Source organism: Myiozetetes cayanensis, unplaced genomic scaffold, assembly GCF_022539395.1.
Source record: "Myiozetetes cayanensis isolate MyiCay16 unplaced genomic scaffold, myiCay2020 scf24, whole genome shotgun sequence".
Lineage (NCBI taxonomy): Eukaryota > Metazoa > Chordata > Aves > Passeriformes > Tyrannidae > Myiozetetes > Myiozetetes cayanensis.
Genome location: NW_026087456.1, coordinates 7,264,141 through 7,408,319, shown reverse-complemented (window position 1 = coordinate 7,408,319; position 144,179 = coordinate 7,264,141). Strand labels below are relative to the sequence as shown.

General features: G+C 40.5%; 2 protein-coding genes, 1 long non-coding RNA gene and 1 other non-coding gene across 5 annotated transcripts; 3 read left to right on the top strand and 1 right to left on the bottom strand.

The window, feature by feature from the left end:
* Positions 1-58,765: 58,765 nt before the first annotated feature.
* On the top strand, positions 58,766-104,265 carry LOC126642706 (bifunctional heparan sulfate N-deacetylase/N-sulfotransferase 3). Of its 2 annotated transcripts, XM_050320562.1 has the most exons (14): positions 58,766-58,910; positions 64,839-65,965; positions 80,620-80,707; positions 81,227-81,381; positions 83,585-83,770; positions 85,945-86,073; positions 92,653-92,835; positions 94,253-94,349; positions 95,195-95,318; positions 97,462-97,636; positions 98,064-98,234; positions 99,237-99,346; positions 99,701-99,803; positions 100,800-104,265. In XM_050320562.1, exons 2-14 carry the CDS (start codon positions 64,985-64,987, stop codon positions 100,917-100,919), a joined length of 2,622 nt encoding a protein of 873 aa, XP_050176519.1. In that variant the 5' UTR covers positions 58,766-58,910; positions 64,839-64,984; the 3' UTR covers positions 100,920-104,265. The 2 variants fall into 2 exon arrangements, with proteins under 2 accessions (XP_050176519.1, XP_050176520.1); XM_050320563.1 differs by lacking the exon at positions 58,766-58,910 and having other exon boundaries at positions 64,861-64,971.
* Positions 104,266-106,118: 1,853 nt separating this feature from the next.
* LOC126642802 (uncharacterized) lies at positions 106,119-142,149 on the top strand. The gene is made up of 5 exons (XR_007629555.1): positions 106,119-106,258; positions 106,644-106,701; positions 133,575-133,723; positions 139,631-139,712; positions 141,874-142,149. It is a non-coding gene; the product is annotated as an uncharacterized LOC126642802 (long non-coding RNA).
* LOC126642816 (small nucleolar RNA SNORA24) lies at positions 106,377-106,507 on the top strand. Its single transcript, XR_007629558.1, has one exon. It is a non-coding gene; the product is annotated as a small nucleolar RNA SNORA24 (small nucleolar RNA).
* On the bottom strand, positions 109,954-143,574 carry PRSS12 (serine protease 12). Its single transcript, XM_050320725.1, has 13 exons — positions 143,094-143,574; positions 135,622-135,760; positions 133,571-133,749; positions 131,828-131,978; positions 128,811-128,989; positions 128,021-128,162; positions 126,845-127,050; positions 123,816-123,957; positions 119,913-120,118; positions 119,395-119,473; positions 117,410-117,532; positions 114,293-114,573; positions 109,954-112,640 (listed from the first exon to the last, which is right to left on the bottom strand). Exons 1-13 carry the CDS (start codon positions 143,392-143,394, stop codon positions 112,333-112,335), a joined length of 2,436 nt encoding a protein of 811 aa, XP_050176682.1. The 5' UTR covers positions 143,395-143,574; the 3' UTR covers positions 109,954-112,332.
* Positions 143,575-144,179: the final 605 nt, after the last annotated feature.

The following is a 144,179-nucleotide window of genomic DNA, read 5'->3' as shown; positions in this document are numbered from 1 at the left end:
GGGAAAATAAATGATGTTTGCGTTCTGAGGTGACCTCAGGTGTTCTGATCGTGACACCGAGCTTTAGGCAAAAGGTGTCTTGGCTTCCAACACCTGCTGTTATTGCAGAGGAATTGAGGACTGAATTTTGGGAAGTTAAATGCAAGTTCTTCTACCATTTGTTTAGAGGAAATCCAGCATGGTTCCAGTGGGATTGTGCTTGCATTTTTGTGTGTGTGTGGTGAAGTATCTGGAACACATTAGATACTGAGGAAAGGCAGATTTACTTTAAAAAAATGTGAGAGTATTAATATTTTGTACCCACTCCTAACTTCAAAATAGTCTCACTGTAGCTAATTTGCTAAGAGGAAAACAGTTTCTGGAAGTTCTGTGTCACAAAATAGCACTATCATAGCCAGCATTTCCAGAAATAAGACATTCAGCAGCAGCTTCACAGGCAGGTAAGAAAAGCCTGTTCCTGTTTACAAGATCCTGGTAATGAAGCATGAAGGATAGTGCTTTGAAGCCATCTGTCAAGCACCTTAGTTTTTTTGGTAATTGAAAGTGATTTAATACATCTCAGAAAAGAAAGGTCGAACATGTGCTGTAATTCTCACCCTGTGCTGAGTCAGGAGGCAGCAGGTTCCTGTGGACAGTAAGGAAAGATGGATGCATTCTGTGCGTAGCCAGAAAGTGCCAATGGAACCCTGCCCTGGGGCATTAATGGAGTGTATTAAGAAATACAGGTCTTGGCTAGCAGAGGACCTAAAGGTTCATTTCTTTACAGCATTTCTGTCTTCTACCAACAGATGTTCATTTTTAATAGTTGCAGGACTTTAATACACACTTTTTGTGGACGTGAATTTCACCAGGATTAGTTTCGCTTTGGTAAAATGCTTCCTGTCCCCCTTTTTCTTTTCCCCCTCACCCCTCTGTTGCTGAGCACTGTATCCATTGAAAGCTTAGCAGATCCAAACGTCGATGCATCACTGTGAAGATGGTATGATTTTCCACTAACACATATAATGTATTTGCATGTTCACTGTGGAGACTGGAGCTTCTCCCACTCCTTGCAGAGATTGTGACTGTGACAGGGAAATACGGCCCTGCAGTTATATCAGCTTTCCCAGGAAAGATGGGATGATTTAACTGCCAGTAAAGATGTCAGACACATCCAAGGAAATGCAGGATTGTCCACAAGGGAGCAGCTGGATATCAGACCTGCCCACAGAGGGACTGCTAGCCCTGAGCCACCTCCATGTGCATCACATTTTTGGGAGATTTCCTTCTTCCCAGCCAGAGTAACAGGGAGTAAGTAGACTGGTAAAATGAACCCAGTATGGGGTAAGATTCTTTCATCAAGAGTCTGACATTCTGAGGGCTCTTCTCCACTTTCCAGCTTTGGATGTTATAATTGGCATGCACCTGCTGGAATCTATTTATTCCCCATCTTTAAAAAGGTAGATGGTACTTTCTACCTAAGAAGATCAAAGTGAAAAATAAACATCCATGAGAGGTTGTGTGTCTTCCAGGCACTGTGGAAGATCAGTGCCATTAAAGGAGTTGATGTCCTAAGTCAGGTTACTGGTTTCGTCATTAAAATTGTCAAGTTTATCCTTTATAACTGCATTTATAAAATTACCATCCCATTACACTCTGTTTTCTAGAAGCACATCTCTTGGCCTCAGGCTGGTGATTTTATGAGTGTTACCCTTCCTTGGGAAAGTGAAAAGCTGGAGTGACTTTCTGTGTCACCATTCTTCCATGGAATTTCTTTCTTATCACTTAATCCATGACATCCAGATCATGCCACAGTTAACCAGAGTATTTGCAATTAGCATATATCTATCTGTAATTAGCTTACATGCATTAGAGCATATGTGACTCCTGGCTTTTCTTTTCCTTGACACAGTTCCTTCTACAAAAGAAATAGTTTGGTGTTTTTTTATGTAGGACAAAAAAAAAAAAAGAAAAAAAAAGACCAATTTAAACCAGCTAAAACATCTTTGTTTTCTTTTTTTCTTTCATCCTTGTGTAGAAAACAGCTGAGCAGTTTAAAACTAACTTAAAAAATTATATCTGAGACTTACATGCCAAACTTCAGCCAAAAATACTTCTTGCAGCCAAATGATCAAACCCCTCTGATAGAGCATTTGTAATGGAATTGCTGATGCAACCTTTATTACAGGGATATGAATAGCTGTAATGAAGGCTTCAGCTGATGTTCTGGCAAGCCTACTGCTAAAAATTATTCTGAATTTATCTGGCATTCAGAAAATGCTTGAAGTGGCCAAAATGTTTACCCCCTCATTATCATTTTGACAATATCTCTTTCATCCCAGAGGAAGTGGGTGATGAACAAATTGAAGCGGCTGCGAGGCACGTGCATGTTGAGCATCTGTTCCTCCTGCTCTTGGCAGCACTGTTGGATTGGAGACGAGCAGGGCCAAGGGCTCAGCCACCAACTTGCAGCAGTTGTGTTGAATCAGACATTAGTGCCTATTGTGTCATTAAAGTCTATTAGTGAACTGCATTATGCTTTCCCTAATCATTTGATTTTGGTTTGTAATCCGGAAATGTCTGTGTTGAGCAAGTGTTCCATTCAGAGTGGGAGTATTTTGGAACTTTCTTTTTCCACCAGTATAATTTCAGATGATAAAATAATCCGGTTCCTGAATTTCTGATGGTTTGGCTACTTGTGAGATTGCACTGATTAATCAAGTTTGGGTGCTAAACTGATTGTATTAAACTCTTGTTCAGGGAGTTACCAAGCGAATTGAACCTGTCCTGTACTGACTTCCCTTAAGCTGAGAAGGGCCTGACATCTTAAGTCAATATAAACCAAATTTAAAATTATTTAAATGGGTGCACAGAAGTGTTGGCACTAGTATAATGAAATAACTTCTAAAACACAGTTTAGATGAGTTCAGTATGATGCAGCTCTGGCTTCTGGCTGCATTTTTGAGGATTTCAATGCTGAGGGCAGTAAACTTAAAATGTCTGTACAAAAAAAGTTTCCACACGAAATTTCTTGACAGAGAAGTATTTTTTAAGAAGCAGGAGTTTTCCCTCATAGAGTTTTCATACAACAAATGCTGCAATTTCTACTGGAACACTTCAGAAGTGCCAAAAGATAAAAGAGGCATAGCATTGCCTTGAAAATTTTTGAAATTAAATAAGTGTGTTTGTTAAATGTAACTGCAGATGCTGGTTTGTGTCACTAATCACTGAGAAATGTAATTCTATAAAATTTGTGAATTCTTCATCTCTCCCTTTTTTCTTTCAAAAATCTGGAAAATGAAGTTGAGAATGAACGAAAAAATTACCACTTTGGTTGGAAGGCTTTAAATTGGATTTGATCTGAGGAGCTTTGCTCCCAATTAAATGTGCTGATATGCTGGTTTTAACAAAACTTCTGTCTCAGTGCAGCTGGGGCACCCGCCCAGGAGGAGGGAGGCTTGTGTTTATTTTGTGTTTGTCATCAGATTCTAAGCAGAAGATGGGTGGTTTTTATACCAAACCATTCTGAATGAGATGGAAAAATATTCCAACTTTGTCATGTACAATCCTGTATTGAAGGAGAAATCTTGGTACATCTTCACATATTCAAGAGTTAAAAGAGTCTGATGTTTCAATCACTCAAAAAACTCTTTCCATGAGAGACTGGAAAGCTTGGCTCTAGAAATGAGTATAAAAGTATATTCTGAAATGAGGGAAGTTGCTCTGGAATGTGGTTCCTCTTTGTTGTATCCCATCAGCAAGACCTAGTTAGCCCTGGTGTTTTATTCAGTTGTTCACTGCATTTCTTCAACACCAGTTCCTTGATTTTCCAGGTTACTACTGCTGCTTTTGTTCTTCTTACCTTCCCTTCCCAAGCATTTGGATGTCTTTGCTCTGAGCTTATGACTGTTGATGAGAAAACTGGAAATTACGAGGTGCATTGTGTAACCCTGATCTCTTCTTCGTGCACTGCTTAGAGAATGAGTGTCTTGGACTGAACAGCAATAAACCCCCCAAATTGGCTCTTACTAATGCTGCTTGGCACAGTTACAGCTCAGTGCAAGTTTAACTGCCTTAAGTCCTTTCTCAGTGTGAGATTTAATTTTGTAGGTATCTGGCTGTGCTTGGTGTCAGCACACATAAACCAGCTTGTCAGCAGTGGGTCGTACTCTGAGATGGGAAAACACCCCACGGGAGGGAGAAGCAAACCAGTTCAGAGCATCCTGTCCACTGCAGGACTCGGTGCAACACTGTCTTCAGGTCAAGGTTGAGCTCCTGTGTTATGGAGGTTGAGCTACAGGATATCTTATCATTTGAAACTAAGAAGCTGAGGAGAGGCCATTCTAAACGCTTGTCAGATTAGTAAACTGCCTAAATTTCATGGGATTCATCAAAACACCTCAATCCAGTCCACTGAGCCACCTAAAAAAGCATTTTCACCCTTTTGAGGGAGGCCTCCTCTGCAGAAACATCTAAAAACAGTCTCCAAGTACTTCACAGACTTCCAGCATTCAGTCCTTTCCAGGTCAGGTGTTAACCTTGTCCTGGAAGCCAGGGAAAAATCTTCCACGTTCCCTGCCACCACTAACATGTGGGAGCTGTAGGAATGCTCCCACTGCTGCTGAATTGTGATCCATAAACATACCCAGGTACAATTCCATGAAACACCAGCTGGCAGCCAGATGGAAGGGAGAATTTGGCAGGTAATAAGTGGAAGTTGAGCACACACTGTCTTTGATCAAAGATTACTGTGGGTGTCACAGAGGTGTCTCTCAGGGCAGCACTTCATTAAAAAGTTATAAAGATCTACTTTCGTACTGAGGACAAGTTAATTGAGAACTGTGGTTACTTCAGGATGGATTTGGAAGGTTTCATTTCAACGGCTGGTCCTTGCTCAGCCTCCTGTTTGGTGGTTATCTATGCTACTGCTTGTATTGTGCATGTTATTCTATGATGTGAATTCTTAAGAAATCCCAAATAGAATATTTTCCAAGAGGAAAACTAGAAGGAATAGCAAAGCAATTTTTTTCATGTTTGACAATTTTTTTACCAAAAGCAGTGCTCAGTCATGTGAAGAAAAAAAAACGAAACAGATTATGAATTTGAATCAAATTGGAAAAAAATCTGAAAGTAAATTTCAAACATTGTTTTAGAAGTGTTTCACTTTCTTAAATTTGAAAAAAAATCCTACTGACTAAACAAAGCTTTAGTTGACCAGAGAAAATGTTGGTATTTTTTTTCCCATGAGAAAATATAAAAGTTTTGCCTCAACTGACCTGAAGTGATCTTTTTAATGGCAGAGGGTGCATTTACACGAGTCAGGCTGTCACTCAGCTCCATTGACCAAGATCACAAGTTCTGACAATTTCTGGGTCAACGCTGCTCTTCTCTAAGTATTGTAGCTTAGTACACATTGACAGCAGGCACACTTGGGCACAGTGCTAATTGTGTGCCTTGTGAATACTTAATGACATTGTTTAATTAGAAATACGTTTTAATATGTTGTTTCTGGTATGTCCATCTTGATTCTGTCTCCTTTGAACTAAATCTTTTGCATTTGTGAAAAATCTTTTACAAAACTCCCTTTCACCTGACTTTGTATAAATGTCTCACCAAACCAGAAGCACTTCTTTTTGCAAAAGTTTGGGGGTTTTTTCCCAATTGATTCCCTTAACAAAAGTTGTAAAAATTATTGGAATTGAATTAATTTTTCAAAAACCTTAGTGAAAATACTTTGCAAGGATGAAATAAGTATTCCCCTAATATACCTCTGTCCTATGAGTCACTGCAGGGGAATTAGCCGGGTGTAATTTAGGGCAAAATGGAGCCCTCAGTGAGCAGGTGAGCTTAAGCCTGACTTTAGAAATGATAGATGCATTCAGCAGCAATAGCTGTAGCTCCTTATATCATCTGAAATGTGTTTTAGTCACATAAAGTGTTTAATTTAAATGGTTCTAGTTCAGGTGAAAGGCAGAAACAGGGAGGATGGCCTCAAATATTAACAGTTTCATTCCTCTTTAAGCTGCCAGTCATTAGCTAACTTCTCCCTTGCTAATAGTAATGCTTGCAGGAGTCTGTTTGAATAATGGCTTTTCCCCACCAGCAGGCAGGCCAGTGGGCAATTGTAATTTAAAAAGCAGGTTAGTAAAATCATATTTAGGGAGCAATAAAAACAGTTTAAACGGAGCTTAAGCTGTCTTGAGATACTCTATTAGGCAAAGGATGTTGACAGACAGGAGCAGAATTTGATCTCCACCACCTGCCTGAAGCTTTGAGATTGTAGATTTCATAAAAATAATGTTTAATATCTGATTTATCTGCAGAACTGTGGAAAGACAAAGAAATAAGAATGTAATAAATCTTTTTCTTTTCTTTTTATCAGAATTCTTCTGCTGAAAGGAAGATTACCATCATGCCAACTGAGAGAAGGTAGGAGAGGCACAGCCAGTGATACAAAGTATGATTGTTATGTAAGCAAAATTGGGATTTATTTACACACACAGTATAGTTGCAGAGGCAATCTGTTCTTCCAGGAATTCCCCACTAAAGTCACTACCTGCCTGCCTGCCAGGGAAAGAGTGTGTCAGAAATTGATTGTAATTAGAGAGCCAAGTCCAGAGCCAGTGCTGCTGACTCACCTACACGTGCCCTTTCTCCCGGCCCTGGTGAACACAACCTCACGTGTTCATCCTCAAAAGGTGGAATCCCACCAGGATAATGGGAGCTTCAACCTGTTTGTTGGAAGAACAGGGTTTCTGGGGAATTGTGATGGAGTAAGGCAGACGAGAGAATAAGAATAGATTAAAACTTTAGTGAATCGAAGTGGAGGGAAACCCGGTTGTGCTGTGTGACGTCTGGGTTTAGATGTGCCTGAGATGTCAACTGGCTTTGTTTTCTTTACGTAGTCTTTCATGCAAATGGAAATGTGTCATCACTCTTTGAGGGACCGGATCGGTGTTTTGCTGGATTTTGCAACTTTGTGAAGTAAAATGTATAACCTGAGGCAAGACAGTTTTTTATTTGTTTGGGTTTTTGGTTCTCATTATGAATTTTGCATAAATTCAGCACTAGAGGATCTGTTATAGGAGGTGGAAATTCTCCTAAAACATGGCAACTTGATCATGGTTGCAATTAATACCTGAAACTGCTACTGTAGAGCCCTGAAAAAAACTTGCTTTTTTTCCTGAAAGACTATTATAGTAACAAAGACCATCAGCTCTGTGAGCCCAGTAAAATGGAAAAAATCTGTGTATTATTAGGACAACTTAAATTGCTAAGGCTGTTTGGCATTCTTTCCAAAACAAGTGAAGATTGATCTTTGGACACAAGCTGTGAGCTGTTTAAAATTGCCTCTGCTAAATATATGCTAATTGGCATATGAATGAGATTTTGTTAATCTTCTGCTTAAATAAGTAGGTAGAGAAAAGCTGGGAATGAGTCCTCATTTCTCTGTTCAAAGAAAAAAGACTTGCTATCATAATAATTTATATTAGCAAATGTAATGCAAATATGCGTTTGTAGATATAGCAAACAATTAGCAACAATTTCTTGGGAACAATCTGCCAAAATAATGCATTTCTGCTTTACTCAAGTACTTATGAGGATTAAAATTGACAGGAAATCACCTAAATTGTACATTTAGAGGTGTTGAATGCATTTCTGGGTTCTCCTGGTTTCTTCAGTCATATGGGAAAGTTTTCCAAGAAACCCTGTGCTCAGTTAGATGGGCTGCTTTTGATGTCCTAATGAACCAGAAAATTCAAGTAATGGAATTAAATTTGTGGTCCAGTAAAGCCTTCCATCTGCTTTTTTGCCTCAATTCTGCAACGCATTTAACTGCCATAATTTGAAGAATAAGTCTTTGCATTTTTAAGGTCTTAATGGTACTTCACACTGAGGACAGATTTTTGTGTCTTTAATGTGTGATCCCTGTAACAGGGTTGTATTTATTAAATTTGCAAAGGAAAGTGATACAGTGTCTCACAACAAACTGCATCTGATACAAACAGAGGGGGGTTGTGTGCACGTGGTTTTATGTGTGGACATGAAGTGTAACGAGCTGAGCCTTTGATTTGCCCGGGAAACAAGTGGCTGAGTTCCTGGGGGAGTTTGAGCCTGGCTGATTCCTTTCCCTTTGGGACACTGGTTTACACTGGCTGGTGGTGGCCAACAAACCTGTTCTCCTCAAAGCCAGTTCTGGTCGCTGCTTGTGGACTCAGCAGGGAAAGGTGTTATCAAAGGGGTAAGTCAGGTAAGGCAAATTCTACAATATTTCATTAAGAATCAGTGACCTGAGAATTATAATTTGGTATTACAAGGCAATTCTGCTTTTCTTCATGGTAAATGCAACTTAGCTGCTGTGATAGGGAAATGGGTACTACCTTAGACTACTTACACATTTTTTAGCACACCTAAGGCAAAGTTCATTAATCATGTCACAAATCACCTTTGTGTAACTTCAAAGGCAGCATGTGTTATAAAAAATGCTTAATACATGAACATAATGCTCTGTCTTATTAATACTATGCTTATCAAAAGAGAAAAAAATTTAGATTGCATATGGATGTATGTATTTACAAGGGTAAGCATCAAACCCACTCATTCCCTCATGACAAATGCTTCTCTCAAAATAAATTTTTTTCCTCTCCAGAACAGACAAAACTAAGCAATGGCTCATTAAGTGCACAGCACACATCATTAGGTGATGCAGGTAGCCCTTCCTGCCAAGCATGGGTAATACTCAGCCCCCTCACCTTGGCCTTCACTGCTGCCAAGAGTAACAACTTTGCCAAGTAGGGCATTGAGCCCAGGGCAGTAAAACCTCTTTGCTTTTATTTATTTCTAGTCTATATGAAACAACACACAAATCATTTTCACTCCAACAGAATTACAGTCTCTGCTTACACCACCCTGTGCCGTTGTCTCTCTGGTAGAGGAGTTTGTGCCCTAGAGAAAAACCTTCATTCACTAATATATATTTGCTGTCAGAGTTTCCCCCCTGCAGGGCAGGGGAAGTGCTAAGACTCAAATCACAGGGGGGGTTGGCACAGGGGTGTTGAACCTTTCTCTGCTTGCCCAGTGTGGGAAAAACAGAGCAGCACCTTTCAGGTGTGACAGAACATATATCCATCGTAGTATCCTCAGTTTTTTCTTACTGTGTAGGCTTAATCTTAGGGAAAAAAATAATTTCAATTCTGTCTTACTGTAACTTGCAGTTGTTGGGAAAATAGAAGCTACTCACTGAGCAAGAGTAGGGAAAAGTGGTTCATAGCAAATTCCTCTGCGTAATGATAGAACATATTTGAAAAAGTCAACAGAAATCTAATGGGGATGAAACCAGGAAACAGTATAAACAGTACAGGTCAAAAGGCATTTGCAGAAAACAAGAGTAGCTGGATATGAAGCCATCAGAAAGAATGTCACCCCTGTGAGCCAGCTGTGCTTCTCAGATTGAACTGCACTCACTTGAAACAAACTTTACAAACAAAAATTGCAACATAATGGAAACAACCAACTAGAAAATGTTCAAGAAGTAGAAGGATAAATCTTTTGCCTTGGAAAAGTAGCTAATGAAGTCAGATATCATGACAAGCATCTTGCAGAACAGAGTTCAAAAAGATAATTTGAGAGAAAGAACGCTCTATATTTTAGTGGTATAAGGAAGTAAATAACATAGTAAAAAAGCAGTTTTCTTGGTTTCTATTAAAAATGTTCCTGCAGCAGGCATGAGAATTGAGGAAATAATAGAAACAACAGTTTTGCATTTGTGTCCACATAGAGGGAGGTCTTTCAACAGTTATGTCAGGGACTGCTCCTCAAAGCAGCTTTGAGTTAGCACCACCACGCTGACAAATGTTTTTTCACTCTGTTTTCATTGGAAAGTAGAGGGGTTTAGACTCAGTTGAGTCAAAGAAATACATCCCATCCTAACTGGAAGTGTGGAATTATACCTAAGATATGTATGTATGTATTTTATTGCCCATCTGCTTAGGCTCTGCTCTTGCACTGGGAGAAGAGCTCATGTCTGCAGGCACGTTCTCCAAGCAATCAATTATGCACCATATTTATGTAATTGTACTGTGCTGCTTGTAATTGAGCCCCATATATTTGGCAAGGGGCTGCTCTATATACCTTTCACTCCCACCGCTGAGCTGGGTAACAAATCGGTGCAGCTCCTTGGAAACCCAGGGAAAGAAATGTGCCTGGCTAATGGGTTCCATGATGTATGGGAGCAGCCCTGGGCTGGGCTGGCTGCTGAGTGGCTGGGCTGCACAGACCTGCTGATAAATGAGCAGCGTTTCCAGGAATGAGGGCAGGCAGGAGATGCTAAATAAGTACTAATAGGCTACAGAAAGTATTACACTCTGCAGTGAGGGCTCTTTTCCGTAATTCCAGCTAGCAAACTCTATTAGTCATGCTAATGTGATACAGTATTTGTGGCTGCCCTGACAGTGTCCATTTAAATATTCAGGAAGCTGCTGCTTCCACATGTTGTGTCCGAGTACCTCGTGCTGGATTAGCTCTACTCAATTTAGCACTGTGTTGTCGAGCGCAGTTAAAACAAATGGCGTGGGCTCTTTCATCACCAGGTGACCTGCACTCATTACACAGATACTGGCACTTACAAGCAGCTCTTCCATGAGATTGTCCCAGTTGGTGAGTGGCTGAGGTAAGGAGTCACATCCCGGCAGCAGCTGCGTTTCGGATCTGCCGAGGCACCTTCGGCATCTTGTGCTCATCCGGTTTAAACAAACACGCCCACCCACCTGCATCTGGATACCAGAAACTGCCATTTTTCTTTCTGGTGATGAGGCTGCAGGGCTGCTGTCACTTGTTTATATGGCAGACACGGGATCGATACACTCCCAGGAATTCAGAGCTCACACAACGCTGCACTTCCCAGGGAGGATTAGCTGAAATGAAATGTCTGACAGCTCTGTGGCAGCTTTCACATTACAAGCCAGAATTATTTCTTCCCCTTCACAGTCTCTGATGGAAATGAGAGATGTTAAACTGCCAGTCACTTAAATCTTGGCCATTCATTAAGCAAGAAATGTTATATCAAGTCAGAAATGTTGCCTGCCTAGAATATCCCAGACCATTAGCAGTTACTGAGGAACACATCAGCCATTACTGTTTAGCTTGAAGATCGAGTCTGGTCATTAGTCCTGCCATCTTTACCCCAGCACCTGCCAATGTATAGCATTTCTTAAGCTAGAATCTGCTAGGGGTTCACCATGTGGGCTGGTATGAAAGGGCCAGAAGCTTCCAGAAATGTTTTGTTCCTCTTTGCAGTCTGAATCTTCTTAGTGAGGATTCTCTTTGTCCACTGCACTACATAGGTGGATCCAGTTTTTACTGCTCCAGTTCCTACATGTTCAGAACAGATGTTACAGGGAATGTAAGGGAAAATGAGGCTTTCCTAGAAGCCATGAGACAGTATAAACACTAAATTTAGCATCAGGTCATCCTTCTTTCTTTTCAAAACTGATGAAAATCTAAAAGTAATAAACTGCAGGTGCAAATAATGGTTTTAATGATATTTTGTTGCATCATCACATGGATGACTTTATGATCAAAAGTTACATTTCTAGGCCATAGCTTTTCCACTCATGGAAGTATATTCCCATGTTGCACAGTCAGTGGCCTTGCTCTACCAACACACTGTGTTTTCCTACCAGCTGTTGGCTGGGAGTACTGTGTGCTTTGGCAGGAATAGGGGCCCTCCAGAATTTGAAATGGAACAGTGAGCGTGAAACTGCACGTAACTTCCTCCCACAGTGGGAATGACCCTTCCTTCCTCCAGATGTGCTTTTACAAATACTGACTTGAAGTAAATTATTCCCTTTTACTGTCACGAATTCCACTTTAAGCTTAGTCCTTGCTGGTTGAGGTAACTGGAAGGAACCATCATAGCGAGATGGAATCCTCCTCTCTTTTTTTGATGCAGATAATATCTCTCACAGAGCTATGACTTAAACACACTGAACTTTGCTTTTAGGCAGGAGGATTTATTTTACTCATTTGGAATTGGAAGCTGGTAGGTGGTAGACAGCCCTATCTTTTTCTACAAATCTCTACTGATGCTATTTTAAAAAACAAAATGAATAAGGTCCCTTAGGAGATGCAGAGTAAGACAACAAACATTTACTACGTCTTTGCCTTTTTTATTTAATAACTGCTGATTTTAAAGTCAGTCACATTGTGTTTATTTTGACTTGTAAGATTCTTTGGTGTCTTGCCTGTTGCTTTTCTGCTTCAACAATGTGTAGAAGTTGTGTTATAGTATCAGGACACAACTATATGGCATAAACATCGTTCACATAGTTGAGGACTTTAACCCTAGAGGGGGACTCTTTCTGTGGTCTCACCTTGAGTGTCCTCCATCTCTGCAGAGGCTTTTGAGTGTCTTGGTCCCTGGGATACTTAAACTCCAGGCAATGTTAGAAGAGAACTGGATGTTTGTTCACTTTGGTTTGTGTTTTTTCCATAAATCTGTAGTATTTGGGCGTCACATTTTATCACAGAATGGTTTGGGTTGGAAGGCACCTTTGAGGTCATCTAATCCTACCCCCCTGCAAGGAGCAGGGACACCTTCAGCTGCATCAGAGCCCCGTCCAGCCTGGCCTTGAGTGTTTCCAGGGATGGGCCTCTGTAGCTTCTCTTATAAGGACATATATTCTGCACCAACAAAAACAATTTCAGGGTGGGAGCAGCAAATTCCATCTGCCTTCACAGGATCTGAATGAAAGGGGAAAGAAACGGAGGGAGAAACTTCCTGTGCCCAGGTAAAGGGAAGGATAACAGGATTCCCTCACTGCAGCCTGGGCTGACTCCTTCTTCTTAAGTCAAAGTGCTTCTGCTTTGTGTTTGGGTCACAACATGTCTATCTGAAACAAAGTGGACCACTGTCATTCAAAACTGAAAAGGATAAGGGGAAAGCACTGTATTTTCAAAGGTGAAAAGGACATAAAAATACACTAAAAACTCTTACAATTTTGTCTGGTTTGAGTGGAATTCCATCTTGTCATAGGTAGGAATCATTTCAGCTTGTCAGTTTGAAAGTAATGGTAATACTGATACAAAGATAAACTTATTTCTTCCTTTTTTTTTTTTTTTTAAGGACTTCCTGCATATTTTAGCAGTGAATAAATCTTAAATTAATTCTATAATAGATGATGGAAAAGCACTTTAGAACACGAAAGAAAATCAATGGCATCATAATTTATTAGGAAAATTAAATTACGTGCATTTTATCTAGTTTTGGTGAAGTTTCCCGTTAATGTGGTTTCTGTGTTTATCCAGGAGATACCATTAATCTGACAAAAATATTTTTTTCTGGAAATTAGTCTATCACTTCCTTTTTTTTTTTCCCTCTCTTTTATGTTTATTTCATGTCCTGCTTTCCAAACATCCCCAGACTTTCAGCCTGCTAACTTGTATATCTGTGGGCAAATCATTTGGCCTCTTTTTCAGTGCTCTCCATCTGCTGAGGGGGGACAGTGCTTCCCAATCTCCCTGGGGTTGAATTTAAATGGACTTATGTTTATAAAATCCTTTCAATGCCTCCTGTCCAAAATTCTCAAAGGAAAATCATCACACAAAGAGCTGTGGATACTAACTACACTTTGAAGAAATCGTGAGCAGCCTCTTTTTGTCTCCCCTGTTTACTTTGTTTTTCTGAAATGTTGATACATAGAAAAGTCAAACCAGGAAAAATAGAGGAAAAAAGCTTTTACTCCTACTCGACAGATTTTTTGCTGTTGAATTAAAACTTCAAAGATAAAATGAGAGTGAAAACTTACATGCTGTAGCTGTTTGACCTTTTATCTTTGAGTTCTTGAAATCATTCCTGAAGTCGAGACATTTTCTACATACTTGTGACTTTAGCCAAGTGTCACATGAAAGGACAGGCTGTTCCCATAACATTGGGATCTCTGGATTAATGGAAACCTTTACCTCAGTTGAAAGGAACACCTGAACACCCCATGGCCATGTTATTCTGTAATTATCCATTGTAAACAACTCACCCTTGCTTTGATAAATAAAAGCACATAGGGCATGTGTGCTTCCCTGCAGGGGATCAAATAGAGCAAAGATTTATAGATCACAAAGGCCACTTTCACAGTGTAAATCCAATATTAAAAGATCCTCTGATACCAGAAGAATCTCGGTCTATTAATATCACAGAAGGTTTATGCTAATTAATGGTGAACACTTGCAGAGATGGGTTGAGTACTGTTGTACTGATTCTGAGTGACAGCTTCCCAGTTACACAGGGCCATAAACCAGAGAAAACCAGTCTGTCTGTCCTTCTGTGACAAGCAAGTCACTCCTGAATTCCAAACCTTTTCCTTTTGTTCTTGAGCTTGAACTCCTTGGTGTCATTGCTAATTTTTGTCTCTGTTTTCTGTGCTTTGGCTCCCGCATTTTCAGTAAGTGTTGTGTCTGTCACCTGACTCTGTGTGATGTCCTCAGGTGTGAAACACCTGCTCTGTGTACCAGGTGGTCGCCCATTAATTTCTGTTTCCTCTTAAATACACTTTTATAATAAACTCTCCAGCAGTGATGCACTTGAACCGTGAGTCTGTAATGTGCATAAATATGTTTTCCTGCCAGGGAATGTTTTTCTGCACACTGCAGTTCTAGTATTAAGTTCTATCTTTTGTGGTTATTTTTTTGCAAAAATTGCCTTTGCACAACGTCAAGTTTTGCTACCCTTGTTTGCACAAAAGCCCTGTAACATTATTAATAATGACTTTAATCTACAATTTAAAAAATCTGCTTTTCTGCACCATGCTGTTCCTCATGTTCTTTTCTGTTGTCTCTGGGAAGTTTATAGCTGTGCCTTGCAGTTTACCAAACCACTCTCAATCCTGGAAGATGTGGTGAGCCACCTTATATGTGGGCTTTCTAATGCAGTGAAACCAGCAGATTGAATTTGTCTTGCTATTACTGTTGTAGGAATAACAATAATTAGCCATTTTTCCTTTCATTAACTTTGTGATGTTGATAGATAGGCTGCTTGTAGAAAGGCACAGAGTAAATCTTGGAATTCCGCCTTCTAAAAGAACATCCTCCCTGGGTAAAACTCTTCCAAAGGCCAAGGAAATACTTCAGCTTGCAGGCTTTTTGGGGTGGTTTCCTTGTGATCTTGTCTTAAGAAACTGGTCTCTAATGAGCACATCTGATTTCAAGCTGCTTCAAGCTTGCACCGGGGAGAGAGAAATTTATAAGCTCTGGGTCAAAGTTTGAGGGAATTTCCTTTTCTCTCCACAGAGTCTCGAGTGTGATGATTTCCTTGCACTCTTTAGGAAGGATGCCTGGTACAAACTAACCCAGCTTCTAAAATAAGGGCTGCACAAAGAGACTGCATAAGGATTGAAAAGCTGGATTTCTTTTTGCCAGTCTTGCAGATGGAAATACTTTTTCTTGTTATTTCTTTTCTGTGAAGTAGAGATTTCGAGGTAATGATAGTCTGGGATTTTATGTGAGCTTTTCCATAGAGCTTCCCTTTCGCTCTAAGCCATACAACCTCTGGAGCATGAGATGAGGCAGTAACAAGCAATGGGCAGTCAAAGTGTCCTCACTGAAGTAATTTATTTAAACACCAAAGTCTTAAGCTGGCTTTATTGTGATGATCACTAAATAGGCTGAGGCCTTTGAAACATGGGAAGGCAGAAAAAGTAGCTAGTTGATTGCTGACTGAAACAAATATTTAATTTAGGTATGATAAAATAATTGAAAACCCAGGTGAGGTCTTATTAGCATATGTTCTGGTATGCCTAACACTTTAAAATAATATAGTGTTCTTTCAGCTGCCCCCAGTTCATCTGTGCTTCCTCTGGGTTCTCACAGCCCGTGTCTCGTGTCCCAGCATGGCCCTAAATTCCACGTGAGTGGAAATGGTGCTGTTGACTTGCATTTTAGTATAAAACCAAATTTTATTGGCATCTGTCATGCGTTCCTTCTCCACTATTGGCTTCCCACTTTTTCACTGAACTGATTTTGGTAAACTCCACTATCTACATGATGTACAACCCCAGCAATAAAGATTCATTTGGGAAAAAATAGTTTATGTTACTTCACTGACAAAGGATATCTTTGAAAATAAAATCGGTATGTAGGCCATTAGTTTTTATTATTTTTAACTTTCTTTTTCTTTTTTTTCTGTATCTTTTATTTTATCTCTTTCTTTCCCCAGAAGAGACACAGTGAGCTTTTAAAAAGTGTATCTGGGAGCAGAATAAGTTGTACAGGTTTGTTTTATGTTTGCTAAGGAAAAAGTTTATCAGACTGTTTTGTTGGTCTCTGTAGATTCATTTTGTTGAGAGAGAGGCTGCCAAAATGTCAGTCAAAGCTTAAGGGAAAGCCTACAGCAATCCTGATGTATTAAAATTTTAAAAAAGTAATGCTGATGAAAAGGCTTTGGACCTGTAAATCGTGGCTGTGCCAGGGTTCATTTGTGAGTGTTTACCAGTATTGTCAGTGCCGACACGGCTTCATGCAAGGGGGTCTAAAGCAGCCACAGTTTGTGTGGCCAGGCACACTTTCACCGCAACAGATCAGGGTGGAACAGATGAGCTGTGGAACTGCAGTTCCCTCCATGCAGCCCTGTCGAGTGTTGCTCCTCTCTTCGGGCTGACGGTTGAGAAGTCTGTGATACAATTCATTTCTGTTGGATGACTGCACCCACTTTCCCTTTGGAATGACAAGTGCCATAGTCTCAGGACTTTTCCTAAAATTTCGTCTGAGTTGTAGGGAAAGGAAATGCGTATGATGGATGTGCTCGGTGCACTGCTCTTGCAGCTTCTCTTTTCTTGTGCCACTGGGTTCATCAGGAGCTCATTATCTCGTGTTGCTCAGACGTACAGTCAGTCCCTTGCCTAAGATAACTTAGGCTGCCACAGACAGCTCAGGGGGAGTGGGGAATGCAGGCCATGCCTTCTGTAGCATAATAACAAGGTCATGTCCAATTCACTTAGTTATGTTGTCCACCAGAAGGAACACACTGGCTTGGCTGTGATGTGACTGTGATCTGTTGATTATTATCTTCTCCTCCAGTCAGAAAACAGAATCCCCCCATGTTTAGCTTTAGTTGAAGGGGTGTGAAAAATTGATGGCACCAGCAAAATCAAGTCTCTGGTAAAAATTGCTTGTTGTCAGCAAGGATTTGTCAGTGTTTTCTTTGTCACAAATCAAAAACTTTCCCAGATAATGAGAATTGTATTTTATGTTGTTTTTATTTTCCCATGGCACTTGCTAATTGTTTCCTTGTCAACTCAGCTAATAATTACCATGCCACTGTTTCTTACCAATAGTTGTGCCAACCAATAGCAGACCATCATGAGTCTGTCTCCCTAAACTAATAAACAAAGGCAAAAAGAGTATTTTTGTTACTGTTTTTACCTATTTTTTTTACTTACTGTTTATAAATACTGTTTGACAGTTTTTAAGTGAAGGAGCTTTACTTCTGATTTGGAATTGATTTCACTCCTTCCAGCCTCAAGGCCGACCAGGTTACACGTGTGTTAAGGCAGAGATTTATCTGAGGACACGTGAATAAGGATCTGCACAGTCAGGCCCCTAATTACCCAAGTGATTGCCCTGCCAATTAGCTGTTCCCAAGCTTACATGGCCATTCTGTCTCTGGCCTGTCTGGGTTCCTACTGTTCCTTGCTTGCCTGCTCTTTTCTGCTGCAATCCAGGCAAAGCCAGAAATCTGCGCTTGTGCCCCTTTTCCCAGAGCTCTTGTTCATCATCTCCATCATCTTGTCCATCAGCTCTCTTCTTGCTGATATGCTGACCTTACTTTAAAATTAAATTCATTTCAATTACTGACCCAAACCACTTTTTCCTCACATTCTTGGAAATTCCAGTTGATTAACAAAAAAATACACATCTGATTTCTAAAACCTTCTTTTTTCTTGTAAAAATAAATGTGAGGTGTGTGTTTAATTGCATTAAGTTACTTGAGATGGAAAAGCTTCCTTAATTTAGTAAATTACTCTGTGGATCACGATAAGGAGGGTTCCACTCATGTTCTGCCTTTCTGATGGCATCAACAATAAAAAGCACAGAGGACCGACCTATTTTAATCATTAAAATTGCAAAGGCATGTCAGAATGCTCAGGGAAAACAGGTCTTCTGAGTGGATGGCATATTTATGTAAGTGCTTTCAAAGTAAAAATGCTTTTTATGGTTGTATCATTAAAACAACAAAACATGAGGAATGCAGCAACAAGGTTTTCAATCTTAATTATAAATCAGCTCAATTACAGGTACAATGTAACCTGTATTTCTAGTTTTCTGCCTATAAAATTAAATTATCTCTGTTGATATAAAAGTATAGGACCCATCTGTCAGGTAGATGAGTTAAAAGCAGCAAGAACTTCAGATTTCTCCTCAGTTGTTTTGTATTTGTAGCTACATATATCTAAACAGTGAACCACCGTAGAATTTTTATGATTTTAATTTAATTTCTCAGGCATTAACTTAGTTCTTCCAGAAGTGAATTACCCAACATTCCTGGCTGGGTTGTGGGCTGATCAATTATTAAACAAGTAGAACTAATGAAATGTACATATTTGTGAAGAGGTATAAGACATTTTGCAGTCCAGAGTCAGAGATTGTAACCCAAGTGCATGGGCTCAGGTCCTTTCCCTTCAGGAACAGGTCTCCAGTGCAGCAGAGAGGGGGGAGCATGTCTGGAGCCATGTCTTCTCAAGCAGGCTGATATCTGGGGTACAAGGTCTTGGCCAGGAAGCAGAAAGAGACCAAAAATTAAATAAATGTGGGCTAAAAATCTATCAAAAATGTACAATTGAGAAAAGAGATGAAAAAATAGCTGGAAATTCAGGAGGAAAACTGAGCCAGTTTTGCCTGTGAATGCCCTCTATAATGAATAGCTCATTGTAAATTTAATATCTTGCCTGCAGTGGGCTATTTTAAGTGGATCTCTGTAGTTCATACATGTATTTATGATATTGAAAGCAGTGACAGAGCACTGGCGAGTGTAGGAGCCTGGGAATAAATCTGCCTGGAGCTCAGGCAGACACTGAACATCTGGAGTACCAAGAATCTCCTTGACGTGTTGCAGAGCTATAGCACTCGAACATCACCCAGTTTAGAGGAGCTACTGCGAGAGATTTCAGCAGCTTGGTCTAAAACGGGATTTCAGAGGAAATAACCAAGTGAGCCAAGTTTAAACTCTGGGCTCGTGTTTATTAGTACTGTATCCAGACAATTTCCAGTGCTCAAGCAGCAGGATGGTAATGCATTGGCTGTCCTGTGTGTAATTAGTTGGGTGAACAGACAACTGGAATTAGCAAAAGAATCTATTTAGGGAAAAAGTCCTTTGTGCGTTCCGGTGATCCTGTGTTTGATTACAGAACAGTCTAATTAAGGTCCCATAGAAAAACAGGCTCTTTCAGTTCAGCAGGGCTCTGGAACGCATTGGCAGCATCCCCGTGCCAGTGGAAGTACCACATGTGCACTTGCTCACTGATTTTAGAAAATCATTTAATCTAATTAATGTGGATTAAATGTGATAGAATCAAGCCAGCAATGAGCAGGCTCACAGAGAAGGTGTGACTGTGTCTACAGGCAGGACCTGCAGTGTCCTCAGGGCCTGTCTGTACCTACGGGGGGCCTGGGCACAGTCTGCCACAATTCTTTTCTGTCTCGCTTGCCTAATTATCTTCCAAAGTCTTGGTACCGGGAAAGGGCAAGGACAATGCTCACGTTTCCTGGAGTGAAGTCAGGTTGTGGCCAGAGCAAGCACAACATCTTGGAAGACTGAGAAAGTAGCTCCCAAGCAAAAGAGCTGGTGAGACCTCTGTGCACGGCCGTCAGGGACCTGCCTTCCCTGTCACTTCTTCTTGTTTAAACCAGACAGTAGCTGGGAAAGTTACGTTACTGGGGTGCGATATTTTATTTAGGTTTGTTTCCAAAGAGGAGAGAAGCTGTAATGATATCTCTGGGTAGCAGCAAATATAAAAATAACTGGGTTTTTAACCTGCCTCTGGTGGCTGAGTCTGTTCACTGGCCTCTCCCGTATCCATCCCCTCACGGGCACACAGAGCACCCGGGCACTGTTACTATCAAACAGTGTCACGTTTCAGCAAACATAAAGAGAATAATTTGTGCTGTTTCTGTGGGCTTCCAGTGAACTTAGACACACGATGCTATCCTCACACCAGACTTCAAATGAAAGCTGCTGCACTGCCTGTGCCCAGCATTTGGAAAACTTTTAGATGCAGCGGGGTATTTTTCCGGACTTCCAAAACATACGTCTTCAAATCTGGTCTGCAGAATCACCTACACGAAACCATCTGCTTGTGGGTACAGCTTAGTTCCACCGTCAGTACCTCAGAGAAGCAGTGTAAGCTGTGTAGAATTTATGAGGAGAAACATCTTACCTTTACACCATCACACAGAGAAGAGCCAAGAGATGGAAGCCCCATTCGGTGTGTAATTAACCCCTTCGGCCTCTCCCCTGTCCTCCGTGCAGTGGGACGAAGGTTTCGACATTGACATAACTAGATTCTTTTCTCATCTAATTCCTCCACATGCTTTTGTGATGGTGTTTGAAGTTGTTTCCTTGACACAAGTTGTGGCTATCCTTAATATTTAGTGTTACTGTGGAGCTTTTTTGAGGTTTTTCTTCGTGGCTTTGTTTTCAGAAGTCAGCCCCTGGAATAGCTGTGTTTTGTGGTGAAACTCTCTGTCTGGGTTCATGACATAAAGCCTTCTCTCTTGTTTCTGCATATCCTTGATTATTTGTATAGCACCAAAGAGAATTTTGCACATTAACTAAATCCATTATTTTTTAAGGTTTAGGGAATTTTAATTATTTTTGAGTGAAAATTTCTCTTGGCTTTGTACCTAAAAAAAGAGGTTAAAGCCTTTCTTGTAGTTGGCAGTTATTCTTAGAAAGAATTAATACTTGCTGTCTTATTTCAGCAGTCTCTCAATTTGTTTGTTGGTAAGTTCTGTTACTGTTTTCAGTACATGGATACAAAAGTGGGATCCTCTGCAGTCACTAAGCCAGGAGAGTGGAGCACAGGGAAGATGAGTGGTGGATAAGTAGGTATCTACAGAAATGGTTTCTCCCCATTCCCACCCACTGTGCATTAACACACAAGAGGAATACCCTCTCAGCAGTGTATTCACTGTCCCATGTTTCAGGGTTCTTTCCTATGCAGAAATGAGGGATTCATGGAGTCTAGAGGGCTTTCCCCAGGTTTCTGCAGGGCCTCGGTGGTGTCTCTGATCAGAAGGTGTTTCTTTCCTGTGGCAGAAATGCTCTGGTGGGACCTCCAGTAAAGCATCTCCTGAGGTCCCTTTTCCCAGTGTCACTCTTGCTACCCCAGTGCCCGTGAGAGGTTTATAAAGTCTCTTATCCTTTCTTTGGCACTAATCCATGCCCTGAGATTTCTGTGGGGTGAGGAACAATGTGAGTAGCTCAGCTCTTTTGCTGCACTTCTGATACCTTCAGTTTGCATTAATAATTACGTATGCTGTAATCCTAAAAAGCTCTAGAAATATAATTGAAATCAAACAGAATACTTCCTGGGACAGAAAACTGGCAGTGGCACTTTCTGTTCCCTAGGATATGTCCAAAGCTGTAAACATGAGCCCTTGTTGGTAGACAGATGGGAAGCTTCCTGTGTGGGACAGAGGAATGTGCCTGGCTGTTTCTACCTTCATCTGACCGACAGGGACCGAAAGAGAAACGTTGTTAAGTGAGGACTTTCAATCAGCTTTTATCTTGTGTGTGGAAGATACAGTTTATCTGTCTGAGGGATAATTGGACACCAGATGACAAAGTGAGCTAATTTAATAAAAAGGCTGAGGAATAAAGATTTGAGTCTGCAGCTAGGCCTAATTCTGTTCTGTTCACAGTAAAAATAATAACACCTTTCCTGTGACGTGGCCATTTTAGCATCTGTGTTCCAAATTACTTGATAGAAAAAGACATAAAGAATCTTCCTGCTTTGCAGCCATTTTGATCAGGAGATAAAAATGACCAAGTTGTAAAAGTAGTAATATCTGGGTCATTGAATCAATTCAGCACCAATTTATGACTGTGCAGGGAAATGAAAATGGAAAACAAATAGTCTTTAAGTCCTGTTAACAGAAGATATCCATCACTCAGGCTCAGCTTTTCATTTTTAGGGATATGAATACCATAAGCACTGAACATGACTCTCAGCTCATAAATCAGGTTTGAAACAAAAATTTTTTGAGATCTACAGGGAATATTTACAGAACTGCTGTATAAACCAGCAATGCAGATGTGCATAAAGCAGAAGAAGATTAAATGTTGTACCTATAACCTTAGACTTCAGAGAGTTTTAGGAAGGATGTTATCATTTTCATGGGCTGACAAAGGCAGAAACACTGTGATCTCTGCCTCATTCGTTCTTCGATTTGTAAAATGGTTGAGTGCTACTAGATTTCATCAAGGACCTGAAGTGCCAAGCTACCAAATTAATTGAGAAGCAGTGATGAGCATTTCAGCAGTTCCAGTATGAGTTCCAGTGTCCCTCTGAGCTGCAGAGAAATTCAAGCTGATAGAAGCTCGGTGGGTTGCGGTTACCGCCTCTTCGTTTGTTAAAGCAAAGAACATCTCAGATCAGCCCCTGGTAGGATAACGTGTTGCCAAGACCGAGGTATTTTGAGTTAACATTTACTTATATACAGTGCAGAAATGTCAGGCTTAAAGCATGTTACTGAGTTCTTTTATTAAGTTGGGATTTTGTTTGTTTATTGAGAAATTGCTGCACAGGCCCTGTGCATGTTGTTCCTGCTGGAAAGGTAAAGCCAAGGTTTGTTGCTCTAGTTCTTTCTGCTGGCTTTGGTTTGTCCATCTGTTCAGTGCCCTGCTGCTGCTCTACTCAACCAGCATCACCTTGGACTGGGACTGTGGCTGGAGATGTTCAGGGTGTCCCAGGAAAGGATGTTGGCAATTTCAGGAGCTTTGCTCTGTGAACTGTCACTGAAGCGAGTGCTGACCAGCTCCGTGCCACTGGAGGGGTTGTCTTCAAGTGTCCTCAAAACAGTCAAGCGTAAAGAGTTCTGCTGAACTGTGGAGTTGATTTCTACCTACTTGTGATTTCCTGGGGAACATGTAGTATTTTTTGCTCATTTCTGATCCCACTCGTTGAGTAATGGCTTTAGCTCAAGCTGTCTTCATTCCTATAAATACCTATTTTGGCTGTGGCAGAGGTGATTGCTGGTCACAAACTGGGGCAGATGTGGTAACGCTGATCCATACACTGATGTTTCACTGTCTGTCTTGAGTGGGATTTCAGGGGGAAAAAAGTTTGTTTTCTCAATTGTTTTTACATCAGCAAATAAAATAGTCCCCCAAAACATCAGGCATGTGCAAAAGAACAGTATCTGATGATGTTATGCAAGAATAGCACAACAGTTCGTGACTCATGGCTTCTGAACTCGGCTGGAGGGCAGGGAGAGTGCAGGGAGTTCTTTTTCATCCTGTTGTACTTCTGTAGCATAAACAGAGTGCAGCTCTCACTCCCAGTCTATCACTGACTTGCATATATAGTCTTCTTGCAGTTTTGCCCATGGAATAAGAGTCTGATCAGCTGCACCCATCACATCTCACTGCCAGAGCAGCAGTGCCTTGGTAAGGCACCATCTAGCACAAAATTGGGGGTGTGGGCTGAAAGGTTCAGTGAAATCTAGTCCTGCCTTCTGTGGGATATTCTGAAGTTCGCAGAAGTCTTTAAACCTTCAGTGCTTCCTGATTGCTTGGAGAGGGAGAAGGATTGCACAGCAGTCTTTTGAGAGCTAAACCCAATTTGCTGGTTGAAAGGCCAAAAGACCCTTTCAGTGAGAAAGGGGGAAGGAAGCGTGGGAGTCCTGCAGTCACTGCCTGACGATTCTGTCTGGAACTGATGGAACATCACCTGGCTGTGCAAGTACCACACACAAAGAAACCAAAGAAGCTGCAAGGCTGGAGCACACTCCCTCTTGCTGCTTTTATGCTCTTCAGGGGTCACTGAGCTGGCAGTTGTAGGAAATTAATCAGCTGTAGTACCTGTAGAGCCTCAGGCTCCTACAGGGTAATTTCATTCCTGGGACCTCCCACGTAGCCTTGAGTTTGGATGCTTGGGGCTCAGCTCTTCCCAAGAGCAGGACTAGCCATGGTCATGCATTTTATGGCTGCATGTTTGGGTTTCTCTTTGCTGCAACAAGACATTTTGTAGGATGAAGTTGGACACTTGAGTACTTCCTTTCGTCTCCTGTTCCTGTGAGGTTCCTATTTATGGAAACCTTGCAATCACAAAATGTTGTTCTTGGTTTGCAAAGGTGATATCCAGCCCAAATGCATAAAGGAAGCAGCTTGTAGTGTAATGCCCAGTTGGTTTGGATTCTGGCCACTACTGAATTCTCCTAATTTTGTGATCGTAACTCTCAGATTATCTGTAAATTACAAATGTTTGAATAACTGATCAAAAGGGCATGTAAATTATACGTTTTTACAGGCAGAAAAAGGGAGGTAAATGTCTGCTTTTCCCCATTTCTGCTTGAAACTCCAATTCCTCACTTACAACAGAGTCTGCTGCTCTGTCCCTGTGTGTTTGACCCCCTTTCTGCACCTCTGCCTCCAGCTCTGATTTTGTGTGGGTTCTCAAGGAGCAGCTTGAAGAAGGCAGGTCATCTGTGTGTTAAAATACCACCCAGTTCACAGTCTGTGGGTCTGTAACTGGTATATCCCAAAGCAGATGTGTTATTCTGCTTCAAGCTTAGTCCAGCAGAAACAAACTGCATGTTATTTTACGGTCCAGATGCGATGCCCGAAGAATAGGGAACTCATGGATAACTCCCAGGTACCTCAGATGGGAATCACTGATGCCTTTCGATACTCAAATCATCCCTTAGCTTGTCTCAGGGGCAGGCAGGTGGGGTTTTTACTGGTCTCTGAGGAGTATAAGAGAAATCCTGTCTTGCTGAAGCAGCACCTAGAGGAGCAGTGTTAGCATATCATGGAAATCACTTTACTGTGATACATTAAAGAATGATTTGCTCAAGTTCTGTGCATTCAAGCTATTAGTGCTTCCTACCCCCACATAGCAAGCTGTTTATCTTTCAAAAGGCTGGAAACTCTTCATTTTACTTTCCAGAGATTTCCTTGTGGAACAAACAGTATAAATAACACCTGTAATATGAAACTTTGGGGATAAAGAGAGATAATGTTTGTGCTTAATTTCTTTCCTCCTTCCCATCCATGTCATGTTCCACATTTGCATATGAAATTCATCTCCCACCCTTTCCCATGAGCCTTGTTCATGTCCTGCTGTGCCTTCCCACACAACTTGGCCAAGACTGAAAGACCTTTAAATCTGTCATTGAAAATGTATTTTGGGAACTACATTTTAGACAGTATTTCTGTTTAAATGAGTTTTTCCTGATTCCCAAATGTTAAAGAAATACAAGACAGAGAATCTAGGAGAAGGGCAGACCCTGACACTGCCAAAGCGTGTCTTTTGCACTAGAAATAACCTTCTCTGGACTGAGCTGATGAACCTGAAGCTTTAAGCCATGATGTGTGTATTTATGTAGGTTTGCATTCAATCCCAGGGAGCAGAGAAGGTAAGGAAAGAGTACATTAGGACCACCATGTGTTGTCTATACACAGGAGTAAGAAGCAGCTATTGCCAAGATTTCTGAACCCTTGCTCTCTGCCCTATCTGGGAGCTCAGCTGAGATTACCTGGGACTTGCTGTTCTCACAAGGAATTCAGAGTAGGCTGTTGGAGTATCTTGCCTGCTATTATTTATAGTGAAGTTACACAAACAGCCTCAAGTGAGTGAAATGGGGGATCATTTTTACTAAGCACTGTACAGATTTGGCAACTCGATGCTGTTTCCCTGAATGAAAGTGGGAAGCAGCTCTACGGGTGGTCTTCATAACTGCCCCAAAAGCCACTGCCGAAAGCCACAAATAGATCTCGTCTCATCCTTCTCAGCCCAGTGCTCTCCCCACTAGAACAGGCTGTAATTCAGGCATATTTTAACACTCCAGTAACAGTGATGCCAAACCCTGTGATTAGAACTCCTATTTTTTGTGATTGCTGCAGTATTTGACATTTTCCTTCAAGTGTCAGTTTTTGGAGTTTCTTCAGAACAAGGAGTCTCAGCTTTCTTTAGAAACAAAAGTTTCAAACCCTTGTGGTTGCAGAAAATTGCTTGAAAATGGGACTCTGATTGTTTTATCGGTTTGTTTTGAAGAACAGAATGTTTGTATTCTTTCTTTTCATTCTTTTTTTTTAACAGCTGTCACTAATAATCACTAAATTAAGCATTGCTCAACTTTTTCAACTAATCCAAGACTATGTGATCATTTGTTATGGCTGCACTGCAGAAAAAAAAGCCTGTAAGAAAAGAAATGACATATTTTTTGCATAGTTGTTGGATGCTCCTCTGTTAAATGGTAGGACTGCTGAGGCACATTTAGTTTGCATGCCAGTTGCAGCGAGACATTTCTGATGGTCCATCACAACCACCACACCATCTGCTTTTTCCAGGCTATTTATTCCATCCTTGTCTAACCTCTTTCTTCTTTAAAAGCAAGCACATTTTCTGGAACCTGTTACCACTCACTAAAGTATTTTCAAACACTTTCAGGAAAAATTAATCTGGGCTCTGCCTTGTCAAATATTCTGTTGCTGGAGCAGCTGTGGCTTCCGAGGGAAGAAAATCTTGCTATCAGTTAGGGTTACAGTGTGGTGTGTCCACACTGGAAGTGCCTCTTGCCTTCTCCTCAGTTAGTCATCAGTTTGTACAGGCTGCTTAAGCTTTTACCTGATTTTGAGTGTGTGAGTTATCATCATGATCTACATGGCAATACCCACAAGTAAAAATGAGGTTGATCCTTGACTATCATCTGGAATCAGCCCTTGAAGAATGAGGTACTCCTCCTTCATCCCACCTGGAATTGTGTTTAGGGCAGTTTTTAATTGCTTTCAGGAAGAGATATGGATTTCCTAGCTGTAAAACCAGCCAGCTTTTCCAACCTCATGGAGCTCTTGCTTTCAGTGGTGGTGGCGATGGGTTCATTATGCAGTGCCTTGTATCAGTTTTACATTTTCTGCTTTTAAACATCCTCCTTGATCTTGTGTTTTCAGAAGGCCTCTAAAAATGCATGGCTTATATGCACAGTCCTTTGTAGCCTGGAATCACAGCTTCCCTAAGATGTGTCCTCTTTAATCAGGGCACACTGATCTCCCCTCCCCGCTGCTCATTATGATTGTGTTGGGGTTGCATTATAGTGAGCCTTGCACAAGCACAACACAGAGAGCAGCCCCATAACTTGGTAATGGTCCTTCATATGGAAATGTCCTTGTTCCTTTAATCATTGAAATCGATCCTTTTACACTCTGCTGTCCCGTCTCCCCCAAAACTTTGTGTTTGTCTCTTACCGATGGCAAGAAATGAACAGAATGTTTTTGCAAGAAAGTGCACTGTGGATTTCCATAACAAAACTGCACAACTCTCTTCCTACCCCATTTCTTAAGCATTCTCGGAGTGTTTTGAAAGGAGAGGATTTCGAATCCTAAGATACCGACGTGCTACTACCAACCTCACTGTAAGAAATCTGCTTTTAGAAGCTCTGTGGCACAGAGACAGGAGGTTTTCATGGTCTTCTCCTCTCTTTCTTGGGCAATTAACTTATTTAAATGCACAGAAACTGCAAATAGTTTGAAGTTATGATTACTGGTTATATTTTACTTTGCTTTTACTAACAGCCAATTCCATCTGCTGCCATGCTTCTCTTCTGCCCCCAGCTTTCCTGGGCTCCTCGGGTCCTCCTAGACGTGTTTGTTTTCTGCATTATATAATATCATCCCATTTGTGTCCTGCCTGTTTTCCAGATGGCCGTTAAATATATATTAAAAGCTTTTATTCTATGGCCAATATAAAACCTTATGACTCTCTTTAAACATACAGGGTTTATGACTTTATTTCCACTGTGTTTTTTCCTATTCTGGGCTAGAGCTGTGCATCTTGTCCATGCTGCCAGGGATTTCTGAGTGTATTTGGTCGTGCTGACTTTGACTTATTAATACCAGGCTGTAAAAACTGCAGCAGAGGAGAAGGAGAGACCCTTCCCGCTGTCTCCATGCACACCTGAAAGCCCTGGATGAGCAGGAGGATGTGCTGGGCAGGCCTCAGGGAAGATGCATGGCACTGTAGCGCTCCCAGGTCCAGCCCCAGCTGCAGGATTGCAGGAGAGATGTGTGGCTCTGTCTCAAAAAAAAAAATACCCAGCGTGGTGCAGACCTGGGTTTGCTTCAGAAGTACCCCACACATAAAGCATAACCTTGCATCAATATGTGCATCCTTGCTCTCCCCCCTCCTCTTGCTCTCTAATAGTTTTCCCTAAGATTCTCGAACAACAGAGCAGATGGAAACCTTATTTAAATTTAGAAACCGTGAATACCACATGCTGAGCTCAATGGAGCAATTCAAGTCAGTTTCCCTTAAATGAATATATTTTTTTTTTTAATACTGGATTCCAGTTAGAATTTTTAAAATAGCATATATGTGATATAAAGCATTTGAAGGTACCTGTATTCCTTACCACGGAAGGCCTCACTTGGACACAAGTGGGAAAATGTGTCCTAAACAGACTAAACTTCACAGCCAGTCCCCCTAAAGGACATTAACACTCCATTATTTATTAGAGTCATTATAAAAGAAACTCCTGCACCGTCCCTAAAGAGAGAAAATCTGTCATGGTTCCCAGGAAAGAGAAGCAAGGATTATCCTTGAAAGCAGTCAAAGGAGAGAATAGTTTTTACCAACTTGTCAGTGGAGTTGCCATGGGCACCAGCCAGGAGCCGAGGTTTAAATGTCAGATTTCCCTTCCACTACTCTTTTTTCCTTTCCTTTTGCTTTATTTTCGCATTCATTCCATTATTCTTTCTTTTTTTCCCTTCTTACAAGAATTTATAGACCAGCTGTTTTCCCAACACCCAGTTTTACTTCTTTTTATGCCTATCCTTGGACATCATGTCAATCCCAGGTAAAGAAATATGTTTGGTTCTTCTTTTTTTAACTAGGAAAATGTGTTCTTGAATACTCTTTTGAAAGTCATTAGCATATTAATATTTATCCACCGAAGAATAAAAAATAAAGAGTGAGGCAGTTGAGGAGGAAACAGCAGTGGAGAGTGGGGAGCAGCTCCCTTCAACATTAGCACGCCTGGGTGTGGGAGACGTGGCACATTTCATTATTTGCTAAAATATTACACAGAGAGGGATGGGGGGAAGGAAAAGAGCAGAAGGGAAAAACTCACATCTGTGGTAATGTCTCTGCAGGGGGAGAAAAAGGCAAATCCTACCATTTGTGGAAGGTATTCATGTGTTGCCGGCTGGCTAAACTGCACGTCAATTGAATTAATGTATCCGTTAAATCAAGATAAAAGCTCCGAAGCAGCAGTTTAGAAAACACTTTTTTCTTTTCTGTTCCTTTTTTTTATTCCTTTTTTTTTTTTTCTCCCCTTAATTCCTCTAAGCCGGCACAGGACATCTGGGTTGGTTTTGTTTTGTGTGCTGGGTTTTGTTTTGCCTTGTGTGTGTCTTCACTGTCAAAACCCCCAAACAAGCCCAGCTGCCTTCAAAAAGAAACCCACCAATCCATTTGTGTTCTGCTTCCTCGTTAATAGCGTTAGCGTGGCAATGAACACATCCTGGCTGTGAAGTGAGCAGCGCGGGAGTGGGAGGGAAGTTCACACCTCCTTCGGAGCTATTGTTGCCGCCTGGCTGGCTGCGGGCTCTGCAGGGCCACCGAGTGCAAGTAGAGCCCTTGGCACAAGGCAAGGCAAGGGCTGCGAAAAGAAAACAGAACTTTTACAAGAACCAACCAATGCTGGCATTGACTGGGGGCCTGGAACCTCCATTTGGTCACTAGGTTTGTTCTGGAGAACAAAGATGGAATTGTAGCGCTAGCAAATGGTCAGATTTGGATCCTGGCTTTGGGCTCAGAGTTTCGTGGCTGTGGAGAATGGGATAAATTAGTTTTTGTGGGTTTGAAACCCATTTCTGATCTGCCTTCCTATGATCCTGCCTTGCCTTTAAGGAGCTGAGCATGTTTCCACGTGAATTATTGACACATAAGCTGTTGATGTAACCAGTTACTTGATTTGGGTTTCCTCAGGGCCCAACTTGCAGGGACCCAGAGCAATGTCTCCTATGCTGAGTGCTCCCACTTTGCCAGGTAGATCAGTCCTTGCCATGGCATTTTGGTGGCTGATTCATGCTTTACCCTGAAGAACCACAGCAGTCTTCAGGAGCACCAGGGAACACAAATGCCCTGCTGCCTCTCAGCTGGTTGCTGGAGCTGAAGGTTGAAGCCTGGGAGGCAGCTCCTGGAATCACAGTTAGAAGTTAGAGGCAGAAATGTCGACTCCTTCCTCCAAAGCTTTAGCATGCAGCTGTTATGGGGAGTTTACCAAAGTAGGAGTGGTATTTGGGGAACACATGTAAGTAGAATGGGACAAGGAATAAAAGCCCACTAATTGCAGAAAGGGAAAATAAGGATTAAGCATTAAGAAGTTCTTTCAGATAGCACAGGTTAGTTAGTCACTGAAAAAGACTGCCAAGGAAGCTGTGAAATCAAAAGTTTAAAGAAAGAAATAGGAGGCAGTGACAGGAATGTCTTGGGTGTAATTTAGCTGTAAAGTGCTAAATATAACCTTCCTTCCGTGGGACAGTGGGAAGGACTGGGGCCCTTGTAGCCCGAGTTTCCATGAAGATCCAATGTTTCAAAGAGCTGATGAGAAATCTGACTTAATGACAGCAGTGGCCTTTCTACCTTTATTTAGAATCAGAAATTATTCATGACCCTGATTCATGAAACCTCCACTCATCAGCAAGCCTAGAAGTCATGTTAAAAACAACTCAGGAACATTCACTAATTTGTTGGGAAAACTTTATTTTAAGATTTTACACAAACATGCATCACCATAGTAATTTAAAATCTTGTCTGTAACATTATAGCAACCCCTTTCCTGATATCTCGGAAACATCTTTCAGAGCAGATATTCTGGGTATGCTGGGGTAATTCTGGGTACTCAGTCTTTATCTCTTCACTGATTTTTTTGTCAAAACATAGTGGGCAATATGTTTCTTTCAGAAAAAAAATTAATTTATCCTGCTCAGTAGGATAACTGAATGATTGATTCTGGTATTTTATTTGCAGTCTAAATCTAAAGTAATCTTTGTCCCCCAGTGCAATACAAATAGTCTTGCCTTTTAATACCTGTCCATTCAAAACAATCAGTTTTCATGACTCACTGAATAATATCTTAATTTCATTTCTATTCAAGTATAATCTCACTCAGAAGTAAAAAATATAAAAATACAAATCCAAAGGAAATACAAAGAGCTTTTTTACCAAGACTTCCTGTTTCTTTACACGTCAATTAAAATCAAACTCTGTGTCACTCACTGTTGCCATGCCAGTGAAATCCATGTGCATTCTGCTGAGGCACCAGCCTTGCCAGGGAGAGATTCCAGCCCTTCTAAGGGAGATACACAAAGAAGGGGAAGAGTAAGTGATGTGAGCACAACTTCTAAGATTCTGAAGTCAGAAACCTCATTTCTGTCTGTAAATGAAGGTATATTCCTTAGACTCTGCATACATGATAAATGATGGTGGTGGTTATATAAATTCAGGTGTGCTGTTCTCATCTGTAGTAATAAAGTGGTGTTATTCTCTTTCCCTTCCTGCCCCACCACTGTCATCTTGGAAGGGCTTTGCTATGGAGCAGATGGCAGTGCAGGTGGAGCCATACATTAGTTTAGCAGCCCTGGCCTTCAGCCATGTGGCAGTGTAGAGCAGGAAATCAGATTACCAGGTGGAAAACTCAAGTTGATATGAACACAGATTAATATTTCCAAGATGAAGCTTATTAGAAGCAGACAAAACCAAGAATTAATGGCCTGATCCAACACTGAGACCTGAGTGGTGAGGTAATATGAAACCCAGAGATTTTCCCTGAAACATCGGTGAAGGTGCATGTTTGGTACATGGGATTAATCTTAATCATTTATTGTGCAAGGCCAGTTACGTTAGAGAATGTGGGGAAATAACTGCTGAAATTGGCTTAAAATCAAAACCGGCATCAACAAGTCACCTTTCCAGGGTGATATGTTTCCAGTGGCTGTCATTCACACTGTAGCAGCACTGGAAGCCCCACATAATATTTGGGCTCTGTAAAATGTGATTCCTGAACAGATATTAAGCAGAGGGGTTAATTTACAGTGGAATTCTTCTTACTGGAGGTGAATCTCAGACTCAGACATAGAAAATAGCTGATTCTGTCCAGTGTGAGCTGCCACCCAAGTGCACATCAAAAATAGCACAAGTGCCAGGGTAGCAGTTCCACCACAGGAGCACTGTCTGCAGAGTTCCTTGCCTGGCTATCAAAACACCAATATTCAGAGAGAAGCAGAAATAAGTAGGAGAGGGAACAATTCCAACCCTGTGCTCAGCCAAGGAGGAGGTGAAGGGAGGGAGGAAAGGCAGCAGCCTTAGGTGCTTACCAGCTCTGTACACACAACTAATTCCTTGCTAATGACTGAAGATGAGCTTCCAGAAAGCCAGGGACCAGGAAAAAGGGAGCAGGCTAAGGCATTCCAGCACATTAATCAGAAGAAACAGGAATTGTCCTAGGGCTCCGTACATCTTGGCATGCCCTTTCCACCACAGGTACATAAGCAAATGTTTGGGAAGCACAAATACAGGACAATTCCTTAAAATCGTTTCAGCCCTCCTCTAATGGCTGCTTCCAAATCTTGCTAGAATGGTTGTGGTTTCTTTGTGCTTAGTAACACTTGAGTGTTTCTGTGGACTTCTCTGGAGTCCCACTTAAACTTTAGCATTCACAATGTCCTTACTGCTCATATGGAAGAATTTCTGTTTGGATGCAGAGCTCTTCATCCAAAAGGATTTATGCCATTAACTAACAGCGGAAATACAAAGCAAAATACCAATCTCTGTCTGAGAATGAGAAACCACCTGAAAATGTAGCCCCAAAGTCTCAGATAGAGTGTGTGTGTTAACAGGCAGGATCTTCAGTATTTTACATGTGCTTCATCACACTGGATTCAGAATTTATCATCTCTGCCCGCTGGAGAATGGTGTCATCATGCTCGAGTTAAAACCTTTGTGCATGTGCTATATAAGTTACCAGTAAAAATTTAACAGACTTCATGTGGCAACAGCTGCCCTTGTTATGGTGCCAGTGTTACAGATATGAAAAGCAGAGAAATGAGAGTGAAGAAAAAAGATTAAATTAATGGGGGAAGGGGGGCGAGTGGAACCACTGCAAGATTTGTCTTTCTGAAAACTGCCTGATTGCTTTTCAGTTCTATCCTCTTTTTTTTTTTTCCTGTTGACAAGCAAAGCTTGGGAATAATAAGTGCTGCATGAATTAAATCCATCACACTTGACTGACTGGATACCATGTACTGGATCTTCAAACCAATTTGGTTCTATCAATGTGCCACTATTGATTTCAGTGCTTTGACAGAAAATACCAGAGCGACAAATGAAGGGGGGGAGTCTTACAAACGTGTTTTGTGATACCTAAGCTATAGCCAGTAGCTAATGCAATGCCAGAGTTCCTCTGTCTAAGGTGCCAGTGAGCCTGGTTCTGTTCAGCTCAGTCAATAATGTTAAATATTGTCTGTGTTGGTGCTGCACACTGTTCTTTTGTGTCTCCTTAAGAAAGGATTATTGACAGCAGAGCAGGAGGGTAGTTATTCTTGTCCACCTACACCATGTCTATTCCAGAGCATCACCAGCTCCCCACCCCCCTCCCAGTACAGCCGTGCTCTGTCAGAAATCCCAGGCGTGGACTCGGAGGAGGATGGAAATCTGTGCCATTGAAATGGAAATCTGCAGAAATGTTGCACAGGTCTTTCACCAGTCGCTGTTTATGTCACTCTGTTTTTAATTCTCAGACAAGTACTAGCTTTGCAAAGTTCTAAAAAGCGTTTTAGTTTCTTTCCCTCTTCCCTTTTTTTTCTGACATTTGTCTGTTCTATTTTACCTTGCATAAGAAAGATCAAATCCTGTCCCCAGCTGGACCTAGGAGAAGAACTGGGACCAAAATTCTGGCTTGTACAAGGAGTAGTGGGGATTCCTGATGGAGCACTCAGGGGCTGATCGTTTTTTTCTGCTGAGATGCATAGTGAGGTAGGAAATGTTGAATATTCCATACAGTGCACCGAGATTGCTCCTGATGAGGCTGGTAAGGGAGTGGGAGAGTTCAGCTGAAGTTTTGCTGTTTGCCTTGTGCCACCCTCAGGTGTGACACAGAACCTTTCTGCCTTGTCATGCATCTCTTCACATTATCAATCCTCTGGGGCAGGACTGTTTCTCCTGTGCTTGTCTAGGGCTCGGAATAAAGCTTTCAGGAGGGATCTGCAGTAGGCACTGTAATTCCAATCACCAGTGCTGAGAAGGGAGCTGTGTAGGAATGGCTGTGCCAGGCAGGTGCACTAATGGAGCTCAGCACCTCCTGCATGCAGGCAGCACAATGAAGAGGGCTCATTCCATGCTTCACTCTCCTCTCAGGTCTCCAGACTTCCTTCTGATTTCTTCATTTTGATTGCTTCGTTTTGATTATGATCAGAGCATAACATACAGTTCAATGATTTCTCTGTGCATGACTGAAATCCAGTTGGGTTCTTCCCTGTTAATGTCTGTAGCATATTTCACCTGAATGTTTGTGATTATTTTGGATAAACTCTGCATTTTGTCAAGGGTAAATACATGGGAATGTGTGCAGCAGTCACTGTTTCCCAAAACATGTGACATTTTCTACAGATGGCTGTGTTAGGGAGAAATGTTAAGCCTTAAGATTTTCTCTCTCCTGAGAGAAAGAGAAGATTTAATATATTTTTCTACTGTCCAAAGCACTGCATAGCCTAAAAGATAGACAGCGATAATAAATTGTTCCCTATAATAACATACTGTAATAATCAAGTACAGGTTTGATTACTAAACTTTTCACTTTCACTTGGAAGTTCCTTATTAACATAGGAGTCTGCTCTAAAAACTCGTTTCCATAGTATCAATTTACAGTAATTCCTCACCACTGAGTAGAAGAAGAGCATCACAGACCTCCCCAACAGGTACAGCGTAATTTAACTGTGGTGGCTGTTCAGGAATGCACAGTGATGAAGTGTGTAAAGGAGTTAAAGTCCCTTCCTTTCATATGACACAGAAAATGTTTCATTGCCATATAAAAGGCCCATTTCAGGGCTGTTGTTTGAGCTCCTTTACAACATGCCTGTGGCACAACGGCAGGGTTGGGCTCCTTGGAGACAGTTTTTTAACTCTTAATAGTTACTGACACCACAAGGCAAAAGTGTCCCTGCCAAGTACTCTTAAGGATCAGACTTAATTCCCAAAACTCTTCTAGGGTAGCAGCTTCAGAACTCTGGGGTGGCTCTTGGAGATGGTGAGCTAATGACACCATGTCTGACAGGAATTCTTCCTCCTCTATCAGACTTATCCCATCCAGTCAGAGTCAGATTCTCAGTCTGTCTAGAAGGCTCTCAGAAAGGTGGGATCTCTTTTTCAGCCCAGCACTGCAAGACAGCCTAGACAGCTTGTGAGTAAAAGGTTAAGAATTAAGAAAGCCAATAAAAGCTGTGGTAAAATGTGGAAAAGTTTAAAAATACTTTCCCACATGGTTTCTACTTTAAAATTGTCTGTCTAATTAATTTGGGAATTTTGGGGTGTGCTTCAATTGACAAAAATACTTTTTTCTTTTAAGCATTCTCTGAATTGAGACAAGTTCATTATTTCAGCCCAAGTAACAGTTGCCTTTTGTTTGAGGAGTTATGGCCCCCTGTGTCATAACAGTCCTTAGACAGCGTGATACACACTAACTTAATATTTTCAATATGAATCTCCTTTTATTTTAGTACTGTCTTTAAAAAACCAGGGATTTCTTCAGTCTCTACTAGTTATTGTGGTGGCTGCCTTAGGCTGGAGGCATTTACCTTCACTGAATTAAGGAAATTCCACCTTCAAGAGCAAAGTGACAGAAAGGAGCTCTCAGCATCTCTGGTCCCAGTAAAGAAAACATGCAAATAGAAACAAAGACAGTGCCATTTAGAGAACAACTGTTCCTAAGACGTGAATAAAACTGTTTGAATTTCCAGCCATGTATATATAACATATTCCTGTCATCTGCAGCGTATTGGTAGGAAACCTTAAACAGCAGATGTTCCGTGGGACTTCTACACTGAAGTCCAATCTATATAGGAGACAGAACTTATAATGAGACATAATGTAGTTGTGAGACAAGACTCAGAGGCAATTTCCTGCAAGAGAGAGTGAGATTTAATCACTTTGGACTACTTCTGCAGCTACTGCTGAGGCACCTTAGTTACTCTGTCAGAGAGGGAGATGCTTGTCAAGATTGTAAGCAAACGGAATTGCTGCCAGCCATTTACTCACAGACAACAGATGATTCCCACAGACCATTTGTTTTATTTCTGTGCGTTTCGTCTTGTGCTTTGCTGTCTCTGTAAAATCCACGGCCTTTTATGTTAGGACAACAGGACATTAGCAATTATGGCTGGTAAAGTGCTCCACACACAAGCAAAGCCCCCTCCCTGCCACGTTAGTCATCAGCTCAGTTAGGTTATTATCTCTATCAGTTCTAAAAGTTTTAATTCTAATGGCTTTAATTAGCTCAGAGAAGTAATTTTGCCATTCTTGATTGATAAAAGTAGTTGTTCAGCTACTTGAAGTAGCCAGACTTGTAAATATTAGGCCCAATTAGCATTCTCCTTGTCAGCCTCAGCCAACACTGTGTGCAGCAGCGCAAAGGAAAAGCGATCCCTGGCAGATGATCAGCCAGGTAATTACTCAGGTAATTCCTGAGCAGTCACTCCTAGTCCAAAGGCAGGGCATGGAATGTGTGACCAGCAGCCCTCAGACCATCCTGCCAGCCTCCATGCTGTGCAGTGGCTGCCGCTCCTCACCAACATTTATCCAGACTTCCCCATCCTGTTGAGATTATTTGCAGCCTGCAGGCCCCATCTGATTTCTGGGTTGAGTGCACAGATTGTAACTCAGGGCAGATTTGGCAGAGGGAGGTAAGGCAAGGAGAGACAGATGGGGGAGAATGTCATTGACCCAATTGCCTTGTCTGAACTAGGTGGAAAATTATATCCTTGTCCCATCACTCTCCACGTATCAAACAAATATAGTATTCCTATATGAGGTTCGTGGGATGATCTCCCCCACCCAGGGATGAGTGTTCCTGAGGCAGATGCCATTCTCTATAATCATTTGCAGCGAGCCTCCCTGTCATCACCTTTGATTTTCCTTCCCAACACCTCCAGCCAAGCATCTTCCCCAGCTCTAGAAGTAGGTAAGGGTTGTAAAATGGAGTTTTTGAAACACCACAGCTATTATCAAAGCAAGACCATATTCCAGGTGATTAGCAACCTGCAGGCCCCTTAGTCTTAGCCAGGACCAGGACATAAAGGAGAATAAAAACTGGAAAAATGTTAGATTTCCATGGAAGTGCATCGGGAACATCGTTACTGGTTTCAGTGCAGACCATGTGGGAAGAGGAAAATATGGCCCAAAGGATTATGGCTAGAGAAAGGAGGGAGGGTGGGTGGCATGGAGACCCCATTTGCCAGAAAACATGAGATACCACATTTTCCTTTTAAAGCAATAATTTTCATGAGAAATTTCGGCTCTCAGAGATGTAAATGTGCATTAAGAGTGTGGGAGCAGCATTCAAATGCAGAAATCAAAGTTCTCCAAAGCAGAGGGAAATCAGTGGTGGTGCCAGAGGGCTATTGAATTGGCAGGGTATCCATATTTTATCAATGTAGGGTTTTGTGATTTATTCTTTTTTTTCTTTCATTTTTAACAAAGGAAAGAAAATACCATTACAATAATTCAGACTCAAAAGTGCATTTTCCCTATTGCATTTAATGCAATTTCATTAAGTTAGCACAGTCCAAATTAAAATGTGAACAAGATACTTGTTTAATATATCAAAAGCAAATTAAGTCTGGATTTGAAAAGGTGTTAAAGCTTTTCCTTTCATAAAATAAAATTAGTTCTAATTTGTCTCTGAAGTTTAAACTGAAATGAATTTATTGTTGAAATATAAACCAATAGCTTAATCCAAGCTTAATGCAGTTAACAGTGAGGAAACATCATAAGGTTCAAATGAATATTGTTATTATGCTTACAAGCTGAGAGAAAAATTAACACTGCTGAAATTACTAAAGCTACAGTGGGTAACCCCTTTGAAGTTTATGGCCATGGGAGAGGCCAGGAACAGGAAATAAATACACAGAAAATGTTCATCTTTTTAGTAAACTTACACAGATAAATTTTTCCAGATGTTTAAAGTGGGACATGACTATTTTTGAGGACTTCATCTGAGGTCCAGTATGGGGTGTAAATACAGAACTAGCGCTGCAGTGGCGTCTTATCTGAGGGTGACAAATTCTCTCTTCCAGTGTTTGCATTCTTCTGCTTCTGTTCTTCATAGCGTGTAATGAATGATTTTACTAAGCCTAATGTGCACACAATTGGCAAACACAGTATATAAGCATTTGTCTAAATGGCTGAAAACCAATTTTGAGTTTGGAAATGTGACTATTTGTTCAAGAAGGTAATTCAGTTTTAATGGAAAAGCACCATACAGGCCGTCAAAACCAAATGACAGAGTACAAAGGGAAACCATCAGACACCTAACCAAGCAGCCTGGTTTAGAAAAGGCTGAAATGTGATCATTAGGTCACTCTGTTGGGCAGCTGATGCTGAATTTAATCCTGAATTTTAGGCATCTGTTTTTTTGAAAGGTTTGCTGTATCAGCCTCAGTTTTTCTTTTGGCGCAGTTGGAGTAGTGATACTTCCTCTCCTTACAGAGACGGTCACAGGATTGCTTCTTCTCACACACTGCTTTGTATATGGAAAGTCCTATAAAAGCATTATCTGAACATTCCAGAGAGCTCTAGTGTTATCCTATTACCCACTCCCAGAGCCAAGTAATGGATAATTGGGTTCCTGCTTACCTTCATTGGATAAGAGATTTCTCATTTAACTCTATCAATAGAAAGATTAGTAGTCCTTGCTGCTCCAGGAGAATAAAGTGGCACAGGACAGGAGAAGTGAATAATAGTGCGTATAAAGCCATGGTTGTAAACCCGTGGATCTGTTGCAATAAAGAAGTTTCAGACGGTGAAATATCCCCTCTAACTTCTATGGTCATACTTGGAATTCAGGACATGGAGAAACATTACTCTGGGTCACGTGAAGCAGAGTGAAACAGCCCATTAATTGCATCAGAAGTTGACTTCATATATTCACACCTGTCATGTGAAGACAGATTGAGACTCTCCTGTGAGAGCGGAGCCAGTGGAAAGGCAGCTGGAGCTCACCTTGACTTCCCTGCCCTCTTTGGGTTAGTAAGCACCACTTATGAAAGATGATCCTTGGTTGTGTTATAGCGCTGGTGTGTTTGCTGGCTGCACTTTTTCTACATTAAACTTCTATTTCAATACAATCCACTTTTTCTTTTTAACTTCGTAAAAATTTGGCCAAAGAGGGAGGTTGGAAATTAAGTTTTGTTTTATGCATCTGCTGAATTCACAATCACGTGCACAGAGGAGAGGAGCTGTTAACTCCTTTGGTTATCATGGCCCGTGAACAGCTATTCCCACTGGGAATTTTCTGATGTTGCCATCATCAAGTAATAGACCTAAGTTTTAAAAAAATAATGTTTTCTGAAGACAAAGAGATGGTTTATTCTCTGCCTCTCTCAGGCAGAATTTTGTTGCAGGAGATTAGTTAGTTGTGCAGCTCTTTCTGCTTTCTTTGTCATCTTTTATCTGGGAAGCACATGGAAAAACCCTTAGCCAGCTTCCAGACAAGGTTACTGCTTTTCAGCTGGGCTGTGACAGAGTCTAAGAATGTGTTTTCCACAGCTGCACAATATTTCTAAACTATTCTCTGTATTTATCTGCAGTGACCTTCCAAAAGGCTGTCCTGATGGCTACAAAGCTTAATTACTGTAATCTTGCTTTAGTTTTGTTTCCACGGGGGTGTCTGTGCTCTAGAGTAGCATTTATCAGCACACTCATTCCTTGGAATAAACTGATGTGGGGGGTTCCCATAGGGTGCTGTCTGCCTGCACAGTGTCAGGTACTTGCCTGTTAATTTTTAAAACCTGTAACAGAGAGGCAATATTACATTGCAAGGCCACCCTTCTGCAGCACCTCCCTAAAAGCTCTCTTTGTTTTGATACTTTCCATATTTCTCAGGTTTCCACTGTCCTTGCTGTAGCAACCAGTTCCCTGTTGCTGCAGGAGTGTCAAAAAAGTGATGTTCTTCTAGATATTTCTGTCTATTTTGAAGTCACTGGAGGGAAACATTTCAGATCATCTCCCCACAGACCCAGCTGGACTTCTCTAAAGACCTGGGGTTTTTCCTTCCTCCTTTCCAGGTCTTTACTTTGCAGCCACTCCCTTGCATTGTTTACCAGTTTTAAAATAATCCTTGTCAGTCTCTGAAGTGCAGCCAGACTAATTTTTTTTTGTGACATAATAGCAAACCCTTCGATAACTGGTATATTGTATTGGTGGTGAGAAAAGAAAGCATTTACACAGAGAACAGCTTGCCAAACCCAGAAAGTTCTTCTACAGTCAAGAGAAAAATAAAGCCTCTTGATTCTCCTAGCACAGATTTTAATGATTATTTGGTATGAATACTTTCAAGAAGACTGTAGGAAAAACATTGCTTGTAATCATCTCATAATGGAAGAACACTGGGATGGGTCAGGCAATGCCAGCAAGGATGGGGATGTATCAGTAGGCTGAAAAAGGGAAGCAAGGGAGAAAATACATAGTTAGGATGTGGCCTGTTTTAATATCCATGGTTAGGGACAAGTAGTCAAATTGAGGCTTTACATTGCCATTGCCATGGATGTCTGAGCCTTGCTAGGGAAAAATAAGCATGTTTTATCCACCAGGTACAAGTGTGGACTAGTTCCTGTTTGCCAGACTTCACAGGACTGAATTATACTGCTATTTCTCAGTAGTAAACTTTTCAAATTTATGAACCAGGCAAGCTTAAATGACACTGTAAAGGAAATAAATGAGATATTTTGCCAATTAAACAAAATTACTTCTTTAAGTCATTGTTTTAAGAGGTCTGTCATTGTGTTGCAAGGATGGGAGAGGAGGATGCGTCATCATAAAGAAATACTTTAAAAAGCTGCAGTTTGGAGAAGGGGAAAAAGAACATTAATGAAATTTGTAGGTGGTAGTGAGGTGACAGGTGCTATAAACACTACAGGAATAGAGACATAATAGAACAAAATAGTGCCTAGTGAGGCAAGGATATGCAGTGGAAATGCAAAATGAGAACCAACTAGAAAAAAATGCAGAGAGGCGTCTCCTGGGGAAACGACTCCTGAGCTCACACAGTCAATGAGCAGGAGAAAATTGGGAAATGGTAGTGATTAAAAAGCCCCTGAGGTGAGGCTTGTCAGAGAATTAGACAAGGATGATGTGAATAAAGGAAGGGGCAGTTTTAGGATGCGTCATGTCCCCAGTGTGGTCTCTCCCTGGTCAGAGAAGTGGTGCAGAGTTTGGGTGTTGGGGTTGACTAATGTCGGGAGCGGTTGACTCTGCGTTTCTGTGGTGCCTGGAAGGCCTTTTTCTGCTTTACTGAGCCCCTGAGTTTCACACCTGCTGGTTGATGAAAATAGAGATTAATTTCTCATGATGTGAAACACAACAGCAACTTTCATAATTATTATTTTCAATCAAATCGTTGTGATTTTCCTATGAGAAGAGGAATAATTAAGAAAAGTAGAGGCCTGAACTACATTGCTTTTAAGTGTATTCAGTTGGTGCTTCAGTCTGGGAGGAGAGCAATCATTTCTCTTTGTCCTCTGATGGAAAACTTCCTCCTTCCTCCTCACTTCACAGTTTTTAGTGAGAAAATGTCAGTATTATAAACTAGAAATCATCTCAATAGTAAAGAATTGCAATCACCAGTATTCTCATGCAAGACCAGAGCTGCCACGCAGTGATTCACTCTAAGGCCTGAAGGCTGTTAACGTGCAGTAGGTTAGGGGGGCACTTGAGCACGTGCCTAATGCTGAACGTGAGTCCGTGTTGGACTCTGGGTGATGATCTGCTGCACCAAGGGCTCAGCCATGGGCTGATCACCTGTAGCTTCACAAGGAGCATCCAGGGAAAACCAAATATCAACCACCTGCCCAAATAAAAATCTGCCACCCCCAAAAAATGTATTTCTTTTCCTCAACAAAAGGTTTGCAGTCTCTTTCAGAGGAATTAAAAAGCAGTTTAAATATCGCCCATGACTAGTGGTTTCTTAAGCTTACAAAGTGCAGAAAAAATGAGTATGTAAACATTTAACTTTTGCTTTCTTCTGCACCTGGGGCTGTCACAGCCCAAATGATAGCAGGGAGCCTGTTCCACTAAGCTTGGCAAAGAGTTACTCATCGGGAAGTTCAAGGACAGTGCTCAGAGTTCTGAGAGCTGCATGTCCTTATCTCTAACTTGTGCTCAGTTCTTATCCTGCAGTGAAAAAGAGCCTGTCAGCACCTGCAGTTTATGCTTTTTCTTTGTTTGTTTCACACGGTGGGGGGAAAAGAGGCTCCAAACCAAATTTTAGTCCCAAGTATGTTGATCTAAATCTCTGTCACAATAAGTGGACGAATATCTTTCCATAGTGTTGTCCCGTTCTGGATTTATGCTTCCCTGCCATTTGTGTCACTCATCCCACCACGTTTGCTGTGATGTCTGCCACTCACAGAAGGAGAACAGCAGCTCCCTGTATGTGCTGAGTGAGCAACACGACATTCAGTGGATTTTTAATTAGGCAGTGCAGTTCATGGAAGAGCTGTGAGCCACAGCTGATCAGTGAATGTAAAGTACAGCCCTTGCTCTTTTAATCCCGCCTGCTTATTTTACATGAGAACAGAGCCTTTGCAAGTGCCATCCTGGAAGCTCATTATACAAGAGGAATAAAATTTAGCTCCTTGTTTTTATGTTACTTTTGTTGGAGGCATATCCCATATAGGGATCTCAACTCTAAAGAAGCCTTAATGTAAAAAAAAAAGAAACAATGGGATCAGTGACAAGCCTGATGGGCTTTTTCAAATGTTTAAAACATGAGGCCGGCACATTCATGCATGGGATGTGCATGAGATGAGTTCCTGCTAAAGAGCTAAGTGAAGGATCTTCTAATGGCACGCTGAAGTAAATAGTTCACAGTAGTTTTTATTTCCAGTAGGCCAAGGAACGTGATGCATGTGCAGTGGTGGTGGTGAGTTTTGCTGGAGTCCACAGGAGAGGTGGATAACAGTGGAATGTTGTCCCTAATGAAATAATTTGTCTGGTACCCGCTTGGTTTCCCCAACAGCCTCTGCTGTACCTCCATGTCAGCACAGATTCTTACTTGAACCGCCACATTTTTTTTCGTGCTGGGTTTTTTGTATCCCGAGCACATTTCTGCCCTGATTGCTTTGTGTGTGCTGGTTTGCAGCTTACCTTGAGAAAGGTTTGTTTACTGTTGCAGAGTAGCCTCCGAATTTAAGCCACCACAGCCCTGACAAACATTAATTTTACTTTCCAGTGTTTACTTTTAATTTTTCTTGCTTTTCTGTATCAAGTTCCCCTAGTATAACAGTGCCTGAGCAGTGGGGAGTTTGACATTTGCTCACTGGCACACAGAAATTCCAATCAACTTCAGTGGATTTTAGATTTACGGTTGCCATAGGGAAGAATCAGAGATGCAGCAAAGGTGCTTCGAATTGTAAGCAAATCAGTTATTCAATAATATCCCACTCTTTATTGTCAAATACAGTTCCTCTGACTGCAGTTTGGGTGCAGGAGCATAACATGTGTGAAAATATGACTGTGTGCTACTTGAAAACAGTGATTTAGAAGTAGACACATACTCATTATTTTATCCATCAGGATAGTTTAATTAGATTGAGATATACTTTTTAATAAGGTTCCTTGCTGCATAGTTGGTTAACAGACCACACTGGTGAGTTTGTTTGATTAATGGGGAAGAAAACTTCATTACTTAAAGCAAGCTGTGTCCTGGGTGCTCCCTGAGCAGTACCTGAAGTGCTGAGTTGGATCCAGCAATCCTGGGAAAGGTCACAAACCCATTCCCAGAGTCCTGCTCTGAAGCCTGTTAGAAATTCTACTCCGATCTGCTTTTATTGCACATTAGTTTTAATAGGATATTATTGGTTTGTGAATACCCTTTTCCCAGATGCTGCTACAATGTAGTTTTTATTGCATAGCAGTTTTAATGTGATTTTACTGCTTTATAAATACACTTTTCACCATTCTTGCCTTGCTACCGTGGCTGTACCAATATGTTTGCACATTAACATTACTGCTGTCTTAAAATCAAGGTTAAAGCAATCACAGTAGGGCTTTGCAGAATGAATGATAATTGAAAATGCACCTAGCAGGATGCTCTTGATATTCCATAAACAAACAAGGCAGAATCTTTATTCATTATTTATCACTTGTTCTTTGTGACATTTCTTTGCGAGCTGTATCTTTTTCCTTTCACAGAGCTGAGCCAAAACATATGTCGGGCCAGATGCATACATTTACCTCTCTTCCTTTTCTCCCACCCTGAATCACAATCAATTTGATTTTCCCCAAAGTATCTTTTCCTTATGAATTCACCATATTTGCAGAGTGTACCATACAGAGGTTTTTAAATATTGGCACAAGGATTGGGTACCTAATCTTCTATCTCTGCTCTGGTGTTCCAAGATGCCTTAAAAAATATCTGTCAGTCAAATTTGCTGACACAAAATTTTAGGCTTCTGGGTAGAAATAATCTGGATCTCCTGACTTCAACACATGTATCCCCCATGGTTGAGGTTTAGCGTCCTCTTTGCAACTGATAGGCTGGTAGGAGAGCACCTCTTTTCACAGGATACAGGTGCACAGTCCTGTTTTTACAGTTTTGTGAATATTTTTGAAGTGGTTCCAACTCTTCTGCATCTCTGTTAACAGCTGTAGATATTTGCCTCTGGTCATCTTGGGTTTGAGTCTTTATGTCTTTAGCAAGTAATTTGAATTTTCTGCACTCTAACCTGCAATTTGTGCTGGTGTCTATCTATTCCTCATTTATTCCACCCCTAGATTTTGAAATAGGCTTTATTTTTATTGTTGCCTCTGTTTCTGTACCGAACCAGAAGTTGCCTGAAGTTCTCTTCCATCTTCACAGTATGGTTTTGATTTTAAACACATTTTATTCATATTTTTCTGCATGAATTGTCTTCACATTCCATCTCTATCATATTTTCTCCTGGTTTGGAAAGTTAACCCCTCTGAAGTGCAGATGTGTGTGTGTTTTGGTTGGAATGCTTCTCCGTTCTCTCAGGCTGGATCTGAAAGGGTCAAGATCCCTGTTCCTCAGACAACACCCAGTGTCCAGTGATTCATCCAACACCCTCCATCATCTCCAAGACACAGTGAACTAATTCCAGGTGGGCTGTGGTACCTTTTCCGTCAGAAAGACCCTTACTGAAGTCAGTAGAAAAATGTCTGTGTTCAAATTTATTTTTGGAACGCCAAACTGTTTTTTTTTTTACCTGCCTAAAAACCGAAAAACGATAAATGATCTTTCAGAACAAAATTGTTTTCATGTTCTTTTTTCTCTTTCTTGGATTGCTTTTGATTGGGATGCAGGTTTGCAATTCTGTGAGGAGCAGGTTCTGCCTGTCCTTTGCTCTTTCTTACACGGTGCAGCAAGCTGGCATAATTCAATAAGGTTCTGCTATGTACATATCTTCTGATCTGCCAAGAAACTAATTTCATTCCAAATTAACTGCTCTCAAAAGTACTTTTTTTCCTTCTTCATTTTAACACATTGCAAGGCTACAAGTAACTGTAGTCCAATTTTAATGAGAACAGTTGAAGAGATACCGTAGATAAATGTTAGCACGCATCAGAGCATCTTCATTTCTGAGGCTGTGATTCTGACTTAGGGCCAGCTCTGGGTGTTGCCAGGTAGGCAGGAGAGGATCCCAGAAATAGGGATGCTTCAAGGTTTAGTGAGGAAGGAGGGCACTACTGAGGTCCCATCTACATTCATAAATCCTTTCCAGAACCCCACCCTGATCATCTTCACCTGAGCTTCCTAAACCCACCATCCTTCCACTGCTCGGATCCTCCTACTTCACTCACTTCACTTCTTTTGTCCTCAATTTTGCCTGCACTGTTTGGAAGCATTATGGTTACTCCAGCCAGGTTTCTCTGCTTCCCTCGGTGTGCCTGTGTTTATCCCTTCCCTGATATTTGCATTCTGCAGGAGACACAGCCAGGTTTGTTCTGTGTTTGTCAAGCAGTTACCAAAGTGAAGGTGTTCAGTGTCAAGGGCTTACAGGAAGTAATTTGGGCAATAAATATTAGGATAAAATGTTCAAATATTTCTACATTAAGATTTTTTTTTAACTCTAACCTTGTTATAAGCTTAAGCACAAGCATTTCAGCAAGGTTTTACTGAAAAGTTTGCTGTCATATTCACTAGGAATGAGGCCAAACAATTAAGGCATCCACACACAACTTCATTGGAATGGTGACGTGTTCTGTTCTGGTGTTCTGCAAAGTCCAACATTCCATCAAGTTGGAAAGGTAGAATTTTGTACTATGCAATAAAGGAAATATCACTGTGCACTTACTTAGCACGTGAATCTAAGAACTGATTTAAGTTCTGTGCATGGCATGGAAGTACACTGGATATTGAACAAAAATAAAGTTGGTATTTCCTAAATCTTTCTATGATGACCTTAGCTCTGAGTTGGATATTTCAGAATCAAAGCTATACCTGTCACCTGCTTTGTATCTTAAATAGAGTGCACATCCCTGTGTCTATATTAAAAAGAAAACCAAAAGAAATAGCTTTTTGACCTTGAGTTAATTATTTCAAACTGGCTTAGAGAAAGCAGGAGGAGTTATTTCACAGCTGCATCCCCATGTGTACTGTTTCCACGGATTTTCCCCCAAAACAATGACATGAAATAAATTATTTGTAATGAGATATAAAGCTCCATGGGCATGAACAAAGACTCTCTTAGGTATTCATCATAACAAAACCATGGAACTTTGCAGGAATTTCCCTTTTTGAAGTGGGCTGTTCTTCAGGCTGCTTTTGAATATAGGTCAAGTATCAACCAGAAGAAAAGAGTGGGCAGCTTCAAGTTATGTATTATTTACATATTTACATTTTTGTGTTATGGAGGTCAAGAGGAGAGTAATAAATCTCTTCATTTTTTTACTCTTCCCTCATTTTCTTCAAAGGGAGGAGAAAATAGGATTTGGGGATGCTTTTGGTTTTCTGTGTTTGGGTTGTTTTTACTGACTGTGATTTAGTCAGATTGCTTCTGCCTACAGTGGATTGAAACTAAGGCAAAGCTTCATTAGCATCACGACATGTACTTGTGCTTAAGTTCCATAATTCTTTCAGGTCTGACAAAAGAAGACATGCTTTTTTGGTCACAGGGATAGAAAACTAATTAAGCTTTCTTTGAAAATGACGGCAAGCTTCTCTGAAATGAGATTTTTTTTTCCCCAGCTTTGAATTATTTCTGATTCTGTTATAGTCTAAAAGTTACAGACCAAGAAGACTGAACCAAGCAGAGCAGAACATTCTTGTAAAAGCATCTACTGTGCCTCAGAGATTTGTTTGTATATCTGAGGGTAACATATTTTGTACTTATTCTGGCCCCAGCATCACACACTGCATTTAAAGCAAAGCAACTTGTAAAACTCCGAGGCTGCCAAGGTTGGCTAGAGCTGTCACAGAAACCCATCCAGTCATACCTGAGAGCAGAGAGTCTCTATGGCTGCTCACACAGCACTGGTCTAAATTCAAGTGTGGGTTAGAAACACTGGGGTTTGGGCTTTAATCATACCCAGCTATCAGCAGGGTGAAGGGCTCTGCAGCCAAAGACCTGCAGGTTGTGTATTCCTGCACTGTGAAGCATAAATAAACTGCAGGAAGCACCACAGGTAATTTGCCTCTAAAAACACCATTAGAAAAAAAGGAGAGAAAAGTTTGATGATTTTCTAGGGCTCAACTCTGCAGTAACTATGGCAATATTGTCATTAAAATCACCCTTTTTTTGCTTCATTGAAAAAGGTCTACGGGGGGAAGATAATAATGTAAGGAAAGGTAAAGCATATATGAGGAGAACTAATTTGTCCTCAAGGAAGTCAAGCAAGTCAAACAATTATCTCACAGTGACTTCTGAGAATCTACAAAAGTGGAGTTTAGGATATTTGTGACAGAACACCCACAGGGCAGCAGCAAGTGCAGAGTAGAATCCTTTGGTTTCACAGAACCGCTGAAGGCTGAGGTTGGAAGGCACCTCTGGGGGTCACCTTGTCCAGCCCCCCTGCTTGAGCAGGGTCACCCACAGCAGGCTGCCCAGGACCTGGAACATCTCCAAGGATGGAGACTCCACAGCCTCTCTGGGCAACCTCTGCCAGTGCTCAGGCACCCTCGGAGTGAGAAAGTGTTTCCTGATGCTCAGAGGGAACCTCCCACATTTCAGTGTGTGCCCATTGCCTCTGGTCCCTTCGACACTATTTATAGACAGGTGTGTCTCAGGTGAGGCAATTTGTGTGTCAAAGAACTGGAGGAAGAGATTAGGAGCAAAGATTATAATTTGTCTTATTGGTAGACCAAGTGTGATAGAGAGAACCATAGCTGCATTTCCATCCAGCACAATTCTTGTGCAGCTCTCACAGCTCACAAGGGTCATTTTGGATTCTCCCACTTTAAGATTACCCCTTTTTTACATCTGTGCCCAAGCTTCATATTTTTGAGTCTTGCTGCCTTCATTTAAAAGAGGAATAGAGAATGTAGTAATATATCCTGCTACCTGGAAATCCCACAAAGGAAAACTTATTTCTCCTAGAGGTATATGAAATTGGGCAGCAACATGGATGTAGGCTCTGCTCCTTCTCAGAAGAAACCTCTTCCTGGATTTCTCCCGCTAGAGGAGATATTGAAAATGAGCCTTTAAGGCTTGATCTTCGGTCTCATGGACTGACTGGAGCACAGGAAAGGTTTCATTATGCGGGAATATTTGGATAAGGCTTAGCAGATATTTTTCAGCCACTTGACACACGAGGTAGTCCTTCTTTCGTGCACTACATTGTATAAAAGCTACAAAAGAATGAGAAAAGTTCTGGGAATTTGTTGGGGGGAGCTCATTTTTCATCTGAAAGTGGTGGGTGCAGCAAAATGCAAACTTTGTGAAAAAGATGATACTGAAGCACGTGATGCTTTTATTTGCTTTCATTTAGTGAGGTGCCAGTAACTATTACAAATGCTGGAGAAGGGCACATTATGGAGCACAAAAGGGGCATTTTTGAACAAAGACACATTATACCAGCAACCTGCTGCCTTGTAATAGGATCAAGGGAAAGGTCGTGTGTTGTTTGATGAACAAGTGTAGAAGTCCTTCACCTCACTGAAGGAGAGGCTAATTGGTGAGGCGTGGAGACAAAGTAGTTGAGGAAGGGTTGAGGATGTTTCCCAGGAAATGGGACTGGTGTCTGAGTACCAGCTTAGGTAACTGAAAGCTAGCAATAAACACATGCATGCAGATCACCATCAGGTTGGTTGCATCAGTTTGTTCTCAGCTCAGCAACAGTTTTCAAGGCTCTTACCAATAGTTTTTGTTTGGAAAGGGAGAAATAGTATCAGATGCTGTGACTTTAAAAACTCATCACTGCAAGCACAGAGGCCTTTCTGGTTTGTGTCCTTTTTCTTGTACTTCGTCCATCATGTCCACACTTGTGAGACTGTGCTGGTACACACAGTGCCTTGGAGGGGGGAACAGAACAGAGCTGAGCTCTTGTATTGACACTGAGCATTGAACGATCTCTGGACAACCAGTGGAGAGCTCACACAAAGTGTGAGTGTACCCAGAACTCCAGCTGATAGAGCACTTCCCCCTCTTGTGCAAAACAAAGCACAAGTGGCAGTTCAGAACATGTATAATTATGAGTAACAGAAGAGGAGAGATCACTCCTGAAATCCTGAAATCCTGCTGCTCCTGGTCAGCAGCTGAAGAAATGAGTTTAACTGAACAGGCACTATAATTTAAATATCTATTTTGTCCCCAGCCATCTGAGCATGAGATGGCAGGAGAGTTAATGTGATTTGGTTCTCCCAGTTCTCCTATAAGAATACTGCCTAAGCTGTCACTTTAATGCTGAAGTAACTTGAGTGTCCAACATGGTGACAATTTCCCAGCTCCTCAATAAGTATCAGCTTTTTCCTTCCTTAGTTTCATAGATATAGTTTTAAAGACAAAGCTCCTGGTAACTATCTGATTTCAAAACAGAAAACTAATGTACTCTGTTAATGACTGGGGAGATAAAAATATTTCATATTCTATCCACCCTATGAAAATTAACACTGCATTATACTAACTCCTGGCTTGATTTAACAATTTGTTTTGCTGGCTGTTATATTGGATTTCTACTCTTCTATTCTCTGACTTAGTAGAAGGTGTATTGTGAATGGCACATCTAATTAAAAAAAAAAAAAAAGAAAAAGGCAAAGGAAAAGCTTTTGTGGACAACAACATGAACAAGAAAATGCTTCAGGATTCAATTAAGGCTGAAAAACAAAATGCTGCACTGGGGAATGTCTGCTGCAGACCAGGGGGATGTTTTCTGTGCAGTTGTTCTTTGAAGAATACAGGAGTTGTCATCACACTCGTTAGGCCGTGTTGGAAATGCAGCCTCACGATTATATGGGAAAATGTTATTCCTTTTATTTAAAGGATAGAAAAAGTGAGTTGATCCATTGTTTCTGAAGCAAAGACCGATATAACTGGGTGTCTCAAGGGCATCATTACACTCACAGAGCTTTCTGCTTCTAGAGCTGATGTTTCAAGCTGGCTTGTGTCCACACCATTTGGAAATCACCATCATCTGAGACCTGGTCCTCCATTTCTTGGCATGCAAAAAATCCTCTTAAGTCTGTAGTAGCTTTTTATGCAGAAGGAATTCATAATAAACCTTTCTTAATTGCTATTCAGTGGCTTTTGTGGAGCGAGAGTTCTCAGTTCAGTTCCCAGTGGATGCCTTTGGCAGGGAAAGCATCCAGCACCACCACAGCCAGTTTTTTGGGATATCTAAGATGGGATACAGCGAAGGAGCAGGTACCTGCTGGCTGTGACCCTGAAATCACAGAGTATTGCCTCCTGCTAAGGAAGCTGTGCTGAGAAAGAGAAGAACATAGACTATAATTTCAAAACTTTACAGGGAAATCAAACCTCTTGAAAAGCATTTTAATATTCTGGGCTGAGAACTAAGAGGTAGGGACATTCTTCATTACTCTGCCAGTTCTAGAAGAAGAGTTCTAGAAATGCTTGTGTATAAACTGATTTATTAAGACCTGCAAAACAGCTTGTCTCAAACAAGTGCTGTCACTGTGTTACCTTTGGATGAAGGAGCTTGAAAATGGATTTATTTCAGTGTTTACATGGGTAGAGAGTAACATACTGTGGGATGGGGCAAATTAAATTTGAGTTTGATCACTTGAAAGCTGAAGAAAATTAAAGGAGAAGGGGAAAAATTAGCTTGTCTGGTATTTAATTTATTGCTTTGTTGGTTTGAGCAATAGCTAATACATCTGTCCAATGACTGTGTTGGGCCTTTTCTGATAGCAAATGAACACATATCAACAATTCTTGCTTCTTCAAATACAGATTTTCTCCAGAAGAAAGCATCAATTCTATACTAAAGCTGTCTATACATAGTCTATACTGTGACTTCTCACAACATACAGACCCTCGGCTTTCTGTCAAACGTCAGCAAAGTTAAATCCTTGCTCAGTATATAAACCCAGGGATTTGTCCCTCAGAAGTGGCTACAAAGGCACAGGGTGTAGTGTGTACAGTGTGATGATGGAAGGATAGAGGGAGAGGATTAATGCTTTTGCTTCAGTAACAGTGTCAACATCTGGCAGAAGCTGGGAAATGACATCTGTCGTAGCACACAAGAGCAGAATCAGTTGTGAGTGAGGGATAGGACAGGAGCTGTGTCCTGCAGCTGTGGCAGTCTGGGAGTGAGGGAACTGCTCCACAACTCCTCCAGGGCCACGTGTCCTGTGTGTGGCACAGCAGAGAGCACCAAGTGGAAAAAGGTGACAGCATCCTAAAATATATTTGCACAAGGCATGAGATTGAGCACCAGAATCTACAAAGATGGATTTTTCAGGAGAATGTGCCCCTGTCCAGCACAGTAATTCGTCTTCATCTAATAAGATATAGAGCACAGTCAAGTGTGCATAAATCATTCCTTGTTTGTTCTGTTTGTGCTGTACATGGTTGGGATTAGAGTACTTTGGACACTGTTTGTGTCAAAGAGCAGAAAGATTGCAGTGTTAAGATAAAGAAGGAGAATGGTCCTTTGCTACAGGCAAAACATGCACCTCCATCAGTCTGCAGTCTGGAATGAGCTTTGAACAGCAAGTAGTGTTTGGAAGAGCAAAAACACTATTTCTACCTAAATAGCTAAAAACCAATGCCCTGTACTAATTGAGAAGGTCTGATAGTGCCCCTGGTGAAAAATACCCGACACAAAAATGGACTGAGGTGGGAGCTCCTCAGCAGGAATCAGAGCTCTTTAGTTCTTTTGCTGGCTGTGGAGCTCCCTCATCAGCAACCTGGACCTTTTCTTTGAACTCAGGATGCCTCAGCCTTCCCAGGAGGCTCCTGTGTCTAAGCCTCTGGATCTGAACTGCTCCAGAGACTACTCCTGTGTGTACAGTCAAGTGAACACTTGATTCATCTGCAGGATCAAGACTTTAAACACTATCCATGGCCCAGAAGGCACCATGTGCAAGGGCTGTGGCACACATTGGGTAAATGAAATAAAATGGTAAGGCTGACATGTGGGGCAATGCAAAAACCTCATTTTCTAGGCACAGCTCCTAGGAAACTTCACAGGAATTACATACAAAATTTGTGGCATTATAAAGCGTTATAATTCACTGCTATTACATGGCCACCAGCTGCCAGCTTAAACCTACTGCAATTTCTGCTCTAGAACAACACAAGCTGAAAGGTAGAATTAAACTCCTTGTGACAGAAGCCACCTTTGTTATATATTTGCACAATATCTGGTGCAGTGGGCCACTAATAACAAATAGGAAATCTCAGCTTTTAGTTTTAATCTTCAGTCAGTCTGGGTTAGCATTTGCCTTTAAGGTGACTTAACATTTTGCATGTAATTACAGTCTCTGGATCTTTGAAAAGAACTGTTTCTCTTGAGTTTTCTGAGTGGAATAAAATACTCTTATTAGCCTGTAACCTTTCCTAAATCCCTCTCCCATATGGTATTCATGTGGCATCACATATTACAATATAGGATAATACCCTGGATAATATGTGCTACCATGAATATCCTTACTTGATGAAAACAGGGTGATTAAGATCTCCGAGCATGGTGCATGTCTACATGTGGGCAACCTATTGGCGTAATTCCTTATGATTAAATCAAAATATTATATGACAAACTTAAGAGTTCTAGCAGCTTATCTGATATTTTAATCCACTTCATATTTGAGGAGAACTGAAATATTAATAAGCAGAAAAATAAAGTATTCAAATTAATTCTAGTAGAAAAGAAAACAATTTCCCCCTCTTTTTTTTCTTTACCTGTTGATTTCTGGGACAGATGACAGCCTGATACATTTCCCTGGAGGCTAACATCTTGTGTTCCAGAATACAAGCTTTCATTAAAAAATGATGACTGGGAAGGAGATGTTCATATTCATGTGAACAGAATGCAGGTGCTCTACTTCACTGGTGAGAAACAACCAGTGTGACAAACCAACCCCTGCAGCTGTACCAGCTGTAGCAGCCTCACTGTCAACAAGGAGGATTTACTGTCAGTGTTCCTGTTGTTGTTATCTCCCAGCACAATAAAAAATATGGGGTCAGTGGGATCGATAAGATCCTCTTAAGTCATCAAGCCCAATCCAGCACTTTGATGAATAATGAGTGGTGGTCACTCAGGCTCCATCTCAGAGTTAACTCTGCTTTATGCCCTCTCTGCTCACAGAACAGGTCTGCTTCATTCTAGTGATTCAAGAGCTGCTTCTAATTTCCAGCCTAACTTCATGCACCAGTTTCCCCCAGTTATTATTATGCCAAAAATCTTTTTTGTCTAAATTACTTGTCAGCTACCACTGCATATTTGTTTCTCCCCTTCACGTGCTGCACCGACATCACCTCAGCCTTCGCCTCGAGTATCGTAGGACAGGCTGTGTATTCCCCTAGTCGTGGTAACAGCTCTTCTCTCCTCCTCTTCCACTTTGTACCCTTTCCCTGCACTTTAACCAGCGTTCCAGGTGAGGATTTACCTCAGCCTTATGCAATAGCATCAACACTTCCAATATTTCCACCTCCTCTTTTCCTCTGCAGGCACTGCTTATGGTATTTTCTAGACACATCCCCTTGGCAGCTGACAGCCATTCTCTAACTTTGAGTAGTGCCCACGTCCTTTCTCACCTCAGTGATTTCCAGCTGATGAGCTCTCAGTTTGGAGCAGACAGTCCTGTCATTGATCCTGTGGTGTGTTACCTTGCATGCTGAATAACTTCCCACTCTGTGCAAACTCCTCTGCTCATTGCTCTTTGTTTGCTGCCTCCAAGGGCGCAGGGAAGCTGAGCTGGGCTTTGGGTGCTCTGTGTTCAAGGAGCACAGAAGGCAGGAGGAATTTATTTATGTAGAAACAAGGGAAGAGTGTGAGGAAGTTGAAGGCAATGCTGAAGGATGCTGCTTTTCTTTATAAAAAAATTAACTCATTTAGCTGTGTACTCCGGAGTTACATTTGCCAAGGGAAAGGAAAGATGAAATTATGATGATTTTCCCAGCTGACTGTGAATGACATTCTCCTTTGGGAAGCATTTGCTTGACTGAAGCACTGGGTATAGCAATTTAATGTTTTCTCTCTTTGCCAACATTTTTTTTAACTTTTCCTTTGTTACTGATAGGGGAAAATGAATTGATTTTAGGGTAACAATGCCAGTTCTTCTAAGTCCAGAGTATACCCTATTTTATGACATATCCTAAAATAAATTTTTAACAGCAGTTTTAATTATATATTACTTTCTTTAAAAGGGCAAAAAATGCTTTAAAGTGTTGATTGTGCTTATAACAACTTGGTTTCTTTCTAATTCTCTTCCATCCCCATTATTGCTTTCCTGTAACCAATTTCAATATTGCTAAGGAGCTTTCACTCAAATTGACATACATTCAAAACAACTCACTAAAATTAATACATTCTAAACCTATGCTGCTATTTTTTTTGCATACTTATTAACTTGGAACCTATGAACTTGATATAATGGGAAGGAAGAGTCTTTCCTCCCTTTTCATAAGCAAATTTGCTGGTAAATTGCGACAGAAAATGCTCAGTCCTCCTCATTAATGGATCTGTCTTACACCTCACATGGCGTGTGACTTGAGCAGTAAAGGATGGTTTTTCAGCTTAGAACAGACATTCCTAATGACTTTCTGAGCTGCTTGAATTCCAAAGCTGCCCATTTGATCATTGAACAAAGATGACAATTGTCTCAATACCCTGATTAACATGGAACAAAACATATTTATAACAATAGTTTATTCTAAACCTAGAGATAAAACTGCCTTTCTGCTGCCAAGTAGTCATCACCCACAGCATGTAATTAGCAACTTGCCTTCCACTGGCTTGAAAGATATTACTACAATGTATGCAGATAGTGGGATTTTTTTTTTAGGCTAAGGTATTGAAAATTAAATAGAAAGTACTGAAAAGAAACAATAAATGTGTTTTCCATCTGAAAGCTAGTGGCTTTTTAGAGAAAATCCATAAGCGTGGCTGGCTTCCTGTATTGTTTGCTACAGAATAGTCATTAAGCACTTCACAAATGAAGGGTATTGTAATAACAATAATGGAACAATGTAGCTCAGCTATGAACTTGGAACAGTGTTGGGGTTTTTTTCTTCTCTGAGATAGGCTCTTAGCTGATTATGTTTTTATCATAAGTCAAAATCTTAGGCGACATCTTTCTCTTCATTATATAGATGAAACTTGTAAAGAAAACCTTTTCCAGTTTAACAAGTTTCTTATTAATCCAGAGAGCATTAAGAATCTACAGTAACTTCGCCTTTTGACTAGTAGCATTTGTAGTAGCTTTAAAAAAAGAATTAATGAAATTACTAATAATAGGCACTTGCTGAGATGCTCCTTGTTTTCAAATACCTGTAATACCTCACTGTAATGGCTTCCTGCAAGACAATGCAACAAAAATAATACAAATAATAATCAGTGTTGGGTTAAAAGATGTATCTAAACTTGGAGGTGGCAGGACTGGATACAGTATTTCTTTATTAATTGAAAGCCGTTGTTATTACAAGTAACTCTCCAGAGTTACTGGAGAGTTACTTGGCTTGTGGAATGATGCCCAAGGTAATCAATCTGTCCATCTTAATAAATGCAGTTTGTGGTGGGAGTTGTAGTAATAACCACCACAACAAAAATGCCTAAATTTTGCACAGATTTCAGCAGGACCCAGAGTTCATTTGCAGACTTAGAACCATGCAATGATTAGAACTGTTTCTTGCCTGAAAGAGGTAAGACACTGAGACAAGATAGAATTCAGTTGCTTTGAGAGATAGAAAGATTGCTGGCTATGCAGAAGGAGGAAGCACCATCTGAAGACTTGAATTTGAAGAAAAATATGAATGAGAAAGAGAGCATTCACATGTAGAGGCCAGCAGAAAGAAAGGCAAAAAGCTGAGGCCTTGGTTTGGTTCATGGTGCAGATTGTCCAGGTGTGCCTTTTTTTTTGCCTACAGTTCAGTAGATTGCCATTTTCATCCTCCCTAATCTCTAGTCCGTATTTAGTACTGATGTACCTATTTAGTACTGATGTACAGTACCTAGCTACTGTAGGCTACAGATCTTGGCCAGAAGCACAGTCAGCAATGTCTTAAGATGTATTGCTCAAAGAATGGCTAAGACATGGTGCCGAGTTCACGCTGCAGTGATAGCTCAAGAGCAAAAGACTGAAAAGTGGCACCAAGAAAGATGAAAGCTGTTAATACTCCTGCCAGAACCACTCGGTGCTGCAGCTGCTGAAGTGCAGTGGTGCAGCCCTCAGCTGTGAGATGTCTAGCACATCTCTGTGAGCATCCAGGTGCTTCCGAGGACAACGCTCCTCTGTCCATGTTGGCCAGCAATGCCTTAAAAACAGTGCCAGCTGCTCACAAAGAACAGTGGGAGGGAAACGGTGAGTTTGAGCTCACATCCAAGAATTTCAGTCATTTTTGGCTGCCTCCTGCCCCATACCACATAAACTGTTATAGGAAAAATCCTTTGTAATAGAGAAGCTACAAGACAAGACAGCAGCAGCATATCCACACAGTCAAAGAAGCTTAATGTGGGAGAAAATTGCTTTCAGTAGAATATTGAGAGAGCAACAGGATTTTAGATGGACTCTCTATTCCAGGGGTTACTAACCTCACAAAGTCCTTGTGGTAAGTCCTCTGTCCTCCTAGAAGTCTAGCTCATGGAACCTGAGACCTTGCACTACTTTTTAGCTTAGGAAACATTAAAATTTGTGGTGTTTAGAGTCTGTCATGAGAATAAAAGGGAGAAAAAAAGAGGAGAATGCAGAAAATAACAGCATTCCTGAATTAATTGCTGTAAATTCTGCTGATGTTTGGAAAAGCAGTGTTCAGATGACTGAAGCTTTCTTTGGTTTAAGTTTCTGCCTTCAGTTAGTCATAGAAAGGGAGGTTTGGACAGACAACCGCCAGTGATGGAGTTAATCTGATGTATTGAACTGTCAGCCATTAGGTGAGCTAACAATCACCAGGCAATTGTGAGGTAAATTAGCTAGATCAAAAGGGCACTTGTAAAATTTATTAATTTTATTTCCCATTTGTGAAAGCTAATGCGGTTCAGACAGGGAATCGTAACTCCCTCACCTGCAGTAATGGAATAGCCCCATCTCCAGAGCGAGGGATGCAGAGTATCAGTGAAAAATACAGAGGGACTAACTCTGTTTAACATGGGGTTAGGAAATTCAATAAAGAAAGGCAGTGAGGCTGCAAACGCATTCCTTCAAGACTTTAACCCCATATTGTCTTGAGAAAATATAATTGACCTTACAGAATTTCCAACCTTGTGCACTACATTTAAACCGGCTCAGAAATCGGTCAGACCTAAACCTGCAGCGACAGTGAGGGTTTTGACGGGAGGGTGTGAGTTAAACTTCCCCTCAGCGCGACTGCGGCGGGGGCTTGCTAGATCTCTTTCAGAGAAGGAAAAAGAAAAAAAAAAATCATAAATCATTCTTTATTTAAAACCCCACAACAGGAGGGAATCCCGCCCTCGGGTCCCTCGCAGAGAAGGCGCTGCAGGTGTCGTGAGGTGCAGCCCCCGCGGGGGCTGCGGGCGGGAACAGCCTGAGGGGCCGGGGCCGGGGCCACAGTCACGGCAGCCCCCGGCCCGGCCCGGGCGAGGCTCCCGCGGAGGGAAGGGCGGTGAAGTGGGCGGTGGCGCAGCGGAGCCCCCACCCGCCCCTCGCCGGCGATCGCGGAGCGGCTCCTCCTCCGGGAGGGCGCGGCGAGGCGGGCGGGCGGAGCTGCACCCCCGGCGGGCAGCCCCGCGCACCTCCCGCGCCCGGGGCGGCTCCGCGCCCGCCGGGTGCCGGCGCCTCTCCCGGAGGAGGCTCCGCAGAGGAGGCAAGGAGCGGGAGCTGCGCAGACCGGGCGGGGACATGTCGGCGGAGCGCGCCTGGAGGTAAAGAGCGGGGCTTGCGGTGCCCGCGGGCCCGGCGGGGCGAAGCCGCACAACTCCGCGCTCGCCTGCCCCGTCCCCCCGGCAAAGTTGCGCCCGAGTCGCCCCGGAGGCTCCCCCGCCGCGGGCACCGCCCGGGACGGGAGCGTGGCAGGACGGGGCGGCCGCCGGCGATGGGGCTCCCGCTGAGGGAGGCAGCGATTTCGGGTTGGTTCTGTGGTGTTTCCTGGGGTTTGGTTTTGTTTTCCTTGTTTCTCGGCGCACTCAGCATCTGCCTGGCGCGGTCCCCTCAGCAGCCTTTCGGTAGCTGGGCTTTTCCCTCTCCTCACGGAGTTATTCCGCGCGACGCGGTTGCCCTCTAGTGTTTGTGGGAATTGGCGAGGGCTCTGTTGGGGAACAAAATTAGTCAGCGTAGTGCGGTAATTATTAATAACTTCAGGTGTTTATTGCTGCTTGGATTCCCAAATCCCATCAGAAATTGGTGTGTGATGCTGCTCGGTTCAGCTGTCACGTGCAACCTTCGGGAAAGGGCAGAAAACTTCTATACTATTTAATTCACTACTTGATGTGCTGGATAATTGCTTCAGGTTTTGGTGTGATGGGTTTTTTTTCTTGTTAATAAAGTGGAAGGTGGGAGAAATGGGATTTCTCTCCCTGTCACCATCCCCAGTTGGGTCTCTCGGAAGGAACTGAACTGAAGGTGCTGAACTCTGCCTTATTAACTCTTTACACTTGGCTTGTGCTTGGCACTTGTGGGAGAAGTGAGAGGGGGAATTAAAGGTATGGGCATAGACCAGAGAATGTGCAGTACATTTATCTTAAAAATCTTGAGGAAATCGTTTCTCTTTAGATGGTGATTTTTCTACAAGTGCTGAAAAGTAATAGGGTTTATCTCAGAAAAATTGTATGTGATGTCATGTGCTTTAAGATCTTTCAGTTGAAAGAATTATGTGAAGGTAAAATAGTAATTTGAAGACCAAACCCAACAACTTGTGTATTCTTTTAAAGTCTTCCAAGCCTTCTTTTCAACTATTTTAAATATTGTATATTTAATCTTTGTAAATACCCTTTAACGACGAACTGTGATGCATGAATTCCTATCCTGTAAGGGTCTGTGGTACTGCATGAGACAATGCAGCATGGAGCTAAAGGTGTCATAGGTACAATAGAAACTGGGAACTGCTTGCCCCACGGGCTTGACAAAGCATTTCTATCCACCCGAATTCTTGTTCTGTCCAAGCCATTCCTTTTTCTTGTGGTTTGTTGTTTTTTTTAAAGATATGAGAGAATGTAAGCCCTTCAATAGTCACACATTCCAGGGCTTGTTATGTGATACTAAAGAGTCCTAAAGACTTCCCCTGACAATTCATGTCTCATATCACCATCTTTTCAAGTTGAAAATGTCTTTTTAATATGCAGTCATGGGGTCTCATTCTCAGCCTGGATTTACTTGTCTGAGTTATCACTGCTTGAATAGTCCAGTCAGTAAAACAATGTTGTAAGTAAGGGCACTCAGTATTGGGAGACTACTTTCATATTTTCATAATTATTTTAAAATATGAGCACTGCTGTCTATCCCAGGTTTGGTTTTCTTCAAATGCACTTTGCTGCTCCTTGCCATGTCATTTATATATCCAAAGATTTCCATTTTAGTAATACTGATATGACTCCAGAATACTCCCTTTAAGGTCATATTTCATTGTGGCTGGCCAGAGCAGACTTGTATGCTCACGGAAATTAAATAGCATTCAGATCAGTGGAGATATAAATACCTACATTAATATGCTGAATAATGTCTATTTTTTGTCTAGTCTTCGTTTAAAACTTAGCCTTCATTTAAAAATCAGCAGTATGTCAACTAGCACTGTGATAGTGGCCAGCTTGGTAAGGAACAGAACCAGAACATTGTGATAAGAGTTATTAGAAGAGGAGACTTCTCGGGAGGCTGCTGTGCTATTTATTGGATAAATTGTATTGCCAGAAAACAAAAAGTGAAGGCTTGGAATTTCATGTTCTTTGTGTGTGTGTGCTGCATCTCATTAGTAAGCTAAGTCCCCAGCCATTGGAAGCATTTGTTGTCTCTTGGAAGCATTTCCATTAGGGTTATCATGTTGAAATGATTTATAGAAGCCAAGGATTTGGTCGTTTATTTTTACCAATCAAACAACAAACTAGAGGAGGCTGCAAATAGCAGGAACTTGCCAGGCTCCTTATGGTGTGGTTCAGCTCTTTAGAGCTCATCGTGGCATTTGTCCTCTCATCAGAACTACCTCCTTAGTGAATTTAAGAAAACTCAAACCAAAAGAAACCCAAATAAAAACCCTTAGTTGAAAATCTCTATTCTAATGCATCTATTTGATGCTTGCTGCTGCAAATACCTGTAATTGTGGCTGCCCAGCAGTACTGCTTGGAATAGTAAATCTTCCACTTAATAAGGTGATAGTTTTCTCCTGTACCCACAAGATTTTCGTGTGAGTTAGTCCTGGGCTGCAGAAATCACTTCTACAGTAGATGAGAAGGACATAGAGCCTTGCTGTTTGTATTCAGAGTAAAATGCAAAGCTTACTTCCATGACTCAGCTTTCTCTCAGCAGAATCATCTCCTTCCTAGTGAGTCCAGAAGTTAGAAGCAAATTCTTAATATTCGAAGCTGCTAATTTTCACCTTAAAGGAAGCATTTTGATACTTCATACTTGGAACAGCACAGGTAGAAGGTTCTGGTCTGAATTTTCAGATGGTGGCATGAAAATGCAAAATAGGAGATCAAACACAGGTTGTAGGAGATTAAATGCAGAGTGTCCTAAAGTAATAAAGTTCTAGATGAAGAAAAAATGAGTCAGATTTTATTGCTTCAGGCCATGGAAAAAGACCATACAAATCATTTTAGAGGTAAAACTTATCCCAGGAGTACCTTTATGGAACATAGGATTCACTGAAACAATACTAACAAGCTTGAACTCTTGCAAGGACTTTCTAGACTCTTTGATTATTTTTTTTCTTTAAGCCTTTTTCTTATACCTAGGTTGTTTTTTTTATTGCTCTTTGAGTTATCATGACTTCTTTCTTTTGTAAAATACTGTATTCTTTGTCATGAAAGTAAGACTCCATAAGCACTGTCCTCTTCTGAAATGCTGCTTCCAACAGCTCCCTCCTGTTGGTACATTGTGACTTACACCTTTGGTCTGATTTTACTGTTGGAAGTGACAGCCAACAAGGACCATTTTCCCCGAAGCCGTGTCTGAAGGTGTGCTGGAGGTCACTGGAGTGGTCTCAGTAGGTTCCACAGTGTGCTGGGGGTGATGCACCTCGGAGATGTCAATAGCACTCTCACGGTGGGTGCATGATGAGTTACTGTAGCACATGCTGCAAGACGGCATTAGAATATCCAGCCAGTACTGTCGCTCAGAGTAAAACGCTGCTGTTCCTCAAGGAAAGCAACTGCACCTTGTCAAGGCTTTGAAACTGTTTTGATATTATTAAATGCATGTTTTCTTTGTGGTTTTTATGTTACGCTTTCTGTGTTCTTTTGAACTCTTGCCACGCAAACCAGTCCTTAAGTAAGTGAAAATCACATAAGCATCAAGCTGATACAAGAAAGCATGCATCTCAAACTTGTGCCTGACTGAGTTCCATTCCCCTTCCTTACTGTCTTCAGCGTGCCAAGTCTGGCTGTGTCCTGGAGAATTCCTCATTCCTCAGAGTCAAACCTCACATCTGTCTTGACATTTCCAGCCGCTCCTCCTTACAGCTGCACTCTGTAGCCCCAGGAGGCACCTGCAATTAGGAGCTAAGGATGCAATGACAGGGGTTTTCTCGAAGAAAATAGAGGTTTCTGGGCCGGCTCCAGATTTTCTTCTTCATGGAATGGCATTAGGAACTGTGTCCATTCTGCAAATGTTTCTTGGGTTGCAGCCCTTCTGTAATTCGCAGTTCAGCCAACTCTGTCTAACCGGCCCTGCCTTGCTGTGAGCTTGGGCCACTGTCAGTTGTCATTTTTCCTTTACACCAGCCAGGTCTGTGGTTATTGAGGAGGAGTGGGAGTACGTTCAGCTTTTCTAGACAACGCAGTAAGTGTTAATTTTAGCCACTAAAATTATGTTTCTTGGCACTCAGGCAGCTGAATTGGAAATGCAAAATGAGGAGAACCCTTCGTGTGTGTAATGAAAAATCATCTGTCTGGAAACATCTCTCTGGTTTTACTCATTCAGGATGGAGTTCCTTCTTTGTCACCTGACTTCTTTCTTACTCCTTAAGTGTCTCTTTTCTGCTATCTCAAGTGATGCTCTCTGAGTGAGTATGACGAGGATCAGACATCTCAGTACTTGAAAACGTTCTTTGACATCTTCTAAAGGTTGTTAGGTCTTTATACATTCTTTAACTTCTTTTCCTATACATGCCTCAAGAAACTGAGAGCTGGGATTATGTTCTATTTTTGTCTCCCTCTGATTAGTGAGGCTGTATTCCTGCATGCAAGGCAGGTGTCCTGCCTAAAAGCTATGAGCAGGTCTTTGTGCAGCTGCAGGGAAGGTTCAAGGCTGGGTGTAAATCCTCCCAGAACAGAAAGGGTTGATATGTCTGTGAGTAGCAGGTGGAGAGAGTAGAATCTGCTTGTTCAGACAGCAGGATTATCTGGTGAGATGCAGGTTTAAAGGGAATCTTAACTATGAGTGAGACAGCTCATGTACGCTTGCTCTTCATGCTTAATTTTGCAGTTTTGAAGACCAGGATGATTTGGAATTTCTTTTCGTCATATATTTTTACTTTATGCGCATTGTGGTGCTAGGAAGATCATTCTTTGAAGTTTATTTAAATTTGGGAGCATTACATAGGTGCTGTTAGATACTTCATATTTTTCAGCTTTTTTTTAAAACCTGGAGTGAAAGACCAACTTGGTTATAAGGTAATATTAAACAAACAAACAAACAAAAACCCCTAAGAATGGAAGGATTAAGCTCTTGGAAAGTGACCATGTTAATGCCACATGCATAGCTTATCCTAGTCCCATATACAAATGGGCATGGATGGGCACTGAAGTTACAATGGCACATTCTAGATCTTGACACCATGAATATTTTTCAAAATCTGCTTGTAACCTTCCTTTATAACTTAGGATAATTATTTTATGCTTGTCACACTGCCCAGTTATTTTACTGGGGACATTTTGACAGCACTTGGACTGCTGCTTTGAAAAATGACTGCTTTCCTCAAGTACGAGTTGGAACACAGGTATATCCTTAAGGTGATCTGCCTCTTAAGTTAGCCTTTGATTTATTACTGTCTCCTCTCAAATTTATGGGCTAGATTATTGGATGGCTTTTTTAATGCAAAGCAATGTGATGTGCTTCTAACAATTTGAGCAGTTGCACAATCCAGTAAAATGCTATTTGTTTTCTTCTGCTGTTGCAGGAAAATGGTTGTGTTTTTAAGATACTTCTGTAACACATATAGTATCAGTATGTGTGCATACAACAGTTCAAATGTGCATGTTATGTTTAGAACTTCTTGGTTCTTCAAAAACTAATATAAGATAGAATTTGTTTGATCATGTCCCCCAGCCTGTTGGGGGTGGGAGGAAGAAGGTTGTAGATTTTCAGTATTTTGGTTGTCAACAGTTGTCTACTTGGAGTTAACTTTTTGGATAAAAAGAATTTCTGAAACACAGTAAATTCTTTGCTGTCATATCTTGCATTTTCAGTGCCTCTTTTACTCGATCCTCTGGGGTGAGGAGGATCAAGTGAGATTTAAAGACTCTCAAATGCACGTGGCAGCAAGTGGGAACAGGGAGAAATCACTCTTAATACTGCAAAGTTTTGAGCTGTTGGTCCCCAAACTTCTGCCTGGTAGTGCTTTCTTTGCTCCCCATTAATTTAAGTGGGATGATACTTCACAAATGCAGTGCCCCAATTAAATGTCTGGTTTTCTTTTTTCTTAGATTGTACCTCTGGTGAAGCTCTGTGGAAGATAGATGTGTGTGCTGCAATGGTGACATAAAGATTTCACAGGACTGGAGCAAGTTGTTGAGAATCTGTGTTTGTTTTTCATGCTGCTGTCGAGAACTATCTAAGGCAAGTAAACACCATGAGTTTTATCCTGAAACTTCACAGACATTTTCAAAGAACAGTTATTTTGCTGGCCACTTTTTGTATGGTGAGCATAGTTATTTCTGCCTACTACTTGTATAATGGCTACAAACAGGAAAATGAACTTCCTGAAATCTCTTCAGAAGTGGAATGTGGTGATCCTCAACTGTTGCCATACAAGCTGATGGAGATGAAGACCATGAAGCCTCTTGATCCCCTGAGGACAGACCTTGTAGTGCTGGTGTTTGTGGAAAGCCAGTACTCCACGTTAGGCCAAGATATAATAACCATCTTGGAATCCAGCAGATTTCAGTTCCACATTGAGATTGCTCCTGGGAAAGGTGACCTCCCGGTGCTTATAGACAAGAATAGAGGCAAATACGCTCTCATAGTGTATGAAAATATTCTAAAGTATGTGAATATGGACTCTTGGAACAGAGGCCTTCTAGATAAGTACTGTATAGAATATGGTGTAGGTGTGATTGGATTTCACAAAGGCAGTGAGAACAGCTTGCAGAGCTTTCAGTTGAAGGGTTTTCCTTTCCATGTCCACAGCAATCTGGGTATTAAGGACTGTTGCATTAACCCTCATTCCCCACTGCTCCATGTGACTAAATCTTCTAAGCTGGAGAAAGGGCCCTTGCTTGGAAATGACTGGGCTGTTTTCCAGATTAATCACACAGCTTATCAACCAGTGATATTTGCAAAAGTAAAGACACCGGAAAACCTTTCTCCACCTGCTGCTCTCAGTGCTCTCTATGCCACGGTAATTCATGACCTGGGGCTCCACGATGGGATACAACGAGTCCTTTTCGGCAATAACTTGAATTTTTGGCTGCACAAGCTGATTTTCATAGATGCCATCTCTTTCCTAACTGGAAAGAAGCTCAGACTGTCCTTGGATAGGTACATTCTGGTTGACATAGATGACATCTTCGTTGGGAAGGAGGGAACAAGGATGAACACCAACGATGTACAGGTACAGTATGTGCACAAACTAATGGTCATTACAGCAAAGTGATGGTTTTTTCTCTTGAAGTGAATAGTTGTTAGTGGTTTGAACTCACAGCGGATGTAGATCAGAAAGTATTACAAACAAACTGCTTGGGTCTTGGTAGAGAAACCAGTTGGTCTGTCTTTGAGTAGTCATGATTCCATTCTAAACATAATTGCAGAGTGTTTTACTCTGCTTTGATGATCCCTTCTCTCTAAGCACACACTTCAGTTGTGTTTGGAAAAAGCACAGGACTTCAGGGCTGGACCCAGGAGCTCTTCATAAGTGATGCATGCAGCTAGTACTACAAGCAGGAGGTAAATGTGGTGAGCAATAGTAAATGTCAGCATAAATTTTGAAGAATAGGCTGGGTTATTAGCTGCTTGAAGTAGGTTTAGATGTCAGGAGTTGCTTGCAGCATTTCACCTCTCTTATCTCTCTTTTATGGCTCTTCCTTGCAAGGAAGGTTTGTGTTAATATTGGTCTTAAAAGCTCGTTCTGTCGCTGAATGACTTGATGATTTCCATTTTAAAATTTGGAGTGGTGCATTCCTGAAGGTCATTTTCCACTCTGTTGTGCTGTTGCAGTGAGGTGATAGCTGTGGGTCAGTAGCAGTAACATCTTAACGTTATTTCTTCCTGTGTAAGTGGCTTGTGTTTTGTGAAGTGTTGTTTCCGAGCAGGTAATTATAGGTCATCTTGTACAGCTCTACTTGCTTTATAAGCTAAAAATCTGTGACGTGCTGATTGTTACCCCATTTGTGCTAAAAATAAAGGAGAATGTTTTGTTAGAACTTTCTTAATGGAAAGAGGAACTGGGAAAAGGAAAGATGAGGACAGCAGTGTGTGCAGTTGTTTATTTTTGTTTCATTTTTAACCAAGTTTTTGTAACTCTGCATATAGTGCTTCCTTAAACAAAAGGTTTGAACCTGCAGTTAAACTTTAATTTGCTTTAAAATTGCAGCATACACTCTTTTCCAAAACATTCTCTTCACATGCAATTATAACTGAAATACAACCTTCTAATTAAGTTGGTGCTTTCCTTATGCAAACAAATCTCAAGGGAGAGAGTTGAAATAAAGGGGAAAGCTAATAAATGGAATTTCTGTGGAGAACATGATGGCAGTATTTGAGTTAGGTTGAGTGAGTGGAGAATCTCCTAAATGCAGACTCAGATCACAGGAAAGAAATAAGGTCTGACCCACATCACTGCAGAACTCCTGCTTTTCTGCAGAAGCAGCAGTGTCTGGTGAGAAAATTTGTAAAATAAAGCCTGACTAAACCTCTCGCTGTGTTGTGCAATAGCAGTTTGAGACAGTATGTTTTGTGTTGTTTCTCTTTGCAAGTGACACCTTTGGATTGTCATTTTAGGATGAGTTAGGATGTTTAATTGCCGGAATTACTTACCAGAAGCAGGAGGCTGTTGAGACAAATTTGATTAAAGCAGATACAGAAGGATAAACTGTATTGTTTGGGGAGAATAATTTGCAATATGTCAGAATGTAATCTTCCCATAATAAAACTGTCAAATTAAATAGAAGTAATATCAAAGTGGAAATAACTTTTAAGTAGGATAATTTCATTTATACAGAACTGTGTTCTGAAACAATGGAATCTGAAAAAAAGTGTTCCCTTCTGATTCTTCACCTACTTATAGTTAAAATGTTCTATTAAACATGTTGTTAGGGCTGTCAGATGCAATGCATCTTCATTACTATTAATATCAAAGGAGTTATCCTCTGTGGCACAATGACATGTGGAATGAATGAAACCAAATCCGTTTGCAGTAGCTGAAAATCCGCTCTTGTAAAGTATATTTGCAGATAAATGACATCCCATTAAACAGGAGTGTTTTACTGAGCTCTGCTGCAGTGACTGTGACGGACAATTGGGCGCTGCAAGTGTCAAAATGGGTTGCTAAATGTCGACTTTGTATAATTTCAGTACTCCAGGTTAATTCCTTTCTCCTAAGCTTACATTTTAAATACTAACAATGCAGAATTCAGTAGGATGCTCTTTTGTGCTTTAATTTTGTTGGACATGTTTCCTATTTAATGTTTTTAGGCTGCATGTGGTAGGACTGGGGGCTTGCTGAGAGTGAGGGGAATGTTTCTACGTGTGCTCTATTAACGCAAATCGATGTAAAACTCTTCAGGAAGCTCCCACCGCCCAGAGGACCTCTAGGATTGCTTCTGACTGTTCTCTGGGTAGGACAGAGTTCAGGAACTGGAGGGTTAATGCACAACTGGTAGCAAAAGTAAGGTGGTCAGCTGGTCCAACCCCCCTGCTTGGGTTGGGTCATGTCCTGGTGCTTTTTGACTGTGACCATGGAGGGAGATCCCGACTACCTGTAAAATAAGGTTTGCAGGGGAATTTCTTCTTGAGATACCTAAATGAGATGTGCAAAGAGGCCAGAAGAGTTAATATTTGGCACAAGGCTAAACTGCCCTACCCTTTAAAGTGTGTGAATTGGAGTTGAGCCCTTACAAAAATTGCTGTCATAAGGTTTAAGGGGTGATTTTTTATCAGTATTATATATTGACCTCAAAGAGGTCAAGTCAAAAGCAGACCCTCCAATATGAGTGTCTTCTGCACCTCTAAAGAGGAGACAAAGTGGTGGTACTTCAGCTTGAGTACCTGTAGTGTCAGGAACACAGGCATAAAGAGCCCTTCTGAAAATCTTTTAGAAATAGAGTTTATCAACCTAAATCCTGTAAAACTAATAAATCGTTTGTTTTGTTAAACAACAGATGAAGTTTATTCCAATTTCACCACAGTTACTTCAATTAAAAAACAAGAAAAAAGAGCAGGAAAACTTGAAATAGTGCTGCAGATTTTAGGTTACCTTACTATTACAGATTTGCCTGTATCTGTAAAATCTGGGCTGATAAAACATAGTTCTTCAGTGTAACATACTGAGTAGCTGTCACTGCATCAACAATGATCATCCATCTTCATAGTTATTTACTTTGTCTTCCTCTGGTATAATAGAAATAATGGAAGAGAACGATTCCATAGTCTAATTACCTCCTACTTGGAAAATAAGCTTGGTAATATCATCTCAACATACATTTTTCAGTAACTTTTTTCTCTCCTGTTGTCTGTCAGGCAGGAGGGACCATTATGCCGTGACAATGTTATATTTTATTTTCCTTGTGTCTTTTAGAAAGACTAAGAGCCCGTGCAGTGCAAGTAATTCATTTAAATGGACATACAGAGAATAATCTATTTAGATATCCACCGAGTAAGTTTATCTTAATAGACCATGATTGTCCTGGATGACAGTCTACTAATTTAATATCTCTTTTGGTTACAGCTACTCTTTGTAAAATTTTTATGACTCTAAAGCATTGAGATTTTTCAAGGGAAAAGCAGCTGATAAAAGGGGAGAAATTAAATGTGATTTCTTTTTCCTGTTGACAGTTTGTGCAGTGCTGGTGTTTTGGACAGTTTGGTTTGGTCTACCTTTTCCTTCATTTCCCCAATACATGCACGTTCTGTGGTTCCTTAAGAGTTAATCACATTTGCCAAATGAAAAATTAGAACACTGTGGAATTATTTTTTCCTCATAATTAGCTGCGTGATCTTTCCTTGACTGCCTTGTCCTTTGTGTGCTTTTCAAAAGAGATCCTTTGAATTGAAGTCAGGAGGGGCATCTTTTCTCTTTGTTCATGTAAGCCTAATCTTTTCCTACCCCTTTAATTATTCTTGTATGATTGGCAAGCCAAAAGCTTCATATTGACCGTATCCATTATTGGAGAGGGAAGATGGGTCTTTTCTGGTGATTCTGTTTTGGGAGTGCTTGGGCAATGCAGAAATGGGCAATACAAGCTTCAGTCTGCAGCCTTGGAGCATTAGTCATGGAAGAGTTGGACAAGAGCTCCACACTTGGTGCATCATCTGTGCCAAACATCCTTCTCATAATGGAGAGCATTGAGCCAGATTTTGAGGTTCATAATACAGGAATCTATACCAGAGCAAGTCCTCTAACTTTCCATGTGGACACAGACAACACAGGAAAATAGCTCATCTTTAGGCAGGCACTGCTGAAGTGAATTGCACTTTAAAAGTATGTAATTGTTTGTTGTTCAGAAATTGCTTCTAGAGTGACTAAGATCAAATATAAACATTTGCATTTGGTCAGGTCAGTGCTCCTATTCAAAGCCAGTGCTGTCACTTTTTTGTTATTCCCTTAGTGCACTGGTGGCCTAACCCTTTGTTTAATACAATTCTGCTTAAAAACAGATTTCCCCCCTAAGAGCTAGTTGTTTATTCCCTGTATGAGATTCATCCACATTAGTCAGCACAGTTTAAATTATTACCGTTGTTTAAAACCCATTAAGTGTCTTTTCACCCTGTGCAGCATCTGTGGAAAGAAACCAGAACTTCCCATGGCAAAGCATTCCACTTGGCCATAAATTTTAAGAAGACAACCATGTGTCTTTTCAGTCACTCTTGCCTGGGAATGATGTAAATATTTGCCTCAGAAGAGAAGCTTAGATATATTTTGTGTTAAGGCAGAACTTCTAAAAGGTGCAGAAAGCTGAACTGTCAAGACAAGCGATGGTTCCTGTCACAGGAGGAAGTCTGATTCTCTCAGTTAATTGCTTCTTTATCTCTAGGATCATGTAGAAGGTTATCAGGAAAGAAGTGACAGATGTGTCATCAAATGTGTCGGCTGCACAACCACCAGAGATACTCAGGGCTGTTTGGTTGCACTGAGCCATAAATCTTTCCTTTGGGGAGGTTCACAAAACCTTTTTAATCACCTCTTTAAATTACATGACAAATTAATGATTAAGAACTCTTGTTCTGCTAAATCATTTTACATTCCCAGTCCATCAGCTGTACTACCTTTATACCACCGTTCAATGTGTCTACTTTGTGTTACATACATTCTTTCTTAATTTGACCTGAAACTCCTAAAGTGTTTTGTATTGACTTGTTGGAAATAGCAAGGAAAAAGGGCATTCTGCACTTTAAAAAGTGTCAAGGAAAAGGAATATTATCAAGCACAGCGTCTGTGTAGCTGTCTGATGCCCTAGGACTGATTTACTGGAGCATATTGTTTCAGCTGCAGTAGTGTGTAATAATATGCACTGTGAGACAGTAGAGGATTAGAATTTGATTTCAGAACTAAAATGTAACTTTAAAACAAGTTATAAAAATTGTTTTATGTATTTTATGGACTGCTACCAGCGTAAAGTACACTTTACCAGTCAGTCATTGTAACATCTAAGAGCAATTTGGTTTATGTATCAACTTCTATGAATTTTAATCAAGTAAAATTGTTACAACTGCTGCTCAATACATTCCAGCTCTTTTTGTTAGAGGTACTGATGTTTGAGATGGAAAGCTGGATAAAAATTTTCTTTTAGAGAGGGGTGACTGCAGAGGGACCCTGGGGACACAGGATATTTGAGGGCTGATTTCCTTCAAGCTCTTCCACCCCAGCACCAGGTTTGACTGTTGGTTGCACACTCCCTGCTCTGTCTTCAGGACAGAACCACGGTAAGAAAATCTTGAAATCTTCGGTGAATCCCCTGGTGCTTTCCAAGTAAGATAATGTGCACTACGGATTAAGTCACCTAAATCTTTCCAGAAAATGAGAGTAATATGTTTTCTTTTTTGAATTCCCCACATTTCTCTGTGGTGGTGAGATGTCCTTAGGCTTAATGTAACCCTTAACAATGGGATCTTTCTGTTCTCAGTGGAGTTTTGTGATATCAGAGCTATTTTATTTAAAACATAAGGAATTGCACTGCCCTCAGATCAAGTGGGGTAACTGAATATTTGGTAACACTGTTTCTGCTTTACTTTGATGTGTTATATTATGCAGAGATACTTTTACACTTGAGTTTAATGCTTCCCATCCAAAGGCATCCACACAAAATCTTGGATTCACCAGGTGTACCAGCCTGCAGTGATCATTTCTGGCTCACAGCCACTTAGTTAACAAGCTCTGTCTTCCTCAGCCTACTTGGAAACTTAAACTTAAGGAATGTAGGTGAATATTTTCATGGATGAGATAAAACTGCATGTGACTGTGCATACTTGGAGTGTTTCCAGCATAACCTAAACTCAGCAGCGTTTGGGTTCATCCATCTGGCCTTGAAAACAAAACCTGCTGTCACATCAGTCCCTCTCTTTCCTTGGATTGCAGATTCTCATGGTCAGAGGCTCTTCTTGTTCAGAAAGCACCTCGATGATACAAGTAACAATAATGTAATACAGCTTCCCACAGAGCTGCACAGATTCCTCCCTGTGCTCGTGGCTGCTGCAGATTTATTCTGGCCTTTTCCACATTACAAGTTTGCCATCCAGTTCCTGCTGCTAATGAAATAGAATAAAACTCTCGCAACCAACAGATGAAAACACACTGCAGACAGATCTAGAAATCAAAGCCATTAGCTGTGAAACATGATTCCAAAAGCGAGCCTTCCTCCTTCCCCATCTTCAGTCACATCAAGAAAGGCACAGTCTGGCAAGAAGAAAAAAGTGAGGGTGGAAGATGGGACTAAAGATGCCTCAGAGTTGTCTTTGGTAGAACTCTAACAGCACTTAAAAGGAGGCTGAAAAATAGTTTTGCATTTATATATAAATAGTAGGGGGGTTATGGTGTGAAACATTTCTCTTATCCCTTTCTCACTGCCATTGTTACAGGTAGTAGAAGCGTTGAAAATGTGATCTTGAAAATATCCTAAACCCAAGATGAATACTAAAATATACCCCAGTTTGTAATGAAAACTGGTTTGAAATTCAAGCTGACTATGAAAAATACCATTTTACATCAGTAAAGTACTTCATCTTACTGACTGAGGAGGTTTCTAGAATATTGTACTCAGTTCTGCACCACTCGATCAGAAATATTTAGAGAGTGCTTAGAGACACGAGAATAGTCAGGAAACATCTGAGCACAAAAATGAAGACTAAAAAATTCGGGAAGTAACGATGACCCAAGCAGAAAGCAATAGGCTGCAGATGTCTGCAGGGTGTTAACAGTGAGGAGGGATAAAAATATTTAATGTAAGGCACAGAGGTGTTTAAATGTAGGCAGAATAGCCAATAAAAGTAGCAGAATAGAGGCTAATATGCAAAAGGAAGTGAAAAGATTATGTAACTCTTTAAAAATTAGATTTGGCAAAAGGCCATGAAATATGCTATTGGAAGGAATATAATATTGGCAGAGAATTTGTACTAAGATATATTCTCAATCTCTTACAGTCTAATCAAATGCAGAGCTCAGTTGGATTCCTGCGTGCTGCTTTGAGGCTGCAAGTGTAGACTTTGCCAGCTGGGAACTTCACTATGTATGTGTAGTTTTTGTAATCTTGTCTTTTAGAAATGTGAACACTCATGCAAAACCAGGAAAGGTGTGTTTTAACACTTTAACAAAATCATCCCCATATTTTTCACTTGGGGTTTTTTTCTGCCCAGTTATATCCCTCAGACTGTGTAGGAGTCAAATGAAACTGTCCCAAGTCTTCATTAACTTGAAGTAAGTCCTTATGTCGTTTCTGTGTTGACTACACATAATCATAAAAAATATGGCTTGAGAAAAGAGTTATATCTGTTATTTTATGGAAACTTTCTTTTTTTGTCGCTTCTTTTATACCAATGTTGATGTAGCTGGGGAATTTCATTCAGCAGCTTTAGAACTACTCATAAAGAGAAAAACAAAAGATAAATATTTGTGACCCATAGCTGATGAGCAAGCTAACACTGAATTCCCAGCTGTGTCTTAAGTGGAACTTTCAGACAGAAAAAATGGAAATCTTTTTGGCCAAGGATTGTTTTTTTCTGTTGATAAAGGTGGGACATAGAGGGGGAAAAGCAGTTTTTGGTGCCTCAGCTCACCCCAGATATAGGGATAAAGGTAGATATTTTTAATCATATATAGTCTTAAGAGATGCACAAGAATATTTTTGACTCTACTAGGAAAAAAAAGAATATCTAAGAATCATTTGTGAATGGACTGTGTCATCAGTGTGTTGCCCAGCCCATGGAGTAATCTTTATTTAACATGCCAGTGATGTGATAATTTTGGGTCTTGTGCTTTACTAAACCGGGAAAGCAACTGGCTCTGTGGTGGTTCTTATATAAATTACAAGGTTTGAGTCTTCATTTATTTACACTTTGTTCTTAAGTAGGTAAAAGTAAGCATTAACACAAATACTGTGTTTTAGTCTTTCCTGGGGGGAAAAAAGTGTAAACTGAGAAGTGTTCAAGGCCAGGTGAATGAGGCTCTGAGCAACTTGGTGTGGTGGAAAGTGTCTCTGCCCATGGCAGGGGCTTGGAACAAGACGGTCTTTGAAGTCCCCTTCCAACCCAAACCATTCCATGGCCTGCCTGTGGCCAATCCAGGTGGCGTGTCCTGGAGCTGGTGCTAGCCCGGGCTGCCCCTTCATCATCTGGATGGGATGTGTGGGGCAGTGCGGAGAGGGGAGGAGGTGCCTTAGAGACCTGATGGACAGGGCAGGTCCTGTGACACTGTGAGGGGGAGTGCAGGCTACTGCACCGTGGGAATAGCAATTTGGGAGACAAATCTGTGGGAAACTAGGTTTTATCGGAACAAGTTTCGTCTTCTGTATGCAAGCCGTGGGTGTAGAGGTGGACTTGAAATTGTGTCCCTCAAAACCTGGCATTTTGGACAGAGTAACGTGGCCACAGACAGTCAGACTGGAGCAGGTGTAGTGACCCAGCTGCAGGTGCCTGCACATCAGGTGAGGCCCCGTGGTCTCTGCTGCTGAGAGATTAGGCTTTGAAGTCCTTCCAGGGTTGAGCCTTCCAGATATTTTCAGCATTCAGTGGCTGTGCAGAGCCACATGGTGCCAACAGCAGGGGGAAAGGGCCCGGAGCCGCAAGGCTGGCCAGTGTGCACTGGATCAGGGAGGGCTTGTCCTCCAGCCAGACTGTGCCTGCTGTGTGTGTTGGCTGCTGTGAGAGCTAAAGCTGGAACTGGCATTTGAGGAAGCATTAAATAAGAAGCAAATGTGCTGTTGATAATGAATGTGGTGCTAGGAGCTTGGATCATAACCTCTGTCCATTCTGAGCTGGGTGACTATAAAATACATGCCCCATTAGACTGAACAGCCATGCCGCTGTTTTATCTGTGACAAAATACCGTGCACCCTTCCAAACAAGATGTGGAGCTGTACCAGTGTGGGCTGTCTAATGAGGGGGTGCAGAGGTGTAATGCCTAACATTTACTGGGAGCCAGACAAGTGTCGACACGAATCAATGAGCAACCCTTAGAATTTATCTGCTGCTGGTGGGATGCAGTGGAGACAAGCCAGACTAAGCAGGCAGAGCAGAGCAGAGCGGCCCAGAAGTGAACTGGAACAGGATCTGAACCACTCTGTCACCCTGAGAGATGGGCTGTCGTGCTCAGAGCTCAGGCAGCATGTTGGGGGGGGGGTGGTGACTGCAGCACAGCCACCTGAAATGCTTTCTATTAACAAAACTCACCTTCTTGCTGTGCTGGCCATGACCACATCACAAGAATTTAACTGGATAAATATGAAGAGATTCCAAATGCATTTTAGAGCCGCTTTGGTTTTGAGTTCTGTCATACTGTGAGAACTTACCTCTTCATACTTGGTGTTTCACAAGCAGGCAAAGTGTTAGGTAAAAATGCAACCAGCTAGTTTTCTATTGAATCCTGTCTGAGCAAAACCCAGGGAAAAATATGTAGCAGCAGGATGTTTGTTCTGTTTCAACTGGTCTGGGATTTTCTTTTTGACCTTTATTTTAAAGAAATGCTGCATTTTATTTCTGTTAACTGCATAATAACAAGATCACTTAGCTGTTTAGTAATAGTAACTTCTTTCATCTAAGTACAGCTTAATTAGGAGCTAATAATGCAGAATTTCAGACAGAATCCTGAAAATACCATGCTAATTGCTTACTTCATTACATAGCATTGGCACCAAGTATTTATAACCTTCACATTACCTTGCCATAATTAGCTTATTCTCATTAACTGCTACCTCAGCTTCTAACAAGCGAGAAGTTGGTGAAAGAAGTTCCAAATATTTCTTAAATCTCTTGGTTGGACAAATGATTCACCTAGATGAAAGAGCCTAACTACTTGGAAATATGTAATTGGACTATCACCAAGATCATTATTGTATGTGATATAAAAACAGCTCCAAAGGAAGACCCAGTGACATTTAAAACAGTGTGTTCTGATGAAAAACTTTTGATTGAAATCATTTAAGCAGTGTTTTCCAAAGTGGCTACTTATATTTCTTGGATCCTTGAGTGGACCTCAAATTCAGACACCTATTTATAGCATCTGAGCACATAAAATGAAGTTGTGGCTCCTGAATTTTTTTTCTTATATTGGGGCACTGAGAAACTTAAGGTATGTTATTTCAATATAAACTCCCACTGGAGTGGGATCCAAAATGTTGCAGTGGTTTTGGTGCACTAAGTTTGTGCATGCAGAGTTTATGTTCATCGGGGTAGCATCTGTCCAGCCTGATACCTTATTGACCTTTTGAGGGGAAACTGGGTTGCCTGTTCTCTGCCAGCAGAACATTTTGCACAAAGAGCTGAAAGTTTTCTTTGTTTTTTTTATTTCTCTTGCCCTCTCTGTAGTGTCAGCTCTGTTAGGAGAGAACACAAAGGCAATTTAAGCTTTCTTCTCCTTTTGTCTGGAGGATATTCAAAATATTTTTTTGGATACACCCAGTACACCCAAAGCAATTATTCTTTCTCCTGTGTAGGTTAAATGTTTATGATAATGGGTGTCAAAGTGCTAATCTTGGAAATCCAGAAAGAGTAGATGTTGAATTTTAATGATGTTCCAAAATACATAATTTATCATGAGGGAAACGTTTTTCACTGAAGCAAAGTAGTCTGTCCAATAAAATAATGATTCCCAGACATTTGGGATGGGCTTTCATTGAGGCTGTCTCCTGTTTCCTCTTGTCAGAGGGTGGAAAGGCAAAGTGATGTCACAGAAAGAGCACAGTAAAAGGACATCACACCAGTTACAGCTCATTAAACCTCTGTACTAAGAACCCCATTCAGAAGCTTAAAAAATGGCTTCAGTTCTGTTTCCTCCCTGTCTTGCAGGGGTTGGACTAAAGAGGAAATATGGTATGGAAAATTAAAGCTACTTCTGCATAGGAGCTCCCACAAAGGGGCTTGGTGTGCTTTCACACTGCACTTTCTATTAGTTTGTCCTTCCTTTTCAGAAGGTCCTTGCCTTTATTAAAGAACCAACGTGGCATTAGAAGTTTTTCTCAAAGCAGAGTAATTCCTAATTTAATGGCTCCTTTGATAGCATTGTCAGACACAAAATAGTAAAGCAAGCGTTGGGAGATGAGATCTGCTTCCCAAAAAAAAAAGAAGGAGGAAGAGAAAAACTTTTTGGAAAATTATGAAGCTGACCTTGCTTTTGTTGGTGACATGAAAGCCTGTACTGAAGTGTGAGATGTTAATGCTGCAGCACTGTGTCTGTCTGCTTGCTAGTTGAGTTAAAATCCACGTGCTTACAAGTAGAATTAACAGCCTATTGAGTTTTCACTTTTCAAGTGGCAAAGTTTCTTAGCAGCTTTTGAGCAGGAAAATAGTGGTAAATATGTTGGTATGACTGCACAAAGAAGTCATCATTCCTCTTTGGAAGCAGAGTTCAACGAGGCATTCTTGATTGATTTCTTTGATCAGTCAAGACATTTGGGTCTGGGTATTTTTGTTGATGCTGAAGAAATTACAACTGTCTGTTTACCAAAGACAAGTTGACACTTGTAACTTCTCAGTGACAGACTCTGAAGTGAAACCATGTGAAGAGATATTTGAGGACAGGAGGCAGGATGGTTTCCTGGCTATGGAAGTGGGAAGCAAGTTTGACAGTAGGAATTTTATCCTTGCATTTACAGCTGATTTACTTGAGCAGAAGCTTTTGACAGCCCATATCATCTGTCTGTGCCTGTTTGTCCTGTTTGTGAGATGAGAAAATCTGTTGTTTTGCTGCTGGGAAAACTTTTTTTCTATTCCTTGGATTGTAAAAGGGGCTTTTTCTGAGATTTTCTTTGGTGAAGAAATGATATGTAATTGTATACTGAATTCTCACATTTGATTTCTGGAAGAAAGAATTTTCCCCAACCTAGTATGTAAGCTTAGGAAAAATGGAAAAGGAAGTCCTGTGTCTATGACAGTGATTATGCTGCCAGTGATTTATTTTCATTACAGGACCAGCAGAAATATAGCATGGACTAAATAATTATTTATAAACGTATGAAGGCTTTTCTAAATAGTTTTAAAATACCATCTTCAGTACTAATGTACTTATGTAACATTTCATACAGACACTCAGAGGGTCTGTTCATAAGCAGTCATAAAATATGCAGAAAATATCAGCAGCTCCCCTTCAGCATATAAAACAGCATGCAAAAAGGAAATTTTGGGCATTTTGTCCCCCTACTTTTCTCTCTTTCCATCTTTCTGATGGAAACTCACAGTAATAGGCCCTGCCATCTGCTACTGTATATTCTTCATGAGTTCTAACATTTTGTTTTTAGAACCTGAAAGATGAGTAAAATGTCAAGTCGCCCAGAAAATAATCACAGGCGCGACAACTCAAATGTTAGCTCAGCTTGTCTGTGCAAAAAGTGCTTCACAGCAGGTCTGGGCCCTCCCTCTTGGCAGATGGAGCAGGTACCCCCTTGGTGTTAGCTGGTATTTCCCAACACAAGGTGAGAAGCTGGAACTGCACCGGCAAAACTAACTCCCAGAGAAGCACTGAACTCTGTGTTGTATTATTATAAAAATGTCATGAGTTTCTTGCTACCTGTTTGAAAGGCTGGGTCTCTCCCTCTTTCTCCAGTTCTGGTTTTCCATCCTGCTGGGACCTGACTGGAGCTGACAAGCTGGGAAGGTGTTGGAAAGGTACAGGATACCTTTCAGCTGCAAAAAATGCTCACAGCTCTTAATGGGGAGGAAAAGAAGGGGCAGCCCATTCGTGCCCCCTGGCTGTCAGGCTGGGGTGTGGCCGTATCCTTTGCCTCCCACCTTCTTAACCGTGCAAAGATACAATTATTTATTTCATTCAATCGGTTCCCAGCAGCTCCAGGATGGTTCTCATAATAAATCCTGGGCACATTTGCAACTTCTCATTACAATCAGAAGCCTCCTCGGAGATCTTTGCACTCTCAGCCTCTGCAAAAGCCCTTGTTACAGCATTGCAAGATTTTGCACTTAATATTCCACTTCATAAGGCTGGAGCTTGTTTTCAATTATTTCCATTCTGTGCTTCATTTTACTCATTCCTTTAGGAAGTCCCTTGTTCACAGGACATTTTTCAGGCTTTGCACTGAAAGAAGATGCTCTTTACCAGGTGAGTGCTGGAAAAGACCTGCAGAAGAGCTCATGTGCCCTGGAAAGGTGGATATTGCCTCCATCTGCAAAATGGGCCATATTTTAAGGAATTGTAACTTGGCTCTACTATGCCTAATATCTCAACTGGTCTTGACTTCTAACGTTTTGTTGTCATTGGCATACTAGTTTAATTTACCATTACTTACATAATGAAAAGGTCCAGAGAAACTGTAATTAGAATTACTAGCTTATATTTTTCAAGGCACAAAATTGTCATTGAATTTCAAGAGTAGAGAGCCCTCTAGACCTTTAAAGCTTTGAAAATCTCCAGTCATTTTAATCTTTTTTTTGTGCTTTTAAATACATTCCTCCTTCGTAACACACTTAGTTACTCACCTCTGACAATAGTAATGTTTTTAATTACTTCATTAAAATCATTGTGCTATAATATTTACTGGCCTTGAAAACTTTTATGACCTCTACTTTTCTGTTTTGTTTTTGCTTTGCAAAGTTTGGAAAGCTGGGTTTCTATGTTACACCTGGAAAACTGAGAGACCAGCAGGATGTAAGAGTTTGGGAGATAACTCCCAAAACACTGTGCAAATCTTGGGAGTAACAAATCAAGAGGAGCATATTGAAATCAGGGAGTGAGGCTGTAGCTGATGAATAATGCTTTCCCCTTTCTTCCTACATGCTGTTTTCTTGTTTGTACTAATTTAGTGCGAGTACAGGAATGCTGGCAGCCAGTATTGTCACTGTCTGAGAAATGAGTCAGAATTTGGAGGAATCTAGGATCAAGTTGTCTGATGTGGAATAGGCTTCTTTCTGTCTTTCTAGATTTTATTTTTTAATGCATTTCCCTTGATTTTGTAACATGACTGAAGTGCTGTGGATGTACTTGAGCCGATCTATAGGAACATAGTCCTCATAGTTGCTGTTCACCCTCTAATGGAGCAGTGTAGGGGGCACACGAGACCTGAAATTCATTCCTGGCTGTGTCCCAGGTTTACTGAGTGATCAGTGGAAGGTCTTTTCTCTGTGTGTCCCTTTGTTTTCCTAGCCCATGATTCAGGGAGTAAACCAGTATTTAATTGCTGGTTATCTCCATGAGGAAAAGTATGGAGTTTGCATGGTGTCTTTAAATGGTAATAAAATACCTGTCATTGCTTTGTCTTATGTAAACAGCTGTTTTTAAATAGCAAAACCAACTGAACAGACATACACCTGTAAAAATACTTATATTGTTCTATTAAATTTCTGTGCCAGGTTTTGTTTTCTACAGATATGTTTATATGGTGGTTTGCTTTTTTTCAGGCCCTGCTTGACACTCAGAATCTTTTGAGAGCCCAGATTACAAATTTTACTTTCAACCTGGGATTTTCAGGGAAGTTTTATCATACAGGTAAGTTTTATCACTTTCATTCTGGTGGTTTTCTTTATAATCTGAGGACAGTAGGAAGGGTAGAGACTAAAGGTCTTAGTAAACTGTGGTTTCTGCATTAGGTGCCAGTGTGGAACAGATTCAGTTCTTCCTCCCCTTTATTAAAATTTCGTTCCTTTCAGCCTCTTGTTGATTGGTGAATTCCATCAGTCATGTGAAATTTTCCATTGATTTCACTGAGAGACCTGTTGAGCTACCACAGTTTATCCTTTTGGATACTGTGGAGATACAGCAAAATATATTATCCATTAAAGTAATTTTGTACTTAATCCACTGTAGAAATAGGTAGAAGGTATTAAAATAGGATGTGAGCCCAGCACAATGGTCTGACTGTCAACTTTGTCACCAGTGCCTCAGCAGGCAGTACTTTAAATGGACACATTTTATTATGTTAATACCAGTCTTATGTTTCCAAACATGTGTAAGATTATAATAGAAGTAGAGACTTTACTTCAGAGCTACATTTTTTTCCTTTTGCAGGGACTGAGGAGGAGGATGAAGGTGATGACCTGCTGCTGAGATCTGTGGATGAGTTCTGGTGGTTTCCCCACATGTGGAGTCACATGCAGCCCCACCTCTTCCACAACGAGTCCTCACTGGTGGAGCAGATGATCCTCAACAAAAAATTTGCCTTAGTGAGTTATAATTTGGCATTTTTTATTTAATTTAGGTCCTCAGAAACCACTATTCCTACTTTGTTGGAAAATCAATCCTTGTAGAATTTGGTTTAGTCTCAGTGAATTGGGAAAAGAAAGGAAGTTTTGATAAAGTGCTTTTTGTAATCACTCTTCTGTGAAAATTCTATTTCTCAACAGTTTGTATTTCCTTCTCAATTAAAGTTTGATTTGGCTTTCTGGAAAAAATTATAGAAAAATTCTTTCAGAATGAAGAGTTAATATGTTCCCATCTTGGAAAGTGATAATATAGATAAACGATACTCTATTTCAGTATTTTTCTATAGAAAATTTTATCCAAATAACCCATTGTTTAGATTAGAAAAAAAAATCCAATTTTCTGAGAGAATAAATGCTCCATCAAAACATGTCAAATGACTTTATGAAACCACTGTATGTTAGGATTAGTTACACGTGCCACATTTTCAAAGATGATTTTCTGCTGTGATACCTAATAACATCTTATATATTCCCTTTGGATCAGCTTTATATAAACTTGTTTTGTAAAGCATTGCCTTTACTAATTATTTACTCACAGCCAAACTCTGAATAAAAGAGGGAATATAAGAAAAACTGAAACTGGATTTTGGATCTGAGGATATCAGAGAAACAGGCTACAGATACTTTCATGCAGCAAAACAAAACCAAAATGCCAAACATAATAGATGTTATTTATCTGAAGAAGTGGTCTGATGTAAAGACCTTAAAATGTCTTACATCAGAACAGCCTGGCAAACATCACTTATGTGCTGAATTCCATCTCTTTTTCCAGCATCCTAATTTTCCTTCTTCCTTTTCAAGATGCACTGGTTGCTCTTTAGTTGGCAGGTAAAGACTTTGTTCCTGGGAAGTGCAGGGGAATTTGAAATGCGAGAACAAAGGAGAACGCATTTATGGCCATGTGGCAGTGAGTGTGGGAGGACAGGACAGACCTGAATACCAAGCAGTTCTTGTATGTATTTGAGAACCTTGCTTTTAAGTAAGGTACAGGCTTTCTTTCAAGATTTTACCAAGTTTACTGAAAATTGTAGTTGTGCTGAGTACAGGCCAACTGAATTTGAATGTTTCCTCTCAAGAAAGCATTCCAGTAGAGGTTAGAATCAGGAAAATGTAAAAATCCTGTGCCCAGATTTCCCCTTCTAATACGATTCTGCGTGCTGTTCCAAGCTCCACTGGAAATGAGTTCTTGTGGTTCTGGTGTGACCTAAGACATCCTCTGGGATTAGTCTACAGAATGTAAGCATTGAAGGATGTTATTAGAATAATGCATATTCAACCCTGGCTTTACATAACTCCATGAATTTCCATGTTCTTCACTATTTTCAATGCTCTCAGTATGCACCCATTTTTCTTTGAGATAAGACTCAGAGTTTTTTCGTATTCCTTTGTAACTAGTTTATTCAAAGGAAGAGGTCCAAGTATCAACCAACTCTCTGCACACAAAGTATGATTACAAAAAATGACCATATAAATGCAGCCAGTATAAAAAACCTCTAAACTAGAATTCAAAGGCAGTGCAAGGGCAGCCTTCCTAAATCATGGCAACACAATGACATCCTATGGCCTGTGCACTCTGCTAATCAGACTGTCAAAGAAAGATCTGCTGTCCCCTGTTCCTTTGAAGAGTAACCTGAGAGGAAATACATTAAATATGAAGAGAAGGTAGTAGCAGTAAGGTCAGTATGTAAACAAGAGAAATGACAGGAGTCTGCAAAAACAGGAAATGTACTACAAAAGGGTTTACTCTGCAACATCTGCCTGTGCGATGTTACAAGTGGTTATCTTTTATCCTTTTTTAAAATGACACTGAAATGGTTAACCTGGGTTTTGAATAGGGTTTTATGTTTTGAGTGGACTAGAGGGAACAGGCAGTGACCGAAATTCAGCTCCTCATCCAAGTAATTGTGAAGGGACATGCAGTGGAAATCACACTTGAGTAGTTGGAACTGCCAGATGCTACCTGTTGTGCTGAATACGTGCCATTTTCTCTCTGAATTCTCTGATGCTGCCTTCCATCTCCCTTCCAGATCAGCATACTTTGATATTACTCCTGTTTGCATTGCAGACCTGTTCTCGATCTCTCATTAAACAAAGGATCTGAGAAATACCAAAACATCAAGTTCCTTCAGTTTTTGAAAGCAACCGTTGTTCTGTTATGTTTTAGGAACACGGTATTCCAACTGACTTGGGCTATGCAGTGGCTCCACACCATTCTGGAGTGTATCCAGTACACGTTCAGCTTTATGATGCCTGGAAAAAGGTCTGGAATATAAGAGTTACGAGCACTGAAGAATACCCACATCTGAAACCTGCAAGGTACAGACGTGGCTTCATCCACAAAAACATCATGGTGAGTTGTATTGATGATGTTCATGTCGTACTCTGCCGTGTTATGAACAATTTATTTTTAAGTGGAAAAGCACAGTATCCTGAAAGTTCACATTGTGAGAAGCACATATTGCTCTGCATAAGTAGCAAAATATATTTGACAGTGCCTTGTTAATTAAAATGAGTCTGTTGCTGATGATGTTACTGCTGATGAAGGTGGCATCCAGGCGCCCCGCTGTCAACAGTTTACAGGCTGTTCACTCCTCTAGTCCTACTGTTAATGCTGGTTCAGAGATCTCAAGTTAAAAATCAGCTTGGCGTGGTTTAACAGAATAGGATGGGTTAGGTTTCTCTCAGGTTTTTCAGAATTCCATCATTCACAGCCCCCTTTGCCAAAGGAAGGGGTTGTACACAACTGACACGGAAGGCGTTGTGCTGCTGCCATCTGGTCACTGGGGCGGAGGCTATTTCAGATTCACATCCTGTCATTATTATCTCAGAAGTGTTTCTAAACAGCTTTTCAAATTCTTGGTGACATGTTCTGGAGTAACTTTCTTTTGGAGCCTGTGGGAAGAGTGGTGAAGAGGCAAGATCTGGGGGGTGTGCTGTGTTATACCTCTGGCTGCAACAAGCAGTTTCAGAGGGTCGGCTGCCTTACCACAGTATTGCCCCTTAGAACGGAATTTTGGCATTGTTCTAAAGTTGCCATGGATACTGCTTTGCTTAGCTAAATAGTAATATTTTAAAGTTTTGATCTATTTTTGGGTGAAGCGAATCAAAATGATCTCCAGAAGTCCAGGAACAAAATTGACACCGTACAGACCCGAACTATAGTTTGTTCTCCTCGGAACAATCCCTGTATGTAAAACAATGGTCGTGGATGTGCTCAGGGAGCACGAAGCATTTGGGGAAGATGGATTGACTCAGAACCTCCAAAAATCTCTTTCATGAATTTTTGTAAAAAGACGTCATTTGAATCTCACATAATGAGATTTAATACAAGGACACTGCGGCCAAAATCTGTTCCCAAGAACAGTCGTATAAAACCACCTGTTTTGGGAGTCTCAAGCCTTCAGCTCTCCAGGGCGAGTGCATTAATATTTTACATCTGCAGGCTTATAGTAATGAATACATTCAGTAATAAAATCGGTGTATAAGATTTGCCAGAGCACCTCCCAGCCTGTACAGCTTCATTCCCTGCCTCTGTGAAGAATTGTGCTCATATTTCATCAGTGCAATCCAAAGGTTTGTTAAAAACATATGGAAGTTTATAGAAAATGTAGGAATTCCATACATTTTTTGACAACACAGAATTTGCACTCTGTGGTCACAGTATCCTTTACATTACAAAAAAAATATTGAGAAATGAAAGGCAGGAAATAAAGAGTGTCTACAAAACCTCAACCTGTGTCAAATAAGGCACTTGTAGACTTTCAAAGTCAATCTGTCATAACAGTCCCAGCGTAAGAATTTTACATGAACATCCATATTCAGCTCTTGGTTTTCTTTAAGGGATAGACATAACTCAAATACTCTCCAGCAAATTATTTCCTTAAGTCGATAGAAAATATTTTAAATTTCTGCTGGAAAACTTGACTGCATTTATTAGTTCTTCCCATTTGAAAGATTTGTTCTTGGAATGTTTTTTAAAATAATTTTGTTTGTACTATTTTGTGTTGCAACTGGTCTTCCAAAACCAGCACAGGCAAATGAGAAGGAAAATTTTCTTATGATGTGAGGATTACTGGCAAAATTCCCCATGTGTTAGTGTAGAATTATTATTGCTACTGATGCCTGGGCCAAAGAAAAAAAACAATTTGACTTTCAAATTCCAGTGTAAATTTACAACAAAGCCATCACTCAAATAAAAGTGGTACTGATTAATGTAGTATAGACTGATAATATTTCAGATTATGTTTCAAAATATTTTAAAATTTTAGAACTAACTGATGATTACACTTCAAATACTTGGTTGTAAGGATGAGGTGTTACAGACAAAGTAAATATGATGAATTTTTTGATGTTGTGATTTCAGTGTTACTAATTCAACTAGATTTGTATTGACTTCTGACAAAGTTGAGGTGCCAAATCTACCCAGCAATTATCAGTTATGTGTTACTTACCTGGCATTTATTACCTCATTTAAAGTATAAACTCTTTAATCTTTTTTTTTATTTATTTTTTTAATAAATTCAGGTGCTTCCTAGGCAAACTTGTGGCTTGTTCACCCACACCATTTTCTATAAAGAGTACCCTGGAGGTCCAAAGGAACTAGACAAAAGTATTCAAGGAGGAGAGTTGTTCTTCACAGTGGTCCTCAATCCAGTAAGTACAGTGTCATTCTGAAATGTTTGAACAAAATTAATGAAAGGAAAACACACATGTGGTCTCCCTTCTAGAGGATGGCAGGAGTCCCAGTCCTTACTTTGATGATTTGTATCATTTCAGGCATAGAATCACAGAATGGTTTGGAAGGGACCTTAAAGATCATCCAGTTCCAGCCCCCATATCAGTGGAGCTGAGACCTGGAAAATTCCTTGGATGGGGAGGTATTGGGACCGTAGCAGTGCTTTGGCAGTTTATGGATTTGAACTAAAAGTTACTGGGCTTAGCAAAGGAGATTTGAGAGGAAGGCACAGTAACAGCATTTTGAGTCTGGACAAAATATATTCCATATGGAAGCACAGCCAAAAACTATTTTACAACAGCAGGGAAACAGCAAAATTTAATAGGGGTGCTTGAGGCATAAGCTTTTGAAATTAAAGGAATTAAGAGAGCAGAGGAGAGGACAAGGTAAGAGGTGAAACAGTCATGATATTTTGGTATAAATCAACTTTGATTGTCCCTGCCTGACATGCTTGAATGTGAGTACAGTAATAATACCTTTTTATATATTATGGTTAGGTTTTTGAGTCCTGCATTGCTGTGTAGACTGTGTGAACACCTGGTTCTGAAAATTGTGATATCCCCAATACAATACTGACTAAAAAATAGAAGTTAAATACATAGTTTTCTAAATATAGCTGTAAATGAATATTAGACCAAAACCTACCCAGGACCAATTGTTGAAATCCTTTTAGGGCATGCCTTTGTACAGGTGATACATCTGGTTTTAAATATCTGCTTATAAATAGCTTCTAAAGTTCCCACATTAACCTGGAATGTAATAATTTTGAAGATTAGGGTTTGCATCTTTGTTGTTTTTATGTATTGCGTGTATTTGTATTGTAATTTGCAAGTCAGAGTTGGGCAAAGATTTAGACATTAAAATGAAAACAAAATAGCTTTGGTAGTCTGTCTAATTATGAAGTGGCATTTTGAACTTCATAAGCTTTCCTGTATTCTCACTAAAATTGCTGGGATTTCTTAATGTGGAAACATCCAACTTTTCAGAGGATGCAAAAATTCTCATATGAGGCATTTTCTAAATGCTATTTTTCACTGATAGTAAAGTAAGAATAGGAAATACTAACCCAGGAACCATTAGAGTGTCAGCTAACCAATATTCTGAACAATGAGAATTTCCAAAAATGGCTGTGAATTCAGTGTAAATCTTAACAAATTCCTGCATTGTTTAATTTGGATGACTGATCTTGAGTGAATGTAGTTTCTGAGGTGTAAATCCCAGCTGAGACTTCAGTGAGTACCCTGCACTGAAAGAAGTGCCCCCAAGAGCGAAGCCCAAAATTTCTCTGTGGTTTGGGTAGTTTTTCACAAGAGAGGTTCTACTTCCTTGTAGTGTTCCAGCTCAACCACGATCTGCAGAATAAACCACAAAACCCCACAGTATATTTTGTATTTTGTGTGTCTCTCTTCAGGATCCTGCTGACTGCAGCGGCACTCAGGCAAGATCACGCTGTCAGGATCTTCCACCAAATGTTTTACAGGAATAAAAAATAGCAAGTTTCAGCAACCCTGTATTATTAGTATACTGGCTTTGTTTTCCCCCACGTTATCAGTTGAAGAATTGACTTACAGGGAGGTTGATAGACTTACAGACTGATTTAGCCAGGGAATTCTGTAGCAAAGCCACAAGGAAAACACGCATTGTAGAAATGTGTGGTGATGAGTATCTCACCCAGTCAGACAGATCTGTGTCTTTGTTTTATTATCTCACGTTGTTACTATTTTTCCTAGCACTCTATTGACTTTAAAACATTTTACCAAGTATTTTTCCAGCTAGGCTTGTTAGAATCTTCAGTGACTTCAGATTGGTCTGTCTCTATGTGCAGTATTCATTGAAATTCTTGGATTAGTAAAGCAAATTTCTGTTCAGCGTCTCTTAAAATGAAGTTGTACCAGTCTCCTAAGTATATCTTGTCACTGGTGAAGGAAGTGAGCCATTAGATTTTGAGCTTTGTTTAACGATAAGGTGGGTATAGACCCTGCCATCAACCACATCATTTCTTCTCAGGTGTGCTAGTGAATCTCTCTATCAGTACTGGCCAAGGCTCTCTCAGTAATTCTGATAACCCAGTCCTAAAACACCCTCTGAACTATGGAAGGTACAGACTGGGAGCTCTGCTATCTTACAAGATGAATGTTTAAGGAGAACCAACAGTTCATGAAAAATTTCTATACTTTTTCTCCCCCTAAGAAAAACAAACATGAAAGATTACAGTAATTGCATTACATGCCCTCCCATGCACTACCTGCCAAAGTACGGTGTGTCTGCAGGTGGAAAGTAGAGGGAAAATGCCCTGTGGAGAGGAATTTGGTGAAAGCCTTGAAATGGTTGACAGCCCAACAATGAAAGTAATGTGTAGCCAGCTGTGTGTTCTCCACATGGTTACTGCAGTGCTGATCAAGAGGGAAGACTGTTAATGCTTTAAGCCCTTTGTCTGATTGATCTTAAAATAATTGTAATCTTCGTCTGCGCTCAGTTCTAACTATTATTTTCTTCTAATTTTTACCTCTCCCCAGTTGCAGTGAGTAGAGCTGTTATTAAGCTAATTGACTTGCAGCAAGGGAGAAATTATCTCCTTTAGCACTAAAAATGAGAGGATTTGTGTGAGCATCAGCAGAACCTACTGTATCTTAATGTGACCCTGAAAGAAATGAATACCCAGGCTTTGGCACTACAGGGGGAAAAACAAAACCAAAGGCATTCAGGCTCAAATCTTCCCTTTCTGTCTGTCCTTTTTGGCACAACCTCATATTTAATTGTACTGGGTGTGAGAAGCAGCAAAGATGGTTCAGTTTGACAAGCCTGAGTGAGAAAGGCATCAGTTTCATCTGCATCCTTCTTACCTGTTCTTCAAAACTCACCCATAAAAGCCAGACAGAGTCTGGTATTTTGTGGGTGGAATAGAAATAAAAAAACCAAAACAAAACACAAAGTCCTAAATGAACAGGCATATGGAAAGGCTGTGGAACAGACAGGATTAGCTGTCTCATTAGAGGTGATTCCTTGTAACAGTGTACAGGAGGTGCATCGAAGTTGTGGGCAATAAGAAACTTGGCCCTTCTGTGATCCTTAAAATAATCAGGTGGAAAGCCTTGTGTACAAGTGGTTTATTCTATCACTGTGTCAGTCTGATGGAGCAAATCCAGCTGTTAACTCTGAATACCTGAAACAAAATGTTCTGAGAAACTTGGAAACAATATCAGAACTGCAAACAGAGTGTGCACAATGCCAGATTAATTGGAGTATAGGTGTTCTGAGAGTTACACGTACTCTTGTGGCCTGTAAACATTTGCTCAGCAGCTAAACTCTCAGCAATATACTAAATTGGTAATGCATCTGCTCCTAGGGCCTAGCTGAGCCCACATAATTAATTGTCAGTCATAACTGAACTTCATTTTGGAGTGTTGTGCATGACTTCACTGAGTTGAGAGGCCTCAGCGCTGCCTTTTCATGTTGGTGCACAGATTGGAGGGTGACACAGTGCCCGTGACAAAAGTACTTTGATGTCTGGTTTAATAATATGAATTTATTCAAATTGGAATTGCCTGCAATAAATCTATATATGGTAAAAAAAATTGAGTGTATGCCCAGTATGTAATAAATGTTTATTACCAATTTTTTCATAGACAAAGTCTTCTAGTCACAGATTTAAAATGCCAGAATAATTGATCTGTTTAACATCATCAGTATCCTGAAAGTCTCAGACCTCCCTCCATTTCCCTGATGGGGAAGGAGTGCAGAAATTCTGGGGACAAGCTGGAAGGGGAAGGAAGAGTAGAGGAAAGCACCTTGACTGCTCTGATTTGAAAATGTGTGAGAGCAGGGAAGGAGCTGCTGCCTAGAGACCAGATTTAGTCCCAAGCCATCATTTTAAAAGTTGTCTGCATTCCATTTCAGTTCCCTTGTGAAAGATATTAAATCCTGTGGAGACTGTGCACTGAAGTGCAACCAAGATGATAGTTTGTGTATGAGGAACAGCAAAAAAGGGTGATCCTCCTGCACTGAGAGAAAGAAAATGCTGAGATGTGCCCTGAAAGAAATTATTTGAGAAGAGTGCTGGAAATAATAAAACCAAATGAGCTCTTTTTATCTGAAAGGGAGGTTAAAATGCTTGTTAGAGTAAATATAAATCCATTCACAGCTGCTTCCCTTTTGAAGAAGGAATAAAGAAATATGTGAAGCTCTGCTTGTAGTTTACAGCATTTCCCAGAGGTGCAACAATATATTGAACAAATAGTGTTATTTACTAGGTCTGGCCTTGTGAGGTGCCCATGAAGGATTCCTTTTAAATCTCCTGATTGCTGGTTCTAAGAGAATAAATCTTAGCAGTGTAATGTGCTATTAGTTACAGAGAAAGAGTGATCACTCTCCTTAGTTAGAGCCTGATTGAATGAATCAGGATGTGGTGTGATGGAGCAAAACAAAGCATCATAACTCAATGTGGAAGGCAAAAAAATATTCATTATGTGTTGTCTTGGCGTGAAACAGCACCACCTGCACAGGGAGGTGGGTGGTGACACACCATCCATCTCAGCTCATCTGGAGTGGTTTTGATGCCCCACAGAAGTAAAGGGGACCTTTTCTTTAATGTATTAGATCATGTATTTGGTTACATCAAATATGGACTTCTTTACAAGAGTCAGTCATTCAAGCTTTAAACCAGCATTTGATCGTCTGTATTATAAATAATTAACCATAAAGTTTTTGACATTAAAAAACCCCCTGTAAAATGGGAGCTGAGGTCTCTGATGTATTTTTCCCCTTCACTGGCACAGTTTTATATGCTGGAAATTATTTATGATGATATGTCCAATCAGTTTTTCAGCCTGCACTCTGACATTCTCAAAATTACAGTGATATTCTCTTCAGGGGAAAAAATAATACATATTTTCCCCAAACTAGCAATCTTTTCAACTGCCCTTGCTTTTTCTTTCATGGCAGTGCTGTAGCTGTTGGCAGGTGAGGAGCTGCCGGGAGGTGAATTGACATTAAAAATGCCAGAGGTCAGCCCAGGTGTAGGAAAGAAAGAGGCTGTCAAGAAAACAAGTTAACCTTTCTTATGGAAACCTGCTGATTGTACCTTTGTTGAGAACAACGTTGTCCTGTGGCTGGTCTGTTCCTGCTTTGAGAACTGAAATAAAAAAAGGAAACTTGAAAAGGTTATACATTTGGTTGCCTAAAGGGGAGGGGTTTTCAATCTCAGTCCTGTCAGCAGTAGATTCTAGTTTTTCGTTCTTTTCTTCTCCTTTTCTTTTTTTTTTTCTAAAATGAAGGCTGGAATTCCTTTACAAAAGATTATTTTCAGTTCCTGAACTAATTTCAGAATTATGACCATGATAAGCCTTTCCTTTTTTAAAGTGGCTTACATCGGGTCTTACTTTAAATAGAAATTGCTCATTCATGGCATTAGCAGATTTATTTAGAAAACGAGTCATGTTTCTAATTTTTTAGTGGAAATCAGTCTGGAGAGTTTATCTTGGGAGAGTTCTATTTTAAAAAAGAACTTCAGAAAAGAACTCAGTGGTAGAGAGGTGAGGGTTGCAGATTTCAGTGTAAGAACACTTTCAGTGTAAGAACAGTAAGTACACTGTTTCAGCAGTGAAGAGTTACCTTGGAAAATGGCTCGTTGTGCAAAACAGAAGTTTCAGTCTTGAGCCCATCCCTGCAGTCCATGTATTCCTGCTCTGCCCATCAGCACAGTTCAGGTGCATCCAAACACCCTTCCTATGAGAAAGCTCCTTGGAAGCATTGCTTCCTTTGGGAGTGTGGAAGTGCAGTTGGATCACGGGGTGGAGCAAGGAGGGTGTCTCTGAGCATTAGTCTCAGTGTTGGGAGAGTAAAAGTGAAATACCAGCAGCCTTAAAACTGGGGGATTTGTTTTATTTGGGAGTATTTTATCCACAGTTGTTTGGATGTATTCAGTCAGGTTTCACAAGGGTTTTTTGCTGTTTCTGTGTACGATTTGTCTGTCAGCCCAGTGCTTGCAGAGTGGCTTTGTAGAAGAGATGAGTTCTTTATCCTATAGAATTTACAGCTGGAGCAAGGGGGTTTAAATCACAGCAATAGACATCAGCTACCTCTTGGTCTCTGCCTTCTTTGCTCTTCCATGGAAACAGAAATCACATTTTTAGCATTGCAATTGTATTCCACTTTAGTTAAACTTATGAGTACTGTTTTTGCTGTATCCTCCATTAAGTAAATTTACATAAAGATGATGTCAGTACTGCCTAGCCTCAGGGTAGGATTGCATATCCTGGTGCTCACAGAGCTCATGGGACCTGTTCCAGCGTTTTCCTCATTGATTGCATCGAGTTGACTTGAGAAGAAGGATGCAATTCAATGAAGAGCAAGGGTAGGAAGGTCTGTGTGAATGTGATCCAAGTCCTGCAGCAATAAATAAGAGCAAAATGCAAATGAGATTTACGTTATCTTGGGTTGCACTGCCATCTAGTGATCCAGAGACTCAAGGTGTGCTGTCTTTGTTTTGTCTGCTACAGATCAGCATCTTCATGACACATTTGTCAAACTACGGGAACGATCGCCTGGGCTTGTACACCTTTGTCAACCTGGCCAACTTTGTTCATACCTGGACAAACCTCAAACTGCAAACCCTTCCTCCAGTTCAGCTGGCTCACAAGTATTTTGAACTATTCCCTGAGCAGAAGGACCCTCTCTGGCAGGTAGGCAGGTTTGCTGATTCAGAGATCAGAAAAAAATGCTCTTGATGGCATTTCTTGTGAAATTCGTTGTTTCAGTTTCCTGTAGAGAAAAGCATTCATATTTTTAGATTTACCAGTTGGTTCCTCCAAACAGCTTACTGAAGCTTCAGTGTGTGACTGTGTTACCTGCTACTTGTAAAAGGCTGTGAAATTAATATGTATTAAGATGTATAATTAAAATTATATTTAATTCATTTTATTTGTGACTGTACTTTTTAAAATGTGGGGAAAGGCAGGAAAGTGCATGTTGTGTTGTTTCCCTTCTCTTTTGGAACTAACAGCAGTGAAGCATTTGACAGAGAGAAGGTGTATATGTATTTTCTAACAGTTAAAGAAATGAACTTTTCTCCAAGTTTAAAAGGAGGAAAAAAGCATTAAGACCATGGATACCCTAATGATAAACTGATAAACCACATAGAAATAGATTTAGAAAGATTAGAAAGTTATACAAAAGGCTGAGAACTACCCTAGGAAGAAGTTTCCCAAGAAGCTGTAGGTACCTGGGTCCTTGCAGTGATAATATGTAACCCAAATATCATCTTCTTGAGGTGACTTGGTAGAAATACTCTGAGGAGCAAACGTTATTAAATCAAATATTAAAATGTATTTCAGCTTGCTTACACAGATGTTTTCCAGCCTTGGATATTGAATTGCCAACTTAGAGTCTGAGATTGCAAATTTGTGCTTTAATATCCATCTTGAAATTCATGCTGGTATTGAATAAAACATTGAACTAGGGGGGAAAATGTCAGGAATTCTGCATCATACTAAGATAAAATGAATTTAAAAATGGAAATTAGCCTGTAGCCAAATTACTTGAAAAATTAGAATTACTTAGAAAAGACATTTGTAAGTACCAGTGACTAAGACATACTGAATATGGTGTATTTTGTCTATAATACACATTAATCTGAGTACAGTTACGTATTTTTAAGCCCCGAAAGGGTGCTTGAAGATAATTCCCTTCACTTCAGGGCAGTACTGCCAAACAACAGTGTCAAAAACTGTTTGCAAGTAGGAATTCCAAAATAAATCTAAACTGATTCAGTTGTAAAGCAGCAAATGAAAAAAAAAAAATTATATTCTGATTTGAATTGGAGGATCAGAATATATATGTGTATGGAAAGCTTTAAATCGTAATTAATTTACCCTTTCAGTTTAAAAACTGCAGCACGTATAGTGTGGTAGCTGTTCTAGTAATATAAAATTAAAAATCAGTGATTAGATAACTCATCAGCAATTTTAAGTCTTCCTAACTTGTATGTCATTGATATATTTCTACGTGGGTGAAAAATTGGTCATTTATACATAAACATAATTTAAGGACCTTCTCAGGTGTGATGAGCAGTGACATTCTGACTTTTCTTCTCTGTTGTAGAATCCCTGTGATGACAAACGGCACAGAGATATCTGGTCTAAGGAAAAAACCTGTGACCGATTGCCAAAATTCTTGGTTGTAGGACCCCAGAAAACTGGTGAGATTTTATTGCATTTCAGCAAGATAGGCTGTGTGTAACTTGAAATAATTGTACTCGGGCTGCTGTGTAGAGATCTTGATCATCTAACAGCATTTTTTAATTTTCAGATATCATCCAAGTATGCTTTAATAGCATGAGTTACAACAACAGACAGTAAACGTAAATAAAAGGCAGGGTTCAGGTGTGTGTCAGATTTTGGGGGCTTTATGTCAAAATGAGCAACACTTTGATAAATCATCAGTAAGACAAACTCTTGTCAAAGTGGAGAGAGGAGATGACAGCACAGACATTTTTCCAAGGGTTGGATTCTGAATTGCAAGTACTTATCTGTCCCACAAGTGTCTTGTTTATAGAAACCTGTTATTTCTTGGCATTTATTTCAAGTCAGGAGATTCCTAATGGACAGTTTGAATTGCAAGATTGCAGTAGTTCATAAATTAACTTAATGGTTAATTTTCTTCTCTGTAATCAGAAAATTACATATGTGCTTGCTTTCGTCTTCACCAATCCCTAATAGCTCCTTGAGTGCAAGAGTTCTAAATTATTTTTTGTGACAGTCTCATTTAAACCAATAATTATTTTTAAAACACAGTTATTATAAGTGTGAAAACCAGATTTCAGGCGTTGGCATTCCAGTTCTTTTGTTAACTATTTACAGTTCTTTAAATCTCTTCATTCTGAAAGCTCAGAAAGCACAGAATCTTAGGTAATATAAATCAGTATCCCCTCACTGAAATGGAATGGAATAAAGCTGGTTTAGTCCATCTGTGAGTATGATCCCCCAAAAAATGTGTGTGTGTGTATTTTTTTTTTTTAATTTTGGACTTTTATCCTATTTGCAGGTACCACAGCCTTGTATTTGTTCCTGATCATGCATCCTTCCATCATTAGTAACTCCCCCAGCCCAAAAACCTTTGAGGAGGTACAGTTCTTTAATAGAAATAACTACCACAGGGGGATTGATTGGTAAGATGGGTTATTAGTATAAATATACAAGTTTATATATTGTGAACAATACAAAAATGACATTACTGTTGGTAATGGTAACTGTGCATATATAGAGTGAGATAAGGAAGAACCTTCAGTGAAATGAGAAAGAAATGCAAGTGAAGAATGATCTTACTACAGAATATCATAAATGCACTAATTTTTGTGAGGTTTTCTTGTATAAATCCATATATTAATATATGCAAAACAGTAACAAAATATGTTTTTCTCATTCTCACTTGCCATTGAAGTTGGGACAGTAATGGTGGTTAACTGAATATATGGACACAAAAATTTTGTTCTTGTTGTAAGTCTTATTTCTTACGAGAAAAAAAAATCGGGGAGGCTTTTTTTTTTCCTTGAAATAGGATTTAGAAGTGGTAATCATGTAAAGGGGGGTACAAGGAAAGCCTCTCGGAATGTTCTTTAAAAATCAAGGAATTGGGAGAACGTGTCTCTGTAGGTTAGTAAGTGATGGTAAAACAAAGCACATGTCCCTGCTGCCATGTTCTCTGTGGATACCAGGGAGTCACAGGCACAACTCCACCAAAGTCACTCTTGATTTCTGCTCTCAGAAAGGGCTGCACTGGAAAGCACTACACGATGGAAAGTGGTAACTGGAGAGCACCAGTGAAGGATTATTGATTTTTTGTCTTGTTTCTTTATTTTACCCCCAGTTTAAGGGAAAGTAGTTTTATTGCCTTTGACTTCGTATTCATCCATAAAATTACCAGGGTGAGCGCTGTTCTGTGGTCTCAGTGCAGACACGTCAGATCCAATTTGTCTGCAGTCACTGGCTTTTCAGAGTTGTAATTGTTGTAGCAGATTCTTACTGGAAAGTGTGGTGAGTCAGCCAGTTACTGCCAGTTGGGAGGTGCTGGATGAACGACTGGGAATGGGAAGGCTGCCCTCTTGCTGCTGAGGCTCTTGGAGTCAGTGAAGATGACAGGCAAACCAGGCCTAGGAGCTCCACACTGATGGAGCCAGCCTAAGTACAGTGAGCCAGTTCTTCCACAGAATCAGGATCTTCATGTTGCTGGAAGACCACTTTGCTGCCTCTCTCATTCCTCCTGCCATATCCACTTCCTTAAGGTGCAGATACAGTTTGGCTGCCAGACCCGTGCCAGATTACCTTCATTTTAGCAGTGATGCATAAAGCTCTGGTGGTCAGCCTGTATAGACCAGGCACATCCTCTTGACAGGTTCTCCCCACAGCACCCACCTCTGCACTGGGTGCCCCTCTCACCACTGCCAGCTTCTCACACTTGAATCTTGGATCCTCACAACTATCTGCTTAATTTTAGGTTTGCATTCCATCTGCCAGACGAATCTCTCAGACTTTCTAGTCTGATAGTGTATTTTAATGCTGGCTTGTAATGAGCTTACTGAGTGGTAATTAGATGAAAGCTCTCTCCTCATTAGTCCATTAATTGGCTAGGATTCTTGCAAGAATCACAAATAACAATCAGTGCCATTTCTTTTGGGGTTGTGTAGATGCAGCTTTATCCCTGACCCTAACTGAGGCTTTAGCCAGGCTTACCTTTAGGCCAAGGCTAGCTACAGAAGCAGAAGAGCTTCTTTCAGCCCTCATGGCCTCAAGATTACCATTTTGAAAGCAGTATAGGTGTAAGTTGTCATCAGTGGTCTTCAGGTGAGGTTGTTTTAAATGGCATTTATTTATTTTATTTATTTCGGTGCATCTTCCCCACATAAGCAGGCTCTTTTGAGTGAAAGCAATGCTGATGCTCAGTATCTTTTTCTTACAGTTTTGCACTGCACTGTAATTGATGTCAGCAAAAGGGCAAATTTGGAAAACTCAATTTCTGCTTTTGACTTCAGCAGTTTTTTCTGAGTGAAAAGTGAGAATTTGCTAATTATGAGAAGATACATGAATATTGTAACATTTTCATCCAGTTACAAAAAAATAGCTGCAACGTCTAGTTATATGTAGTGAGAAGAAAGCTACAAGTAAAATATGATCAAAAATATAATGTGAACTTCTGTTTGCTTCTATTTGGCAGTTAGCTATTATTTTGAGTATTCCAGAATAAAATATGCTTAACAGATTGATCAACCTTTGTGTGATTTTTAAGTAAATCTGAGGATGATGTTGCTTTCCTAGGTACATGGATTTCTTCCCCACTCCTTCTAATGTCACCACTGACTTCCTCTTTGAGAAAAGTGCCAACTATTTCCATTCTGAGGAAGCTCCCAAGAGAGCTGCTTCCCTCATCCCCAAGGCCAAGATCATCACCATCCTCATCGACCCATCTGACCGGGCGTACTCCTGGTACCAGGTACGGACCTTGAAGAACACAGGCAGGCACAAGCCAGGGTTTCCACCTTGAGTCCTCTCAGTGTATCCCCTCATTATATACGTATAGAAAGGGTTTGGATAGTGCAAGCTTTCATTCCTCAGTCATTGACCGTATGTGATCACACACAGGCTGAGGTATGTCTCCTAATCCTGGGAATATTTTAAGGGTTGAAATACCAGAAACCACCTTTTCCAAAGTCTGCCTGTAATATAAACATGTAAAAGTGTTTACTTGATTTAATTTATGTAAACAACACGTACAGAAATTAGTCTACAGACAGTTATCTAGTTCATGTTCAAAATACAAGATGGATTAAGAAATTGTTGTCAGTAAGACCAACCAGTTTTATCTCGTTTTCCCAGCTTTTGTGGTCTATAACATTCCAGCCATGTAACTTCTTTTACAGCATCAGCGATCACATGAAGATCCTGCAGCTCTGAAATTCAGCTTCTATCAGGTGATCACAGCTGGTCCTCGAGCCCCCTCTGAGCTCAGAGCTCTCCAGAAGAGATGCCTGGCACCTGGATGGTACGCTATCCATATTGAAAGATGGCTAACTTACTTCCCACCTTATCAGGTGAATAAGACTGTAACTTGACATCCTAACCTTAGAGATTCATATATACTGTCTTAGGGTTTACCACTGTAAAAGCCTTGCCTACTGAATGCTGATCCTTGGGGATATTCTACAAATCATTATCCTCCCTCTGGCCCTGTGCAGGATCAGGCCTCAAAAGATGCACATCCTAAGCCCTGAACATCATGTGATAACACAAGGCCAGGCAGACAATATCACATGATCAGTATCTCCTTGGCAGATCTATTTCTGGACTGGATTTTCATGACATTAGCAGTGTGTCTGGCACTGCTCCCCACCCAACAGTTAAAGCTACTTCACTTGAGGGAGGTTGGCTGCAATCCAAACCTTCTGTTTATCCAGGACTCTTCTGGCTGAGACAAGTTGGCTGCAGTCTGCACCTTCTGTTTTCCCAGAGTGTGCCAAGCAAGCTCTGATATATCTAGTTGGTGTTATTCTCCACATACTCTCTTTTCAGCCAGCCTTGTATCTCTCTTCGTGAGATGCACAATACTGTCATATGATGGTACTCTTATGGAATTCTCTACATTATGTTTTCATTAGCTTTTCTCCAAAATCAATTCATGAATATTGAACAATAAGCATTGTCATGCAGATTTATACCAGATTTTACATCCCACAGTGATTGTGAAGAACTTGTAGCCTTATGTTTTCTCTGGAAAAGTAGTAGCCATTACTATGATTTTTTTCTTGGCTGGACCAATCTCTCTCAGTTTCCTACCAATTTTCTTATCTTTTTAGGTCCTTCATTATTATTTCTCTGTTGTCACAACACCTTCCAATTTAAAATCATTTCAGATTTAATTAACATGCCATTTACCCAGGTCATTAATGATGATGATAATTAAGACTGGACCAGTTATCGTTTCCTGGTGCAGTACTCTCCATGTAATGAGGGAGTTTGACAGAGGTGGAAGTTTCAGATTGAAGCTCAAAATAATGAATTTTAAATTAAACTTCCATTTATTTTATCTGTTGTAGTTGCTAATTATTGATGGACAGCAGCTGAGAACTGACCCGTCTACCGTAATGGATGAAGTACAGAAATTCCTGGGAGTCTCTCCTCACTATAATTACTCTGAAGCCCTAACGTGAGTTAATTAATTCATCATTTTCACATTCCTAAAATACCAGTTAGTTTGTAAGTAAGGTCACTGCAAAATAAAGCCTCTCAGACTCGTTTGAGCTGTCAGGAGGATGTATTCTTCAGAACACAATTCAGGGTTGAATTTTCCACAAGTCATCCACTGAGCCACTCGGTGCTGACAAACAGACAAAGCTTTGTGAGAATTGGATTCTTTGGGATTCTGACACTTAGATTTGGTTGACCTTAAAATAAGGCTGATAACTTCAGGGTTTACTCTCTTAAGTCTTAGTCTAAACTTTGGAGATTTCTCCTCCTTGCACTGTTTTACAGCTTTTACACCACAAGATACTTGTTTCAGGTTCGACTCCCATAAGGGATTCTGGTGTCAGCTCCTGGAAGAAGGAAAAACAAAGTGTCTTGGAAAGAGCAAAGGCAGAAAATACCCTCCTATGGATTCTGAGGTAAACTATTATGCTCATTGGCATTGTGCAGGGATTCAGCTGCCACGTATGGGACATGATGCAGGCAAAACCATAAGAAGGAAGAGAAGATAAAATGAAGTGCTTCTGAAACTCTGTCCCCTTTACTTTATGGACTTAGCAGCAGAGGCTCCACAGTGCATGTGTTTCCTCAGTCATGGTCAGTTATTTATATTTGTATAGTCCCTTATCTCTGAGAGTAGACCCTGACAAATAATATAGACTTTCATCCAGTTTTAAGAGAGGGTAGGTTCTGTTTCCCTAAGTACCTTCCCCAGACAAATGCTCAAATGAGGAAATGTCCATCAGATCAAATGCTGCAGCAGTTTAGTCTTCTGTAACTGTTATGTTGATTCTGTCCTGCATTCCCATTTCATTTAGCCCGACTAAAATGCAAATAAAAACGTACAGTTTGAGCAGCAGTAAGAATTAATGTACCAAGTCAACCAGGATTTTTTCTCCTAGTACTCAAGTTGTAAGTAACTTCACATCAGTAGAGTCGTACTGACACAAAGTCATTGAGTGAGAAAGATTTTGGTCAGAGATAAGACAAGACAATTTGTTTACTGTTGTCTTTTTCAACTCTAAATACTTCTGAAAATGAAGTTACTAACTGGTAGATGTCTACATACAAAGACAATTTAGAACCTTTCATTCCAATCACAGTGCAGTAAATTCAAAGTTACTGCATCAACCTCGGTGTGATTCTGTATTTACATGACTATCTGAGAGTAGAATCAAATCCTTGACTTCACCATTCATTTGGACAACCTCTGGTTTTTTTGGAATTATCTTTTAGAGTTCAGCTCCTAACTGAAGGGCTTAAACTTGCATGCAGTAGATAGCATAAAACCATATAAACTGTATAAGAGAAAGTAAAGTTTTGACACACGTCAAACAAACTTTGAAACATCAAATGCACAGCAACTGCAGTACAGCATTTTATTAAATAAAAATACCTCCTTTTGTATCCATCAGTGCAGGGCCTTTCTGTCAAGCTACTACAGAGATCACAACGTGGAACTGTCAAAACTTCTTCACAAATTGGGACAACCCCTGCCCTCGTGGCTGAGACAGGAGCTGCAGAAAGTGAGATAGCATTGGAAAACAGCTGTTTGAAATCTCCCTTCCACACTTCAGTCGTCATACCTAAACTGTCCAGCAGCTACCAGAAGGTCTTGTAAGATATACCTCTTCAAAAAAGTGTAAAAGATAGAAATTATTTCCATGTGCTGGCATGTGGATTGCAAAAAAATACATGCATTTCTTAGAGCTCTGGTGGGCCAGACCTTTCTTACAAACGTTTCTGGGCCTGTGGACTTGTGGACTACTGTGCGCAAATGTGGAAGTTATTTACAACTGGTAAAAGCGTCAGAGATACATGACCTGTCCAATTTCATGGTAAATATTTACATTTTTATATATCAGTTTGAAAGTATTGTGTCTCATGTAGGTTTTGTAGCCCATTGTTAGGCTGTTGACAGTTTTTCTTACTATTTGATTATGGTGTTGCATAAGGTAAGAAAAGTTAATGTAGCACAAAACGCCAAGTGTACTTCTGCCTTTGGAATCAGCTTGGTAATACCCAAAGTGTGTATGAACACAGGTGAGAAGTTCAGTTGATAGGATATATATGATTTAGCTGTTCACAGCAGCTAAATACACAGAACAAACTCTGGAAGCCACAGGCAAAAGCAGTGTAGAAAAAAACAAACTCATACAGACAAAACTGTGGTAAGAATATGTGATTATATCCTGTAACAATAAACCCTTATGGTGTGGTAAGGACCTCTGTCCATAATAGTGTCTGATCTTGTACTGACTGAAATGTTAGAACATAACCATTATCTGAACAGAAATTAATTTGGACGTGTGAAGCACGAAAATTGTAGTATAGTCCTCATGAGCAGTATTAAATAATTATGACTCAAACTGGAGCTGTGGAAGAAACTCCTAGTTCTGTGAGCAGCCAGATCCAGGCACTGCACTCACAGGCTTGCTGTGAATCAGGAGTATCTGCACTGAAATGGATGAGAAACTTAAAAAGAGCAGAAAGAGATCCATACTTTTATTGCCTTAAGTTGCACCACTATTTTTTCCCTTATTTGCCTTTTTACATTCCAAGATCCTGCAACCTGATCAAAATTGTAGCACCTTTCAGTAACCTTCAGTTTACATCAGCTGCAAAAATCTACCAGATTTCTAGAAGAAAATACTGGTCCTGGTTCTAAACATCTTAAACATATTTGGTATTAAAAGCTGAGGAAGAAGAAGATCAGTGACAGCTTCAGCTGAGTGTGGCATTAATCCTTCTCCGCTGAACTTTGGCTCTGAGCGTTTCTAAAGGCATGAAGGGGTAGTGAAAACAAAAGAGAACTACGGTACTAAATGCAGTGTTTTGTACCGTAGCTCTTACAATGTTTTCATACTTTGTTTTAGGCTGAATATTTAAAAACACGCATCAAATGGTGGAAAAACTTTCTGTGTCTCAGTGCTGTTTTACGACATTTCTGTAATCATATGATTTAACTTTCAAGGTAATGGAATGGAAACCAGTCTGTTATTCCCTCAATAGAAAACAGATGTTGAGATCCTTACTGTACCTCTAACTGGTAATCTTTATTATTTATTGATTTTGTCTATGTAATACGTGGTTTTGATAAGCCTGTAAAGAAAAAAATCTAGACAAATTTGCTGTATATACCAGTACTCTTTACACAGCACATTTTTGCTAAGGGAATATGCATGATAAATGATGAGGACCTACTAGAGTAGACATTTTTTAAGATGAACATCTTTATTATTTATTAGAATGAGAATTTTCATTTCATTTTAAATATTCACTGTCATGTGGATTTGTCTCAAAAGCTGACTTGTCTTAAAATACTTCTTTCTTGATAAAAGAAATACTCTGGATTCTGAACATCTGTAAAAGCAAGTACCCTGCATGCTATGGACAGCTCATGCTTCCTGCAAGCATCTATATAGATTGGTTACAACTACACTGAATAACTGGAGAAAATACCTGGGGTTTTCATCCCGGCATGATTGATTTTACCCTTGATGTAACCTGATGTAACATCACTCAAACATTTCTAAAAAATCCGCAGGGATTGCACAAAGCTCCTGTTGTGCACTGCTGCCTCAGTTACTCCGTGTTCTTCAGTGGAACAATTAGAAAATAGAAGAAAATGGGGAAAACCTTGAGCACTATCAAGTGCCTGATATTTTCAGGGTGAGAAAACAATCTGCACAGAGATTGGAGTGTCTCCTACATGCAGGAGGAATGGCCTTCAGCCACATTCATAGTTCACTCTTTGTTTTAAAGAATTCCCTTTCTGTCTTCTTTCCCTGGGAAAAGAGTGGGAATGAGTGGACAGCCAAGGACAGAGCGGTGATGGGGATATGCACATTGATCACATTGTCCCCTGGGAAATTGTCCAGCCCAGCTGTGGTCACCACGAGGCACTGGGGTAATAAGTCCTCCACGTGCACGACCTTGGCCTTGGGTGGATTATCACTGTTATAAAAGGATGGTATGAAGACACATCGCTTTTCTCCAGAGCTATTCTACTTAAATATGTTCTTATATTTAACAGGAGCCTTTAAAAAACAGAGTGACATTTAACATGCAGTCAGCTTGGTGAAGGATGAGGAGGCTGAGCACAGCATGCAGACAGCAGCTAGATGAGTTATTCCCCGTGTCATAGGATGGACATGAGTACAGCAGAGTAAGCAAGTCATACCACATGAGTTACCTGGCAAAGTTTAACATCTCTCTTCACAGCTTACCTACAACCAGTGTTTGATTTCCAGAGATAGACTATCAGTATTACTACTCTTAAAAAAAATACTGATTTCTTTCTACGAATTCCTGTTTGCTAGTCGAAGTCAGATGTTTGATTGTGGCTGGTAACACAGCCATGGTTTCTGTTCCCCTCGTAGGTAACTGCACAAGCAATTTCTTTGACAACTGCTTGATTATTTGAGCTTCACCTTTTATTTTCCTAAATCAGATTCTGAAATTTGCTTTCTGCAGACCTCTGTGCCATTAAAAACCAGTGTGTGGTTATGAATAGAAAGTGACCACTGGGGGGGTGTAAACACAGAGACTGATATTCAATTACCTAATTATTTGAGCAAACATTCCTGAAAATACTGTGGTATTTTCCCAGTTCTACTTGTGCAGAAAGAATTAGTTTGAATGATTTGCAGACTATCTTGTACAGAATATCCTTTTTCATTGCTTAAAAATGTGAAACTTCCTCAGGAAGAAATTAAATAGATATTTCAATGTTTATAGATGTAATACTCTTGTCATTCACATTGAATGAAAATTGCTGGAAACATTTTTCTCAGAGTTTTTTTAAATAAAAAAATAGATATTATTCTGATAGTGGCATGGTATTTGAAGTGCAACAATAAACTCTGATAAGAAAATGTAGTGCTGCGTGGAAGTGCCTTTCATGTTCACAGAAGTTGTCCTTTTCCAGGTCGGTTATCAGCTATTGCAGCTTGACACTGAGCTACAACACAATCCAGCAGCACAGGAGCAGCATGAAATGTTTTCAGAAATGAAAAATGTTGCTTACTCTTGCTGTGAGTGAATATTGCTGCTTTATGCAGCTGCTCGTTTTACTGCTTTTGCTTCCTGCTTACTTTTTATTTCTTGCGCCAGAAATTGCTAGTGTGCTGGAGAAACATCTCCAGAGTTTGCTATTTGTAAGATAACAACCAGAATTTATTCAAATTACTTGCCTTGGGGATTCAGTAGTTGTGCCAATGCGTCAGCCTACACAGACGTGAGAAAACCCTTCTTAGGAGAAACCTCTAAAATATGGTATGAATGTCTAAAGGAAAATTCACTGTTACCAATACATTCAGAATAGAAGAATGTATTTAGCAAGCTGCTTAGTATCTTAGTAGCATAGGAGTGCGGAAAATGGGAAACCTACGTTAACAAAATACTCCATTCACTATAGAGATAAGATGCAACCTATAATTAAGTAGTCTGAGCTTCTTATATAATACCCATCTCCATAATCTATTAAGAGTAATAGAAGTGAAATGATAAAGTAATAACAGGTAGTAAGCAAAGGGAAGAGATCCTTGCTGCAAATAATACCTGCTTGGCCTCTCTCTCCAGTTTATCTGCTTTCATTTAATGTTTCTTTTTAGTTCTTCAGATCACCAAATTCTTAGAGCTCAAAGGCAAAAGACACTGGGTTTTGTTTGTCTCTGTGCACCACATCGATGAAGAAAGCAGAATAGACAGCATCAAAGGACAAATCCTGGGAAGAGGAGGGCAATCCACAGCTGAAACCAAGGACTAGGGAAACCTGAATGGAGGAGGTGTTTAAGACAAAGTAAGGGTGATAATTTCAAAAACATATATTGAGGCTGAGGATGATGAATAATAGTTAAATAAGATACTGTGGTCTGAAAGGTACAGTAATTAGGGAGATTTAGACTTGGCATTAGGAAGCATTTCTTTATAGAAGGTGACCAGACCCTAAACAGGCTCCCTGGAGAGGTGGTTTATGCCCCAGGCCTGTCAGTATTTAAGAGACATTTGGAAAATGCCAAACAATAGGCTTTAATTTTGGGTCAGCTCTGAGGTGGTTGGGCAGTTGGTCCCTACTAATTGAAATAGTCTGGTCACTTCCGTTCTATTGTATTCCACCCTGTACTAATTAAAATTGAGGGTGTAGGAGTTTGATGTTATCTCGAAAACTAAGCATTTGCTTATACGGACTGGAAAAGGTGTTCACCTAAAGGCATGACTTCATTTTTCTAGCACATCTTTCACAACTTCTTAGTCCATGGTTATCAAATAACAAGCAGGATCGTTTTGTCATTTTTGACTGGACCAAGCACAAGCACACGCGTGTATCCACACAGATAAAGCAGCACCGATGTCTAGGCCGGCTGAAGGGCTCTGCTTTGGAGAGTAGCTGCGGCCTCATTTCCGTGGATCCCTTAATCCGTTTGCCCTAGAGGGTGTTAGTCAGTAGCTTCAGGAAGGACCGGGAAGGGATTGATGCCATTTACATTTCGCGCGTTGCCCCCGCCCCTGGGTTGTGGCCCGGCTGGCCCCGCCCACCGCCAGAGGCCCCGCCCACGTCCCCGCCCGAAGCCCCGCCCATGCCCAGTTACCGCCGCCGGCGCGCGCGGGTTCGGTAGCGCGGCCATGGGTTGTCCGCGCGGGCGGGCGCGCGGGGCGGCCGTTGGCGTTGAGGAGGCGCGCGGGGCGGCCGTTGGCGGTGAGGGGGCGCGCGGGGCGGGCGCGGGAGGCGAAAGAGAGGCGCTCAGGCTCTGAGGGGGAGGCTGAAGGTGAAGGTGAAGCCGGCGGTGCTGGTGCTCGCGGACCGGGCGCGCTCTCCTCCACAGCGGAGCCGCCGCGGCAGAAGAGCGGAGAGAAGCGGGGCGATCAGCAGGTGGGTTCCGTGACGGGAAAGGCGGCCGGGTGGAAGTCATGAGGCGGCGAGGGACCGGGGCCCGCATGAGGGAGGGAGGGAAAATGGCGGCTGCCACGTGGCGGGGAGGGGTTAGGTGATCCATGACTCCATGGGGGCTGCCGCCTGTGGCTGACTCCCTTCCTAGGCATGGAAGAGCAGAACCTTGCGGATTGGCACAACTTGTACCTTTTTGTGGGTAGGAGTCGTTGACTGTAGCAAGTAACAAACCGAGTCTGCTGTGGGGCTGGCCGTCTGCCTCTATCATCGTTCTTGGTTGTTTGGCTTTCAGTTTTCACTTTTTTTGCCCCCGATAAGTGATTACAGCCCAGTTTTTAATTTTTTTTTTTTTTTTTTAATTCCACAGGAGCGCAGAAGCTGAAAATGTGGAGACGTATCTGTTCTTGAAGATCCTCCCCCAAAAAGTATGTGACTGGGTGTATAGTACGTAATAAGCTCTTCAGGAGTGAGGTTTTGATCGTGAAAAATACCGAATTGATAATTTATGCTTAGCGATTAATCTGTTGCGACTTCTTCTCTAAAGTCGAGGTATATGTTTGGTGATTTATTTTAAGCCAGGCTTCATTTTTTACGTGATTTATTGTCAGAAAAATAAATCCAACTGCAGTAGTGTAATTAGGAGGAATTGGGTTTGGGTGTACATGCATCAGAAAAAAATCTACTATTCCTAGCATAAAAGTCACGTTGCCAGTACTCTTGCAAGCCAAACTAGAGGCATCCGAATCCACAGATTTCTCGGGAATATTCTGTGTAAGGGGAATGTCTTTTTCAATAAGCACGTGAGTAGTAAGCAGAATCTGCAGTTACAGGAGCAGGGGAGACACGAGGTCGATACTTAAAGCATTGTTTCAGCGCATCCTGCTGTTCAGTGATGTCTGTCTGCTGTCTTAGCAATATTAAACTGCTTCAAACTTGTTCTTACAGGGGAAAAACACTCTTGAGTTGTGATGACAGAAGAAGATGGGGCTAAATTCCACATGTGAATTCTAGGAGTAGCTGTGACTAAAATTTTAGTTTTTGCTTGAAGTGGGATGGATCTGTTTAATTTTCTAGAATTGATACCTTTTGTGAGCAGTAATATTTCTGCTTATTAAGCAGAGCTAGTAAAAACTAATTTTAGACCGGATCCTAACCTGGATTTTTAAATAAAGTTAGGATTTGGAGCTTTAATGAGAGATTCTGCAGTCCATGTCATATTGGCAAACGGGCTGAAACACAGCTTACTGTGCCCAAAATTAGCCTTGGCTGTTTCTATACAAGTACAGTTAGGATGAGTAACCATTTTGTGCAGCTTTCAGGGATGTGCTGCTCCTCTTTGGGCTGTCACTAAGTGTTGAGCAATTACAGTAATGGTTTTGGTAGTTCAGTGGCTGTGCTGCACTGTCCTGTGGCTGACCACACTGCAGTATTATTAAATCCAGTGATGTGTGCACCTTCAGTGGTGGCTCCTCTGCTGCTGAAATATGTTAGAAAGGTTGTTGCAAAGAGTGTCCATGTACTGCAGAAGCTGAAGGTAAGTCTTTAAAGTCTAGAAAATAGATGTGGAAACTTACACTCATGATTTTGGTATCTATGCCAATATAAAGCAATCAAATCTGTGAATAAATCAATAAAGAGATTTTGACTGCAAGTGTGGTTTCTTTCTTTCTGCTGGGTAACCAAGATGAGACCTGCACATGTTCATTGGAATGATTTACACGTATCAAATCTGTCTGTTCTGGGGACACACCTTTTGGTAGCTGGGCCTTCAATTTGGCAGAATCTGTGGTTTCAGGTGGCTGATGCATTGTCTGGGAACTGTTCCAGGAGGGATATGACATTCATCAGAGGTTGCTGCTGCAGGGAAGAAACAGTGACTTTAAATGTATCTGCTTTTTTCAACTGCAGTTCCTGGAGACTCCATATTCACAAAAATAGATGGAGCTCCAGTAGATGGTGATTCACTGCAAAATCGGAAAAGACATTTTATTTACGGGTAAATGTACTGTCTTAGCTAATACCACCTGTGCTGGTACAGTCTCATATGGAAAATATACCAGTTAATAAGGAAGTTTTTTTGTAAATTGTTCTAAATAAGAAATTGAGGGTAAGAGGGCTTTGAATGGGCTGGGAAACAAAACTGAGATCCTCAGCAGGCAGTGTAATTACTACTGAGTGTTTGGCAACTGAGGTGGGAATTCCTGTTGGGAGTGGATGGAGTGGAAGTGTGGACTCTTAGTTACAACATGGATTAGATCAGTGGAAGTTACTTTCGGTGATAGTGTTGTGTTTTGGTTGGGGCATCAAGGAACTGTTACAGGAAACATCATCTTATTTTTCAAGCGTATACTTTTGCTGCCGGAGTGGAAGTACAGCTGAATGTATATTCTGTGTGGGCCTATAAGTGATACCCCACCTGTTTAATTGGTGGTGTGTGATTCCTCTCTCCTTTTAAACCACCTTATCATATGACATCCTTACTGTTTGGCATTCCAAGCTCGTGGCTGCCCAGCCTGGAAACCAGCAATCCTGAGTGTGTATTGTGAGTTTCCTTTTCTCTAAGAAGGCTTGGCTTGTGCAGTAACCTTAGTGCTTCTAGAAAATAACATCTTTTCTTACCTTTCACAAGCCAGGCAGGCTGGCCAGGAGAGAGAGCTGGGGCTGTCCCAGAACAAGGTGTGGGCAGGAAAGTGCTGCTGGTTGTGGCAAGCACACTGATGCAAAGTGGCTTCCTTCATTTTTGAGGTTTGGTTTTGTTTCAGTTGTGCCTGGCTTTGGCTCTATGAAGAATGGCAGGTGTAGGTAAATGAGTTGGAAGCAGCAGGAGTAGGGCTGGGGATTAGGTTTCTCCAGGGATCTTCTTGAGTATAAATACTATAGTACAGGAAGTTGCATGATATACAGAATAGTTGCAGTAGCATTGAAAATGGAGAATATTGAGGACTGACCTTTTGTTATATACAAGCTGTTACAGTACTGTGAGTATTTCTGGAATTAAGGCAGCTACGGCTCTAGGTATTCTGCATGTAGTCATAAAATAGGATCTTGGTTCATCTGTGGTTTACAGGTAAGTGCCCTTTTTGGGAAGTTGTTTGGGTCAAGATAAATAGATTTTGTGTCAGTTGCAGTGATGCTTCTGCTCTTGTATATTCTCTGTAAAATAACAACTTGGGAAGTTGATGAGGGCTGCATCTAACCAAGTCTTTTCAGTGCTGGGGAGCCTGAATAGATTACAGACTGGTGTTCAGGATGGTCATTGGTAATAGAAGTGCCAAGTGCCAGTAGATTTTGCCACTATTAACACTGTGGCCAACCTGCTTAATAGAAAAAACCTAAGCATAAGCTGAAAAGCAGGGTGTTTTATACAACCTCCATGTATTTAAAATGTTGATTTGAGGGAAGAGCAGCAAGGGTCAAAAAATTCTTAAGCAGTTTTAAGAGTCTAGGATTAACATATTTATGATAACCTAGCTGGTCTGAGTTCAAGTATAGTGGGCATTTTGTCATACAGGACAAACTTCCCTTTCTGAGGAAATAGCCTTAAACTTACATGCTTTTAATAAAATAGTTTCAAGAGCACCCTTTCTCATTTAGTCAAGTTAATGTGAAGTTTACCCAGCTGATGTTCCTGCAGCACCTGCTTATACATCCACAGTATTAATGTACAGAAGTTGTAGTCAGTGTGGCAGTTTTTATTGTATACATGTACATCATCAGGCTCATTGAACAAAAATGAGAATGGCATAACATGGAGACAATTGCATTTTATGTTAGAAACTGAAAAGGCATGCTCAGCATGGAAAGAGTAGTGCAACATTTTAAAATCTAATAAAGCATTCTACTAAAAGAGCAGTACTAGCAAACTGCTATACTAAATCTGTTTACTACACTTAGTATGCAGGCTTAATTCCCACCCCCAAGTATCATGTTTCTGTGGTGCAACTTCTAAAAGAAGATGATTATTTCCCCTGTACACAACGCATATATTGCACTATATAGCCTACTTCACCACAAGTCTCAATGGTCTTGTATAGCAAAGCTTGGATGGTACAAGTGGATACATTTTGACAGACTGACTTCCCGTGTAATAAAACGGGCTATATAGAAGTAAAAATGTAATAGTTTCAATGTTCACTAGCACAGTGTTTTCACATTGTCTAACAGCAGGTGGTCACAGTACCGTGATTTTTGATGTGTTTTTTAATAATATACTTCACACGATTTCAAATAGCATGGAAATACAGAGAACTAAAATATATTAAAGCACCCCATGTACTAGTTTAGCACCATTTCCAGTAAAATTTAAATTAGTCATGAACCTTGAAAACTTAAGTGTGAGGTCAGAGAGAAATTAAGGGCCAAGTTTTCAATCACATGGGCTTCTGTGACATCATTGCCCCTTTGTATGCAGTTGAGTTGTGGCTATTTGTTATAATACCAGAGAGACACAGAACCATACAGAAATGAATGATTTTGCCCACTTACAGCATGAATACAAGCATCCCACTTTTTCACAAGACACCACACAACATGTCATAGAGAGTGTTTGGGGAATAGGGAACAGGGAAACAGTCACTGGTAGTCACGGTTTGCACAATCACTATGTGGTGACACATCTGCCACACTTGTCACACTGGAGTGTTTCATGGCCCACAGACCTTTCAGTTAATCTTTTTATGAGTGTATTTGTTAATGGAATACACAGAGGACAATTGAGATGGTCAGAATGGCCTTTGACAGGGATTGGGGAGATGGTGCTGAGCTGTCCTGGCTCCTTTTCAGCTACAGCCACGGGTGTTTCCCAGACTGATCCTGTCAGTGTTGCACTAAGATAGTGATTACCTGCCATGTTCTGTGTTCTAGGTTCAGTGGGGTGGCCCTTTCTAGAAGGACAGTAAGCTGGTTATCAGTGCATTTTTATGTTAAAGTTTTCACAGCATAGGGGAAAGTATTTGGAAAAGAGATTAAATGGAATCAAGATGTGTCAATATTTTAGAAGTCACTGAAAACTTGCAGCTTTCCTGTAAAGATCAAACTGAACCAGTGCTGCAACTAAGCAGGGGAGAGCTGTCTAACTATTACCTTGTAGAAAAGGGTAGTTTAAGACTATAGACCTTGTCAGGACAGGTTTTGGCTCAACATCTCCATGGTACGTATTTATAACTTCCTCTTGTAAGACTGGCAGAGGTTCTTTGCACTACTTGAGTAAAGCCCAGCAATGAGAAGAGCGGGATATTTGTTAGTCTGACACTTTAAATAGGTTTTAAATAGGATAAGTAAATCCTCTCCAAAATGCTGTATTTACTCAAAATTACAAATTTCAGAAATCAGACAAATGTTACTTATCTAGAGGAAGGAAAATAAGTGGTCATTTGTGTTGATTTAGCTCTTGCAGGTGTGCAGGATGTTTGTGAGGAAACAGTCAGTGTACTACCTGTTTTACTTGGGAATGTACTTTATGCACACTGAACTGTGAGAACATTTATCAGAGTAGCTGTGGATCTGATTATTGGCAATTATTTTCCTTCTAACATTTAATACATACTCAGAATTACTTAGCAAGAATCAATCTGCTGATGGTCTCATTAGCTACTGAAACATGAGTCAAATTTAGAGGACTGAGTGTAAGATCACAGGGATAAAAGGCAGACAGTCAAGAAATGATTAAATAAACTAGACTGACAGATTAATTGAGATCTGTAATTAATTCTAGAGAAGCTTGGAGCATAAATAGCTTGGACCTACTGCAGGTCTTCCCGTGGACAGTGAGTCTCCCCATGAGCTCTCCAGCTGTCCTGCTCCAGGGTTACTCTCAGCTGGCTATCGCTTTCTCCTTAGATACATGTAACTCATTCCTGCAATATATAAACTTCCTTACCCCAGAGGACAGTAATCCCTAACTGGAAAGGTTGTGTGTATACAGCTTGGATTTAACAGAAAGAAAAACACACGGATCAGGAAAATGTGTCTGTTTCCACCCACTGTGGGCCCCAGCTGTGCACTGTCTGTGCTGTTCAAGTTGTCCTGCTTCAAAGTTTGGTTTTCATTCCAGACATTCATAGTTTGGTCACACTTTTTATCCAGGGCACAAAAGAGGATACTTTTGTGTAGACACCTGGGGAATCTTTGACCCCACAGCCATAGCCCCAGGAGGTCACACCATACACAACCCAGCTTTCCCCTGGACGTTCACACATCAGTGGTCCACCACTGTCTCCCTGACAGCTGTCAACACGTTTCTGTTCCTGGATGTTTCCAGCACAGAGCATTCTTCCTGTGAATCTTCTTTTGTAGCGCTCTTCACATACCCTCTTGGGAAGTAAGGGGATGGCAGCCTGTTGTAGTGTTCTTGAATAAGCCCGTCCTAAAAAGAAGACCCAAATTATTGTCTCATTACAGTGGTTAGTCTTGGAAACATAAATGGGATTTAATCCAGTTTATGCTCTCATTCTTCATGCTATTTTGTCCTTAAATAAAATTAATTGAAGCAAGACTAAATACTGAAAAAAATCTAGTGTGCATTAAATATAATACTAAAATATGTAGATACTGTACATGTGAAATATAGATGCTTTATAAAAAGAAAAAAGTAGCTTGTGTTTTCTGGATCTTTCCAAGGCTGGAGTTTGGTTTGTTCCAAGCACTTTGTGTCTTCTACAAGAGTATATACTTCAGTACTTACATGGGGAAGCAATTTTTGGGAGTCTTGAGCAGTGGAGAGTAAAGTCATAGAAATACCTAATTTCTAGTTCACCAGTTCAAATCCAGTCTAGCCCAGCCTGACCGGTGCTGCATCTTCTGCTGGCTTCCAAGTAGAACATCCAAATTTGGATCTTTGTACTTCTTTTCTATAGCTTACACCTCTTTTTCAGTTGGAAGCATGGGAAATGAAATCCAGTGTTGGTTTGGCCTTTTTAAAGTAAAATCTTAATAGTTGTAACATAATTATGATTCACACAGTAAGTGTGAAATGTCAGCTGAGGTACTGGATGATGTAATTTCTTACCATAATTGAAGCCAATTATTGCTGTCGTTAATGTTTCCTTAAATAGATGTCCTAAGTTAACAATATTGCAGGACTTCCAGTGAATTTATGTAGAAAGGCTAGGCAGAGCTAGGCGATGGATTATCAATTATTTTTAGCAAAAAAAGCCACTCTCCAAGTCTCTCTCTGTTACTGTAGTACAGTGACCCAGACATCTGTGCACACAGATCAGTGCATGTGAAGAGGAAGAACTGATACTTGGCCATGCTGCCTTGTCTCCTTGCCAGTTTGAATGAGTCACTGGAACAAAGGCTCAAGTGTGGTTGCTGACTTGCACTGTATTCAGCACCATAAAAACATAAAACATGGTTATCAATTTGTAAAACATTTAAAGGACAAAGACCTTTGAAGAGGAAGAATCTTGTACTGACCGAAAAAGTTACTCAAAGCCTGGAATGCAGGTTGCATTGTGGTGCATAAATTTTGGCAGAATGTTCTCTTACTTAAAACTAAGTGCTGCTTGAAAGTGTCAGTGGTAATAAGGGAGACTAAAATGTCACTTAAAATTCTATTCCATCTACATTTTCCATCCCTTTTTCTGTTGAAGTAGTGTAATTTAAATAGCCTTTCCAAAATTAAAACATGCAGGGTCCTTACCTTTAAAATCCTAACTGTGTTACAGCTGTTAGTTATGTACTGAGGCAGGGGGTTAAACTGCTGCACAGGGTGTGCCTGGCAACAAATAAGCTTTTTATTTGGGCTTGTCAGTCTAAATGAGGCCACTTTGCTGATGGGGTCTCTGGTTTAGAGTGACATGGTTAATCACTGCTTTTCAAACACAAACTAAATTCAGTCAATAAAATGTTGTCATGCCTGGTTACGGATCAGGAGAGAAAGTATTCCCCTATGCAAAACCAGTACAATTGTTTCATTTTGAGCATTTTCTTATTTTAAGTCACTGAGATTTATTTTTTTTTAAGAACAGCCTCAGATAGCAAGGTTGGCACATGACATCATTAAAACATTTTTACCTGTATCACCCCATCCAGTGATATAACAGTTGGGAGCAGTTTTCTGTGGTCTCTCTCTCCTTAATGGCAAACAAGCAGGCAAGACGTGGGTGCTGAACCTGGCACACTGTTCCTCTGGGCCCTGTAGCCTCACCAAGGCAATGTCATAGTCGCTGCTGTCAGGCCTGTACTCTTTATGCATCACAATCTGTTGCACTCCAATTTCTTCCTCGTACTCCTCTGGTACTAGGGTGTGATAGTCTCCGACTCGCACAGCGTAATTCCGAGTGTTGTTGCCATACCTGAGATGGAAGTGAAAACAAATAGGGCTGGCTCTTGCAAAGTCAGATCCTAAGCAGGCAAACAGATTTCATCAGGGTTGCTATTATTCATATAAATAAGGATACCAAGAGATGTTCTTAAGAGTAAAAGTCATGTTTAGATTGACATTCAAGTACAAATACAAAAATCTTCTGAATTTTCAGATTGGGCTCTGTTCCTTTTTGTATATTTTCACAGGCAAGTTTCTTATGGCCATCTGCCATGACTGACACTGATTTCAAAGGTGCAAGGTGTGCATTATAAATGTATTTAGTTAGGGTAGCACAAACTGCCTGTAACTACAATGAAATCGTGAATGCTAACATCATTGTAATGCTCCAAATAATTATTGAAATGAAAACAATATTAAGGCCTACTTTGTAGGTTGGTCAAGAAATTCAGGAGACTTAGATAAAAATCCCTTACATCAACTGAAGTTACAGTAAGGAAGACAAAGCACATGTGCATCACAAGCACCTACTGTCAAAGTGACAGAAGGCCTATAAATGGTAAGATTCGTTTTTCATCTCATATGATCCCAGTTTCTTTCACATCATAGACTAAATGGTAAATGCATTAGAAATTATTACTGTGGCTAAAATAACAATTTTCTGTGCATGCCTTTGGAGATTTTCATGTTTCAAGACACACAGCCCTTGGGAAAATTCAAACAAGGGAGTACTGTTGGGTACATGTATTCATTTTAAAATCTGGCTAAGCTAACAGAAATATTTTTCCTTTGAATTATCCCTTTCCCTAGTAGCCTTCAACAGGAAATGTCTAACACTTTTTCAGAAAATACCCCACAGTGTTCCATTACCTTCTAACCTATACCTGTTCTTTTTATACCCTCCAGCAATTTGCTGGTCTCCATAGCTTGCTAAAGCTTGCTTGAGGAGCAGCAGACAAAGCAGGAACATTACAGTTCACTGCACAATATAGCTGTACCACTGAGTATTTCTTCTAGTTGTGGGTTGCACTCCTGGTTGCCTGCAAAGCTTGCTTTGTCTAATTATGCAGATCTTGAGGTCTTCCATGAACAACATTTCATTGTAGGCTTCTAAGGAGAGAGCTGTAGGCTGTGAACAAACATCTGTTCATCTGAAGATGAACTTCTATACAGGATAAATGAAGGGTTTTTTTCTATGCCTCATATTTCTAACTATCCAATTTTTTTATTTTTTTTTTTATGTATAGGCCTTCAAATTCCCCATAGGTGTCAGAATCACTCTGGACAAAACTTACAATAAGATGAGTGGGTTATAAAATGAAAAATAGCTTCAAACCATTTTTGATCTTAAATTATGTGCCTGTGAATTTGCAGAAACCAGTAATACCACTATACTACTTGTGAACAATTCTGTGTTTAATTTTTATCCCTAGTACAGATGAGCCCACTTTGGTTACCTAAGCAGTGTTCCAATTTCCGCAATATGAGAAATGGAATACTGGCCTTTCTCTTGTCTGCCTGCGGAAAATATGTGAAGAAGGTGCTTGATCTATAGATAGCTCTTGGAAACCTATCCCCTTAAAATCACTCTGAGCTCAGTGGGAAGTTAAGCCCAGCCTGTTCAACGACAGCCTTAGAGCTAAAGGCTCCTTCTCCCTTTTACAGAGAGCAAAAGTGCATCCAAAGGCTGTTGGAGCTGCAAGTGCAGTTTTAATGCAACATCTGGGGTAAAACAATACTTTGGTCACTGAGGGCACGTGTAACAGTTTTAGGGTAGCCTGTAGCAGACCCTCAAGTAGTTGCGCCCATCTGAAAGTGTCCCAGTGTATTTTGCTCCAGCCATGCTGTTGTCCCATCAAGTGGATGTTCAGTAGAGTATCCAAAATGGGCATTCCTTGGCAGCACATTCCCTTTTCAAGCCTCTAATCAAAGGCTTTTTGAAGAGCTTACGTTGCATCCTTGGTAATCACTATAGGGATGATGAACAGGACCATAGGAAGCCACTGTCTCTGAATTTTTATGAAAGGAACTGAAATGCTTTCATAGTTCCACAGAAACAACTGGAACATCAGTTGGAAGTAGCAGAAATTTTACTGAGCTTGATCATTTCAGCTTGAAATGATCACCAGGAAAAGTCCTTCATGATTTCAGGGAACATGAAAATGAAAAGATGTTCATCTGGTGCTGGGCAAAGGTAACATTCTGCATTTGAGTAAAAGTGTATCTGACTCTTCATTTTAGTTACTAGAGTGCAAAAGGAAAGGCTCAAAGTCCAAATTTAAAACATTTGCAGCCCACTTGAGCAAATTCTAGCAAATATCCCCAAAAACTGCAGTGCTGTTCTATGCTTTCTTTCCAGCCCATTCCAACGAAATACATAATCACTGTTGAAAGCTTACAATACTAGACCACCTTCCTTGTGCAAGTTGATGCTTTTGTACTTCAGCAACTTCATCAATTCCTGATATGTTACAGTAAAAATGTCTATCACTGCCAATATCTGTCATTACCAAAATTAATCTGAAATACTACGGTCCCCGTGTTTGGTGTTTTCTCTCTCTTCACTATAACCTGAAAGCCACAAGCTGCAGTTTTTGTTCTGTGGAATAGAAGGTTAAAATGTCAGAAGTGTTAATATTTTTTCAGGAAAATGCTGAAATTCTGAATATAAATCACATGAGTGATAACACCTAGAATAATTCCAATGTAGTAGGGTGTTTTGGTTGGTTTTGCATTGAGGGAAGGGAGGTTGGTTGCTAGGTTTTTTTAAAACCAAAAGGCCAACCCTTGGAAGAGTTTTCTGTGGGCTTGAACTGGAATGCTTTTGCCTATACCCAGAACAACTGCATTGTTGCAAGGAGACCCACCTTTTGAAGCAGTGTGCAGCAGTGAGCACCCAGCAGCTGCTGATGAGAGTAGCCCCACACAGGAGTCTCCCGTCACCATGAGAGGATTTCAGTCGCAGTGCCACCTGCCACGGCCAGCCGCCCCTGCAGAGGGGGTGAGACATGGTGTTCAGGGGACAGCAGTGGGATTACTTCAAATCCAAAGCCTGGTTACTTTCTTTGACTGACATGTCTTGCAAACAACAGTGTTTATTAACAGTGGAGAATATCTTTATATTCTTGCAGCAGTCAGAATTCCATTTAACAATGGTCCAGATTACTTTACAGATCATTTGGGCATCCAGCACTCTGAGTGCTTCCTCCCACGATCAGTTATTTGAATTTTCCCTTCTCACATTGCATTCATTCTGCCAAAAATACATTCTGTGGGTTCCTCGCCAAATACCATCCAAGTCAACAAACCAGAAATTTCCTGTCAACTGCAGAGGGGAAAGAGGGGAATTTCTTGAAAAGCTGAACCCAGCATCCGTTCCTGTCTGCATGAAAAAGGAAGCTGCCAAAATAAGAGGTCTAAACCAACTGCAGAAACCTCCAGTAGTAGATTAGCATCTTTTTTCAGCCTGTGATAATTTTATTTTATGTAGCAGATCTGTCATATTTTCAGACGTATGAAAACAGGGTAGATTATTCTTTGCTTGTTTAATAGATTAGCAGTCGGGGAAGGGAGAGGGAGAGAGATGCACCTGTGAGCAACAGCAGCATTCAAGAGTAAATAACACGTAGTCTTAGGTGTTTTCTGATTCCTGTCAACTTGAACAGATATGCTGGAAGGCAAGAGCTGCTGGGCACCATCTAGTCCAGCATCCTATGTCAGAGTTGCAAGTGCCAAATGTTTTAAAGTAAGTCGAGGAATTTGCTTCCCATAAAGAATAAAACAATTTAGACGGTTTTCATTTTTGGTAGATTGCATTTAATATGTTTTTCTAAAATGGGGTATCCAGTTCCTTTTCAGACTTCTTCAGCTTCTTTGTCTTAATGACTTCTTGTGACAATGAGTCCTTTTCTGATACTGCTTGTATGTTCCTTTTCTTGATTTTGAAGCATTTCTAAGTGCACTATTGGATTTCTCTCACATTTTTGCTACATCTAGCATCCCTATACTGATTTATTATGAGACCAGCTTGCTTGTCCTGATTGAATGGTGCAGTACATTATTTGTCACCATTTCATGTCATCCACTGTCCTTATAGTGCACATATTCTGAGACAAGAATTCTCAATCTTTCTGTTACTCTCATTTGTCTCTTTACTAAGGTAAGTCATCCTACTTTGCTCTATCTGAATGCATTTAAATATTTTTCTGGGCTCCCTGTTGTTACTGTTCTTTGAAGCTCCTCCACTTAGGAAGTGTCTTTTTTGAAATAAGATTGATTGGTGCCGTTCACGTATTTTGAAATAGGTTGCACGATGAGATGTAATGACACTATAAGTGGATTTTTTACAATACCATTTGTGAGATTGTATCAATATGTATTTTTTGAGGTTACTCACAACTGTTAGGAAAATAAAGCATATACTTCCTGGGTTTATAGCCGTGTCATCATCAAGGCTTATTTTGTAATGGAAAATCAGATCTTAGCAGTGAATCATATCCAGGCATTTTTTTCAGTGTAAAACCTTGTACTATATTCATAGCTCTCTTTGTATAGCTCACATCCTTTTACTTGATAAAAGTAAATTAATTATTTTTAAGTTAAAAATACAACCCATTCAAGGACTAAACCCATAAGCATCTACAGATTTTCAAGTAATGCTGCAAGTATCTATCAATCAATACTTTTTAATTTCCTACCAAATTTGCTTTGAGTATATTTCTTCTTCTACCTCATGACAGGCCAAAAGAAAACAAACCCACAATGAAATTGTAAATTAGGCAAACCACTTATGGTAAAATACATGTCTTAGAAGCTTTATATTCAAAATTACTTGTCTTTACCAGTTATTTACCGTAAAGAATTTTTCCCACCAATTATTCGCTTTTGTCGGCGATGTAGTAACCTCAATCCACAAACAGAGGCAAGAGAATCTAAACCAGAAAGGACATAGAGAGCATTAAATTCAACATGAAAAGTAGCCAATCTTCAGTGACAGTTAGCTAAAAAAAAAAAAATAAACAAACCCAAACATAAATGCTGAACTTACTCTATATTTCATGGTAGTTTTTAAATACCAAATTTTGCTTGGGGAAAATACACTGAGGAAGTTTTTTTAGCTGAGATCTTCTGACTGTGTTCACAGAGCCATTTACACATTTGTTTCTCAAGTGTAGGATTTTATAGGGTTCTTCCTTAGTCCTGTGAGCAGAAGAAGAGCCTGGCCTACCTCACAGGATTCTCACCCTTTTGTTTCTGTAATTCTTTTTGATATAACTGTTTCCTCTGTGAGGTGGGATTGTTTAATGGGTCTTTTCCTACTGTGACAGTTCCCCACCCACACCTGGTCTGCCCCTCACAACAGGGCTTCACCTTTATTGCTGTTGCCAGGGGCCTTCTTGCTGAGGTGGTCACAGATCACGCCCGCGTCCTCACTGTGCCGGCAGTTGTGCGTCCCAATGTCCTGCTTGATGCAGTCTGCCAGGGACCTCTCACTTCCTGTACACTTCACGTTATCCACATGGATGGGGCCTTTGCCCTCACCAAAATAGGCCATTGTCCTTGCTCTAGCTGGACCTCTGAAAACAGAGCATATTTTTTCTTATTAAGCATTTTGAGGCATTAGTCTGCATTTTATTCAAATATTTCTGAGTGAGTAGCGAAAGGCATTGAGGTTTTATTCTGAGCCCTGTCACTGATTCACTTGCTAACAATGACCTTCTCATTGCCTCTGTTCTTCTGGTATGTAGGGAAAAAAATAACAAAATTGCTACAGTTCATTACTGTTCAAAAAGTGCTTTTATGTATCTAGTTAGAAGGCACTGTGTATTTTACATTGTAACAGCATTACATTTTGCTATAAAGCAAAAGATGTGAAAGCTGCTTTTTCATAATCTCTTTAATCCTCATATAAAATCAGCATCTGTGAATGCTAAAAATAATTTATTCATGTCTGATTCCCTCAGAAAGATGGGCCACTTGAATACAGTAGTGTACAGTAGCTAGTTGAATACAATAGTGCAGCGTGGTAGGAGCTAAGATTTATAGATCTGTTAGTTGTTAATAGTTATCAATATATTTCATTATCATGTCATTTTTAAAGCGCGCTCCACGAAGCTGAGTTCTAAAAATCTCAGGTAATAGGAGCAAGACTGAACCTAGTTCAGTATCGACACTCACCTTTTCCTGGGAGGAACCCAGTGCTCAGTGCTTGTGTAGCATTTAAGCATCTCTTTTGGTAACTTTTGTGAAAGTTTATTACTACTAATTACTTAGGATAATACATCTTAATTTATAATAGATATTTTGTTATATATGGTTTAAGAGTCAGAAATAATTACAAGTGGGAGACCACCCAACCAGCTGTACAGAGAAGTGGGGCAGGAAGCCACAGCCACCTCCAGGTGGGCCTGAACTACAAGTTTACCTATCAGTTAAGATCAGTACTGATATTTTATTGGGATAAGAAGATACATGGAATTCCATAGGTTTCCATTTTAAAGGATAATTGTATATTGTAAAGGGCTGCTTCTATGTATACAGAAGGGTAACTGCAGGTATGATGAAATGCTGGAGCAGAGAAAGAATTTGACAATGAAAATGTATTATGCAAGAAAGTATCTCCCTCCCTTTACACCTCTTTTTATACTTCTTTAATACCTGCAGTGTTGGAGAAGATAATTGAGAATGGCATAAAGAGTCTGTGTCTCTTCATTAGCTGGGGATTGTCTGTTGGGGAGGAATTCTAATTTGTCATACCATTTCCAAAGCTTCATCATACAAGCAGTGTGGCTGGATCAAAATGAATTCAGCTCTCCATTGCCACATCCATATAAATGAAATAAGAAAGGAATACCTACAAGCTTCCTCCATTTTCAAACTTCCACTTGGATAGCCTTGCCTTTTTGGATTTTTTTACTATGTACTGAAGGATAGGTGGGCAGGATTTCTATTTAGGGAATGTTTGTTAGAATGCATGAATGGTAAAAGAAAAACGGGAAAGAGAAGCATGTAAAAGATATGACAAATGATACCACAAGGTCAATTGTCCTTACACATTTCAAATTTCCATGGCTGAGGTGTATTTACCATATAATCCAAAGCCTTAACTGCCTTTGGAACTGGTATAGGACAGTCTTTGCCTAATGAGTTTGATATGATTTGTCATAAGCAAATGTTCTTCTTTTGTGAGTGACACTGATTACAGCTAACAACAAAAAAAGTAAGCTCGGCTCTCCAGTACCTGTGGGCAGTTGATGTGTCCATGTGTGGTATTACAAAATAGTGAGACAGAACAGGCACTCGCTGTAAATTCTTACCTGGTTTTGGTATCTCTATGTCAAATAAAGTTTCTGCTTTAGGGCTTTGCTCTAAAGTTCTTCAGGATATTGAAAACCACTGTGAATCACCACAGTATTCAGAAGTATTTATTGCAGTTTAGTATAGAACTGTCTTTTTTTGTCCCTGCACAATCTTACCAGTTACTAAATAAGGGCACTACCTCCTTCCTACCTTTATACGAGAGCAGTCTATCTCTTACTGTGCATCAGTAATCTCTCAGTTTGCTGATCATTCCTATGAAAGGTGTGTTCATACCCACTCAACCAAAACCAACCAACCAAAAACACCACAAAAAACCCCAAACCAACTCCCGCTGTTTAAACAGAACATCTACCAGGAAACAAATGTAAAAACCATGATGTTCTAGAGCAGGGAGTGCAGCTGAATAGAGAAAATTATTTCATATAATTGGGAGATCTCTAAAGGAACACGTGTTAAGTCTGTGTGTTTGTTAACACACTGGAATGTGCTCTTACAAGTGTCTTTAGTCCACCCTTAATTGCTGCTTTCCAAGCCAGCTATTTATGCACCGATGACCATCAGAGATACAACCTTTTTGCCTGCTCAGATCTGTCCCTAGAGAGAAAAGAGGCTTCAGGTCTTACCTCCTCTCTTTTCTCAGACACAAGGCCATGCACAATAACATGCTGAGCTCTTTACATGCAGTATTTGCCATTATTCATAATATTGTTAGTCAGGAAATCCTGTGAATTATTATAGATGGCCAAACTATCATAGAAATTACAAGTTAAGTAACTTGTATGAGAGATGAGTTGTAAGTCCTTTTGTAGTTTTACAGCTATATTCTACTACTGCTTTCAAATACACTTCACTAAATGAAGTTTAGTGAAACCAGACAGTTTTTCAAAGGCATATATTATGTGTTCAGATATCATTTGATGATGCTCGGTTGCACAAGCTTCACATAGGTAGATACAGCAAACAGTTAACAGAATTTGTTTCTCTTCAGCTCAGATTTCCTTACGAATACACTCAGAGAAGACATTTCACTAATTTCCTGTTGTATTTCACTGGTATTCTGGACGTTTTTCAAGTCTCATTAGTTCTGCTATTTATATGTCTGCCCTATAGTTGTTATATTTTTACTGCTCTTGGGCATCCAGAAAAAAACTGCTGATGAGCGAATGTAAGCCTGATTAAGTGCTTTATTTCAAAAGTGACACCTACATAGCATTGGTTTTAATTAGAGGGTGGGTTTGTCCTGTCAGATCTATTCCTGTATTAAATGAAGCTTATTTAAATCACTGTCATGCAGGCCAAAGCCATAATCCTTTGTAGAACAGTTTTATCAAATCTCCAAGCTACATTAAGTCAGATTAATAAATGAGGGGTCAAAACCCATGAAACTAGGAATTCAGTAGCTGGTGTTCCTGGAATCTGCAGGCATCATTCCCACACCTTGTGACAGTGCATGTGGACCTGTTGCTGTATTTCATTAAAAATATTAACAGTTATGTTGGACACTGTAAGGACTCCAAAGTCATCATTAAGGTTCACAAAAGATAAATATTAACAGTATGCAAAATAATACCTCAATGAAAACAGATCAAGAGCTTTTTGAAACAAATGTGACAAATAAAAGTATTTATAGCTTAGTGATTTAGAATATTTAACTTCTAACAAAAATATTTAATAACTAGCATTTCTGTTGCCAGACCGACTGTGATATGCCTTAGAATGCAAAAATTCCTATTCCCAACTGTGGTAGGTAATGAATACTCCTTTTGAAGAGACAGCCTCACTAACTTTTATACAAATAGTATAAATACACTTTTCTAAGCGAATGGCAGATTGACAAGTTTTAACAGGCATAAATTATTTTATGGGACATGCCTGTGATACTTGGTTGCAGGAACTTAACATTTGTAGATGCAGCAAACAGATAACGAGAAACAGCTCAATGAGTTTTCTTACTTGTAGCCAAGCTGTCGGCAGACTACAGCTGCATCCTTATCAGACCATCCATCATCACAAATCGTGCCCCACTGGCCATTGATAAAAATCTCCACACGTCCTTCCTTCTTATTCTCACCATCCATCAGCCTGATGGGAGGACCTGGGAATAAATTACTGCTGTCAGCTCACAACAACAGAAGCAAGAAGTACTTCAAGTCATTTTCATTAAGTTCAGTACAAGGGGTCAACTGATGTTTATGTTAAACAAGCCCAATATCAGCTGTTAAAGCATGCATTTTTCCTCGCTGACAAAGGGAAGCAGTTTGTCCAAAGTGCAAGACAAATATCAAACACTACTGTATTTTAAATGTCAGAGTTCATCTGGTTCCTTTATTTCATATACAGAGCTCAGAAATGGACCCCAGTGGGCACAGAACAACTCCCCAAGTAAAGGTAGAAACCACCTGAGATACTTTGGATAGCTTTTCCTTACAGAGACTTTATAAGTGAGTTTAATTGTACCTCAGTTCACAAATCCATTCTCAAACTGGTTGCTGCTGCTCCTCTTAACCACTATCTCAGCACAAAAAGTGCAGTATTGTGTTAAACTTCAGCCATTCCTTATCGTTACACATGCTGTTCTGCAGCATGGTATTACCATACTAATATCAGACTAATCAGACTAATGTCTGATTCCTTTACTAGAAATTTAAATTTATTGCTTATTCAGATATGTTCGTAATAGGAAGTCTCACTTATGTGGATTAGTCAGAGTTAATTAATCGTGGTATGTTCATTGCTTGGCCTTTAGTTAAATTTTGAATCATTAGGCAAAGTACGTATTTAACTCTCACTTACGTTATAATTCCTTTACAGCATGCAAGCAATGCAAGTAGGCTTGAAACACCTGTGAATACCTCTGAGGCCTATTTATAACATTTAAGTGAGAATCACCCTCTAAATCTTTTTTTTTTGTATGCCATACTTTATAATCTTTAATACACTCATGAGAGTTGCTTTCTAGAATAATTGAAAAGAGACTGTTCCTCATTCTTCTAGCCTGTTCCTAATCTCTAAATCTGTAAGGATGAGAAATTACTTAATGGTGCTCTTAAACAAAGCAGTGTTTCGAGACATTTGCATTTGATTATTAATACAGATAATCCAGACTCTGAATCAGCACTAGTTAAATTTGGCCTAATTCATTAATGAAAAGAGGAAATAGTTGAAAACAAAATTAAAGTCTGTTTGCTTCACATGTAATTTAAAGCATATTGTTTCTACCGGAGTTCATACTGTCTGGGCAGTTCCATGAATTAACTTCACCAACCTATTTACCTACACTGGCATGATCTTACATACTGAACAAATGTTGTCATTATTGTAGTGTATTCTATCTCATTTTTAGTGTTCCTTAATATCTGTATTTCCTCAAGTCAAATCACATACTAATTTCTCATATTTTTCCACTGAATTCTTCCTTACAGGGAAAAATGCTTTTTCACATGCTAGGAAGTAATTGGTAACAACAGAGTCTTTGTCTGCTTTCCAAACAGAAATCTAGGAAATGACAGATAAACTGTCTTATTTTTTTGTTGAACTGATGTTATTCTGAAAGAATAAAAATTTAGATGAAAATTATACTTCTATTAACCAGATGGAGGCATGGGATATTAATAATACTTTATTGTTATCTCATCTTCTTGTGGCTTAGAATATATATGTATTTATGAGCACAAAATTAATATAACAGTCTGGTAATGGGGGATGTGAGAATGTTACCATATGGATGTATTTAACTGAACCAGACCTTCAGCTGAGATTATATTTTATAGGAATTTGAGCAAAGCAGCACAGATGGTTTGCATCTGTAAAGACAGCAGTCATGATTGAATTCCTGTTATTTTGGGGTTGAGAAAATTCTTTCTACTAAATATGATTTGATATCATCTACACATAATGGAACTGTACTGCAACATAAAACATTATCACTGGATGGTGAGAGGTCTAAAGGCTATAAAGAAAAAGGCTATAAAGAGGAAGAGACTACAAAAGTACATGTGGAAGCGCTGAATGTTGTTATAACAGTAGTAACATCATGCAGTAAATCCGTGTTGTGGTTTGTGGGATAGACCTTCAATCTATGATTTCCAGAGAACTTCAGGCACCCAGGCACCACAATTCCACTGCGTTTCAGCAGAAGCTGGGAATCACACTAGTTATCATTCTAATTTCAAAATCAACTACAATATCCTGGGGTAAACTAAATAATATTGGCAACACTTTTCTAAAAGGGAACATACTGACAAGCTACAAACTTCATGTAGCAAATTGTTAAACTTTTTCAGAACTGCTGAGCAACCCATTGTTCCCCTGTAGTTTCTACTGTGCATATCTGATAGCCAGAATGATGGTTTAATTATCTACATAGGAATCTTTGGAATGTATTTGTATATATTTTATTCTACAATGTCACTATGTAACTGGCATTTTTCTATAATTTCTTATCAGTCTTTTTATTCTTTTTATTTTCATACGAGTTTTTAGGCTTTTGACATTGGAACTGACTTTTATCTGTGTGTGCAGTGTCATTCTGTTCTGGTCAGCAAGTGGGGCCCATTCACCCAGACACAATATAAATGATAAGCAATAGTAACACTGTTAATAACAGTGGTCAGGTATGAACTTTTGACATCAGGGGAAAGTTACTTAGAGGCTGGAGACTGCTGAGTAAACTTAGTTATACCATCAGGAAGTGCAGGATAGGTCTAAAATCTCATGAAGACTGAGAGAACAGCATCTCTGAAATTTGCCATGCAAATCTGTGTTGAGCTTTAATGTTCTGGCTGTTTATGTTCCTCTAAACAAAGCTTGATTACTTCCTATGATCTTCATGAGAATAGTGAGGATTTTTCCCTTCCTGTTCCTTCTCTGCACACATCTGACAAATACCTAGGATTTTGAGCCCCCTTAAGTGTCCTGTACTTTGCTGGGATCTGTATCCACTGCAATACTCATACCATAGTTTCACCAAAGAGCTGCCTTACCGAGCAGGAGCTTATGGCTGTCGTTGTGTGGATGGCAGATGAGCCTGACATCCTCCTGATGGTTGCAGTCATGCTTTCCCCACTCCCTCCGTGAGCACTGCAGAAGGTTTGTCTCCTTCCCGGAGCAGCTGACATCGTCCAGCCAGATGGGCCCAGAGCTTCCTTCTGAGGAGCTCTCTCTTCCCATACCTGCGCTTTTTCCATACCTGCACAACACATACGCAACATTTTGGTCCACACTGATCAGAGGACTTGTGGTGCTTCAACACAGAAAGGAAGTTAGTTATTCCTGAAGAGATAAAGGTTTCTCAAGCATTAACAGTAAACAGTGTTAACTATGACAGAGCAGGTTCAGTTACCATTAAATTCAAGGAGAGCACCATATGCCTCTTCTTTGGTAATGTTTGGGTTTTTAAAGGAATTACTATTACATTGATACAAACTTAAGAATGTAGTACCTTTGATTAAGGCCTCTCTTCAACCAAGCATACGGCTGTTTCACTGATTTTGAGGCTTATAGCATATTCTTAGTATTATATATGCATTTAAATGCCACAGTCCAGAGAAAATGAGACAAAATCCTTTTTTGAATGTGAGCTGTTACAATCTGAAGGCAAGACAACAGTCACCTATGAGAGTGCATCTTTGTAGCCACAGTCAGTAGGAAAAGTGGTGAAGAGTGAATTCATCAAGCTCTGATGGGATCTCTATAAAATAGGCTTTTCAATACCTAACAGTGTTCCAGGGTCAGGCTGTGGCTTTTAATAAGGTAGTGCAAAAGGACTTACACCTTGAAAATGTCTGTAATTTTTAATGACTGTATGACAAGCAAAGATTTAGAAGAATCTAACTTTTATAGGCAAAATAGAATACAAAATCAGTTTTTTCTCTACAGTGTATGCATTGACCTCAGTTAGCCAGAAAGATGATTAAAAGGAACTTAGTGCATAAATGCTGCTGAATTACAGTATCTGTTAAAGGTTTTGTTTCTGCCTAAACTGAGGCCATAAATACCTCTAAAACTGTGGGAAGCAGGCTTTAGTGGATTTTAACTCAGTAGTTTCTATGTAGCACTCAGCACTCAGACTCCTGAGTAGGGTCCATATAGGGTTCATGTAAATTTTTGTCATCACTGTCAAGTCACAGAGCCAGATATCCAATATCAAGTAATCTTACTTAAATCCCAGCTGCCGGCAAACCACCTGTGTGTTCAGCTCTGTCCACCCATCGTCGCAGACACTGCCCCACTGCCCACTGTGATAGACCTCCAGGCGTCCCTCGTGACTGCCTTTCCCACTTGTGAGTCTTAGTGCACCATCTGTGTCAGTAACGAGCAAGGAAATACAAAAACAGGAGTCAGTTTTTCTTAGGTGCAGTTATTGTTCTAAACCAAAATCAGAAACATCGGGTTTACTGCATCCAATCCGAATATGAGACTCTTACATTTAGTGCTGATCCCTGCATGTCATTGGAGGAGATGACAGGCGTGCCATAATGCTCCCGCTCAGCTGAGAAGGGCTGCTTAATGTAACTGTGTAAGTGCACAAGGAATAGCAATAGGTATCGATCCCCCAGGCCCTTATTACATGCCAGGTCTGCAGGAGTGGGCTCAGATTACACAGTTCCACTGTGCATGTACCTTATCTTTCTCTTTGTATCCTGTTCTGTCCCACTGATTCCATGCTGACACGCTTACTGCCACTGGCAGATGTGATACCCAGCTGGGTCAATGCCCCGCAGAGTAAGTGGCAGTTGGCATGTTACTGAGGAACCAGGGCCTTTTTTTGAATAATGAGATTTTCTGTACCTGTTATCTGTAGCCAACGGCTGGCTCATGTTGATACTACCAGAACACTTAATTACTGTGGGGTTTTGTGCATCTGCAGACTTTGAAGGTTTTCTTTCCAGAGCTGTGAACTCTGCATTTGGCACTGCTTTTCTATGTGATTTTTGGTAACTGAAGTACCTGTGAGAGGTGTGCAGGAAACACCAGCATCTTCTTTGTGGGCACAGTTGTGTTCTCGCCAGGAGCTTTTTGGACACTGTTCTATGGACAGTTCATTTCCCGTGCACTGCACTTCATCCAGCAGCACGGGGCCAGAGCCTTCTCCAAAGTAAGCCTGGCCCCATGCCTTGGCAACACCCCTGTGGAAATGTAAGGAACACCCAGTCAGGAACAAGCATGTCGAAGATTTTCCTTTTCTCTGCCTTTTGGTTTTTAAGCATAACTTTCCTAGAGGAGATTATAGATGTACAGCTTGGGTATGAGGATTCTAATTTTAATTTTAATTTAATGTTTATGTGTAGTAAAACTAATCCGATATATATTTCTACAGCAACTTTCATCTGTTGTCCTCAAAGCACATTAATCAAATCTCAAATACCCAGAGGCAGATAAAAGTGATTGTTCCACATTTAGTCATGTAAAAACCACAGCAAAGAGATCTTAAGTGACTTGACAACCAATCAGCTGTAGAAATAAGAACAGAAAGCAGACCTTAGCCTTGTGTGGGGTATATTCTGTGTCAGCACAGAGGATTCTAAGCACAACAAGCTATGTACATTGAAAACACTCCATTGTTCAGCATTACAGAAATTATGCAGCATTTAACACTTGATCTATCAGGATTTCTCTAATTCTATATAAGATACCATATCTTTCATACGTAAATATTTGTCATGGTTTGGTTTCTTTCCACTCAGTGGCTTCTCTGTTCATATATTCAGCCTAGTTTGAAATGTCAAGATTGAAATGCCTGCCTGAATTTTTTACTGTAATGATTTACCTATCTAAAGGATTAGTTTAAATTAAGTAACATAAAGTTTTCAGGGCCAAAAATATCCTCAGACACACAGCAGGCAACATTTTAGCAAAACACATGGCTTCAGTCTGAAGTTAGTACCTTAGACCTTACCTTTTCTTCCAAATGACCTTGCTAATTCCAAATAACATACTAACAGATCTCTTGCTCGTATTTTTTTTCCTTTAACAATGCCAAGAAGATTTTTAATAGATTGGAAATTATGCTTTTCATTGACGTTTGAAAACATTTTCTGATTGCCCTTACTGTTCTTCCATATACTTTATTAAGTAACCGTGCATCTTTATATGCAGCATTAATTTACTGAGCAATGGTATTTTGCAGTGCTGGTAATGGGATAAAGAGACAAGTGTTTATGAAATACAAATAATAAAATAAATTTTCATTATTTTTCACCTATTAATGGTATATTCATACTGCAAAGTTTTATATCAGTGCTAGAGAAGAGTTGAAGGGGTGTGGGAAGCTACTTACTGAGATGCTTTACTTCTACGATTTCTGGCACGTTTCCAGACGGATTAACAGTATGCAAATTTAGATTATTTTTAGTACTTCAGAACTAGTCTAGTGCCACTATTGGTAAAATTTCACTTCATATTAACGAGCACATGTGTTGTGACATCTTGCTTACTTAAGAAATTCTGTAAGTCTCCAGACGTGTTTCAAAGAGACTTAGCAGACTTAGCACCATCTTAATACAATTTATTTACTCAGAAAAATGAATCAAATTAGAAGCTTCTCAGAACTGCCATTTCTGATCATTAAATATAAGTAATCAAAAGTTTCAGTGTAATCAGCGAAGAGGCAGATTAAGAGCATTACACTTGTCATTACTATACAGAAATGCAAAGCAGAGCTTAGTAACTCCCCAAACCTATTAGTAGTGGCGCAATTCAAAAGCAGGAAAAGCCTGTAAGAAGAGAGACTTTCCATTAGGTATTCCCAATTGAAAATTTAGAGGCATATAGAAATACAATGTAAAATAAACTGGGGAAAAATAAAAATCTGATGTCAGAAGAGCATGTTGGTTCCCACATGACTCCCCAGGAGATCTAGTAGCTTTTTAAGTACTGCACACTTCTCATCCTTTTGAGCTAATTTGGGTGGCACGGGCAGCCCAAGGCCTCAGTTACAAAATAAGTACACTCTGGGGGCTACCCATGAATGCCACCAAGCTTGCTGCCTTCAATGCCACTTCTTTTACTTCATCATAATCCCAGCAGGGTTAACAGGCAAGTTCTGTTCCAGTCTCCTCTGCATTTACCTGCTTTGGTTCTCATCCACTCTGTCTCAGATATAATCCCCTTCTCCTCCTTGGGATACATGTTAGTGGTTTCTCTGCCTCTTGCTCCTAGTTCTTTCCCTCTTCAAGCCATCTGGCCTTTCATCCCAATTGTCCCCATCTCCTTCCTTTGTCATCCAGCAGTTCTCCCCTGTCTCCCACTCCTGCAGCATCTTCCCTCAAATACTGAATACTTCTCTCCTGTGTGGTATCAAAATCACCCCAGGCTGTTGAGAAGAGGAGCAAGAAAATCCTGTTCTTCTGCTGTGGCTGTATTTTGGCCCATGCTCAGTTCAGACAGAATCACTGACAGGCTTAACTGTCAAAACTTCAGAAGGTCTCTACCTCAATAAATGCAAACTGACAATCTTCAGAGAGTCATGATTTAAACAAATCTTGAGAGATGCTCACAGGTACACCAAAAAAGCACATCCTCTCTGACAAAGCAGCACTCTAATGCTGTCAAGAGGCTGCAAGGAGGCTGTCAGGCTCTTCAGTAAAACGGATTGTAAGGATTGGAACAGTCAAGCCAAATTCCTTTTCATCACCTATGTGTTTTGGTTGAAACCTTACAGGAATTGTGAGTTTTCACTAAAAAGTCAAATTTATTCTGAGACACATTTATTGTCTGTCCTACAGACTAAATTGTCCCTATCATATGACACTGAAAACTGGATCCTGTAAATCAGAGTTCCAGGGAATTAAAAGTAATGGCACTGTACCTAAACCTTCTATAAATAAACTTAGTGACTGCCCCATAGTATATTAGTGCAATTTTAAAGGAGCATTTTTTACAATTACGCTTGTCCTAGCTTCAGCTGTGTTTGTGATAACTCTCCTGCTTTGCTGCTGGAGTAAAAACCATGTAGAAAAACAAACCCAAGGCCAAGCTGCCGGCAGACAACTTCAGCATCTGCATCATCCCACTGATCGTCACAGACTGTCCCCCACTGGCCACCATGGTAGACTTCTACTCTTCCTTCGTGGGCGTTGTTCCCCCCAGCCAGCCGGATCGGAGTAAAGATGGGGGCTGTGATCCAACACAGAATATGGAAAAGATCATTTAGTTCCCAAAATAGAATCCCAATAGTAAAGAAAAAGGAAGATGCTTAATGGTTTCTCTGATATCACTCCAGAACCACACTTTATTATTTCTAGTTAGATGGAAAACCTGAATTTAAACTTCTTAGAAATGAGTTCTCCTCAGCTCTGCTGTCACTAGCTGAAGAATATTACAGACAGGTAACTATACTGATCTTGAATTACCTACGTGTGAGAGCATTCACAGACACTTAGTGCTGTAAGGCCAAATACTACATCAGTCTGTAGAGCTGCATTTCTACCAGTAAGAGCAAAATTGCCTCTGTACAGGCTTGCTTCCAGAGGGTAAAACCTGAAATAAGAGGCAGAAATTAATTCATTGACATGGAAGTAGTAATTCATCCTCCTGTTTTCTCATTCCTTTGGTAATTCCAGGCAGAGCAGTGAAATACCCTCAACTGGAGTCTCACTTCAATTGCCCACGTATTGTTCCCTTCCTGTTTCTGGTCTTTTCAAATCAGTAACTCTCTTCTGGTGCACCAGGAAACTGTCTTGAAAGCATCACTTCTGCACAAAGCTATAATAATGGAAACAGCTTAAAACCATATAGAACCCCCACAATTGCTCTAATATTAACAAGGTTTTTTTAAAGTTTCACCAAATCTAACATATGGACAATTTGAAATATGAATAATTTTTGTGTAGCCTTCCAACCAATTAATTCTACTATTTCATCTATTTCTTGGCTTCAAAAAAGAAAACTGAGGGCATGTTACTGTTTCACTGATATGAAATCTGGGGCTTTTTGCAATTACTCAAAAAGGCTGGTTGCAGTAGAACCTGCAAAACTTGAAAACATTTATAGTTTTCAGTTTCTTTAGGCAAAACTATTTCTCTTGCTTTGGTCCTTCAACTTGTCTCATAGCTTAAAAAGTTTCTCCCTTCTCTCTACTCTACAGTTTCCTAAATTAAGACCAAAATGTTCTTTTAAAAGTAATTTATCAAAATATTACTCATTAATAGGGGATCTTTAGGACAGAAATGCACCTGCCTTTGGATAGGAATGTAAGTAGGAGAGGAAAGGCAGCACAGAACTGGCTGCAGCCACACACATTCTGGTTACAGCTGCAGACATTGCCATTGCCAGCTCCCCAGCACTGCCAGCCCAGCCTTCCTCGAGGCCAGCAACATCTTAAATCTGATGGCCATTTAGTTGCTGTTTAGCACGGTGATTAAAATAATCTGAAATATCTTAAAAATATTAAGAATACTTTTTTCCTATTAAAAAAACGTGAGGAGATACAATCGTACTTTTACACCCTACTTCACCCTTTCTCACAAGCTACATATCAAAGCAGCAACTGGCTTGTAGATTATGGAAGGGTAAAAAGTTGTTAAGCTAGTTGCTGCTTGCACAGCATAGAGGTATTTGAAACAGCTAATGATGTGGTGATTCAATCTGTTTAATTTTCTCTTCCAAGAAATCTTAATATTTAATTTTTTTAATTTAATAAGAGTAATTACTACTTCTTCTATTTAAATAACATAAGGAGTTAACCAAACCATATGTATTTTTTTTACCTAGGGAGGAGCTACATGTGACAGCAGCTGCCATTTTTTGAGGACATGTTCCATCCTGCCAGGTGTCTTTTTCACATAACAGTATATTTTCTTCATCACCACGACAACGCACTTCGCTCCAGAAAACAGGAATAAGGCCCAGTCCAGAAAATGGTATGTGTTTTGCTGTACCTTTTTCACTGTAAGGAGAATAATCAGGATAGGATATTAAGAGTGGGAGGAAGGGAAGTGGGAACATTTTCTCATCTATAAATGTTGGAGTAGGAAAGAAAGGGCTTTCTTCAGTAGAGTAAATTCATCACATTTTCATACAGTTCAGCATTGTCTTCTGCACAAAGAAAAGTAACAGATGTGACCCAGTTCTCACCATTTTGTTGTGGGATATTTTAGTACAATGATTGTGTTGCTGCTGGGCCAGCTACATTCCTGTTCTCTCAGTTCTGAACTACAAAAATCAACAGAGTCCACAGGTGAATGTACAGGACCAGCCCTGCAGTTACACTTCCAGGAGAGTTAATGCCACCTTTCACCCTTATCCTCTCCTTTACTCCATGAAAACATACCAATGCTCTGCCCATATATGTCATATATTGTGGTTGTGATGATGGGACAGTGGAACCACCTCATATCCCATTAGATCAGGCTCATGTTCATTCTCTCTTCAGCCATTCCCATCCATCCAGAACGTTTATAAACAGCTCCCTTTCCTTCCCATACCAAATCTACAGCAGCATTTATGGAGCCATCTTTCCTTCCATATAAAGCCCAACAAAATTAAAACAAAGCCCAAATACTGTAATATCAAAGGAACAGATGGATGGAAGCACCTGAAAAGCACCAGTAGTACATAGTGAGTTCACCTGGCAGTACTTAGATCCAAATTTCTGCCAGACACTCATGATAACAGGAACTTTCAGCTCCTGTTTGCTTGGGGCTTTTTGGCCTGGATTCAGTTTTAACCCACTGCTGTTGAAAACACCAAACCACTCACCCATATTGCTGATCTGCTTTTGCTGAGAGCACTCTCATTCAGCTGAACGTTCAGGGAATGGAAGCAGAAAGAACTTAGATGAAAATGAGGAGGGAGACAGTGCACGTAGACAGCTGAAGTCATAAGCAAAATCACAGCCTCCAGATGGCTGAACTTTTATCTCATCTAATCCTCATATTTTTATAAGTTGGCGTGGTGTGTCCAGATTAGTATTGAACATTATAAACCAGCTTAGGTTTAGTTCTGGCTAGCAGTCTTAAAAAGTGGGGTAATCATGAGGAATGTCGCAGTGCAAGTCTGCTCTAAAAGCCCCTTACTGCTTCTAGCAAGCAAATTCACTGCTTTGCTGTGCTAGTGAAAGAAATATTATAAAGGCAATAAAGCCAGACAAATTATGTTCAAGTGTCCTGTTGATTAATGGCAACAATGAGAAGCAGCTCAGTGAGGACAATGCAGAGATTTTCAACCTGTCCAATATTGCTATAGCTGTAAAATATTGCCATTTTCGACAAAGTTAGGATGAGTCTCAGATGTTTTTTGGCAGGATAGAATGGATGATTACTAGGGTAGTCCCAGGGTCCTGAGAACCAGGAATTTTCCTATGATTAGAAGCCCATGTAGGGTCTAATTCTGGCCAAATTTACATTGTTATTGATTCAGTAACCTCACTGTTCCTAATTGAGACTTACATATGTGGGATCAGGATCAGACCAAAAATTTCTGTCCTTGTGGACATCTCCCACATGTCTAGGAGAGCAGTTTTTGTTTGCCCTAAGCTTTTCTGACCTGCTCACACATTTCACTTTGAAAGCAAAGCATCTGCCCTGGACTGCTCCTCTCCAGGTGCCATATGCAGCTTTCTGATGAAATACGGATTATCACAGCAACCTCTTTGAAGTGTAATGCGAAGGATTCTGGGGAGAACAACTTCAGCATTCAGCAACTTTCAAACAGAAAAAGCAACCATCAAACACAAAAAGCCCTGAGGATTAACACAATAGTTTGTCCTCTATACTGAAACATTAAAAATAAGTTGACTGATTTTTACTCTGAAACTTACCCAAGTGCAAGCTGTCGACATACAACTGTTGCATCATTATTGTCCCAATGGCTCCCACAGATTGTTCCCCAGTTTCCATTCAAATAAACTTCCACTGTGCCTTCAAACTCATTCTTGCCACCCTGGAGTCTCACTGACCCTAGTTAAAAAAAAACAAAACAAAACAAAACGGTTAAACCTCCAAGATATTCCATTGCTCAGTTAATGTATTCCACATGAAAGACTCCAAATCTCATTTTCCCTCTGCAGACAGAGTTTCTGTGTCATGTATTAGTGAGCTGATTCCAAGAAACACTTTGGCACACCTAACATCCTTATACAGTGATACATAAGAGGAGATAACCTTATTTTTAACATTTTACTTCTTATTTTCAGAAATTATATTTCTGAACCTTCTGATGCTACAACTTAGCTAAAAATCTAGCAAAAAAAAGTATATATAGACTACATGTAGTTATTTAAATGTGATTTCCTCTACCCAAATGAGCAAAAAGTGTGTATATATATATATATACACAAATATATATAAATGCTCTACTTTTATCTTTCACAAAATTCCGTTGAACTTAATGGAATCAGAAAACAACCACATGTATTGCATAGCTCTTGCTCTGACCCCTGTAACATAATGCATGTATTAGATGTCAGCAGTTTATTTTAGCCAAAGAATGCATTTGTTCATACTTGTTCTCAGACAGAAAAATATTGGATGTAGTTCTATTAATTCATGAGAAGTCTTTAGCAAATTCTCAGACAAAGCAAGCTAAAAACATAAGGAATTGTCTAAAATAAGTGTGTGGGGGAGAAAGTCTGCTTCTTGAGAGCTGCAGAACACAGAAATCCAAGACAATTAGCAGATGTTGCATTTTTCTATTACGGTAGTTTTACTTGGGATGCCAGATGCATGTGCTGTTGAAGGCAGCCAAGGGCCACTGGTTAAGGTGGGCAAAAGCTGCTCCTAGGTGTAACTCCACAGAAGCAGAACAGAGTCCTAACAGAGCAGTAATACAACAAGAAAAAATACATTTCTGTTAAATTTTCAAACATAGCCTAACTGTATGAATTAGTATTGCCTGAAATCTCAGTTAATCCATCTGCCTCTGTTCTGTGATCTACTTAAAAATTAGAAAGTACACCATCATCCAGTTTGCAGGAGCTTTACCAGTGGGAGGAAACAGTCAATGTTTGTGCCTGCACTTCATTGTATATGTGTTAATGTTTGGGAAAATAATAACAGTAATAGGTAGATCCACTTTTTTTTCCTCAGCTTGTGTCCTGGTTTTAGTTCAGTATATTTTATAAAACCACGAAGCCATACGACTGCCAGATAACTCGAGGAATTAATTAACCTCAAACTTGGTTTTGCATGTTCCTTTCTGCCTCCTGTTTACTTTCTCAGCAGTAACTTACGGTGCTGTAAATTGCAAGCAACATTTATTCAACTCATGTTACAGAGTGAGCTATCATTTCAAAGAGAGGATTACTACTGAGTCAGTTATAACAATACTGTAGACATGTTGCACATCATTTATCTGTCTTTACAATTTTTCTCTGTGTTTTTCTGTATGTGTCACAGACAGAGAGTCTGGAATTTTGTTTATTTCTGCTCTTCAACAGACTTTTGTGTAGACTATTATTTTCACTTGAAACATCAACTGCAGTCATAGCAAAGTGATTCCTGACATACCAGAAAGCAAGTTTGAAGATGTCATCTCCAAAAATAAGTTTATTTTAGTGCATGATTGCTTACAGTCCTGCATGACACCTACTGAAATCAATACAGTGTTTCCTGAGTACACATTACACAATGTTTCTATTCAAATATTTGAGTAAGGGAGTACTTGAAGAATAAAATTCTCTTCTAAGTTCTCCATGGCAGAATTTGGCTCAGTCCTCCTTCTGTATTTACACAATTCCCAATGACAGCAGTGGAAGAATTTATTCATGTACATAGAGCAAAACATAGAAGGGAATTGTTAAAGGTAAATTTAAAGTATTTCATCATTTAATTTAAAATATTGATTTTTACCTGATAAGTTAATCTAGAAAGAAATAAAAAGAAACCCTATTTTTACATGTAACTAATATTAAACCTGCCATTTAATAGAGGTAACCAAATATATGGTATATGCACTTTGAAGTATGTATGAACCTATATCATATGACAAGTCATAATTAGGTAGCAAACAAATCAAAGGGCACACTAATGAGAAAATTATTTCTCTGTTGTTTACTCAAAATGTTATGGTATTCAGACAGCTGGTAGTTATACTACCAGATCACGAGATACATTAGCTACAGTAGCAGGGATACCTCATAAAACATAACAGAGCTTTAAAATCTGGACTTTCATTACAGTAGTTTAGTTTTCCTTTCCAACAGATAAAACTCTTAGTTCATAATAAAACACAGATCTGTGTTTCCTGTGTAAAGGAAATCAGCCTGATCTGCCGCTGTATATGTTTATGCTGTATTACCAAGTATCTATCTATGTGTTAGTATTTTAATTTCAAGATAGTCAGTGTTTGTAAAATGGCCAGGAAACACTTTTTCACTTTTTAGGCAGCAGGAAAACTAATATTTAGTATGATTAAAAAGATACTGGTTAATTCTTAAATTTCAGTGGCTAAGTGTTCTGCTGTTAGATTTTAGCATCTCAAGCCTATACTACACCCTGACAGGTGTGCCTGAGGGGCTTCCTTCTGGGCTGCCCCTACGGCACAAGAACTGTGCAACAGAGCACCTTCAGTACCTTTTAGCAAACAGGTCTGGTTTAAATGTATGCACTGGAGGCTCTAGGTTTCTGGAGTCACAGGTATAGTAGCATCTCAGTTGTTTAACCTATAAGCTTTCAGCTATTTTAATTGCTGAAGAAAACTAAATATGGTGGCGGTGGAGATAATGCAGTAGTATCTACTCTGCTCTCCATCAACTCAGTACAATGTCAAGCCTGTTCCTTAAAGTGCTTATCAAACCTACACTGCCTCAACACCAAGGTCAACAACAGGGAACGGGAGCACTGGGATCCAGCCCACGGCTCTCTGCCCTCCTCAGCACTGGTCAGGAAGAGGGAGGATGAGGAGAGGTGAACTGACCCCACAAGAGTTAGAAACAGGGGTGCAGGACCACAAAGCAGGCCTGCTAGGCAGCTCTAGGACACACACTGTGGTCTTAAGACAGACTTAATTCAGCCTTATATTAAAAAATACAAATCTACTGTCCTGACAGCAACTCCTTCATTTATAAACACTAAAAAAAAATGTGTATGCATTTCTTGTAATTGTGTTCTAGCTGAGGTTACTGCCAGTCAATTCATGTTGTTTACATACAGTCTGGTAATTTTAGTTGTCCTGGTATCTGCCCAAGTCAGTCTTTCCTATCTGCTATCACTGTTTAAAGGAGATTAAGTTATACTTGCAAATGCAAGGAAGTAAGGGTATCCAGTGGGTGCTGCTGAGACTTGCTCCGCAACACCTGCTATATAGGCTCAAGATGAGACACCCAGGAAAAAAGGGAGAGGAAAACCACTCAGCCAACTTTTAATTAACTCCAAAAAGCAGAGGAGCTTCAAAGGAGTTGTACTGTTGTGATTGGCCTCTTTTCCTATACCATTCTCCAGAGAGAGAATCTCTCATGTCCAGAGATGCTGGGTAACTTCAAACCCTGTTTTATTTTTTACATTCCACTGGGAACAAGCATTGTTACTATGTGTGGCTGAATTGCAAACAGAATGGGAATCACTCTCACTTCTGCTGTACTTGTGTTGCAAGTGGGGTTTATGGTGTTGGCTAAAGGTGTGCCAGTAGTTCCTTCGTAAACACCTGTGTCCAAAGGTTTGCAATTTGGCTGTCAATGTAAATTGAGAAAACGGATCAGAAGCAGAAATTGTGCCTCTCACCCCGGTGTGGTGTGCTCTGAAATGGCAGATTTAAAGCCAAGCAGAAAGCATTTTGAATATTGGAAATCTGTAAAAGCAACAAACATTTTTATTTCTGCCTTAATTTCCAAGGTGTTCCAACATGGGATAGTGCCACAGAAAGGCCCTGCACTGATCATCTGCAATTCACCTCCGTTGCCTTGGAGTCAATTAGGTAAGTCCAAACTGGCATCAAGTGTGAGGGTCTCCCGTTGACACGTGCTGTATATCCCATGTAACTACATTGTAACTTGTAGTATTTTAGAACACTAGTGGATGATTCATAATACATACAAGAGTCTATCCCAGCTTCAGAATGAAACTAATTCATCAGTTTCTTTGGGGAACTTGTAAAAAGCTACCTGTGGTATAGGTCAAATCTAACACCAGTTCGGATCAATGGAAGCTTTTCTTCCCTCCCAGGATCAGGCTAAAATCAAAGAAATTAATCCTGTTGACTTCAGCAAAACTATGGATGATGCTCAGTGCGATCAATGTACGCTGTTGTCTATCACTGTTATAATTACTTCCCCCTGGCATTTTAACCTTGAAAAACAGTGCATCCATCAGAAGTACTTTTTAAGAACTATCTTGAGAACTTCAGCAGATAGCAGTATTGCATAATCAAGGATCCTTATATCAGAACTTTCATAAATATTGTATATACTGAGTGTGTAATGTGCTGCATTGGTTCCTCTGCAGCAGTGAAATCCATCATGTCAGCAATCAATGGTTTAAGGCTCTGAAAAACTAAAGTGATCAGAGCTGGAGAAAATGAGGGATCTCATGCTGTGCAGCCCTAGTAAGAGGGGTTCCAGAGGTGCTGCTTCTTAGAAGGAAAATATGGACACCTGTGTTAAAGTTTCATCATATTTTTTCCTTTAACCCTATGCTATTAAAAAAAGCCAAAACCTCAAAAGGCCTTCCATCAACTTCCGTGGACTATAGAATAACAGGTAGGAAGAATAATTAGTGTCCAGACTACGAGCCTGAGGCTTGATTCTTCTCTCACACAAGTTCAGTGAAGCCTTATTTGATTGGCATTAGTGGAATTACCCTGTGATAAAAGCAATTTAAATGGAAAGGCTCTACAATCAGGCACTTCTGGAGATGTGAACTTTATTTCCAGTTCTGCCACTGATCTGTGGCAAAGACACTTACCCTCTCTTGTATTGTTTCGTCTTTGTAATAGAAAGGAAAATAATTAACCCACTTTACTTGAAAAGCTTTAAATTACATTTGTAACAACACAGCATGATGAACATATCATGCAGAATACTGTACATGCCACACAAACATTGTGTGGCAGAAGTTACTTCCAAGTACTGAACTAGGCCTCTTTCTTGAAGCCTGAGTACATTATAGGTAAATTGTTATTAGCAGTAACTAAAATACTAAATTCTCCTGGACTTATGCTGGCTCTGTGTAGAGAGCACTTTTGTATTCATTTATTTTCCTCTAACATTTCCTTGGTTAATCATGATATTTTATATATATTTGTATTTGGTTTACTTGCTATCAAGGCATGAATAGGTAATATTACCCAAATGTCTCCTCATTATAGAAGGAAGGATATGAAACAACAAAATCTATTATTTTAAACTATGAAACTGATTTTAGACTGGCACCGTGTAGTTTAATTGCAAAGAGGCTTTTGCTTTTTAGTTTTTCATTGTTAATGTTTAAATATAAAGCAGTTTAATATATACACATGCACAAAGTGTAGCCAATTAACTTTGCAGGTAAGTCTTAATATTTAAGCTAGAAAAGCCTGGAGATTTGCAGTTAAGCCTTTGAACATGGTATTGTATTCCATTATTGCAGGTGCCTAATACCAAGGGTGGGCTTCCTCAGCCCAGGTACTAAAACAGCAGGTCAGTCTGACCTTCCCTAGCTATTAACCACATCCTAACATTGCCTTACTGGCATTTTTTTGCTTCTTACAAGAAAGGAACCTACTTCAGGAGAAATGTTATAATAATGTTTATTTCTGGGGAAATAGCTTGATTTATTTCCACGTTCCTCTGTAGAATCCAGGGGATTCTGGAGCTAACTAACTTACTTTAGGAAGTGCAAGATTGGGTTCTTAGCAATAATCTGCTGTGTTCTTCTTCGCTATTAGATTAGACCAAGTCCTCACAAAGTATTCTGGTAACCAGACTGAAGAATTCTGAAAAAGGCTATTAATATGTTGGGCTAATTTAGAAAAGGAACTGTGGGACCCTTTTCAAAAGTGAGACCAGTTAAAGGGCATGAAGTCTTCTGGATTATTCTTCATCTGTGTCTAGTTATCTGTTTTCTCTTCCATGCCATCAGCTGCCTTGTATTCTTTCTAGGGAAACATCTGTACTGCATAACATCATTCTATCTTCTGGAAGGAGTACAACATTTCACTTGGAACATGGCTTTACAAGCTACTATTTTTTTAATGTGTAAATGATCAATATGGACCTTGGTGCCTCCATATCCTCATCCTGTGATATTTTATACCAAATTGTATAATTATCACATTGTTCAAGTTATCATCTTTTTTTCACACATTTTCTATGGCTATTGCTGGAAGAGAAACATAACAATCCTTTTCAGTAATCTGAAATCAAATTAATAAAAAACCACAAGAAACTTAAGTTCCACAAGAACAAATTATTATTAAAAATATTAATGATCAACTTCCTTGCTGACCTTGTGCTATTACAAAATATATAAAAGGAAGGGCAACAAAGCAGGGAATTTTAATTTTTGTTGCAATGATTAGGGTTGATTATTTTTAGTATAGATAGGATATATAGATGGGAGATAATATCAGAGTGATGCAGGAGAAAATGTGAAGTCATTCAAAGCCAGACTGTGCATATATACATTTAATGTCAATATTGATGAAATGTAAAGCTGATCAAGGGCTGAATGCTGAAATTGCTGCTGAGTCCTTACACACTGAAAACTTCCCCTGAAGTCAGGGGGAGTTCAGCTGGCAGTGTGTGGGGAGGGAGCGCAGGTCTCTTGGCTCCATTCACAGATGTCCTCGAGCACCATCGCTAACTCGTGAACCCCAAGATGGGGGGTAAAAAAAGGCAGAAATAATGTGTGAGCAGATCGCCTTTAGAGCAAAGCATCCTTCTGCTTCTCCTTCTGCCACTTGGTCTACTTCTGTAGACCAAGCACTTCCCAGAGAAGTGCACCCGGTTACAAAGAAGGGAATGCCAGCCAGCCTTGGCTAACTGAGCCTAGCTGAACAGTCACAGCATAGCTTCGAAACGCGATTTACTCACAACTAGAAAATTGCGGCGGAATAACCTCAGGTGGGACCTTGGTCCTTCCGCTGCATCCGCTAATGCACAAGTTTAACTCTCCTCTCGGAACAGCTTCGGCTGTCACGTTGGCAAAGGGTGCCCATCCTCCCGTTCCCCGTTCCCTCAGCGACGGGAACCGGGTCCAGGATGGGAGAAGAGAACGCCGCCGCCCGGCCAAGGCTCTCTCAGTCTCTCTGAGTCTCTCCCCATCCCGCAGACCTCGCGCACCCTCCCGCTGCGCTCCCCGCCGCCCCGTCCGCACTCACCTCGCTCGCAGCCGGCGCGGCCCCGGCCGGTCCCGGGGGCGCAGCCGGGCCGCCCCTCGGCGCCGGGCACGGCGCAGGAGCTGCGGCGGCCCCGCGGCGCCCGGCCCGCCGCCCCCCGCCGCGGCAGCGCGGCCGCCGCCGGTGCCCAGGGGCGCTGGGCCGCGGGGAAGCCCCCGGCGGGGCAGCCGGCGGGGGGCTGCGAGGGGCGGGCAGCCGGGAGGCTGGCGGAGACCTGCCCCGGCCCGCGGGCTCCGGGCAGTGTCCCTATCACCAGCGCCACCACGAAGCCGGCCAATGTCATGGTGCCAGTCCCGCCGACTCGGGTCCATCTCCCCCTCTCATCGCGCCCGGGATGCGAGGGGGGAAGGCGGGGCCGCGGCTTCCCGCTAATCCCCCTCGCCGCACACCCCTCCCGCGGGGGCAGGGCGAGCGGGGCGCGGGGAGCCGCGCAGCCCCGCCGATGCCGCCTGCCTACCTGCCGCAGCCTGCACAGCGCGGAGGGGAGCGGCCGCCCGGGCACCCCCGTGTCTCCCCGCGCCCTCTCCGGCCACTCCCTGGGTTCTGCACTGCCCCTCGGGTTCTGCGCTGCCCGCGGTCCCGCCGCAGCCCCGCAGGCTCACCCCACTTCTCTCTCGCACTTGGGGCTCCCCTACCAGCCACCTTCTCGGCCCGCGGCTGTCTCCCCCGACCTCCGACAGCCTCACAAAGAGAAGGAGCCCGGGCAAAGCCTGGTCTGGGGGAGCGCAGCTTCGGGGCGAGAGGGTCAAAACGGACCCGCAGGGCGGCTGCGGCGGCAGAGGGATGGAGAGATCCCCAGACGTGTCAGCGGGGAACAAAGGGGCTGGAAACAAATGCCGTGAAATGTCTTCGAGGGTTTAGCATTATCCAAGCCCCATGTGCTCTGAATAGTAATCTGCTTGTTCCCAACCACTGCCGAGGTCTGCATGAGCTGATCATCCTTTTTCCACCGGGATGGCTGTCAGTTACTTTTGCTTCTGTGTATCATAGTGTTTAGCTTTTAGTTTTGATTAATTATTTTTTAATTCACCTCTGATTTTAATCTGTGCTGTTCATATATTGTAAAGT

What these genes read in the sequence shown, in the direction of transcription:
- LOC126642706 (XM_050320562.1), top strand. Translation starts at nt 64,985, where the DNA reads ATGAGTTTTATCCTGAAACTTCACAGACATTTTCAAAGAACAGTTATT. An exon ending in TACCACAGGGGGATTGATTG is followed by an intron (nt 95,319 to 97,461) that starts GTAAGATGGGTT and finishes TTGCTTTCCTAG; the next exon opens with GTACATGGATTTCTTCCCCA. An exon ending in AATTACTCTGAAGCCCTAAC is followed by an intron (nt 99,347 to 99,700) that starts GTGAGTTAATTA and finishes TACTTGTTTCAG; the next exon opens with GTTCGACTCCCATAAGGGAT.
- PRSS12 (XM_050320725.1), bottom strand. Translation starts at nt 143,394, where the DNA reads ATGACATTGGCCGGCTTCGTGGTGGCGCTGGTGATAGGGACACTGCCC. An exon ending in TTCCTGCACACCTCTCACAG is followed by an intron (nt 128,163 to 128,810) that starts GTACTTCAGTTA and finishes TTACTGACACAG; the next exon opens with ATGGTGCACTAAGACTCACA. An exon ending in TGCCGGCAGCTGGGATTTAA is followed by an intron (nt 127,051 to 128,020) that starts GTAAGATTACTT and finishes TGTGTTGTGCAG; the next exon opens with GTATGGAAAAAGCGCAGGTA.